The 116,981-nt window shown below is 49.8% G+C and overlaps 3 protein-coding genes across 4 annotated transcripts; 2 read left to right on the top strand and 1 right to left on the bottom strand.

Annotated features, from left to right (window-relative positions):
* Positions 1 to 16,106: 16,106 nt before the first annotated feature.
* On the top strand, positions 16,107 to 82,779 carry Pald1 (phosphatase domain containing paladin 1). Of its 2 annotated transcripts, none has more exons than XM_042696491.1 (20): positions 16,107 to 16,214; positions 51,816 to 52,029; positions 55,808 to 55,910; positions 57,137 to 57,316; positions 58,648 to 58,812; positions 59,727 to 59,887; positions 60,048 to 60,123; positions 60,667 to 60,818; positions 61,145 to 61,244; positions 61,480 to 61,584; positions 63,385 to 63,480; positions 63,836 to 63,964; positions 64,307 to 64,423; positions 64,504 to 64,659; positions 64,965 to 65,147; positions 66,306 to 66,446; positions 66,582 to 66,653; positions 68,379 to 68,519; positions 78,332 to 78,487; positions 81,171 to 82,779. In XM_042696491.1, exons 2-20 carry the CDS (start codon positions 51,845 to 51,847, stop codon positions 81,318 to 81,320), a joined length of 2,568 nt encoding a protein of 855 aa, XP_042552425.1. In that variant the 5' UTR covers positions 16,107 to 16,214; positions 51,816 to 51,844; the 3' UTR covers positions 81,321 to 82,779. The 2 variants fall into 2 exon arrangements, with proteins under 2 accessions (XP_042552425.1, XP_042552424.1); XM_042696490.1 differs by lacking the exon at positions 16,107 to 16,214 and adding an exon at positions 16,437 to 16,633.
* An 11,754-nt stretch (positions 82,780 to 94,533) lies between these two features.
* On the bottom strand, positions 94,534 to 98,844 carry Prf1 (perforin 1). Its single transcript, XM_042696445.1, has 3 exons — positions 98,780 to 98,844; positions 96,651 to 97,218; positions 94,534 to 96,098 (listed from the first exon to the last, which is right to left on the bottom strand). The coding sequence occupies exons 2-3, from the start codon at positions 97,184 to 97,186 to the stop codon at positions 94,970 to 94,972; spliced, it is 1,665 nt and encodes a 554-aa protein (XP_042552379.1). The 5' UTR covers positions 97,187 to 97,218; positions 98,780 to 98,844; the 3' UTR covers positions 94,534 to 94,969.
* Positions 98,845 to 105,785: 6,941 nt separating this feature from the next.
* LOC122122267 (mitochondrial carrier homolog 2-like) lies at positions 105,786 to 106,804 on the top strand. The gene is given in 2 exon segments (XM_042696356.1): positions 105,786 to 105,904; positions 105,907 to 106,804. Coding segments are annotated over 2 exon segments (888 nt in total). The 5' UTR covers positions 105,786 to 105,840; the 3' UTR covers positions 106,731 to 106,804.
* Positions 106,805 to 116,981: the final 10,177 nt, after the last annotated feature.

Raw genomic sequence — 116,981 nt, forward strand, 5'->3', positions numbered from 1 at the left:
CCACACAAATCTCCCCAAACCCTAGCCATTTTCTCACCAACTTGCAAGTCTCCCCATCAAGGCTGTTGTGCCCGAGCCAGGAGCCCTGAGGGAGGCTCTGAGCTGGGGGATCTGGCTGACCAAAGCCCGAGGAGACCCCACCAGCCCCGGATTTCTCCAGCCTTAACCCCATTTGCATCCTTCTTGTGGACTGCCCCTGAGGACCCTGTTGCTTCCCCACGGCTGAGTTCTAGGGTCATGTGATCTGTGCTTGTGGCCATCTGAGACCAGTGGGTGAAAGTAGTTCTAACACTCAGATCTTGTACATGAGCATTTCAGGGGTACCCCCCCAACATTCATGCAGGGCAACTCATATACTTAGGTGTGCTTATTTTGTGCTTTTTTAAAAAATACATACTGTATAAGATGTTTTATAAACTGCTTCTTGCACAAAACCCAAACATATTTCCATGCCTATAAGTACTCTTTCTCTACTGCTATTTAGGAACAAAAGATTGGCTGGGAATCTGGTTTAGTGGAAGAGTGCTTTCCTAGTATGCATGAAACCTTGGGTTCGATTCCTCAGTACCACATGCACAGAAAACGCCGGAAATGACACTGTGGTTCAAGTGGTAGAGTGCTAGCCTTGAACAAAAGAAGCTCAGGCACAGTGCCCAGGCCCTGAGTTCAAGCCTTAGGACTAGCATGAAAAAAGAAGAAACAAACAAACAAACAAAAAGATTATTATTCTTCAGGACTCCTTTAGGAAGCCAGCCTAGATTTCTCCAGCCCAGTTAGCCTCTCTCTCTGGATGCTTTACACCATCTCCTCTTAGATGGTGAGCTTTCAGGGAACAGACACCTCCTGTGGGACTCCAGCAAGCACACTATAAACCACATAGGTGCTCAGTAATGAAGGCCGGAAAGATGACTTTGCTTGTGTGGGAGATGGCTGAGGTTGAGGAAAAGGACTCTGGCATTGCTGTGTTTGTAGGAAGGGACTTGTGTGGTATGTGGAGGGCGGTGCCCAGTGTTGCCTGCTGGGCCCTGGCCTGGTGCCTGGCACAGCCACTGACCCCATGGAGGCAAGCGGCATGGCAAGGGCGACACAGGGGTGAGTGTCCTGATGGCCCCAGGCTGCTGGGAGCCCAGGCTGTGCATGGTGGGAAGTGAGGCCCACCAGCCCTCTGCAGAGCACTGTGACAGGACTCGGCTGTTAGAGTGAGTGTCCAGGAGGGCAGGGCAGGGTGGGGCTAAACTGTCAGTGTCCGGATGTCAGCTCACCCTGAGCGGCAGCTTCCTGGCCCTGTGGTCCTGCAGGTGACTCTGCAGCTGAGCCTCAGCAACTGGGGTACTCTAGCCCTGTGCCTGCAGGGTGAGCTGGAGCCAAGGACCACATTCTCTAGTTGCCTGTGCATAAGGAGGGTACCCATGTGGGTACCTGGAGATGAATCACAGGTTAGGGCCATCTGTGGAGCCCCACTTTGTGTTGGGGGACCATCACTGTGTTCCTTCCAGTCCACAGTACTGGCCCTGGACTCAGGGCCTCTCTACTCCCACAGTCATGTTCATTAAGCCATTGCCACCGTTCATCCAGGCTTGTGATACACACTGCACAAGTAGGGGAACAGCCCCCTGGCACCACCCTTCACAGAGGGCTCAGTGAGGTGATGTCACTTGCTGGAGGTCATGACAGTCAGTTCTGGGTCTTGAACTCAGGGCCTGGGCACTACCTTTGAATCTTTTGTCCTTCAGGGTAGTGCTGTACCACTTTGAGTTACAGCACCATCTCTGGATTTTTGGTGGCTAATTGGCAATATGAGTCACAAGGACTTTCCTGCCCAGGCTGGCTTTGAACCACGATCCTCCGATCTTAGCCTGCTGAGTAGCTAGGATTACAGGTGTGAATCACTGGTGCCTGGCTAGGAATTTTCTATTTAATATTTTAAGATTGCCGTTCACCCCAGAAAGCAAAATGTTGGGGGGTTGGAGGGGGAGAGGCTGCTCCCTCCTCCCTTCCTGCCTCTGCTTCTCTAACTCTGCTCTGCCTCTGCTCTGTCCCTCTACAATCTTCTGGAGGGTTTCCCCTCTCCTCCCACTTATTCCTCATGCCTGTTGTGCCCTGCCTCTGTCCACACCACTTGCCCTGTCCTCTGGAGCCTGCATCTCCTGGCCCTGGCCTCCCTAGCACCTTTGCCTCCAGGTAGCTCTTCTAGTTTCCTTTACAGTAGAGCCCTGATACCTGGTCCTTTCCTCCTAGCAGCAGTATACCAGCCAGCCAGCACCAGCCCTGCAGGGCCTACTTCCAAAACTGACCTCGAAGGTCTTATTGCTCCTCCCCTCCTGGCTCTCCACTGCTCTCAGGACATTTGGACACCCAACTGGCTCACTGGAACACGGAAGGCATCCCCTCTGAATCTGGGATAGAATTTATACAGCCTCTGACCCACCTGTCTCACCCCTTTCAGGTTTAGCTGCCTTTCCTCCAGCCCTGGAATCTGCTGTGCTGTTCCTACTTCAGTGCCTTTTGTCCTGACGATGCCATCTGCCTGTCATGCTCTTTCTCCCAATCTGTTAGCTTAAATATGGTGCCCATGGGGCGGGGAGCTTCCCCACTACTGTGTCTAGAGACAACCCCCTCATCCTCCCTAGGAGCACTGTACCTTTCTTTTAGAGCACTTATTTTCAGCTGTATCAGTCTTTATTTGTAGGGCTCCTGGTTGATGGCTGCCAACCCTCCCCCCCCCCCCCCCCCCCACTGCAAGCCCCACCGGGACTCTCTGGGTTATGTCTGCATCCCCATGCCTAGCCCCATGCCAGGCTCCCATCTGGCAGAGGAACACCAGTTAGGAGTGAGAGGCAACAAGGCTGGGCTGTTGAGAGGCTCTTCTGCCATCCATCCAGCAGGTGGCATCCTAGGTCTGGGCTTGGCCTCTGAGGGTGGGCCTCACACTGGTGTGAGTTGAGATAGCTCCTTCCTCCCTGTCCCAAGTCCCGGCTGGGGTCCAGCTGACAGAGGCTGGGCCAGGCTGCCATCAGCCCTTGTCTTGCTGCTTTGAGGGTTGGCCTCATGATTATTTACATGCATCTCCTGCAGGGACTGGGCACAACTCAAAGATAGAAAGTGATGTCACTTGCTCCCCTTTTCTGGGTGCTGTGCAGAGATGGGAACACAGAGCGAGTAATGGCACTGACTGTCAACTCTGCTGAAACTCTGCTTAGTATTTTTTTTTTTTGGGTCCGGTCGTGGGGCCTGAACTCTGGGCCTGGGCGCTGTCCCTCAGCTCTTCAGCTCAAGGCTAGCGCTCTACCACTTGAGCCATAGCGCCACTTCTGGCTTTTTTCTTTTTGCTTATGTGGTGCTGGGGAATCGAACCCAGGGCCTCAGGCATGCAAGGCAAGCGCTCTAACACTGAGCCACCTTCCCAGCCCATGCATTTTTTTTTTTTTGGTTGTGGGTTCTGAGCCTTTCCCCCTACCACTTTGAGCCACAGTGCCACTTCCAGTTTTCTGGTGCTTAATTGGAGATCAGTCTCACAGCCTTTCCTGCCTGGGCTGACTTTGAACCACAGTCCTCAGATATCAGCCTCCTGAGTAGCTAGGGTTATAGGCATGAGACACTGGCACCCATCTTCTGCCTGGCTTTTAATCCAGGCTCCATAGTTTTCTGGTTGCTGGGCTTTCCTTTCCTGCTCTGTAAAGTGGGACCAGCACCTGCCTCCCAGGATTGTTGTGAGACCAGAATGAAGAAATACATGGAAGGTCTTTAGAATGGTTCCCAGCATGTAATACATGCTCAGTGAATGAGAGCTTTATCAAACAAGTCTTTGCTTCCTATTGGCACTCCTAATCCTAGCTGGGGCTGACTGGTGTTGTCTTGGGCACAGTTGTATCTATGCTTGTTCATTGTGTGTGTGTACATGCATGCACACACACACACACACACACACACACACACACACAGAGGTAAAAGTGCAAGAACAGCTTGATTCTCAGCTGCAGCTTAAGGAGGCCAAAACTTCCTCACTAGAAAGGGTGCGATGGCCAGCAGATGCTCTGGCATCTCCTTATCCCTGTGCCTGCTGCCCTTAGAGCCACTTGCTTGGCAAGTTTCCATGGAAACCAATGTCCTGGCCTTGTTTGGACCTCTCTGACTTTTTGGAAAGAGGTGGCTTCTTGCCAAGGCACAGGCCTTCCTACTGCCCAGCTGCAGCTACCCTGCCATAACCAAAGCCCACCCACAGGCCTCTGACCCTGAGAACTTGAGACTGCGCCATCCCTGAGCCTGCTTCTGGCTGCTGCATGTCCCTCCCCACAAGCCCTGGGCAACGTCCTCTGCCCATTCTCCACACCCCACTAGAAAAGACTGGCATGATTCATTCTCCTCTATTCTCCATTCCATTGTGAGCCTCTGTGGTGGGCTGAGCCCTGGTGCACAGCCTCTTGAATAAGTTTCCTGGGAGAAGAGAAACACAAAAAATAACTTTCTTCTCACTACCTTGAGCAGAAACAGTTATGAGAATAATCTGGCCTGCCAAGAGGCCTGTTCATTCCACAAGCATTTAGTTAGCACCTTTTGTATACCAAACCAGACTTTGAGACTTTCAAGTTCACCACCCCATTTCTGCATTGTGTGGGGGCTTCACCTCCACTGGTTTTCCTGACTCAGAGCCAGACCCTTAAGACCCCTGGGACTACTTCTTAGAGAGGCCTACTTTGGGGTTCTACTTGGCAGTTATTTTCTCCCATTCTGTGGGTTGTCTTTGTGTGTGTGTGTGTGTGTGTGTGTGTTTGCACTCTGTCCCTGAGCTGCTTTTGTTCAAGGCTAGTGCTCTAATTTGAGTCATAGTTCCATTTCTGACTTTCTTTTCTTTTCTTTTTTTTCTTTCTCCTGAGTAGCTAAGATTACAGACCTGAGCCACAGGTGCCTGGTCTTTTTCTTTTCTTTCTTCAATGTGGTAAAGATGCACAATAGGGGGGCTGGGAAGATGGCTCAGTGGTAGAGTACTTGCCTTGCATGCATGAGGCCCTGGGTTCGATTCCTCAGCACCACATAAGCAAAAAAGCTGGAAGTGGCGCTGTGGCTCCAGTGGTAGAGCGCTAGCCTTGAGCTGAAGAGCTGAGGGACAGTGCCCAGGCCCAGAGTTCAGGCCCCATGACTGGCAGAAAAAAAAAAAAAAAACAATTGTGGGAAGTCACAGGCTGTGCTTGTGTGGAATCCAGACTCTTGCCGGGCGCTGGTGGCTCACGCCTGTAATCCTAGCTACTCAGGAGGCTGAGATCTGAGGATCACGGTTCAAAGCCAGCTCGAGCAGGAGAGACTGTGAGACTCCTATCTCCAATAAACCACCAGAAAACCGGAAGTGGCGCTGTAGCTCAAGTGGTAGAGTGCTCGCCTTGAGCTGAAGAGCTGAGGGACAGCGCCCAGGCCCAGAGTTCAAGCCCCACGACCGACAAAAAAAAAAAAAAAAAAGATGCACAATAGGACTGAAGTGTAGTTTCGTGGTAGAATAAATTCACGTTGTTGTGCAGCTACAGCCAACATCCATCTCCAGGACTTTAGGGATCTCTCAGTCCCCATTACACCTTAACTTGGGGAGGTTTATTTACTAGTGGGTTTTTGTTTGTTTTTGTTTTTGTGTTTGTTTTTTTCTCTTTGGAGCAGAGAGGAGAAGCAGCCTGTGACAAGATGTGAGAGAATTTAGACTATTCTGGGGAAGAAAGAAAGGAATTTGAGTGGTGAAACCAAAGCCTCAAAGGAGGAGGCTCAGCAGGCTCTCCTCCAAGATCCATTGGGTTTTATGAGTCCTTGCACATTGGGCTCTTTTCTTTCTGCCTGCCAGGCTCTGCTTCCATCCTGGTCTCTCTCCTCCATACAGTGGGCACTGCACTGCCTCCTGCTGGCAACATCCTAATACTGCATTATCTTCAAAGACAAATGGAGGGGGGTGACGGGTGAAGGGCTGGGAAGTGGGTGGGTAGGTTTTAGAAGGTCTACAGAGGTTAAACTCCAACTAGGTGTGAAGTCAGACCCAGGAGCCCAGCTTCTGGGTGGTATGGGAGGTGCTGGGTAGAGAGACAAAGAAGAGCTTCATTCTTTTTTTGAGTCCCTTGGGAAAGACCCCCAGGGAAGGTAGAAGGCTTCTTAAGGCCCTTTTTAGTTGTAGAGCTTCCCAACAACCTTTGAAAGTTCTGGGATGTTTAGATAGACACGTTTAAGGCTAGAGTATGAGATAGTTGGAATGCAAACCCCCTGGGAGAAGGTCACGTATCTCCTGGTGGTCCCTGCACCTGCTGGGGAGGGAGGGAAGTGGGGTGACAGGGAGCTGAGGGTCAGATTCAGAGAGCAAGGATAAAGAGCATGCTGATACTAAGTCCAGATTTTCAGGAAAGGATTGCCTCCAGAGAGTGTGCTGTCTATTGCAGGGAGGGTTCAAGTCAGGCTGCAGTGGGTGGCTGATCACGAGGATGCTGGAGCTGAAGAGGACTGAGGGATGCTGGGGCAAGTTCCTCAGTTGCTCTGAGCTCTGGTGAAGGCAATGGTGGATTCTGCCTTAGGGACTTTGAATGGAATAAGATGCTAAGCTGTTTCTAGAGTCTTCCAGAGGTTGACCCTGTGTGCATGAAACTTTGAATATAAACATGATAGTGAATGTGTGTGTGTGTGTGTGTGTGTGTGTGTGTGTGTGTATACATACTGGGGTTTGAACTCAAGAGCCTCTTGATCTTGCTGAGCTCTTTTTGCTCAAGGCTCTCATTCTACTACTTGAGTCAGACTTCTACTTCCAGGCTTTTGCTGACTATTGGAGATAAGAATCTCTCAGATGGGCTGGGAAGGTGGCTCAGTGTTAGAGCGCTTGCCTTGCATGCAGGAGGCCCTGGGTTCGGTTCATCAGCACCACATAAACAAAATGAAAAAAGCCAGAAGTGGCGCTGTGGCTCAAGTGGTAGAGCTCTTCAGCCTTGAGCTGAAGAGCTGCCAGGCCCAGAGTTCAGGCCCCATGACTGGACCCTCCCCCCCCAAAAAAAAGAATCTCTCAGATTTGTCTTTTCTGGGCTGGCTTCAAACTGAAATCCTCAGATCTCAGCCTCTTGAGCTAGAATTACAGTTTGATTTAGTTTTGTTGTTTTGTTTTGATAATTTGAAAGTGGTACTGCATCCACAGGGAACAAAACTCAAATGCACAGTAAGAAATTTCTCTTTTGCCTGAGGCTCTGGCTCACAGTACTTAAGGCTACCTGTTGTCTTGGTGCTGTTGAATACCTGTCCCTGAGATATTCAAGACAACATGAGTATGTATTTATGCACATCCTTTTCCTAGCCCCTCAAGCACTAGAATATTATGGTCTGATCTGCATTTTCCCTTCTTATTCCCTAAACTTAATCTCCTTCCCTTTGTCAGCTGCAGAGTAAATGTGTCCTTACCCCATAGCACATCATCATAATTATCATCATCATTGTCGTCGTTGTCATCATCATCATCATCATCATCATCATCATCAGTGCACTGGTGGCTCATGCCTGTAATCCTAGCTAATCAGGAGGCTGAGGTCTGAGGAACACAGTTTGAAGCCAGTCTCAGCAGATAATTCTGTGAGACTTTTATCTCCAATTAATCACCAAAAGAGTCAGAAGTGGGCTGGGCACCTGTGGCCTATAATCCTAGCTACACAGGAGGCTGAGATCTGAGGATCTCAGTTCAAAGCCAACCCAGACAGGAAAGTCCATGAGACTCCTATCTCCAACAAACCACCAGAAAATCAGAAGTGGCGCTGTGGCTCAAGCAGAAGAACTCTCACTTTGAGCTGAAAAGCTCAGGGATTGCACCCAGGCCAGAGTTCAAGCCATACAACAACAACAACAACAACAACAACAACAAAAAGAGCTGTGGCTTAAGTGGTAGAGCACTAGCATTGAGCAAAAGAAGCTCAGTGACAGCACCCAAGCCTTGAGTTCAAGCCCCAAGACCAGCACAAAAACAAACAAACTTAATCTCATTCCTTTTTCTCCTAGCACTCACAATAGTATGTCTTATAAAAGTGTTCACACAACTTATCTGTCCTTGGATGAAAACAATGCTAGCATTCTGTGTGTAAGTGCACTGTGTTACATCAATGGTATCCTCTCATACATGGATATAGTTTCCAAGCTCACCCAGTGTTCTAATATGGAAGAGTTAGAACCTGGAAGGGCCGGTGTGGGATCCATGTGACTTAACTATTCCCTCAGGGATAAACACATTAGCTGCCCCCACTTCATGAAGAACAGCAGCCTGACTGACCCTGTCCACCTCAGGACCTGGTCCTCCATTCTTGTTTTCCACCTTTTTCACCACTGCAAACCACTGCCCATTTGCATGTTCACCTACATGCCAGCACACCTCTAAGGCTCAATTCCCACACACAGGCAGACTGGTTAGTGTAGAGAGACTGTTTGTCATTTGAATATGTACTAATAGGTGTGAATGTCTTCTCTCCATCCCTCATCAATGCTGATGTCTAGTGCTAACATTTTTTTTTTTTTGGTCAGTCATGGGGCTTGAACTCTGGATTTGGGTGCTATCCCTGTGCTCTTCAGCTCAAGGCAAGTACTCAACCTCCTGAGCCACAACGCCACTTCCGGTTTTCTAGTGGTTAATTGGAGATAAGAGTCTCATGGACTTTCCTGCTCAGGCTGGCTTTGAACTGAGATCCTCAGATCTCAGCCTCCTGAGTAGCTAGGATTACAGGCATAAGCCACTGGTGCCTGGATTTTTTTTTTTTTTTTTTTTTGTCTGTGTGCTAGTATTGGCTGTGGCTTGAACTCAGAGCCCGAGCACAGTACTTTAGCTTTTCTGATCAAGATGGTATTCTATCGCTTGAGTTACATCTCCACTTTTGTTTTTTGGTAGTTTATTAGAGATAAAGAATGTCATGGGCTTTCCTGCCCTGGCTGGATTTGAACTTCGATCCTCAGATTTCAGCCTTCTGAGAAGCTAGGATTACAGATGTGAGCCACTAGCACCTGGCTAATGCTAAGAGTTTTGATGGTTTGAGAGGGTGCAAGGACTGGTGGGACAACCCGTTGATGAGGGTTGGCTCTAAGACAGGATCTCTTACGAGAGAGGCAAAACATCTGCTTCTGAAGCACTCAGAACTGCTCAGTCAGTCTGAAGTCCTCAGCCTCCCCAATGAGCAAGCACTCATGAAAGCCCACTGGTAGGGGACAGGGAGTGGGAGGGGTGTCTCATCCAAGGAGCTCTGGCCCTGGGCAGTGGGGGAATTGTCACATGAAGGCCCCTGGGAGGCCCTGATGTCAGGCTGGTCTGCTTGGCTCTCATGCCCTGCTCCCCACCATCCCCTCCCCTGCAGCATCTTCCTAAATGGCTCTGTCACAGCGAGACATCCTTGAGAGCCTGGAGTGGGGCTGCTTGGAGACAACCGGGCAACGGATCTGGATTATTTAAAGGAGAGAATGGGTGGGAGGGAAGGGGTGACAGCCAGTTTATTCAGGGATGGATGGGCTCCCGGCTGCAAGGGTGGGCAGCCCTCCCCCCTTCCAACCTCCTCATTATGTTCAGTGTCCAGGAAGGGTCTGGAATTCTGCACTGAAGCCACTGGGAGCTCCTTCCTGACAGCAGTAGGGGTGGCTCAGCGTCTGTGAGTTCCAGAAGGCTCTGAGCAAGTGCTGGCCAGTGGGGGGGGGGGGGGGGGAGGGGGAGGAAAGGGGAGGGCGACAAACTGGAAACAATCTTCTGGAGCGGAAAATAACTTCTTCTGTACTGAGCTTCCTCTTGGACAGCTATTTGTTACAGGCTTTATGTTTATTTAATCTTAAAATCCTATCAAGGTGAGCCAGGCACCAGTGACTCAAGCTTGAAATTCTAGCTACTCAGGAAGCTTAGATCTAAGGATTGAAGTTTGAAGCCAACAACAAACCTGAGAGACTCAGCCAAGAGCTGGAAGGGGAGCTACGGCTTCAGTGGTAGAGTGCCAGCCTTGAGTGAAAAGTCTAAGGGACAGTGCTTGAAGTTTAAGCCCCAGTACCAGCACACACCAAAAAAAAAAAAACCAAAACCAAAACCAAAAACCCACGAAAAACAAGACAAACCCAACAACCTGCTGGGTAGCTGACACCTGTGTACCTGACCTGTGTTACAGAGCCAAACAAGGTCTTTCCCTGCCCTCATGGGAAGCAGAGCAGAGGATCTCAGAACAATGTTTTCTCTGCAGTCATGAGGATCGGAACAGAGTGCTGGGAAAGCAAGGAGGACCACTGGCTGAGCAAGGATGCCTGGCCTTCTAGACCAGCCTGACATAAAGCAGGGGCCACGCAAGGGTACTGCCAGCTCTAACAATATAGGATAGCCAGATACTGGTAGTTCATACCTATAATCCTAGCTATTAAGGAGGCTGATATCTGAGGATCACAGTTCAAAGCCAGCCCAGGCAGGAAAGTCTGAGACTACTTGTTTGGGTTTTTTTTGGGGGGAAAGGGGGGTCGGTTGTGGGGCTTGAACTCTGGGCTTGGGCGCTGTCCCTATGCCAAATGTGAGCACTCTACTGCTTGAGCCACAGTGCCACTTCTGGTTTTCTGGTGGTTTATTGGAGATAAGAGTCTCATGGACTTTTCTGCCCAGGCAGGCTTTGAACCGTGATCCTCAGATCTCAGCCTCCTGAGTAGCTAGGATTACAGGCATGAGCCACTGATGCCTAGCCTGTGAGACTCTTATCTCCAATTAATCACCAGGAAACCAGAAGTGGAACTGCGGCTCAAAATGGTAGAGGCATTAGCTTTGAGCAAAAGAGCTCAGGGACAGCACCCAAGCCCTGAGTTCAAGCTCCCCATGACCTACCAAAAAACAAAAACCAATGTGGGATGGTTTGTTTCAGCCTTCTACATTAGAGAGACCTGACTTTGAATTTCTGCTATTTAGAGGTATGATCTCAGGCAAATGAGAACAGCCCTGCCTGGCTGGCTTTGAATTACAATTCTCAGATCTCAGCCTCCTGAGTAGCTAGGATGACAGGCACGAGACACCTGAGTTTGGCTGCATAGCCACGTGTTTAAAGAACAATGTGACCAGGTGCTCAGATGCTTGAGAGGAGCTGAGAAAACCTTCTCTTTCTCCAAACAGCTCAGTGGGGACCAGAAGAAGCGGCCCTTTGTCATCCCTTCTACCCACCAAAAGGCAGCTGCAGAAAGCCAGGGCTGCCTGCCTTACTCAGCAACAGGGCAGTGCATGCAGAAAGGGCTCTGCGGTGTGTGCTGACTCACTTGAGAGCCTGGTTGAATGAATGAGCCACCACTTCTCTCCCCCTCCTCTCCTGCTCTGATACAGCTTGTAGGACTTGATGGGGCTGGGAAGGTGGCTCAGTGGTAGAGTGCCTGCCTTGCATGCATGAGGCCCTGGGTTCGATTCCTCAGCACCACATAAGCAGAAAAAGTCGAAAGTGGTGCTGTGGCTCAAGTGGTAGAGCACTAACCTTGAGCTGAAGAGCTGAGGGACAGCACCCAGGCCCAGAGTTCAGGCCCCACGACTGAACAACAACAACAACAACAAAAAACTTGTAGTACTTGAAAGTTATTGTGGAGACAATCATCCTCTGCCCTCTTCTGATATCCAGGGCCTTTGGCATGTTCAAGTTGCAGGTCACAGGCAGGATCAACAGAGGGCACTACAGGCAGCAGTAACCACGAAAAGCAGGGTGAGATGGAGTGTAAATACACTGTGGTAAGGCTAAGTAAGCTTTGCCTTGGTGAAACCCACACATATTCACTTAACTGTGTAGCTGGTCCCAGTGTAAAATGTATTTCTTACTTTTGGGTCTTGGCCAAAAATGTTTGAGGGGGATAGGGAAGGTGGCTCAGTGATAGAGTGCTTGCTTTGCATGCATGAGGCCCTCGGTTCAATTCCTCAGCACCACATAAGCAGAAAAAGCCGGAAGTGGCACTGTGGCTCAAGTGGTAGAACTCTAGCCTTGAGGTGAAGAGCTGAGGGACAGTGCCCAGGCCCAGAGATCAGGCCTGTGACTGACAAAAAAAAAAAAAAAGAGAAAGTTTGAGGGGCTTGGGGATATGGTTTAATGCAAAAGTGATTGCTTAGCTCTGGGTTCCAGCAGTACAAAAATGAAAAAGAACGAAAAGAAAGAAAGAGAGGGGAGAAGGAATGAAAGAGAGAGCAAAAAAGAAAGGAAGGAAAAAGTCTGAACCTCAGTTTTGAACAATTTGAACCTTATGGGTGAACTTGGGAGAGAAATGAAGATTCCTGGCTTAGGCCCAAAGGAAGGTATGTATGATATGATACAATCACTAATTCTGCAGATTGGACATCATTGGGCAGGGGGTTCTGGTTCCAGGTCCTAGCAGGAAAGTGACTGAGAGGAGTCAGAGCAGCTAGAGATCCTGTGGGCAGGTGAGGGAAGCATCAAGAGAAGACTGCATGGAAAAGGAAGAAGAGGAGAAGAAAGAGAAGAAAAAAGGGCTGGGAAGGTGGCTCAGTGGTAGAGTGCTTACCTTGCATGCATAGGGCTCTGGGTTCAATTCCTCAGCACCACATAAGCAGAAATAGCTGGAAGTGGTGCTATGGCTTGAGTGGTAGAATGTTCTCTTTGAGCTGAAGAGCTGAGGGACAGCACCCAGGCCCAGAGTTCAGGCTGATGACTGACAAAAAAAGAAAAAAGAAAAAGAAGAGGAGGAGGAGGAGGAGGAGGGTTCTTCAGCCTGGAGACTGTAGGACCCAGTGTGGGCTCTGTGGCAATGACAGTAACAGCTGCTACCAGTCAGCCCTGGCTGAGTGCCAGGCCCCCCTTAGACCCCCAGACATTCTCAGGAAGCGAGAACTGCTCTTACAGCCATTTTTGAATCCAGGAGTCTGAAGAAAATATGGTAGCATGCACGGTAAGTGTTATTAGATCCAGGCTCAGATTTGCCCAGCTCTGAGCCCTCATCTTTAACCCCTGGATCGCACACAGCAGGCTTGAAGGTGATTCCTGGAGATGGGGCTGTGGGCCTGCTATAGAGGATGGCCAGGGTAGCCAGAGAATCCCTCTGGATTTGGACTCAAGTGGCTGGGATGAATTCACTGACACTCAGAGACCCCCCAACTCAGGGGGAAGCTACTGAGACACACCCTGCTGGGCCCAGATGACAGTAATGTGGTCTCATAGAGCAAGGCCACGTTGCCACCGACTTGACACCACCTACTCCTTGGGCCTGGTGTTTCCAGCCCTGTTGGGCTTGGTGGGGAGTGGGGAGCTGAGAAGAACAGTATGCCTGTTTCACATTGTTTGTCAAGTCACATCTTTGTTGGTTTAGACTCAGCTCTTCTGTCTTCCAGCAAGTCATTTGTGCCTGTCAGGAAATAACTCTTGGCTTGTGTGTTCCCACGAGAATCTGGGATTCCCACAGCTTACATTTTCTGCCTAAGGACTGAATCTGGGAGCCAGTCTCTTCCCTGACCTCGCTTTCTCTCTCTCTTTAGAGCACCAGCACCTGGTTTGAGCTGAAGAGGCTGTGGACAGCCACAGGCCACCCTCCAGGAAGAGGAAGCTGATGCGTAAGTACTGGGATTACTCATTATTCTTTGCAAACCGCAGCACTTCTGGCTTTGGATTATGGTGGGGTGCTCTGTGGGTGCTGCACACACAACACAGACATATACACACATACACATAGTTGTGAATCCATGGACCACCTTCACACAAACATGCAATTCACATCCCTGTACAAGTTCCTCCATGAGCAACACGAACACAGGCTGCACACACATGTTCCCCACAGCATGCACCTATACAAGGCCCCCGGCCTTCTCTAGGTAACAAGATGGTGTCTCAGTATTAGAATGTGTAGGAGGTAGAAGTGGGGGGTGGCTGGGTGAGTGGGGGTGGGTTCTGAGCCCTCTGCTTTCTGAATTCCTGGGCTTTGCTCTGAGCGCCTGCATCCAGCATCTCCGGAGCTTCTGCTGCTGTTTGAAAGGTTCAGATTGGCTCTACAGAGAGGAGAGAACCAGCTTCCTGATTCTTTTTTTCTGCCAGGTTCAGGAGAGAGGACAGTGTGGCTCCTCTGTGTAGCCAGGCTGCTCTATGAGCTCTTCTCTCTCACCATTTACCCATGGTGGACGAATCTGGTTCTGAAGGCTTTTGTGTGGTTGTGGGAACTCCTCTTCCCACTCCTCTCTCCAGCTCCTCATGGCTGGGGCAGCAGGACTTGCTGCTTTGAGCAAGGACTAAGCAGACCCCAAGGGGGTGAGGGGGGCTGGTAAGGCTGGGCACTGTGGTTTGCATGCAGTCTGTAGTCTGTCCCTGAGACACTTCTAAAACATTTATGTCTGGGGTCTGTGTGTCAGCTGAGTTCTGAGGCTGGTAGCTGAGAGCCAGAAGGCCTGTGATCATTGTGTTCCTATGGACGTCTCTGCTCTGGGCTTTTCTCTGCTAGGTTCAACAGAAACACCTGCTGTGTGCATGCTGAATACAAAGGAATGAATGAAGATGTGGCAGGCAGGTACTGGCACCAAGAGATAGATCAAAGATGTTTCTACCCTCAGACTAGAGAGGCAGGTGGTCTGGTCCTAGCAAGTGCATGTGGGTGTTGTGTGTGTGTGTGTGTCCATTCATGCTCTTGCCTTCATCCTGGCCACAAGGAGCATATTGTCTTGAAATGCATCCTCAAGAATGGCAAGTGCATCAGTTGGAGAGGAGCCCAGTGAGGTGGGACATGGAGCAGGGGCAAGAGGAGGATGGAGGAGAATGATGTCCAAGGTTGGAGCACTACAACGTGTCACACTAATACACAGGCATCAGGGCCCCAGCTCATTGGCTCCTCAAACACCTCACCCAGGGAGTATGGGCCCACTTACCCATGAAGAACTTGAAGATCAGCTTATTTTACCCTGTCCCCTCTAGAGCACACAGCCAGGAACTGTCAACCCCTCTGAGGTGAGCTCTGCTGGGCCCAAGGTTCACCTGCTTCTTTAGGCCCCTCCTGGGCTTTGCTCCTCCCCTTATATATATGGTGGGTGGGGCACGAGGAAGCCTGAGACGGCAAGTGGTCCTTGGGCTGGGATTTCCCTAATGCAGTAAAATAGGATAATAAGCTAAGTACTGAGTCACTTGTAATCCTAGCTACTGAGGATCGAGGTTCAAAGCTAGCCTAGGTAGGAAAGTCTGTAAGACTCTTATCTACAATTAGCCATCAAAAAGCCAGAAGTGGAGGTGTGGCTTAAGTGGTAGAACTACAGCCTTGAGCAAAAAAAGCTAAGGGGCAGTGCCCTGAGTTCAAGCCTCAGCATGCACACACAGAGACAGAATAATCAGCCAGGTGTCTTTAGACCATCTTTAGATGGTCTTGGGGTTGTGAACGCCTTTCCCTATTGGGCTAGATCTTCCCTGGCCTGACTTTTAAGCCTTCATTCTGGGCTCATAGGTTCCCCAGCAGGTTGGACTCCCCTACTAGCTCTGATTTTGGGGTTAGACAGGTAGTGACAGGCGAGGAAGAAGGATTTCCCCAGCGTGGAGTGGAGAGAGGGCGGAAGTGACTCAACAAACAACAAAGCAGGTCTCCCGGAGAGGAAGCAGCAGTGAGTGCCCACGTGGGTGCCAGCGGGGGCGCGTGAGCCCAGGGCTGGTCTCAGCAGAGGTGTCATGGGGGTGGGCTGAAGCCCAGTGCGAGCCAGAATGGCTCTGTTAGGCTGAAAGGCTTCATGGGACACATCACTGCTTGCAGCGGGACCTGGGTCCCTTTCTCTTTGCGTTCCTGCCCTGTCGATCCCTTTCAGCCTCTGGGCTCGTTCCCCTGGAAGTCCGGGGCTTAGAAGCCCACAGTTGTTCCGACTGTCTACTCTTGAGGGGCTCGTCCTTGAACACCTGGAGTGAGTCGAACCCAGAGATGTCAATCTCTAGCTCAGGTTGCACTACCCAGCGAGACTAGTTCCAGAGTTCAGAAGCTCGTTCCCTCTGAGGCTCAGCCTGGCTTTAAAAACCAGACAGCGGGGGTCGAGGGAAGCCGGGTCCGCCATCTCCCCGCAGCTGGAGTCCGGGATGGGGGTGTGGCGCCCACAAGCGTTTACATTTTTGAGGCTGGATGTGGGGATTGGGTATCTTCCAGAACCAGCCGAGCTCAGGACGAGGGAAGAGGAACTGACTTCCCGGGCAGTCTCCTCCAGCGGAGGGAGGAAGCAGGCCGGGAAGTCGGGCACAGCGGTTTCCAGCCCCGGTAGATGGGCGGCTCTGGCATGCCGAGCGCGCGCCCAGACTTGGGTGAGTGTGTCTTTAAATCCGAGCCCCCCGCCCCCCTTGGCGGAGGGGCCGGGGCTCCGGCGGGCCCGGGCCGCGGCGGCGGGCGCGGTGATTGGCGGCCCGGCCGGGTCCGCCCCCGGCGTGGGGGGACGCGGGCGCGGGGCCGCGGCGCGGCGCGCACTGGCCGAGCGCGCAGCGAACGGCGCGGGCGGCGCGGGCTCGGCTCTCGCGCTTTCGCCCCGTGCAGCACCCGCCCCGCCTGCCGCGGGAGCCGCCTCCGCCCCCGGATGGGCTGAGGAAGTCGAGGAGCGGGGGAATCGGGGATCCAGCCGGAGCCCGCGCGGGGAGCGCCCCGCCACTGCCTGACTCGGCGCCCGCAATTCGGGCGCGGCGCGCCGGCCACTGCTGCACGGATGTCCCCGGGCGCTGCGGGCTGGCAGGTACCGACGCGTGCGGGCCCGGGATCGGCTCGGGGAGGGCGTATCGGAGGCCACGCACTCACTACCCAGCCCCCGGCGAAGAGAGGTTCAGGGACCCCCCCTTCCCACTCCCCCAAACTCGCCCTGGGGCAGGCGGGACCCCGCAGACTGAAGAGAGCGGTTCTCCAGGGGCTTGTACGTGGGCCTCTGGGCTGGACCCCTGACCTGAGGTTCCCCTTTGAACTGGGGGCGACGTGGACTGCGACACCTCCACTTTAATGGTTAGGCCGGGAGCGTGGGTTTACTGCGAAGTCCAGAGATGGCGTCTCCAGGATCATTTGTAGGGCGCTTGAGGCCCTTAGCGGGCACAGGTTTTATGGCTGGTTCTGTGGGACCCTCTTTTTCTGTTCTGGGGGGCAGGAAGGGGGAACCGTCCGGGTTTCAACTTCCGAGACCAGGATGGTTGGAGTGCTGCCCAGAGAAATCAGACATGGGAGAAAAGCCCCCCGGTCTGGCTCGGGAAGCTTGGGGGCAGCTCTCTTATCCTGACCAGAGTCCCTGGCATCAGCCTTGCAAGAGCATATAGCCCCAGTGACTCAACACCTGTTGGATGCTGGGCTCTGGGCCAGGCCAGGGGAGGTTGGGTAGTGGGAAGACACCACCCCCCCCCCACCCCCCCCCCCCACCCCCGCGCGCTTCTATCCTTAAGTGGCTTGGCCCTATAGGGGGAAGACAAGACAAACACAAGACGTCTTTGGATGAAGAGTTTTGATGCCAATCCCGGACTGATGTCAGAGGGAATGCCAGGAGGCTTGTGTAGGCATGGATCATTGGTGCAGTGATGCAGGTTTCCCTACTGCTGCCACACTGGGGTCTAGGTCTCAGGCAGCCTTGTGAATGTGTTTCAGGGGTCTCGTTGTATCCCATCCTCCTTTTTCATCTGCATTGTCAGGACCTCCATTTCCAAGGCTATGGAGAGTTTTGGAGGTCCTACCTCTACTCCCAGATTTTGTTTAGTCTTAGGGGCTCAAAACCCATTTGGTTTCTCCAGTCAGACTGAGCATAGGACTCTGCTAGCTGCTCTGGGACTCCTGGGGTTTGGGGGTTTTAAAGCCAGCCCTATAGGAGATTAAGCCAGCAGGAGGAAGTCCTCACTTCCTTTCTGAAGAGCTTCCATGCCTGGGGGTAGAGAGGGGAGGCCATGGACCAGACGTGGTTTCCTGTGAGGGCAGACAGACCCAAGGTGCTAGGGTGCGCTCCTTTCCTTGGGGTTGGACTGTGCAGGGTGGAGCCTGGGACAGCTCTGATCTCTCTTCCAGCGTCTGCTGTATCTGCAGCTCAGCCCTTCCCCCTTGTCCCTGGCAGAGCACCCTTTGTGGAGGTGGCAGTACATGCGTGCCCATGGCCTTGGGTTCTGCTCTGGGAGTGGGAGTTGCTGAGCTTGCAGAAGCCCTTGGCCAGCATTGTGGTAACACACCCACCCTCCTCCAACAGGTGCACACACAGATCAGGTCACCCAGGCACAGGTTGGGATGCCTATGCAAGTAGAGACGAGATCGTGTGGGCAGAGTCAGAGAAGAACTGGTCATGTGTGTATAGGAGACTGGGCGTGGGAAGACAATGTGATGGACAGGCAGTGTAGGGACATAGAAACATGCAGGGACAGTTGAATATGAACATGTCAGCGGGACCCACATCTGAGCCATAGACATGTATGGAAAGGGTCTATACCATCCTGGGACTTGAGTCTACCCACATAGGAGGCAGATGTGTAAGTATAGGCAGATACACAAGTGAACCCACTAGGACACAGACAGGAAGGTGAGCTGACCTAAGCACACCTAGGCTCCCAGGGGAGATACTCAACAGAGGTATGAGGGTTGGGGGGTGGGGGTGGGGTTAGAGATGGAGTCCGCGGGACACTTTGCTGTGTCATCACAGGTCCTATGTGTGACTCCTGTGTTCCAGACATTGTCCTGTTTGAGGTGGTGGTGAGACAAGGGCTCTTGTTGTGTGGCTTCATTTTTAGACTCCCACTTTGGGGTTGATTTGGGGACCCCAATGAGCTCCACTTACTGCTTTATATTGAGTTATCCTGCAAATTACAGACCACCACCAACAGAAGGTGGTGTCCCTGCCTGTTCCCATCCTGATGCTTGAACTCTAGGTCTAGGCTGTGTCCCTAAGCTCCTTTGGTTCAAAGGCTAGCATTCTACCACTTGAGCCACAGCCCCACTTCCTGATTAATTAATTCTGTGAGTAATTGAAGAGTCTCATAGACTTTGAAGCCAGCCCCGCCTGGCTTCAAACTGAAATCCTCAGTTCTCAGCTTCCTGAGTAGCTAGGATTACCTGTGTGAGCCACTGGCACCAACAGGAGATTTTTTTTTTTTTTGGGTCCAGTCGTGGGGCCTGAACTCTGGGCCTGGGTGGCTGTCCTTCAGCTCTTCAGCTCAAGGCTAGCACTCTACCACTTGAGCCACAGCGCCACTTCCGGCTTTTTTCTTTTTGCTTATGTGGTGCTGAGGAATCGAACCCAGAGCCTCATGCATGCAAGGCAAGCACTCTACCACTGAGCCACCTTCCCAGCCCCCCAACAGGAGATTTTTGAATCTTTGATTATTCCCTTCTCTGGCCCTCTGGGCTTCCCTAAGTTGGGCGAGGTGGCCCCAGGATCTCGGAAGAACCTGGCTGTGGGATTTTCCTGTTGGACCCAAGCTTGCAGGTCTGGCAAGGATGGATCTCCCTGGCCCCCTCCCTCCTTTTCTGCAGATATACAAATGGGTCTGTGATGAGCCATTGCCCCTGGCATGGATGCCTTCCCTTCCTACTCTGGGCTTGGACTGGGCAGGGGCCTTTCTAGCCCAACTTGGCAGCTGGGAGCCAGCCCAGATCCTAGATACAATGTGACATTAATCGCTTGTGTGACCTTGCTTGTAACATTAAGCAAGTTACTTCATGTCTTATTGCCTCATCTTTAAGTGGGGCCAGTAACTCCAGCCCTTGGGGATGTTGGAGGGTTAATGGGTGAAAGTCAATGGAAGACATGTGGCACTCAGTCAGCATGGGGGCACTGATCAGAGCCTCCCTGGGTCGCCAAGACTTCTGGGCTTCCTCAGCAGCCAGGTGCCTGTTCTGGGGGTCTGGGCAGCTCTGATGTGAAAGTTGGAGCACTTTGTCTTCCCAGCCCACCAGCCCCTCCTGGCCCTGGGGGACCTCCGGGCAGGGTCAGGAAATGGCAGGCTGGGTGTGTAGAAGCTTGGGCCTGCTGCCTGCTGGGCCTCTGGGAGGGGAGCCAGTGGTTTGCTAAGAATAGCCCCAAATCATGGTTCTGGCTTTCCAGTGGACAGCCCTGCCTCTCCTCATACCAGACCAAGGCTCTTTGCAGACGGCCTTTTTATGTTTCCTATAACTGGCATGTGGCATAGGGATGGGCTGGGAGCTACTGGCTCCTCTGGCTGAGGGCCCTGATTCTGTTCCCAGGCCTTTGTCTGAGACCTGGGAATGAGAAGTTGGTGGGTAAATCACTGGCTTTTGTAAAAAATACCCCAGTTCTTATTCTACCCAGAGCTTGTCGTGACAGCTGTTCCCCTGACTAGCTTCCTCTCTTCCCCTACAAATACTACCTGGGTCTGGATTCCTTCCCCTCCCTCCCTGGCTGTGTGGCCTTAGGCAGTAGACTTAATCTCTCCATTTCTCTGTTTAATTGTGTGACATTCTCTTATAAGAATGCCTCAAGGATGAGCAGTGTTAGTACTTGATTTTGGGTCCTTGGCTCCTGGTTCAGTATGAGGTTCAGGGGCACCAGATGTGGATTAGATTCTGCCCCTTCCAGGAGAGGAGTGAGGAATGAGACACGTACATGTATGTGCTGCACCATACCCCACTGGTGTCCAGTAAGCTAGGTTGGTGGTGTCCATGGCGGGAGCTGGAGCGAGGGAACAACTTACCTGAAGGGAGGTGACACACGTGGGCATTGCAAGAGGACTAGGAGTTTGCACATCTTCTCTAGAAGGATCCACTGGGCCAAGGTGTGGCAGCCTCAGGTACTTAGGTATTTCCTGAACCTGGCCTGTGGACTGGCAGTGGCTCTGAGAAGTGTTCTGCCTGGACTGGGGCTGGGACATTCTGGTGAGGGACACAAGTGGTCTGGGTTTTCTGCCAGCCAGGTTCTTGCACAGACACTGGGGTTCTGGAAACTGGATATGTCCCTGTGGACCCTGGGGGATGCCCAGAGAACAGAGCCTTTCAGGGGTTCTGGGAGAAAGGGATGTGGTGCCGAGCCAGCTGGGGATCCCCTGAGAAATGGTCAAGACTGGGTCTGGGGCTGTGTAGGGAGGAGTGGTGGGTGTCCTCAGATGACCTGGGACCTGGCTAGTTGCTATGTCTTATTGAACTCCAGGCCGTGCCAGCCCTGCAGGCGGTGCCATTCTGTGCTGCCCCTTCCTAGAGTAGATTCTGTTTGGCAAGCTCAAAGGGGGAACATCTCCCCTTTTCCTTTTGCTGGAACTGTAGAGCCTCATGACAGTGTTAACTCTTCTGCTGGTTATGACAGGCTGGCCAGTTGTGTCCTCTTCCACAGCCACCCTGCAGTGGCTCGGACCCCTGAAGTTGGTATTCTTCTCTCTACTCCCTGGGGCAACCCCCCTCCCAAGCCCCACGGCCCTGGTTGGCAGAGCCTCACCCGCATCCAGCCTGAGTGTTTGTGGATAATTTAGCCTTATTGGATACCATCTTCATGGCCCGGTTCCTGCACACCCCCCTGCCCCAATGCAGCCATATCTGTTGGGGAAGTTGAGGATCTGGAGTTTCCAGCCGGTACAGCTCTGCCTGGCCTACTCCAAGGCCTGTCAGCAAGCTCTGGTTTCCAGAATCTGGGGGAGAGGAAGGCCTTCCCTGAAGTTGAGGTGGGCTCCAGGGCTGTGGTATTGGTTCATGGAGAAGCCTGCAGTGGGTCTCTCCTCCTGGGGGCTCTGGATGGGGCCTGAGGCATGGGGTAGTAAGCTCTGGGTTAGCACTTGGCTGGACCCAATTTTCTGGGTGTTTTTTTTTTTTTTTCTCTCAGCTTGCTCTTTTTTTTTTTTTTTTGGTCTGTTGTGGGGCTTGAACTGGGCCTGGGCGCTGCCCCTCAGCTCTTCAGCTCAAGGCAAGCACTCTACCACTTGAGCCACAGCACCACTTCTGGTTTTCTGGTGGTTAATTGGAGATAAGAGTCTCACGGACTTTCCTGCCTAGGCTGGCTTTGAACTGCAGTCCTCAGATCTCAGTCTCTTGAGTAGCTAGGATTATAGGTGTGAGCCACCAGTGCCCCTGGCTCTCTGCTTGCTTTTTAAGAAGAATTTCTTTCAACTAAGGTGAGATTCACTTGACATAAAGCTTACCATTTTAAATGCAGTGTACAGATTCAGTAGTGTGCATTTCATTCACAGTGCTGTGCAAACATTGTTTCTATTCAGCTCCAAAGCACATTCAGTACCCCAAAAGAAAATCTGTACTTAGGAGTTATACTCCATTCCCTTCTCTATCCCATTAAAAAAAAACCCCCAAAAACCAAGTAACAAAAATAGTTGTTTGTTGAGGAATATACACTATGAAATCTACACCTGCTATTCATTCATTTATTTTTGCCAATCCTCGGACTTGAACTCAGGGCCTGGGTGCTATTCTTGAGCTTCTTTTGCTCAGGGCTAATCATCTACCATTTGAGCCACAGCACTTTTTCTGAATAGTTTATTGGAGATAAGAATCTCATGGGTGGCTTCAAATTCAGATTCTCAGATCTCAGCCTCCTGAGTAGCTAGGATTGCAGATGTGAGCTACTAGTGCCCGGCTTTTTTTTTTTTTTCTTTTCTCCAATACTGGGGTTTAATAGTGGGCTTTACATTTTTTTTCCCTACATCCTCATCCTCCTATTTATACCTCTGACGTAATGGGTGTGTACCACCATGCCTGACTATTTTGTTGAGATGGAGTCTTGCTAACTTTTTACCTGAGCTTGCTTGGAACTATGATCCTCTCATTCTCAGCCTCCCTAGTAGCTAGGATTGTAGATAGAGAGTAAATGTGAACCCCAACTATGCACTTAGTTTATTCTTTCATTGTGGAGTATTCTAATGAATGGAATGGATTATAGTAAGCTCACTTTATTTGTGGATTTATTTATTTATTTGCTTACTTATTTACTTACTTTTTTGTGTTAGCCTGGGCCTGAACTCAGGGCCGGGGCACTGTCCCTGAGCTTTCATGCTCGTGGCTAGTGCTCTATCATTTTGAGCCACAGCACCATGTCTAGCTATTTGGTAGTTCATTGGAGATAAGTGTCTCATGGACTTTCCTGCCCAGGCTGGCTTCAAATTATGATTCTCAGATCTTAGTTTCCTGAGTAGTAAGGATTACAGGCATGAGTCACTAATGCCTTGCCTTATCTGGATTTACCACACAAAGTTTTTGACCAAGTGTGGACAAAATATTAAAAAAGATTTAAACCAAAAATGTTAAATTATGCAGCATAGTTGATGCAGAGTTCTCAGTCAGTGCCGTGGTGTCCACATCATTGTGTGATCTGCTTAACGTTTCTTTGCCATTAATTTTGTGCAAATACAGTATCCTCCCCCTCCCCCTTTCCCAAAAAGCAAATGGTGCCTAAAAAGCAAGGTAAAAATAATGGTGAGTCTTCTAGCCCCTAAAGGGTATGTGAGCTTAATGTAAGCGATGAAGAGACAATTTGGAGCTTTTGGAAGGTCCACATGTCTTTATGCTAGGGGAAAATGAATGAAGCATCTGTAGCATTTGAGATAAGAACAAGAAAGAAGATTGGTTTTTGGTGGGCAGTATTCATGTGAACAGCAGTGATTTTTGTTTTAAGTTAAGGATGTTCAGAGCTTCTGTAGGTGCAGTGTGGGTGAATTTGAGGGTTTTAGAGTAATGAAGTTTGGGTCTTGAGCATTCTTGGCCATGTAGCCATGGATACCTAGGGTCTAATATGAGTTAAAAGTAGAAAGTAGTTATCTTGATAAAAGATTCAAGAAGCAGCTTCGGGGAGAGAAAGCAAAATGTAGAATTCCCCTTTCCAGCCCTCTACCCCAGAATAGATACCATCAGCTTGGCATTTACCCTGTGCCCCTACCTGAATTGTGGTTTTTGACTTGAGACTGTAGAAGTGGTGTTACTGGGCATGGCTGTGGGACCTACTTATTCCATTCAGCCATGGTCCCAGGGACCTCCTCTTTCACACCCCCTGAGATGGGAGCCTGGGACTCATGAGCAATCTTTGGGGGACTGGAAGGGGGGGGGCTCCCTAGAAGTGGCAAATTGAGAATTCAGAATAGAATTCTAGGGAAGGGAGGCACTGGAACAGAAGCCATTAGCTTATCTAAAATAGCTGGAGATTTGTGCTGGGGCAGGAGAGTTGGTAGCTAGGGGTCTGGGTGAACATGTGTGTCCTCTCCCTCCTCCTCCCCTTGATCCCCAGTAGCCAGCAGGGGCTTCCTCTTCCTGTCTCGGTCAAATGTTGCTGGAAGCAAGGGGCCCCAACAGAGGCAGTTTGTTAGGTCTACGGAAGAGCCTTGGGACTGTGCAAGAAGGGATGACTCCTCTCCACTGCTTGCTTTCTGGAAGCCCCAGGAAGTCTTCCTGAGAACTTTCCTAGGCAAAAGTGCTGGCCTTAGTAACAGCAGTCCTTTCCTCTGTGGTGTGCCTGTGCCTGCCTGTGTCTCCCTCCAGAGGAAGGGGCTGCCTGCCCGCAGATGTTTGTGTTCCCTGCTTGTCAAGTTTTAGAGTCTTTGAGTTCCTGTTGTCTGTTTACTACTTAATTCTGCCATGCATATCCACATCCACATGAAACCTATTCCTGCGTGTTTCTGACACTGCTGGTTGCCCTTGTTTTTAAAATGTTTTTCTAATTTAAGAATTCCAGGGCTGGGAATGTGGCTTAGTGGTGGACTGCTTGCCTAGCATACATGAGGCCCTGGGTTCGATCCCTCAGTACCACATACACCGAAAAAGCCGGAAGTGGTGCTGTGACTCAAGTGATTAGAGTGATAGCTTTGAGCAAAAAAAAGCTCAAGGACAGCGCTCAGGCCCAGAGTTCAAGCACCAGGACTGGCAAAAGAAAAAGAAAAAAAAAGAATTCCAAGTAGTGTGTGAACCTTGTATTATGAGCTTTGAGGCGAGTTCCAGGAGCCTTGTGTGGTAATGGCGCAGGCAGCCAGCTGAGTTGTCTTGCCACCCAGGGTCTCAGCGACCCCACAGCAGGGGAAAAGAGAGAAGCCCTGGGAGGGAAGCTATTTCCCTGGGAATTCTCTAGCCTTGTGCTGTTCTGATGAGGGTAATATGTGAGATCTCCCCTATTTAAGCATAGCTGTATAAAGCATATAGTTTATTATTTATTTATTTATTTTGGGTCTGGTCGTGGGGCCTGAACTCTGGGCCTGGGCGCTGTCCCTCAGCTCTTCAGCTCAAGGCTAGCGCTCTACCACTTGAGCCACAGCGCCACTTCCGGCTTTTTTCTTTTTTCTTATGTGGTGCTGAGGAATCAAACCCAGGACCTCATGCATGCAAGGCAAGTGCTCTACCACTGAGCCACCTTCCCAGCCCAAGCATATAGTTTAGTATATTAAGTTTTTAGTATATTTAGTATAGACCTGTGCATCTATCATTAAAATCTAATTTGACATCATTTTCACCATCCTTCAAAGATACCCTGTACCCACTCATAGCCATAGCCTGGCCTAGCCACTGTGTGCTTTCTGTCTTTGTTGATGTGTCATGCAAATGTTCATAGTGTTCATGATGTTCATAATGTTCATGTAGTGTGTTCATAGGTGCTTTTTATGGACATTATTTTACAGGAAAACGACCCTTTACTTGTTGGTTTATATTACTCATAAGTGAACATAACAGTGCTCATTCTCCTTCTTGGACTTCAATAGTTTATTTAGCTATAAAATAAACTGAAGGTACTAGGGATGGAGCCCAGTGGTAGAGTGCTTACGTAGCATGTGCAAGAATGACTCTAGATTGGATTCTCAGTACTTGAAAATATAAAACCCCTAAAATACTAAGGGAATCAGAAAGCCACCCCCTTTCCAGTGGGCAGTGCTGGTATCATTGGAAGGACCTTGGCTGCCACTGGTATTGCCTGTGTGGTGTTGTGGCATAGTGCGTGGCCCCTGACCCACTGCCCAATTGTGTGAACCATATGGGTGAGTGGATGCTTTGGGGGTAATCAGACATCACAGTTAAGCCTAGACTGCCCAAGAGTGATCCTAAACATCTCCTGCAGTGGGGCACCACATGAGCTGGCTCATTTGATGGCAGATAAGAGGAAACAGTGGTGTCATTGAAACCCCACAGAGTAGCTCTTCAGTCCACTCATGAGAATCAGGAATTGGCATGGTCGTCCATGGGCTTTGCCAGTTTCCCGTTGATGACGTCCGCGTGAGCGACCTGCTGGACTGCTGGGCAAGGCAGCCTTTCACAGGGTACCACCAGGCTCCCGTGCAGTTGGAGGAGGCCCGCCTTCCCCCTCTGTTTTCTGATTTGAACCTCAGCCTTTGTTTATGCCATCCCTATGTGATATCAGTGGTCTTCTTGGAGAAGGAGGAATGGAAACAGGAACAAGCTGAAATTGTAAGGCAGGTTTGCTTGTGTGATGGTTGTGGGATGACCAGAGAATATGGTCATCCCCTCCCCGCCTCTCTTTCTCTTTCTCCCCTTCCCCTCCCTCCCACCCCTTCTCCTTCATTCCTGCCTTCCTGCCTTCCTGCCTTCCTTCTCTTTCTCTTTCTTTCCTTTTTTTTTTGTTGGTGGTGGGCCTGAGCGCTGTCCCTCAGCTCTTCAGCTCAAGGCTAGCACTCTACCACTTGAGCCACAGCGCCACTTCCAGCTTTTTCTTTTTATGTGGTGCTGAGGAATCGAACCCAGGGCCTCATGCATGCAAGGCAAGCGCTCTACCACTGAGCCACCTTCCCAGCCCTCCTTCTTTCCTTCTTTCTTTTTCTTTTTCTTTGTCGGTCTTGGGGCTTCAACTCTGGGCCTGGGCGCTGTCCCTCAGCTCTTCAGCTCCAGGTGAGCACTCTATCACTTGAGCTACAGTTCCACTTCCTTCCTTCTTTCTTTTTCTTGTCAAGGAGCTTGAACTCAGGGTCTGGGTACTGTCCCTGAGCTTTTTTTTCTCAAGGGCTAGCACTCTACCACTTTGAGCCTCAATGCCACTTCTGGTTTTCCGGTAGTTAATTGGAGATAAGAGTCTCGTGGACTTTCCTGCCCTGGCTGGCTTTGAACTGTGATCCTCAGATCTCAGCCTTCTGAGTAGCTATTATAGCTGTGAGCCACAAGCTCCTAACCTATTCCTTTTTTTTATACTGGGATTTGAACTTTAGGCTTCACATTTACTAGGCAAGTGCCTCTAACTGTGTGTGTGTGTATGTGTGTGCACGCGTGCATGCGCGCACGTGCTTATCTTGGGGCTTGAACTCAGGGCCTGAATGCTATAATCTGAGTTTCTTTTGCTCAAATCTAGTGCTCTACCACTTGAGCCAGAGCTCTACTCCTGGGGTTTTTTTTTTTTTTTTTTTTTTATTTTATTTTTTTATTGTAAAGCTACTATACAGAGGGTTACAGTTACATGAGTGAGGTTATGAGTACACTTCCTCTTGAACATTGTTACCCCCTCCATTGTTTTCCCCCTACCATCCCCTCCCTCCCTCCCTTCCCCGAGGTTCTTTTTTTTTTTTTTTTTGATTGTGATTAAATGATTACATAATTTCAAAGTCACAAGTTCATTCTAACTTCCCTGGAGCAAATTGTCTACCACAGTCTGTAATATATAACAGTGTTCACATGTTATATACCATATTTGTGATCAGCAGCATGAGGATATTTAGTAGTGGTTCAACCAGATGAGCGGGAGTTCTTTGTTTCTTAAGTCCTGTTAGTTTTGTCGTATCACTAACCTTTTGGATTTAGCATCCACTTATGAGGGAGACCATGTACCGTTTGTCTCTTCGTTCTTGGCTTACCTCGCTCAACATGATTCCTTCTAGCTCCATCCATTTCCCTGCAAATGCCATTATTTTGTCATTTCTAATGGCTGCATAATATTCCATTGTGTATAGATACCACAATTTTTGGATCCATTCATCTGTGGTGGGGCACCTAGGTTGTTTCCATATCCTAGCTATTGCGAACAGTGCTGCAATAAACATGGAGGTGCACGTGTCCTTGTATATTGGTTCCTGTTGTTCAGGGTAGATGCCTAGAAGTGGTATGACTGGGTCGTAAGGGAGGTCAATCTTTAGCTTTCTAAGGACCCTCCAGACTGCTTTCCAAAGTGGTTGTATAAGTGTACATTCCCACCAGCAGTGTAATAGGGTTCCTCTTTCTCCACATCCCCTCCAGCATTTGTCGTTGGCTGATTTGTGGATGTGGGACATTCTGACTGGGGTAAGGTGGTATCTCAGGGTTGTCTTTATTTGCATTTCCTTCACCACCAGGGATGATGAACATTTCCTCATGTGTTTCTTTGCCATTTTTATTTCTTCATTTGAGAAGTCCCTCTTTAGTTCCCTTGCCCATTTAGTAATTGGTTTGTTAGGTTTGGGAGGGATTAGTTTCTTGAGTTCCCTGTATATACAGGATGTTAACCCCTTGTCTGATATATTGCTGGTAAATATTTTTTCCCAATTAGTTGGTTGTCTTTCTAGCTTAGTTGCGATAGATTTAGCTGTGCAGAAGCTTTTTATTTTAAGGTAGTCCCATTTGTCGAGTCTCTCTCCAACTTGTTGTGACCCTGGGACTCTGTTCAGGAAGTTCCTTCCTGTGCCTATTAGTTCAAGTGTCTCTCCTACTCTGTCCTGCAGTAGTTTCAGAGATTCAGGTTTAATGTTAAGGTCTTTAATCCATTTTGAGTTGATGTTGGTGCATGGTGATAGGCTGGGGTCCACTTTTAGTTTTCTGCATGTGGCTGCCCAGTTTTCCCAGCACCAGCGGTTGAAGAGGCTGTGTTTCTTCCATTGTATGTCTTTGGCTCCTTTGTCGAATATCAGCTGGCTGTAGGCCTGTGGATTTATATCTGGATCTTCTATTCTGTTCCATTGGTCTTCGGGTCTGTTTTTGTGCCAGTACCATGCTGTCTTTGTGATTATAGCTCTGTAGTAGAGTTTGAAGTTCGGCATGGATAGCCCTCCCATATTGTCTTTATCCCCTAGAATTGTTTTGGCTATTCTAGGTCTTTTGTTGTTCCATATAAATTTTTGGACTGTTTTCTGTATTTCAGTGATGTACGTCATTGGGATTTTAATAGGAATTGCATTGAATTTGTATATTAATTTTGGAAGTATCACCATCTTTACTATATTAAGTCGGCCTATCCAGGAGCATGGGAGGTCTTTCCATTTCCTAGTGTCTTCTGCAATTTCTTTCTTTAACTTTTTATAGTTCTCATTAAATAGTTCTTTTACATCTTTGGTTAGGTTAATTCCTAAATATTTTATTTTTTGGGAGGTTATTGTGAATGGGGTTGCTCCCTTTATTTCCCTCTCTTCCTGTGCGTTATCAGTGTATAGGAAGGCAACTGATTTTTGTGGGTTTATTTTGTATCCTGCTATTTTGCCGAAGTGACTTATGATTTCTAAAAGTTTGGGGATGGAGTTTTTGGGATCGTGGAGGTATAGTATCATGTCGTCTGCAAAAAGGGATAGTTTCACTTCTTCTTTCCCTATGCAGATCCCTTTAATGTCTTTTTCTTGCCTTATTGCCCTGGCTAAGGGTTCTAGGACTATGTTGAAGAGGAGTGGAGACAGTGGACATCCTTGCCTTGTTCCTGTTTTTAGGAGGATTGGTTGTAGCTTTTCCCCATTAAGTATAATATTGGCTATTGGTCTGTCATAAATGGCTTTTATTGTTTTTAGAAATGTTCCTTCTATTCCTATTTTCTCCAGAGCTTTTAGCATGAATGAATGTTGAATTTTATCAAAGGCCTTTTCTGCATCTGTGGCGATAATCATGTGATTCTTGACCTTGGCTCTGTTGATATGCTGGATTACATTTATTGACTTACGTATGTTAAACCATCCCTGTGTCTCTGGGATGAAGCCTACCTGATCATAGTGTATTATTTTTTTTATGTGTTTCTGGATTCTGTTAGCTAGAATCTTGTTAAGGATCTTTGCATCTGTGTTCATCAAGGAGATTGGCCTGTAATTCTCCTTTTTGGTTGGGTCTTTGCCTGGTTTGGGGATGAGTGTGATATTGGCTTCGTAGAATGAGTTTGGGATAGCTCCCTCCTTCTCTGTTTCTCTGAAGAGCTTGAGGAGTATGGGTATTAGTTCTTCTTTAAAGGTCTTATAGAATTCTGCTGTGAATCCATCTGGTCCTGGGCTTTTTTTTGTTGGAAGACTTTTGATAGCTTCCTGTATCTCATTATAGGATATTGGCTTATTTAATTGGTTAACTTCTTCTTTGCTCAGTTTGGGTAACTTGTATTTCTCTAAAAATGCATCCATTTCCGCCAGATTTTCTTCCTTTAGAGAGTATAGCTTTTGAAAGTAGTCTGTTAGAATTGTTTGGATATCTTGGGTACGTGTTGTGATGTTTCCCGTGGCATCCCTAATCCTATTAATATGGGTTTCCTCTCTTCTTTTTTTAATTAATCTTGCCAACGGGCCATCAATTTTGTTTATTTTTTCAAAGAACCAGCTTTTTGTTTGGTTTATTTTGGTTATGGTTTTCTGATTTTCTAATTGGTTAATCTCTGCTCTCAATTTGGTTATCTGGCTTCGTCTAGTATCTTTAGGTCCCATTTTTTCTTGTTTTTCTAGCTGTTTTAGTTGCAACATGAGATTATTTACTTGGTCTGTCTCCATTCTCTTGATGTGGGCACTGAGGGCAATAAATTTGCCCCTCAGGACTGCTTTTGCTGTGTCCCACAAGTTTCTTTGTGAGGTGTTTTCATTTTCATTGAGTTCTAGGAAATGCTTTATTTCTTCTCTGATCTCTTCTGTTACCCAGGCCTTGTTAAGGAGTGTGCTGTTCAATTTCCATGTATTAGAGAAATTTCTGCGGTATGCTTTGTTATTGAGAGCTAGCTTGATTCCACTGTGGTCAGATAGGATACAGGGGATTATGTCGATCCCTTTGTATTTGCTTAAGTTCCTTGAATGAACTATGATATGGTCTATTTTGGAGAAAGTTCCATGAGCTGCTGAGAAGAATGTGTACTGTGTTGTTTTAGGGTGAAATACTCGGTAGATGTCAGTTAATTCCGCTTGAAGTATGGCCTCACTTAATTCGGTAGCTTCTTTGCCAATCCTCTGGTTGGTAGACCTGTCCTTTGGTGAGAGTGGCGTGTTAAAGTCTCCTAGTATTATCGTATTGGGATCTATTTTATTCTGTAAGTTTGAGAGCATTTGTTTAACATATCTGGGTGCACCGATATTTGGGGCATATAAGTTGATGATGGTTATATCCTCCTCTTGGATTGTTCCCTTTATTAATATGTAGTGTCCGTCCTTGTCTTTCTGTACTGATTTTAATGAAAAGTTTATTTTGTCAGATATCAGGATAGCTACACCTGCTTTCTTATTGGGGGAATTTGATTGGTAGATCCTTTTCCACCCCTTCACTCTGAGTTTGTTTGTATGTTTGGCTGAGAGGTGGGTCTCCTGAAGGCAACAGATGGATGGGTCTTGTTTTCTGATCCAGTCCTCAGTTCGTTTTCTTTTAATTGGCGAATTCAGACCATTTATATTAAGAGAAAGTATAGAGAGATGCATTGTTGTCCCTGCCATTCCGTTTTCCTAAGTTTTTCTTCTTTCCTTTCCTCCTGTGCTTGCTCAGTTAGACTTTGAGTAATGCCTGTTTGGGGCAGGTCCCAGTTCCTGGTTGCTTTCTTCAGGTTGTGTCCCCCCTCTTAGAATTCTTTGTAATGCTGGCTTAATGTTTATGTATTCATTTAGTTTTTCTTTGCTATTAAAAGTTTTCAGTTCTCCATCGAATGTGAATGCTAGCTTTGCCGGGTATATCAGTCTGGGTTGGCAGTTATTGGCTCTCAGGGCTCGTATGGTGCTTTCCCAGGCTTTTCTTGCATTCATTGTTTGTGTGGAGAGATCTGCAGTGATTCTAATTTTTTTCCCGTTGTAGTATAGCTCCTTCTTCATTTTTGCTGCATGCAGGATTGTTTCCTTATTATTCAGATCCATCATTGTTACTATTATGTGCCTAGAAGTGTTTCTCCTGGGATCTTGCTTGTTGGGTGTTCGATAAGCTTTTGTGATGTAGTTAAGATGGTCGTTTTTGAGGTGGGGAAAATTTTCATTGACTATCTTGTTAAATAGGTGTTGCATTCCCTTGCTCTGGAATTCCTCACCTTCGTCCACTCCGATTATGCGAAGGTTAAATTTTTTAGCATTATCTGCTAGCTCTTGAATTTCCCTTTGGTTTAATTTGAGTGATTTTTCCATATCTGTCACTTTTTGGTCCAGTTGGTGTATTCTGTCTTCTGTATCTGACACTCTACCTTCCATTTCATTCACTCTGTTGACCGTGGCTTCTATTGTGGTTTGCATGGTGGAAATGGATCCCTTTATGGATTCAATGTTGGTTCTCAGAGTACTGATCTCACCTCTCAATGAGGTGATATCAGTATGCATTACCTCTAATTTGGCGTTTATCTCACTTCTTACTGAGGTTTGTGCAGCTTCTATTTTTGCATCCAATTTTTGTTTGATATCCTGTATATCTTTTGATAGTTCATCCTTGTGCTCTTTCAATTTCTGATCCATTTCTCGCTTTATTTCTTGAGTCATTGCCTCCAGCAACCCTTGGATGTAGTTTTTGTCTTCCATTCCTGCTTTGCTCCCACTGGGGCTCTCCCCTGCGTGGCTGCTGGCTTTTGAGGTGAGCTTGCTGTCCTGGGTAGTGGTAAACCTTGTGATTTTTCTCTGTGATTTTCGCATGGGGGTTCAGGAGACTGCTCTTCAATCTTGTTTTGGTGTGTCTGTCTTTGCTTGGTTGCTGATTCTGTATTGGTAGAGAGAGTCTGTGCCTGATCTGGATTCTGTTGGGAGCCTATTTCCAGCTGCTATTCACTTAGGATTCTCAGCTCTCTGCTGTAGCAATTCCCGCCTTTGGAAGGGTTGAGCAGCCTAGACTGCTTGTGTTTGCTCTTGCGGGTGCTCTTGGGAAGATCAGATGCTCTGGATGCACTCTCCCAAATACTGGAGTCTGCTATGGGCTCCTGATGTGTTTTTGTTTGTTTGTTTTGGGCTGGTTGTGGGCTTGAACTCTAGGTTTGGGTGCTGTCCCTCAGCTCTTCAGCTCAGGGCTGGCACCCTACCATTTGAGCCACAGCCCCACTTCTGACCCTTTTTGCTTTGTTCAGGCGCCGGTCCCCTGGCCTGGTTCCGGCCCCAGCCTGGAGCGCGCTCGTTAGGCCTGTGCTAATGTGTATACCACCTTGGTTATGCAGCCTGGAGGACACAGTTCAAATTTCTTCTACTGTTGGTAGTCTTGACCCAGGGGCACTGTTCCTGGCTTGAGCATTTAAGCTCCCTTCCAGGGGCGCTCTTGCTCTGGCCTGGCCAGCAGAGTGTGCTCCACCGGCTGGTGGGGCTCTGGAACAGTTCCCAGTTTTAGTGGGTCCTGTGGTCCGGGTGTTGGGGTAGGGAGTCTAGGTCAGGGTCTGGGGATTCCCTCCAGCTCTGGTCTCCCTTGATGGATTCCCTGTCCCCTGATGGGTACTCACCCTGTAGGTCGTCAGTTGTTGCAGTCCGTCAGTTGTTGTTGCAGTCCGAGTTCAGTTGGGGTGGTTGCGGGCTGGGTTGGGCGGCCCCCCGCCGGGTCATTGCGATCGCGATTGGGCGGGTGGTCTGCGGACAGGTCCCTTTGTGGAGCTGCTGGTGCCGGGCGGCTTTGGCGGGATGGAGCCTCTCCGCTCCGGTGGAGAGTGATGGGTGGGGTGGGATCCTCCTGGAGACTCCCGGCTGGTAGGTTTCTCTGTTCCTGGCGATCCGCTGTTCTGCAATCCGGTACCTGGTGATCTGCAAGCAGCCCCCTGTGTCTCTGTGGCTCCGGCAGCCCCCGCCGGGCCGGCTGGCCGGCGGCTTGGCGCACTGCCGCGCGGCCAGTAAAGGTTGGGGGAGGGGTCTTCGCTCTTCTCTGTTCTGAATTTCTTCTTTTCCTCTCTTTCTTTTTTTGTTATTTTCCACCTCTGGTTTTTCTCTGAGTGTTCGTCTTTTTGTTGTTGTCGGTCTCTTGGGGAGATTAAAGGTTGGAACTCGAACTCTCTTTTTGGTTGGAGAGAGCTGTGGCGTTTCCCTACTGCCCCGTCGCCATCTTGAGAACTCCTCTACTCCTGGGGTTTTGAAGGTAGTCTATTGGAGATAAGAATCTCATGGACTTTCCTGCCTAAGCTGGCTTGGAACTGTGATCCTCAGATTTCAGTTTCCTAAGTAGCTAGGATTACATACAGGTATGAGCAAGCCACATGTGTCAGCTCTAACCTCTTTTTCTTCCTCTCTAAATTTTGGTTTGTGGAGGATCAAAGCCAGGACCTCAGACATGCTAACTATAAACTCTACTACTCAGCTACGACCCTAGTCTCAAATTAGGCATTTTAAAGTGTGAAATCTAGTGGCAGTTAGTACATTCATAATGTTGGCAATTGTCACCTGTGTCTAGTTCTAAAACGTTTTTTATCACTCCCCAGAGAAGACACTAGGGCTATTAAATAGTTGTTCCTGATTCTTCCCGCCTGGCCCCTGGACCTAACATTGCCAGGGCATCGCTAGTTCTGGAAAGTCCCTGTGAGTGGCATTGTGTCCTCTCTGGATGGATGGGCTCTGCCTTCCTGTTGCACTGCACTGACCTCAGAAAGTTCCCCTGTCCTCACAGGGCCCGGGACCTGCCTCTTCTCTCTGAGATCGTGGAGTGTGGGAACTGTGGTCCCCACCTGTCTGCCTCAGCCCTCCTGCCTACCTGCTCCCTGGTCTGTCCCATGAGGGTTGGTGGTTACCCTGGGACCCTCGCTGTCCAGCACCTATAAGTACCTACAAGGTATCTGTCACTCTCATTCAGAAATGGTGTGGACCATGGGAATGTGGCTTAGTGGTAAGAATGTTCACCTAGTATGCATGAAGCCCTGGGGTCAATTCCTCAGTACCACATAAACAGAAAAAACTAGCAGTGGTGCTGTGGCTCAAGTGGTAGAGTGCCAGCCTTGAGCAAAAGAAGCTCAGGGTCAGTGCCCAGTTCCTGAGTTTAAGCCCCAGGACCGGAAAAACAAAAGGACAAAGACATGATGGGCCAGGAGGTCCTCCTCCTAAGTGTCCTTTCTCTTCTGGGTGGGTCATTCCTCACCTGTCCTGGGAAGTGGCCAGCTCCCCAGTGTTACTCCATCGTCATAGCAGGCTCCAGACAGGGCTGCGGCTTCTGCCCTTGTCCCCTTGCCTTTTCCAACACAGCAGCTAGAGAGACTTTGTTAGTCATAGAAATCAGATCAGGCTGCCTCTCTGTCCTGGCCCCTCCAGTTTATGAACCTGTCAGTCAGTGGTGGCTTCTTGGACCCCATCCCAGTACCATCCTCATGCTCACAAAGGCTGCTTTGGCTCCTTTGGCATGTCAGGTGCCTAGTAACTCAGAATCTTCATCTGAGATGCTTTTCCTTTGCAGAGAACACTGTAGCTTGCCATGTGACTTTCTTCAGAGTTTTCCTCCAACTTGAGCCCTACTTATGGTGCCCTGTCTAAAATTCTTTTTTTCCTTTTGGGTCCGGTCGTGGGGCCTGAACTCTGGGCCTGGGCGCTGTCCCTCAGCTCTTTAGCTCAAGGCTAGCGCTTTACCACTTGAGCCACAGCGCCATTTCCAGCTTTTTTCTTTTTGCTTATGTGGTGCTGAGGAATCGAACCCAGGCCTCATGCATGCAAGGCAAGTGCTCTACCACTGAGCCACCTTCCCAGCCCCAAGAATTCTTATAGCTGCTCATACCTTCTGTTTTCCCAGTTCCTGAGGTTTATTGGTGCATCTCCTGCTACCAAGAACATGGCAGGCACTCTTTTTCATTGTTGCCAGCTCCTCGAGGCCTGTCTCACATGTACAAATGCTCCAGAAATGTTTGTAGCATGGCTCTGTGATGGAAATGAAAGACTAATTTACAGATGAGCCTGAGAAGGTTGGAGGAGCCAGACACCATGGCTCATGCCTATAATCCTAGCTACTCAAGAGGCTGAAGTCTGGAGGATTGTGGTTTGAAGCCAACCCAGGCAGAATAGTCTATGAAACTCTATCCCTAATGAACCAGTAAAAAGCTGGACTGGAGGCATGGCTCAAATGGTAGAATACCAAGAAAGCATAAGGTCCTGAGTTCAAATCCCAGTACCACTAAAATAATAATAATGTACAAAGAAAGGTTGGTGGAACCTTGTCTCTTCATTCCCTGCCTGACACTGTTTTGCTGAGACCAGTGCACCTTCCTCCACCTCAGCTTACTCTCTCCAAGAATGCCCACCTGGAGGGCTTGAGCCATGGACGTGCCAAGTGTGCTGTTTTTTGATTGTATGTTTTTGTTTTTTGTTGGTCGTGGGGCTTGAACTCTGGGCCTGGGCACTATCCCTGAGCTCTTCAGCTCAAGGCGAGCACTCTACCACTTGAGCCACAACGCCACTTCCCCAAGTGCGCAGTTTGAGCTTGCCCCCATGGAGCGCGCAGGGCTCACTATGTGCTGGGCGCAGACTTGGCAAGTCGGGTGGGTTTCTCCAGTAAACCACACAGCGGCTGAGGCAGAAGCCTGTCCTTCCAGTGGGGAAGTGTGGAAAGCAGCCCTTGTTCTTTACCGCCTCAGGGTATTTGCATACGCTGTGCCCTCTGCTGGGCATGCTTTTCCACTTGGCCTGTGTCTTCCTGATCCTCATATGTCAACCTAGGCCCCCTCTGTGACTGCCATATCTAAAATACGTCTTGGGCCTGCCTTCCCCCTTCTGTCTCAGCCAGTTGTTACATGCATCACAATGTACAAGATGTGCCATTGTTGTATTTCTTGGTTAGCTCTTCTGTTGGACTGTTTGCTCTGCATGGTCTTCTGGTCAGGCCCTAGGAAGTAGATATCAACATGATCTCCATTTTACAGCTTAGCTCAAAGAAGTTCATACTTTGGCCAGGTCACACAGCATGCCATTGGTGAGCCAGCCTTGGTGGCAGTGGGCCTATCTCTCCAGCTCCAGATGGGCCTCAGTGTCCTCGGTGCAGGGCTGGCGGGGGTGGGGTGGCCAGGGCACGTGAGGCAGGATGTTCTTCCTGGCAGGACTTTCCATGAACAAATAGCTACCAGGAGCTGTGGGACAGAGGGGACAGATAAACAGGAAGAGAGAGAGACGGAAAGCCTTGTCTTTTCCTCTGTGCCTTCCTCCCTCTGTGGCCTCTGCCTTGAGTTCCAGGTTGTGGAACTTCCTGCCAGGTACCACCCAGAGGCCTGGGTGGGGAGGTTACCCCTTGAATCCTGGTGGGGCTTGTTTTGCCAAGTGGGTGGGGTGAGCCTGGCATTTAGAACTACCACTTCAAATCTTGGTGTTGTTATTCTTTTCAAGTCTTGGTACTTGAACTCTGAGCCTGGGTGTTGTCCCTGAGCTTTTTTCCTCAAGGACAGTGTTCTACCACTTGAGTCACCATTCTACTTCCTGCTTCTTCTGTGATTAATTGGAGAGAAGTCTCATGGACTTTCCTGCCTGAACTGACTTTGAATTGTGATCCTCAGATCTCAGCCTCCTAAGTAGCTAGGATTACAGGTGTGAGCAAGTGGCTCCCAGCCTGCCTTTAAAAATTTTTATTTACTTGTTTGATTGTTTTTTTAGAGCTTGAAATCAGGGCCTTCCAGTTTTTAAGGAAGGCGCTGTAACCAGTTGAGTCATGTTTGAATTTTGTGTGTGTGTGTGTGTGTGTGTGTGCGTGCGTGCGTGTGTGTGTGTGTGTGTGTGTGTGTGTGTGTCCTGGGGCTTGAACTCAGGATCTGAGCACTGTCCCTGAGCCTTTTATGCTCAAGGTTATTTTTCAGGCAGGGTCTTGAATTTCTGCTTCACTGATTTTCTATCTCAGTCTTCCTACTTGCGTCCCTTATCATATCTGTGATGATAGACAATACTACCATGCCCTCTTTGGTAGTTGCGATGAGGTCTTGCTAACTTCTTGTCTAGGCTGATCTTGAACCAGGATCTTCCTGATCTCTACCACCAGGGTTGCTAGAGATCGTAGCAAGCTGCTGGGGCCAGGGGGTGAGGAGCTGAGGCTGGAAGAAGCAGTCTGCTTGCTCAGTGCCCTATCTTATGGCTGTATTATGGCTTCCCTTCCAAATGTTGTTGGTGTTGATGACCTCAGGCCAGCTGAGCCTCAGGCCTCAGAGATTCTAGCAGCATATGTGGCTCTTGTTCAGGTGCCTTTGTACCTGTTACCACCATACCTCAGCTGTCTGAGGTTGACACAGGTGGCAGTCATGCCTCACTCCTGGTGCTGGGCCTGGCAACTGAGCATGCCCTGCAGAGTGTACCTAATATCCGGCCACCATCCTCAAGGCCATCCCCTGCCCATCTTCTCTTTGGCCTGACAATATTGCATTACTCCCTAGGCGGCTGTGCACAGTGAAAAGCAGCCTGCCATTCCTGTCCCTTCCTGCTTACCCTTCCAGGTCCAGCTCCCTTGCCTCTCCCTTCAGGAAGCTTTCCCTGCCTTCCTTCTGCTACATAGCTTGGTGGAGGGGAACAGGCCCTGCTGTTTGCCCCTCTGAGCCCCAGCCCCATCATCTGAGAATTGGAGCAGGGAGAATAGGGCCTGGTGAAACGTGGCCCTCTCAGGGTTAAGTCCTTCCCGTGCCAGGGCCGGAAGTGAAGAGGACAGAGTGTGAAATGAAGTCATTTTCCTGCCTGGGGTCTGCCGTGTGCCTGGCCTTCCGCAGTAAATCCTGTTTCCTCCTCTGCCTCCACATGCCCATACACTCCCGCTCCCATGACCCCATAGGCCTCCAGCAGGTGGGGCTCCCGATGGAATGTTGGCCCGTCATCCATCCGTCTATCCGGCAAGGTCCCTTCCTGTAGGGATAATCAATCCATCACCTTTCCTGTCTCTGCCTTACAGTGAGTGGTGATGAGAACCATGGCGTGGAGTCTGAGGGAAGCCACCTGAGGTCAAGTGCTGTGTCCTTTTAATAGTGGGGACACCAAGGCTCAGAAGGGCAGACCAGAAGCTAGGCCTTCGAGCCATACACTCTAGTTGTGTAAGTGTGGACTTTGTGGGCCAAGGTACCCCTTACAGACCAGTGGAGGGTGGGGAAGCTGTGTGCCCTCCTTGGGCTCCATTTCTGCAGGGGAACCTGGGCTGCCTGTGTGTCCTGGAGCTGACCTTGTCAGCTGGGGAACAGCATGACCTTGGTTAACCCTCACTGCCCTGCAGGAACCAGGCACAGAAGCAAGGACTGGTCCGGGCTCGGGATAGGACAGTTGCTGCCTGTCTACCCAGGGCTGTCTGGCTCCAGTGACCTGATGTTTCCCATGGGAAGGTGTTTAGCACTGCACCTGTGTCACCTTGGGTGCCCCCAGTGTTGGGGAAGGGTCAGCATAGCTTTGGCTGCAAAGCAGGTACTAAACCATGGCTGCTGGTACAATGATCAAGCAGGCATCCAGAGGCCTGGGGTAATGTAAGAATGATAAATAAAAACCAGAATAAAGATGTTCAGGAAGATGAGAAAAGCCATCTGGATTCACCATGGATGTGTTGAGATTGATCTTTTCAGATGTTCTGCGTGTGTGTGTGTGTGTGTGTGTGTGTGTGTGTGTATGTGTGTGTGGAGTGGTATTGTTTTCCAGTTTTGTATCTCTTTGATGTCCAGCCCAGTAGAAGACAGATGGATTCTCCTGTCTGCTTATGCCTTCAGTGTGTTGTGATTCAAGTCTTTGAAGAAGATGCAGCTTCCCATAGATAAGTAGCTGGAAAAGGGAAGAGTATTTTAGCTTGTGGATATTTTCCTTTAATACAACATACAGATTTGACAGGTGGCAGATTCTTAGTACTTAATTAAAATGTGGGACATATATAAAGTTTAGAGATACGGTCTCTCTTTGTAGTCCAGCCAGGATGGCCTGGGATATCCTCTCTCTCTTTCTATGGCTTAGACTGGCTTTGAACTTATAATTCTCTTGCCTTGGCCTCCTGATCGCTGGGATTATAGGTATGTGCATCATCCCTGGCTTAATGATCTTTTTGTTACATTAAAATCCCTTGGATTATCTTGCACTTTGACTCTGTGTGTGTGTGTATGTGTGTGTGTGTGCGTGTGTGCGCGAGATATTTTGTAACATCAAGCATTGGTCATTGGGAAAATTAGTGATACACATCTTCTAAATCTGAACAGACCTTATGTCATCATTTCAAAATCATTGTCATTAATTGCCACTTACGTCCTCACACGTCATGAGACACACCTCTGAAAAGGGAAGCGGCTGAGCTCACAGTGACTGACCCAGGTTTTCCTGAATTCTGGTCTGTTGAAAGCCCAACTTCATCCATCATTGGTAATAAATGCAAACTTATCTTGCATCCTTTTGAGAAAATACTTGGCAAATGCTGCTGTTTACTGGACGTTCTCTCAAGTGGAAATGGTGCTGCCTGGACCAAAAAGGCCAGTTCTGCTCTGATTCTGCCTAGCTCATGTACAGATTTGCTCTACACTTGCCACACCACAACATACCTCGCGGGCATGAGCAGCTAAAAGGCTTCATGCTGACTTCCCATTTCAGTATGCGGAACAGCAAAAGGCTGTGACTGAGGGGACTGAGATTCAGGGAATGAATCATTTTTACTTCCTCATCAAGTACAGACACTCTTTTTTTTAATTGTGAAAATACTGTACAGAGGGGTTACAATTACATAGGCAAGATAATGAGCTCATTTCTTATCAAGCATTGTAGCCTCCTCCTTTGTTTCCCCTTCCCATCCTGTCCCCGCCTCCCAATCCTCCCCGCCCCACCCCAGCACCAAAGTTGTAAAGTTCGTTTTCGACCTAACGTCTTGTACATCTCATTGTTGCAATGGGTCCACCTGTATCCCTATTTAAACGATTTGTTTTTCCCCTTCCCCTCCACAAATTATACCGACATCAAATACAGTGAAAGCAGGGGTTATACTGTGGGGGAGGGACATACATAGCAACAAAGAAATAATCTTATAAATGTGTTAGAAACAATCGCATGAAAGAAAAAAAAACATTTGAATACATATCTTAGGGTACATTTCCCTAACATCACCTTATCTGACCTTTTCTGCTTGACTCAGACATATACTAGTTATTGCAAATAAGGGAAACCATGGAACCTATGTTTCTTTGGGCTTGGCTTACTTCACTTAATATAATTTTTTCCAAGCCTTTCCATTTCCTAACAAATAGGGCAATGTCATTCTTTCTGATGGAGGCATAAAATTCCATTGTGTATATATACCACATTTTCTTGATCCATTCATCTACTGAGGGGCATCTGGGTTGGTTCCATATCTTAGCTATAGTAAATAATGCTGCAATAAACATAGTCGTGCTGGTAGCTTTAGTATGGACTTGTTTGTAAACATTTGGGTAAATGCCCAAAAGTGGGATTGCTGGGTCATAGGGGAGCTCTATGTGGAGTCTTTTGAGGAACTTCCGTACTGCTTTCCAAAGTGGTTGCACAAGTTTACACTCCCACCAACAATGCAGTAAGGTTCCCTTCTGTCCACATCCCCTCCAGCTTCTGTTGTTATTAGAGTTCTTGATTTTAGCCATTCTAACTGGAGTGAGGGTGGAATCTCAATGTTGTTTTGATTTGCATTTCTTTTATGGCTAGGGAGGTTGAGCATTTCTTCATGTGTCTATTGGCCGTGCTTCTTAAGGACAGACACTCTTATGTATGTGACACAGGCGCATTTGGCACTGCATGTGTGCATATATGCATAGACCAGCTGCTGTGGGGCCACTGCAGAAGGCTCAGGTTTCACCCTCTGTGGCTGTGTGTGTGTGTGTGTGTGTGTGTGTGACTAAGATATGAACTCAGCGCCTCCTGCTTTGCTCAACTAGTGTTCTACCACTTGACTCATGGGTCCCAGCCATCTACCATAGCTTTTGTGCCACCAAATATCATCCCACAAGGAAAGTAGAATGCTGTCCTGTCAATTGATTGAACCCATGGACCCCTGGGAGGAAGGTGACAGGAACCCTGGGACGGTGCAGCAGGCTTGCAGAACTCTGGGATCAGATGACAGACACCTGGCCTTACTTAGCATGGTGCTGTACTCTCTTGGGTCGGTGCATGTCACCTGCTGCCAACAAGCCCTCAAGAAAGCAGTGTGAGAGCCCAGCTGAAAGCTCTTTGGGGTTAAGAATTCATTGTCTGTGATTTGGAGGAGCCCGTTTTTCTTGTCTCTCAGAGAGACAGAGAGGTATGTGACTGGATGGATGGAAGAAACCCAATGATGTTGAGCAGGTGACTGACTCTTATGGGTGGAGATCTGCTTCTCAGACAGGAAACCCCCAGAGCTATCACTCCCCTTTATGGGATCCACAGTTGCTGGGCTCCATGTCATTAGCCTTAGTTGTATGGAATTCTGGGGTCATCATTCCCCACCTACCATTTTCTACTAGTGATCCAACATGATGGCTTGCCATAGAACTAGTATCATGTTCTGGGCTTTGGGCTGAAACTCTACTTGAGATATCTTACTTGCTGGTAGCAGACATTGGCAAAGGTGTGTTTTTGTGTTGTTTTTCCTTAATTTTACTCATTCAAGTATTTGATTTGTGCTAAGCAATGGCAATGCCCTGAGATGTTACTGAAGGCCCAGAGGCTTAGAGAGCCCTTTGTAGGGTGGGGGTAGAGTGAATGGATGGATGGGGTACTTAGGAAGGCTTCCTACCCTAGCAAGTAGGGTAGAGGGCAGGTAGGGTGGGCCAGGCAGGAAGCTGTAGAATTGGGTGCATGGGAGGCTAGAATAAGGCCCGCAAGCCCCAGCTGCTGCCCTCATACTATCCAAAAGACAGTGAAATATCTGCTTATGCCAGGTGAGACTGGATGGGACAGCTGACAATGTGATTGATTGATTGATTGATTGTTGGTCGTGGGGCTTGAACTCTAAGCTTGGGCGCTGTTCCTGAGCTCTTCAGCTTAAGGCTAGCACTCTACCACTTGAGCCACAGTACCACTTCCAGTTTTCTGCTAGTTAATTGGAAATCAAAGTCTCACGGACTTTGCTGCCTGGGCTGGCTTTGAAGCACAATCTTCAGATCTCAGCCTCCTGAGTAGCTAGCATTACAGGTGTGAGCCACCAGCATCCGGCGACAATGTGATTTTTATGGACAATTTCAGGGCTATCCAGAGGCACAAGTCTGCTTTCTGTAGCCACCTCTACATCCGGTCTGCTGTCAAATTTTATTATTAAGTATATGCAATGGTCTGTTGATGTTGCCCACTGTTCCAGGGACTGGGAAAAATTCACTCAGGTGGGAGTTGGGGCATGATAGGCTGGGACAGGGGGCTGGGTCTGCTCATGATGACTTACAGAGATCAGCATGTGGTTCCTCCTTGTGTCTACTTAAAGTCCTTTGTGCTGAACTGTCTCCTCTGCTCACTGTGCTTTGTCCTCTGGAGCAGGAGAGCTCTGCCCTACCCAGGGTCTTGCTGGGCCTTGGCAGTCATGGGCAAAGGAGACGTAGGGGACAAAGGATAGGAGGTGCCTTGTCTTGGTCCAGCTACCACTATGTAGTGATTGCACAGGTCTCTGGTGGCCTGTGGACCTGTTTTCTCCTCTGTAAAAGTGGAACATATTGGTGCCCAAGGGCTTGTGTGTTAGATTCCATGCAGTGCGTGTGTGTGTGTGTGTGTGTGTGTGTGTGTGTGTGTGTGTGTGTGTTTGCATGCACACATCTTTATTGGGAGTTGGGGCACAATTAGGGCAGAAAAGGGGTTGATCTGAGCATCTGCTTTAGGTGCCTGAACCCAGCCCTCTGGCCCCATAGTAGGGGAACCCTGTAGCATGGAGACTTCCTCTGTGTTTGTTCTGAAGCTGGGGCAGATGTTTCCTGCAGCTGGCTGCTCAGTCCCCTCCCCAAGATGATGGACAGGCCTATTTTTAGCTCCATTGTTACTGCCTTGGGCATCTGGCTGCCAGGGGTGTGTTGGAGGCTGTGGTCCCGGGCCTTCCCCTAGGTCTGGCATGCTCTCTGCCTCTGCTAGTCCCAGCTGTTGGCCTCCCTACATCCACTGGCAAAGCAAGTAGGCTTCAGGGGAAAAAGGGACTCTTCTGGGGGCTGAAGCAGGAGAGAGAGCCCAGGCTTTCCTGTGTCATGCAGGGAACTCCCTGCCCCCTGTTGGTTTGTTCGACCTGCTGACTGGAACAGTCATGGGCCCGTCTCTGCTTTCTCATAGAGTGCTAGTGTTCCCTTCCATGACATGGCACAAAATTCTCTACACGCACATTGGGTCCATCCACGCTGTGGGCTGGAGGGTCCTGAACCCCAGAGGGGGGAAATGAGACACAGATTTGGCAGTCACCAGGGTGGGTGGGGTTCTACTGGCCTTTGGTGGTTGGGTAGAGGGGTGGGGATGGCCTAGGGTATGGGGGCAGGGAGGGACTGTGTGTTCCAGGATGTCCTCTCGGTCTGGGGTTTCTCTGAAGCATCTTCCTGGGAGGGGTTCCAGGGTGAGCCTGAGGACAGGGTAGCTCTGCAGCCTCTTTCGGAGCTGCCCTTGGAACCTTCCATCAGAGCCTGTCATCCACACAGTGGCTGCACCCTGGCCCTACTTTGAGCTTTTATGAAATGCTGTGACATTGCAAACCACCCCTTGTCTAGTCTCTCACTTTGCACATGGAAACCAAGTGTGGCTCAGAGGGGGCTGGGCTGACTCAGGGGCCCCAGAAAGTCAGGGCTGAGGGTAATGTGAGCAGAGGCTTCTCCTGCTTTAACACCATTGGGGCAGATATGATTGGGCTATGCCTAGGAGCATAGGGATGGTATGGAGGGTGGGAAAGGGGAAATCTTGAGTGCCAATCAAGCAAGTTTAGCTGGTGAGGGGTGCAGGGGTGGGAGGAATGGAGATAAGACCCAGAGTGGGCTTCCCCTCCCTCCCCAGCTCCTTGAAATGATGCCCAAGTCCCTGTGGGGTTAAGGAAGTCACAATTGGGGTTCAAACGCATGTTCCCGCAGGCCCTCAGAAAGCCAAAGAAAGCCAGCTGGGAAAGCCTGGTGGGGGTCTCTTCTGACCTTGAAGCATCCAGGTACTATTAGCCTGGTTCCTGTAGTCCACCCCCACCCCTACCTTTCTACCATGTGTTCATCCTCCAGGCGTTGCAGCCCAACTGTGGCTCCTTCCTGAGCATTTCCATCCTCCTTCCAGAGACCACCAGCAGGGCTAGCTCTCGCTCCCACATGACCCCTTCTTGCTTTCCAGGGACTACCATGGCTCCCAAGGGCCCCAGAGGGACAGGGAGGGCTCTGCCCTCCAGATGGGTTATTCTGTGCTCTCCCTCTGTGGAGGGAACAACAGAGGCCCTGCATTAGAACATTTTCCACTTCTGGGCTGCAGGGCGTGAGGGTGTGCGGTCTTGAGTATGTGTCTCTTTACCTGTCCACAGAGCCCTGGTGCCCTTGATCTGAGTCTTCTGTATTCTTTGAAACCGCCACCATTGGATCCTGGTATTTCTTTGCCTGAACACTGACCCCCCCGGGCCCACAGCAGAGTCTGTCTACCAGCAGGGAAACTTTTCCTACAAGGCGGGGAGAAATTCTGTCCCCATGGCCTGGGGTCACTGAGGGTCAGACCTAAAAATAACAGGAGTGTATTAGTTAGGATTGGAGTTGGCTGCAAGGAATAGGAAAGGCCGAATAACAGTAGTTTATACAAGATGGAAGTTTATTTCTTCATCCTGTCCAAGCCCAGAGCTTTGCAAATCAGGCCTGGCATGGTAGCTCTACTCCATGGTTTCCTTAGGAAACTTGGATTTCCACCATTCATTAGTGTGGCTTCTTGTGCTCTTGGATCAAGATAGCTGCAGAACTTCCGTCATCACATCTGTGTTCCAGGCAGCGGGATGGAAAGAAGGCAAGAAAAGACCTCATTAGGAAGGATTCTCTAACATGTGACATTGTTCTTTATGTCCTCCTGTTAGCTAGAGTTAGTCATGTGACCCCCAGGATTTATGAAGGAAGTAGGCAATGAAGTATTGATCCTGGGTCAAGACTTAGTGAACCATCTCTACTCACATGCAAGATGAAGGCGTTGTAGGCATTTTGATTGAACTTGAGGCTGTTCCCAGACTGAGAAGGGGCCAGGTCTTTAGGATCCACAGTCTCTCAGAGGGAGATTCAAAGGTAGAGTAGGCAATCCTGCATGGGGGCCAGGGAGAACATGCCCCAGGCCAGGAGGGAAGGCCCAGACTAGGCCTGGGGAGAGAAAGGTTTCCCAGGTGTTAGGAGCCAGCTTGGAGTGGAATACTGGTATGGGAGGGAAAGTAAACTTTGCGGTGGTCAGATCATGACCAATGATTGGGGATAAGAGGCTGGAGCTGACAGGTTTGGGAAGAAGGAGGAGATGTTGCAGGTACCAGGATCCCATAGACCAGGTGTAGCAACGGAAAGATTAGATCCCCACACCTCTAGGGGTCAGGGTAGGCCCAGCCTGGTGGACGCAGGCTTCCCTGTTGAGGGAAGCCAACCCTGGCTACTTCAGGAGATGCAGAGATCTGGATTCTTATAGAGATGCTTGGTGTGTGGGCCCAGGCTGCTACTTGGAGGGGGAAACCCAGCCCTGTGAGGGCCTAGAATGTTCATGCGCAGTCTCTTCAGGCCTGCCTCTCTGTAAGCCCAGTGGTTGCAGACATCAGTCTGCATCACTGACTCCTCCATGGCTTCTGGGCACTGGGGCCTTCTGATATCCTTATCTTGTGAGACTCCTTATGCAGATTTCCCCATTGTCCAAATGCTACCTGATGGGCCATTCTCTGCATTCTGAGACAATCCCTACCCTCAGAGACGAGGCTGTCCCACTTGGAGGCTGGGGACAGAGCCAGCTAGGACAGGTCCCATGTTCCAGAAACCTGTGGGCCTGGTGACAGTGACTGCTGGCTGACTGCTGCCTGTTAGGTGAGCGGAGAGGGAGGCTCACCCCGTTCTGGGACAGGTGGACACATCTGTGTTTGGAGCCCCCTCATTCCTCCAATGCTGTCCACTGAGCCCAGGTGGTCTCTGCGTGCATGACACTGATGGCACGCCATCCCTGCCAAGACTCTGCCTTCGAAGGCTCTCTTTGCTTTGTGGGTTGAGCCTGGAGTTCAGCACCACCCACTGAGCTGGCCTCACATGCTGGACACATGGTCCTCTCCTGGGTCGGTGCTCTTCCGTCCTCTGAGGGTGTTAGAGCGACTAGTACACTCATTCCTGATTAGACAGAACAATGATTGTTTTGAAAATCACTAAGATAGTGAAGAAAGGGCTCCTTCCGCCCAGCTTTGACGTTCCTAGTTTACAAAGGAGAGGGCAGGGAGAGAGGTTGTGAAGGTTCAGTAATGGGGCACCCCAGAAGATGAAGGACACAGGACAGTGACCCTACTTTGCTTAGCTGTGCCACTGTGTGTGTGTGTGTGTGTGTGTGTGTGTGTGTGTGTGTGTGTGGTGTGTGAGAGAGAGAGAGAGAGAGAGAGAGACTAGGATTTGAACAGAGCCATGCCCCCAATCCTTTTTGCTTTACATTATTTTATAAAAAGTCCCCCTCGCCTTTTTTTCTTTTGGCCTGCGGTTGACTTCAGACCACAATCCTCCCATCTGTGCCTCCCTGGTCAGAGTGTTGACTCAGAGCCCTCACCCAGGCTGGTGAGTGGGATTAGTACTTGGGACCATGGATTGCAATAGGAGGGACCTGGCCAAGGCTTGGATCCTGAGGTGCCCAGGAGCAGGCTGGGTTTGGCTTCTCTGGGAGAGGAGTTGTGACCTTTACTCAACTTTGTAACAAATAATTATATTTTACATCTAATAATTATATTGTACAGGTAATTATATTTTGCATTATCATTCTCAAAGTAGTCAGGTTCATTATAGGAAATTTAGAAGTGTAACTAAGGAAAAAATAAAGAAATAAAAAAATACCTGCTTGTCATGCCACTTAGTACTAAGTGCTGTGAGTGTTTAGTATACCCTATCTAGCTTGACTGCTCGTTGCTGAGTACTGTCCTTGGTCCAGCAATGGTAGGTGGGAAAAGTAAACTCTGCCCTCATCTCCCCCCTCCCACCCCCCTTCCCAGCTGGTTCTTATTGTCAGCCATTAGGTGTCCAGACCATTCTCCGAGCTGGGCAGCCACTCCAGGGCCAGGCAGGAGCCAGGCATGATCCCTGCCAGGAATAGCACAAAGTTCAGAAATCCATGGCTCCTCCTTTTTTTTGCCTGTCCTGGGGCTTAAACTCAAGGCCTGGTCACTGTCCCTGAGCCTCTTTGTGCTCAAGGCTAGCGCTCTACCAGTTAAGCCACAGTTCTACTTTCAACTTTTTCTGAGTAGTTTATTGGAGATAAGAGGCTCATGGACTTTTCTGCCTGGGCACGCTTCAAACCATGATCCTTAGATCTCAGCCTCCTGTGTGGCTGGATTATAGGCATGAGCCACTGGTACTGACTTGGCTCCTGCTTTTGTGATGTTTACAAAGGCTATGCAGGTTGAGAGGCTGAGTTGAGCTTGTAGTCAGGGCTGGGTTTTGAGGGTAGAATGTGGGAGCAGGGAAGAATGGAGGGGGAGGAGTGTGGTATGGAAGGCTGACACTCGCTTCTTGGTCCTGGGTGCTGGCTGCTCAATGGTTCTGAGAGTTGCTGATATCTTCACACTTACCGACAACCTTAGGCTGCAGTGTGCAGAGTCAGACTGTCCTACCTGTAGGGGTAGGGGTGGAGGGGTGGAGGGAGGCTGCTGGGACATACATAGTTCTGAAACTCAGTGGGGCCATCAGATTCCCTAACTCAGGATGCTCCTAGGCATTGAGGAGCCCTACGCTTGCTGACCACTGTCTGGTAGTGGACAGCAGTGGTTGGCCACTTCTGTGTACTTCTAAGCCAGCTCTACCATTGAGTCACAGAAAGCCACTTCTGGCTTTTTGGTAATTGTGTGCCGGGCTTTAAGGCCCAGGGAGGAGTAAGGGCCAATCTTCTCTAGCCTGGGGACCACAGAATGAAAGCTCTGGGTGGAGTGAGAGTTGGGAGAGGGGGCTGCTGCCAGGTGAGAAGGTCCAGGCTTGTGCATTCCTCCAGACCTTTTGGAGATGGGTTCAGTTTTTAAAAGATTCTGTCCTTCTGCCTCCCTGGAAGCCTGTTCTGCCCTTCCAGCTGCAGCTGTACACATCTGTATTGTGTGCTGGCCACTCTTCCAAGGCACCAGCTGGGGCCTGTCATTGCCTGCAGGTCCAGGGGAGGCCAGAGTGGCTAGGGCTGGAGCTGGAGGGGGGTGCAGCAAGCCACAAGGAGGAGAGGGTATTCCAAAGGGAACAGCCCCGGGTCTGGCCTCCACTGCAGCTGTGGCCAGCTGTTATGTCCTCCGGGTCCTTATCCCATCCATGTTTCTCTCCATGGAGCTGTTGCCCACATCCCACTTGGCCAGGCTGCTGGGAGGGGACTGGGGAGCTGAGGTGAGCTCCGTTTGGGGCCTGTGGAGTGGAGAGAGGTTCCAGTTGGGACCTGTGGAGATTCCCTCCCCCTTCCTTCTCCCTTCCTTCTCTCTCCCCTGCTCCGCTCCCTCTCTTCCTGCCTGCTTTTCTGTTTGGAGAAATAGGGCTCATTCTTTCCACCACTGCTGAACTTAAAAGAAAAAAAAGAAATTGGACAGTGTGTGAAGAGTGGGTGATGGGGCTCTTGTAAATACGAGGTGCTGTTGAGAGACTCCTGGGAACTTTCAAGAATGTCAGAGCTGAGTGGAAGTGGGAAGGAAGCCAGCTGTGGTTTGAGAAGGTTTTGGAAAGGTAGATGAATCTGGTAGTCAGCCATCCTCTCTGAGTCCCCAGAGAAAGAGCCCGCTCTGGGGAAGGAGTCTGAGCATAGTGAGAGGCTGCCTGGGGGCCCTTTGCCTGGGAGCCCAGAGCTGGGGTTCAGGGCTGGGAGGGGGGGTGTGCACTGAGCTTAGCGGTGGACTCCCCTGGCACCGGTTTTATGTGGACTCTGTAGCCCCTTCATTCACATCTTGAGGTAACGGTGAAAGGGAATGTACAGTTGAAAGCAGAGTCCCTCCATGCCCTGCTGCATTCCAGGCTGCAGAGTAGAGCTGTCAGCATAGGTTCCTGTGGTCCTGGCCTGTGAGTATTAGGTGGAGTCTGTGGCCATTGAGCTGGAAATGCATGTGGCCCATCTGCCATGTCTGTCACCTTCAGCATGGGGTTCCTAAGACTCTTCCTTTCTCTTTCTCCTTCTCCTTTCCCTTCCCCAGTTCTCTCCCCTGGTGTTTTTTTTTTTTTTTTTTTTTTGGTGGTCATGGGGCCTGAACTCAGGGTCTGGGTGCTGTGTCAGAGTTTCTTTTGCTCAAAGCTAGCACTCTACCACTTTGAGCCACAGCTCCACTTTCCATTTTCCAGTGGCTAATTGAAGATAAGAGTCTCGTGGAGGGCTGGGAAGGTGGCTCAGTGGTAGAGCGTTTGCCTTGCATGCATGAGGCCCTGAGTTGGATTCCCCAGCACCACATAAGCAAAAAGAAAAAAAGCCGGAAGTGGCGCTATGGCTCAAGTGGTAGAGCACTAGCCTTGAGCTGAAAAGCTGAGGGGCAGTGCCAAGGCCCAGAGTTCAGGCCCCACAACCGGACCCAAAAAAAACAAAAACAAAACAAAAAGGATATATTCTAATAAATGTATATTTAAAAAAAAAAAAAGAGTCTCGTGGATTTTCCTGCCCAGGCTGGCATTGAACCACAATCCTCAGATCTCAGCCTCCTGAGAAGTTAGGATTACAGGCGTGAGCCACAATGCCTGGCTTCCCTTGGGTCTTTCTTCCTTCATTCCTAGATAATTTTATTGTCTGTTCAGAGGAGAAAAATCACCAAATGCGGATAAGCCAAAAATGGAGGTAAAAGTTGTTATAATGTTATCTTTTGAAGAGAACTGGGAGCGTCTAATGTGGCCTTCGTCCTCACACCACCATCTTGAATGAGTGGGGAGGGGAACAGGTACTTCAGAACTCCCATGATGTATAGAGTACCACCTACTATTGGCTGGAGGCAGTTCCTAGTATTTTGCACTTGTAAACAACACTCTGTTCCTCAGATCTTCACTGTGGTCCACATGTCAAACACATTTGTAAGTGTTTCTTTAGGAAGAAAGAGTCCTACAAGGGAATTGCTGAGTTCCTGCTCAGTGCTGAGCTCAGGGGCCCATGTTTACTTTGACAAGGAGATCTGCTAAGAGCTCATCACCTGTCTGCTGTCTATGAACTCATGAACTCATAGCTGCATCATCCTGTGTGCTCTATTCAGTAACACTGTAACTAAAAGTGGAAGGATACAGAAAAGGTTCTTATGGCCATTGTGCAAGGATGATACATTGAATTCCTCAAGTGCCCCTTCTCCCCAAGACTGTCCTTCGGCCTCCTGTGCCATTCAAAATCCCTCACATCCAAGTGGCGCTTTCCTGTCTCCTCCTTCCTACAGTCTTGCATTTGCTGCTTCTCCCAGCCCAGGCCTGGCCTTTGATCCCTGTCACTACTGAACCCCTTCCTGCCCTATTTGCACTAGGGATTGTCAATTCATTGTTGTTATTGTTGTTTTGTGCTGGTACTGGGGCTTGAACTCAAGGCCCTCAGCTTTTTTACTCATAGCTGGTGCTCTACCATTTGAGTCACCAAAAGCCACTTCTGGCTTTTTGGTGGGTAACAGGAAATAGGAGTCTCACAGACTTTCTTGGCGGGGCTAACTTCAAATCATGATCCTCAGATCTCAGCCTCCTGAGTAGCTAGGAGTACAGGCATGAGCCACCAGTGCCCAAATAGGAGATTATCAGCTCTTAAGGGGCTAGGATTGGTCCTTGTGTCTGTCTTCAGAGGACCAGGCACATGGCAGGGATCATCCAGGGGTCCTGAGAGTCTGAGACCCAGAGTGAGCAGCAAATTGGCCTGCAATGCTGCGGTGTGTGTGTGTGGCCAGCCAGCGCTTTCCTGCTGTGGCTTTTCCAGCATTTCATGCTTTCTCATCCACAGGTCTGGGGTCCTGAGGCTGCCAGCAGACTATGGGTACAACGGCCAGCACAGCCCAGCAGACGGTCTCAGCAAGTGCCCCCTTTGAGGGTCTCCAGGGCGGAGGCACGATGGATGGCCGGCATTCCCTCAGTGTCCACTCCTTCCACACCACAAGCTTGCATAACAGCAAGGCCAAGTCCATCATCCCCAACAAGGTGGCCCCTGTTGTGATCACGTGAGTGCCAGGGGAAGACATGGCCCCGGGGACTTTTGTGGAGGTGCAGCGGCATACAGCCTTTAATACTTACAGATTGCTTGTAGTTTCGTAGATGAATACAGAGAGGCCCAGAGAAGCAGTTTTTCTGGAGCCATACAGCCAGAATGTAGCTGGGCTAGATCTCTGTTCTGAGTCTCTGAGCCCTGGTTACTTGTAACAGGTAACTCTTATGTCCACAGCTGCATGGAGAAGAAAGTGGAGGAGAGGGGACTTAATATTGAAAATATACTTTTTGTTTTTGGCAGTAATGAAGTTTAAATTCAGGGTCTGGTCCTTGCTTAGGCAGGTATTTTAACCACTTGAGCCAAATGTCTAGCCTTGAAAAATAATTTTTTTTTTCCGGTTGTGGGGCTTGAACTCAGAGGCTGGGTACTGTCTCTAAACGTTTTTGCTCAGGGCTAGCCCTCTACCACTTTGAGCTACAGTGCCACTTATGGTTTTCTTGTGGTTTATTGGAGATAAGAGTTTCATGGACTTTCCTGCCCAGGCTAGCTTTGAACTGTGATCCTCAGATCTCAGCTTCCTGACTAGATAGGACACTATCTAGCCACTGGTGTCCCGCTAAAAACTTTTTTTGTGTGTCTGTATGTGTCAATACTGAGGATTGAATTTCAGGCCTGGGCACTGTCCCTAAGCTTTCTCTGCTCAAGGCTGGCTTTCTACTACTTGAGACACATCTCCACTTCTAGCTTTTTGGGTAGTTAATTGGAGATGAGAGTCTCATGAACTTTCTTGCCTAGGCTGGCTTTGAACTACAACCCTCGAATCTCTTCAAAGCCTCCTGAGTAGCTAGAATTATAGGCATGAGCCACTGGCACCTGTCTGAAACGTTTTTGAGTAAATGGTTTCAAAGGATATATGTATATATATATATATATATATATATATATATATATATATATATATATGTATATATATAACTATATATATTGAGAGAGAGAGAGAGAGGGAGAGGGAGTTTCATGGAATTTAGGTGTTTTTCTTTCAAGTCATCTGAGTTGGGGCCTTCAGGGACATTTGCTGGAGGAGGAGAGCATACTTCGAGAGACCTGAACACACTGCAGCGTGCAGAGGTGGTGGGTCAGGAAGGGACCTGAGACTATCTGTCTGTGGGGCAGTGTAGATAAAGGAGTGGGTGCTGGGAGCCACAGATCAGGAGGACAGAGAGGCATTGGGCCTGGGTCCAGGGGAGTTAGGAAGTCCTGTTCTTTCTGTTCCTTCTGCCCACAGCAAGTCCCTACCTTTGTAGATACTGAGACATTGTGAGCTAAGAATTAAGTATATAGCCCGCACAGGAGTTTGGCAGAGACTAGAAGATAGGGCCTTGCATGGAAAGAAGCCTGTGGTATGGGAATGACCAAGCCTTCCAGTCAGGAAAGTCATTCTGATAGATTACTGACCTCCGGATAAGGAGAGGAAAGAGACGTTATATAAATGTCTCTGTTCTGACAGATGATAAAAGTGCATTTGAGCCTTGAAGGCCGTCTTTCCTTTGCAGGCTCCTTTCTCCGAGTCTTCGTTTCCTTATCAACATAACTAGAAATTATTTAACCAGATAGTATACTCATGAACTGATATGTGGAATTGGTACAGCTAGTTAAATAAAACAATAATAAAAGAATAGCCAGGTGGTACGACTCAGAGAAGTCACTAGCCAGCTGTGTAGATCCGATCTCTCAGGGGAAGACATATGGCCTAGAGCTGGCTGTGAGCACAGCCCACCTGGGTTGAAGCATGTCTGAGTTTGAAGGGACCTTAGTGATCATCCTGTAGGGAAACTGGCATGCTACATCCTTTAGGTTAAGTCTGGCTCATCATCTGTCGATGTCCCTAAGTTTTATTGAATGCTGCCACACCCCTCACTTCCATTTTGTCTGGCTACCTTAGCACTTCAGTGGCAGCATTGAGTAGCTGCAGCAGAGCCCTGTGGTCCACAAAGGACTGAAATAAACCCAGCCCTTGGCAGGAGTGGTTTTCCAGATCTAGAGAGCCAGGTACTGGTGGCTCACACCTGTAATTCTAGCTACTCAGGAAGCCAAGATCCAAGTATCACAGTTCAAAGCCAGCTTGAGCACGAAAGTCTGTATAACTCTTATCTTCAGTTAACCACCCAAAAAGTCAGAAGTGGAACTGTGGCTCAAGTGATAGAGCTCAGGGACAGCACCAAGACCTTTGAGTTTAAGCTCCAGGAATGGTACACGTATACATGCACACACACAGACACCCCGTCCAAAAAAAAAAAAAGTCAGATCTAGCTTTGAAACTGAGTTTGAGTGAGGCAGAGAGTCAGTGAAAGAATTGCTGGAGAGAGCCCAGGTCTCCTGACTCCTTGTGAAGGGTTCCTCCAAACCACTCATCTGCCCCTGCTTTCCAAAAAGCAGTTCTGTTTTTGAGGAACAGTATTAGGGTTTGAATTCATAGCCTTTATTCTTTTTTTTTTTGGTCGTGGGACCTGAACTCTGGGCCTGGGCACTATCCCTCAGCTCTTCAGCTCAAGGCTAGCGCTCTACCACTTGAGCCACAGCACCACTTCTGGCTTTTTCTGCTTATGTCGTGCTGAGGAATCGAACCCAGGGTCTCATGTATATGAGGCAAGCACTGAGTTACCTTCCCAGCTTTATTCTTGTTCGGCTGGTGCTCTACTACTTGAGCCATGTCTCCAGCTTTAGCATGATTATTTTGGAGATAGAATGTAATGAACTTTTGCCTGGGCTGGCTTTGAACTGTAATCCTCCTGATCTCAGCCTCCTGAGTAGCTAGGACTATAGGCATGAGCCAATGACACCTAATACTAAAGGCAGTTCTTTTGTAAAGAGGACCCCATAGCACACCACAGCTGTTTTCAACCAGCACTGTGGTTTTGTGTCTCAAGTGCTGTTGTTTTGCTCTTTGTACCTTTACCTGGCTTAGCATTTATATAGAAGTCATGATTTCTTACTTGTGTGCTTGTTTCAAATGGCCCTCTGTGGAGACAGAACCACTACTAGTAACATAACTATGTTTGTGAATGCTGCTAACTCTGCTCAGGGACTGAGCTGAGCACTTACCTTCTTAGTGCTTTTAGTTCTTAAAGTCCTTGGAGGAAGGCGATCCCAGGAGTAGAGCCACTATCCAAAGCCACAGAATCTCCCAGGGGCAGGGCTGGGGCTCATCTTACATACCTGTGGGTTGAACTACCACACGAGGCTGTGGGCCATGGAGTTGTCCCTGTAGGCATTGCTCTGCACACAATCCCAGCAGTGGACTGCATCACAGGAGAATCCCAAACTAGAGGCCTGAATCAAGGCAGGTCATTTCTCTTCACTTGGACTTGCCCTGCCTTGCTCCAGGGATTAACCTGTGCTGTCTGCCTTGTAGTCAGTCAGATGGCAGTCCTACTGCTGCTGTCAGGTCTGGACTTTGGCTAGGAGAAAAACAGAAGACATTGAAGGCATTTCTTTTGGGAGTGGCCCAGAATTTGTTCCTCACATCTCATTGGCTAGGATATAATCACTTGACCACAGCTAGCTGCAAGAAAGGTTCAGAAATACAGTCCACAGCTGAGTGGCCTAATCGCCAGTTACAGTTCTGGGGTTCTGTGTCTGAGGAAGATGGGAGAAGCAGCTCTTGGGGGAGTCTGCCACAAATGGGTAGCCACATGGGAGAGGGGGCTTTCTGTGGACTTCATTGTGGGTATAGGGACCCAGACCCTGACCATGGCGGTCATCTGAGTTGGTGTTTTCTCTGCCTTTCGTAGGTACAACTGCAAGGAGGAGTTCCAGATCCATGATGAGCTGCTCAAGGCCCATTATAAGCTAGGCCGGCTCTCAGACTCTACCCCTGAGCACTACCTGGTACAGGTGAGAGCTGCCCTCCCAGCCTCCTCCTGGCCTCTAGAGTCCTTCCTCCTCTTCTTCTCCTCTTTTCTCCTTTGCCTCAGCTGTTTGTAAAAGCAGCGAAGCTCACTCTTCCAGCCACCCTCTGGGGTTCTCACCTGCTGGTTTCAACCTGGGCCAGTTCCTCCATCTGTATTCTCTGCCTGACTCTAGTCTGCCTCCTCCTCCTCTTCTCCCTACCCCACCCTCCCCTGCCTCTTCCTTCTCGTCCTGGGGACTCCAGCATCATTCCTCCACCCTCATCAGCTTGCCGAGGCTGGAGTCTCCATCTTGCTCTTTCAGAATTTCAGACCTTCTCGGGTTTAGCTGCTCCCCGCCCCCCCCATTTCCCCTGGAAAGTGGAGCCCATGAGGAGTGATAGCTTCTCATCTGTTTTATTCACTTCTGTAGTCTCAGAGCGTAGAACAGTTGGAAGCAGTGGAGATGCAGAATAAGTATTTGACAAATGAGTGCCTGCTTGGACAACAGGCTGAGTGAATTTGAAGGAGGTGCTGGCTGGGAACTTCTGGCTTGGCTGGGACTTTAGGCATTGTGGGTATGAGGCCTGCTGGAGGTGGGGGCTTCAGGAGATGATTAGGGCATCTCTTTGCCCAGGAACCAACTTTTTGGCTTCCTCTGACAGTACTTAGCCCTTTTTTCCTCCCCATAGGCTTTGTATATCTTTTTCTCTGTCTGATACCCTCAGCAAAGGGTCCTCTGGTTCATTCCTGGTGCCCTAGATGTGATCCCTTCATCGGACCCCTTCTCTATTTTCCACAAGAAATATCTGTCTTCTTCCAGGGGAACTGTAGGCCCACCCTAGCAGTATGTTCACCCTATAGTGCCTCTTCTTGCTCTAAGCCTTGGCTCCAAGGCCATGAAGCTGTTTTTGATTCTCCGTTAGGAGTTGCGGCTTTTCTTTTCCTGTGCTTTATCATAATTTTTAAAAACTTTTTTTGGTTGTCTTTTTTGATACTGGGGATTGGACCTAGGACATTGCAGTTGCTAGGTCACTGAGCTACATCCTAGCCCTATGATATTCTTAAGAAGATCATTTTTTTTCCCTTGAGACTGCAGGCAAGAGAGGGCAGAACCATGTCTGTTTCCCTCCCAAGTCTCTGTCCCCTGGAGCCCAGGATAGATATCTGCTTGTAGAAGAAGCCACCCATCCTCAGGTCAAGGGTGACTCCCTGTGGCTCTCCTCCTGCCAGGGCCGCTACTTCCTGGTGCGAGATGTCACTGAGAAGATGGATGTGCTGGGCACCTCGGGGAGCTGTGGTGCCCCCAACTTCCGACAGGTGCAGAGTGGACTTCCTGTGTTTGGCATGGGGCAGCCTAGCCTCTCAGGGTTCAGGCGAGTTCTCCAGAAACTCCAGAAGGATGGACACAAGGTGAGCACACAGCTTCCTACTCCAGCCCCTAAAGCAGGGAAGGGGGCTCCCCGGAAGGGACTGGCTGTAAGCTGGAGAGGGCTGGGGGGTGGTCCGGACCAGGCTCTGACAGACCTTGTGTGCCAGGGTGAGCACAGTGATTGGTGAATGTTTATTATTGCATTGTTCTGTATGGACATGGAATCCAGTCAGAAGCCCTCATACTCCCTACTCTGAGAACTTCCCTCGAAGGTAAGGGTAGTGAGAGGGACCAGACCACCAGTCCAGAGACTGCCAAACAACCATCACAGCTGACACTTCAATCCTGTGTCAACCTAGGAGGAAAGTACTGTTAGTCATATTTTACAGAGGAAGAAACAGGCCCAGATTGAATGAGACTTGTTCAAGGTCATAAAGCTCACGTGGAGGGCCCTAAGACTAAACCCTGGCAGCCAGACCCCAGGGGCCTACTGTCTACTGCTCTTATCACCTGCCAGAAGCAGGCAGGTTTTTTGTTTGTTTGTTTTGTACTGGGGCTTCAATTCGGGAATTGGGTGCAGTTCTTTAGCTTTTTTTGCTCAAGGATAGTGCTCTACCACTTGAACCAGAGCTCCACTTCTGCCTTTTTAGTGGTTAGTTGGAGGTAAGAGTTTCAACAGACTTTCCTGCCTGGGCTGGCTTTGAACTGTGATCCTCAGATCTCAGCCTCTAGAATTACAGATGTGATTCACTAGCACCCAGCTTGAGGTTTTGCTGTCTCCTGGGCGGGGCTCAGAGCACCTCAGAGCTTCTCCACCCAGCCTGTGCATATCTCTGTAGATGTGGAGTAGGAGGATCAAGATGCTCAAGCCAAGTGGACTAGGCTTGTGGATCCTCCTGGGCCCTGGGTTCCTCCAGGGCACGCTGTGCAGCATTGGAATCTGCCCCACAGTGTTACTTAGCTGGTTGCATGGCTGTAGGGGGTGTGTGTGTGTGTGTGTTTTCCCCAATTGATGTTTATCCAGCACCTGCTTTATCCAGTCTCAGTGCTGAGCCTTGAGGGCATGTGAAAATGACCAGCTTTCCGCTCTGCCTGCAGGTGTACTTGAAGTCCATCCAGGGGGAAAAGATGCACTTACTGATAATGTTAGTGAGCAAGAGTTAACTCCAGAGGTTCAGATAAAGCCTTTTGCTGACTGGGAGGGTCAAGAGCTAGAGGCACTTGGGCTGAACTTAGTTTCTTAGTTAGGATTGAGGTTGCTGACTTGGGCAGGTGTTGGGCCTGTGAGGAGGGGGCCCAGGCAAAGACCCAGAGGTGGTGCAGGGAACAGGTGTCTATGTTGGGTGATGATGGTCTGGCCTCCTTCCTACAGGAGTGCATCATCTTCTGCGTGAGGGAGGAGCCTGTGCTGTTTCTTCGTGCAGATGAGGACTTCGTGGCCTACACACCTCGGGACAAACAGAGCCTTCATGAGAATCTCCAGGGCCTGGGGCCTGGAGTCAAAGTCGAGAGCTTGGAGCTAGCCATCCGGAAGGAGGTGAGGGCCAGTGGAGTATGTGTGGACCGTTCTTCACAGTTAGGGAAGCTGAGCTGAGACCCCAGCCCCAGTCCAGCCCTCTCTCTACCTGGGCCTGCCCACCTGCCTCTCACTGGCCCCCACACCTTGCTTTTGTGCCTCACTCATGTGGGTGAGCAGCTGATTGCAAGGCTGGCTTCCTCTAGCCAGAGGAAGGATTTCTTGTCCTTGCTCTCCTGTCTCGGCCTCCCCAATCCCTCCACTTCTCCCACCACCTCATTTCTCCCTCAGCGCTCAATACCTGCACTTAGAAAGGGATCTTGCAGATGAGAAGAGCCTTGGACTGAGAGGCCCAGGGCTGAAGCTTGTCTGCTTCTGTACTATTGAGTCCTAGGAAGTTACTCTTCGAGGCCTCTTGTCTGTCTGTCTCTGAGAGTTCCCTGTCCTCCTCTTTGTTCTTCTATAAGGATTGAGGCTTGATGGTCTCTGTGGTAGCTGACCAGCCACCAAGATGTGTGAATGGAATGTGGGGTCCACACACTGTGGGCCGGTCCTGAGGCCTTGCTAGTGACTGTCCCCTCCCTGACACCCTTTCCGGCCTCCTTCCCACTTCCCACTTTCAAGCCTCACCCTGTCTTGGCATTCAGGTGGCTTAGCACATTCCTGCTGCCCACTGGGCAGAGCCCTCCTGTCTGCCCCATGGACAGCCCATGTATAGCTGGTTGCGCTGGGACTGGAGACTTCCCTGAAGCCTCCAGGACTCCCAGGAAGGCCATAGAGAGGGCCTCTAGCCACATGGTACCCTCTTGGAGGAAAAGAAGGCTGTTTGTGGCTTTCTGTATGGCCTGGTCACCAGAAGTCATCACAGTAGGAATGGTCGGGGAGGGTTCTGAAGGTCAACTCATGGTTCCCTGATCTGATGCACTTCATTCTAGATCCACGACTTTGCCCAGCTGAGTGAGAACACATATCATGTGTACCACAACACAGACAGCCTCCGAGGGGAGCCCCATGCTGTGGTCATCCGGGGTGAGGACGACGTGCATGTGACTGAGGAGGTGTACAAGCGACCACTCTTTCTGCAGCCCGCATATAGGTACCCATGGCTGGCCTTCCAGCTGCAGGCTGGACCATGCTCCTTGCACCCATGTCTCCCTTACTGGGAACAACATCCCAGCTGCGCTTGGGAATGGGGCTTAGGTTGAGGCCTGAGATGGGGAGGGAGCCTGCCTGATGTGCCCCCTTTCCCCTGGCAGGTACCACCGCCTGCCCCTTCCAGAGCAAGGGGCCCCCCTGGAAGCCCAGCTTGATGCCTTTGTCAGTGTCCTCCGGGTAAGTGGGGGCAGAGGCAGTGTGTGGGGGGCACTGTATGGGGCAGGTGCTTTGGGATTGGTCTCCATGGAGACACCTGTGGTGGGTGTGGCCTCTGGCTGTCCTCACAGGAGAGCCTCATTCACGCTCTGTGTGTGTGTCCCTTTGTGGCATGTGTACGTGTCTCTACGTGTCAGCATGTGTGTGTGTGTCTGTGTGTGTGGGTGTGCACTTGCACACCCTTTAGGGGTTAGAGCCAGCATTGAGCACTGGAGGACAGGCTTGTGGCCGTGGCGTGGCTGGGAATTTGTAGTGTGGTCTTGGAGACACCACCTGTCTCCAGACCTGCAGTCCCTCATTTCTGTCGAAACTGGTGGTTCTTGACTCAGACTTTTTAGCCAGTGGCTCCTCAGTGCTGAGGACCCTTCTTTCCTACCCTGGTTTGACTGGCTGGTTTGACACCATCCCCAGCTCACTGCACACAGTGCACTGATGTGGTGAGCTCCCTCCTGACTTAGCCCTCAGACCCAGGGCTTTTGATATCATTCGTTATCTTTTCCCTAGGAGACACCCAGTCTGCTACGGCTCCGAGGTGCCTCTGGGCCTCCTCCTGCCCTCCTCTTCAGCTGTCAGTCAGGCACGGGCAGGACCAACCTGGGCATGGCTCTGGGCACCCTCCTGCTGCTTCACCACGGTGGTACCACCTATCAGCCAGAGTGAGTGGCCTGGGCCCCATCAATCCACAGAGCTCTCTGAGTGCCTGGAAAAGAGGGGGTGGGGCTTCCTGAAAATGCGGACATATCCAAGGACCCCTGAGCCAGAACTGGAAATGGGGTACCTGGGGCTCATTTTCTGGTTTGCTGTAGGCTTGCTGGGCCTCAGTTTCCCCAGGCAGAAAGTGCCCCTTGCTTTTCCCCAAGGTATTTAGAAGGAGTGCAGTCTGGCGCCTCCTAGTGGCCATATGGGTGGTAAAGAATGGGCAGCATGGCTTTTCAGAAGCCTTGGGAGCCCTGATTATGCTCCTGACCCCCTACCTCGTCAGCGCTGCCCCCCCACAGACCAAGCAGCTGCCCATGGAGCAGTTCCAGGTCATCCACAGCCTCCTTCGTGCCGTGCCGCAGGGATGGAAGATGGTGGAGGAGGTGAGAGAGGGGCTGGGTAAGGAACAGGGCAGGGACCATGGAGGGAATGGTTTGGCTTCTGCTGAGGGTGGTGTGTGTGTGTGTGTGTGTGTGTGTGTGTGTGTGTGTGTGTGTGTGTGTGTGTGTGTGTGTGTGTGTGTGTGTGTGTGTGTGTGTGTGTGTGTGTGTGTGTTGTCTCATTCTCTGCCAATCCTGACCCTGTTCTCTTTCTCCTTGCCCTGGTCCCTGGCCCCAGGTGGACAGAGCCATCGCTGCCTGTTCGGAGTTGTATGACCTAAAGGAAGTGATCCTGGAGAGCCATAGGAAGTTGGAAGGTATCGGGCCAGAGAGCCCTGTGCAGGTGAGGCCTGGAGGGTGGTGTGAGAGCCTCTGTCTCCCCAAACCCTGCCCCTGATCTGGCTAGACCTGAGACTGGCTTCTTTCAGACTGACTTCTGGCTGCTGCCTCTCCTGTTTGTGGAGGGAGGAAAGGTAGGGGTACAGGGCCTGGACATGGAAGAGGGGAAGTTTACTTTCCTAGACTTGGTCCCTGGCTGCAGAATAAACAGGATAGATAGAAGGGCTGCTGGCTGAGACTGCTGGATTCAGATACTTCCCAGATCACCTGTGGTTCCTAGGTTAGGCAGCTTTGCATGACTGTATTGAAATGCCTGAGATCATTTACTTGTGAAAAGATGGGGCTGGGAAGGTGGCTCAGTGGTAGAGCGCTTGCCTTGCATGCCTGAGGCCCTGGGTTCTATTCCTCAGCACCACATAAGCAAAAAGAAAAAAGCCGGAAGTGGCGCTGTGCCTCTAATGGTGGAGCGCTAGCCTTGAGCTGAAGAGCTGAGGGACAGTGCCCAGGCCCGGAGTTCAGGCCCCACAACCGGACCCAAAAAAAAAAAAAAAAAAGATAAAAGATGGTGTATATCTATGTAATCCTAGCTACACAGGAGGCTATGATCTGAGGATCTCTTTTGAAACCAGCTCAGGCAGGTAGAATGCAGCCAGCCCGGAGCATGTGTCCCTGGAATGTCACCTGCTGTGATTTACCAAACATGGATGAGTTATCATGTGTAAATACTTTTTGTTCTGGGCAACTTCATGAACATGAAAGCCTTTGTATAATCAGGACTTTTTTCTAGTCTAAATTATTTCCCCTTTTATCCCCCCACCCTCGGTGTGGATCAGGAGCCAACCAAGCACAGCTCAGGGCTCATGCCTGCTGCCACCTGTCTCTGCCAGGTTTCACAGCACCAGTCTTGCTGGTGGCCCATGTGTTGCCGGCCCTGCTCTCCTGCTGCAATGGCAGGGTTGAAGAGCTATGGCTGAGACCATGCCTCCACACCCTGTGTGTTTCCTGTCTGGCCCTTAAAAGGGCTTGCTGACCCCCACTGGAGATCCCCAAAGATGGGCTTGAACTTCACCCAAAGGAATGGACCTTTTTTCAGGCTGATTCAAATCTCACTTGCCTTCCCAAGGGTAGAGCGCTGGCAGGAGAACCCAGAGATGCAGGGTTTGGGGGAGACCTAAGGGGCTCCTCCTGTTAGCCCCCATAGCTCACAGGATTCTGAGTTAGGATAAAGGAGGCCCTGCCTGTTGGCCTTCAGCTGTGTGACTTGGAGGAAGTCACCTCATTTCTCTGAGTTTCCTTTTCTCCTCTGTAAATTAGGGGTAATAATAATGTCCATTAGTACCATTGTGAGGGTGTCTGTTTTCTAGTGAGGGGTTCCTGGCTTATACAGGGCCTCCCTTAAAAAAGGGAAGGTGTTTGCATAATTACTCAGTGGGTGCAGAACGAGACTTAAGATGGCAAAATTCAGGAGCACAGTGAGGGACCAGCTTCCTGAACCTCCATCTCCAGACTGGTGCCTATTTGGAGAAGCAGCCCTTTCACCAGAGCCACAGTGTCTGGTGTGGCCACCAGTTACCAGCATTCTCCTTGTACCAGACAGCAGCTGATGGAACAAAGCTAGATGCTTGGATGAACTTCTAGCCTGGCAGTATTGGTATAAAGTGGAATAGGGAGGAGATACTGGCTTATGGGATTTCCTGGGCTTAACTCTGACCCTTCCGGGCATGGAGAAGGGTGGCCTGAGAAGCCCTCTGTAAATTTTTAGCCAGGTTTTCACTCTTGCCCCTCCTTCTTGTGCCTTTGTCAGGGAAGTGGTGGCCAGCACAGTATGCGGCAGAGGGCGCTGAAGAGCCTGGAGCGGTACTTCTACCTGATTCTGTTCAACTACTATCTCCATGAGCAGGTGAGGCTGGGGAGACACAGAAACTCTACTTCCTTTCTGGAGGGTATCCATGGAACTGGGGAATGGTAGGGATGTGTGTTGGTCCCTAAGGAAGGCTGCTGGGGCTGAATTATGAGAGGCAAGGAGGGACCCAGATGGAAGGGCCAAGCAGGCTTGTTCTAGGGAGGCCCTGCTGATCCTTGCTGAGCCCCAGACTTGGTACCCTTAGCCTGGTCTTCTCTTACCTCTTACTCCTTCTTGCCCTGGGCCTCCTTCTTGATATTTCTTGGGGCTTCCCTTTTGCAGGGTGGGCAGGGAGAGGTTGGGTTGGTGCCACACCCTTGAACACCACGTCTCTCTTGGCCTTGGGCTGTAGTACCCCCTGGCCTTTGCCCTCAGTTTCAGCCGCTGGCTGTGTGCCCACCCTGAGCTGTATCGCCTGCCAGTGACACTGAACTCTGCAGGTCCTGTGACTCCTGGGGCCCTCTTGGCCAAGGGCTCCCTGGTGAGTGTTATTGGCTGTGGGGAGGGGATGGGCATGGCTGGGGAGGTTCCTGTGGGCTGCTGGCCCAAGGAAGCACCTGTAGCTTCCAAACCCAGAACTTTAGTAGAGAGTCAAGGGAGTCTTGGTCTCTAGCTTTTCATCTCTGAGCCTCAAGCCTCCTCTGGAGTAGGGCGGTCACCCTTTGTGTCTTCTCTGGGATGCCCAGTGTGCAGCAGGGCCCCGCACACTGTAGAGGGCTGCTTCCTCCCTCCCTTGCTTCCTCCCACTCCCCACCTTGGACAGGTCTGAACCCTCTGTGGCTGTTGGTTGTTGTGGGTCTCAAGCTCCCTGCTCTCCCCACAGAAGGCGGACGATCTCATCTCCCCAGATGCGCTCAGCACCCTCAGAGAGATGAACGTAGCCAACTTCCGTCGTGTTCCCCGAATGCCCATCTATGGCATGGCCCAGCCCAGTGCCAAGGTGCCTGCTCCTGGGCTGGATTCCCAGTGTGGGACAGGGAGACAATTGGCCTTTTTTCTGATGATCCCTCTATTCCTCAGGCACTGGGCAGCATCCTGACCTATCTGATGGATGCCAAGAGGAAGCTGCAGCAGGTGGTATGGATCAACCTGAGGGAGGAGGTTGTGCTGGAATGTGACGGTCACACCCACAGCCTGCAGCAGCCCGGGTCCCCCATGACCCCTGACCAGTTAGAGGTGAAGCCTCCTGCTCTGTGCATGCCCCTGCCTTGGGTTGTGGTGGAGGGTTCAGAGGGTCCCACAGGCCTGCTGTGGGAGAAGCTGAGGTCCTGATGGGTGGTCTCAAGGAGGAGCTGATTCAGGACTCATACTCCATTGCTCTCCTCACCTTCCTTGGGAGTTTCTGACCTGAGCCTAGGGAGGGGTGGGGGGAGAGGTGGCCTATCCCCTGGACAGATCATGGCCCCAGTAGGCTTTGATCTCTTAGGGCTGGCCTGGAGGCTACCTCAGTGGCTTCTGTCCTCTCCCCTGCCCTTTCCCAGACCCTGGAGACCCAGCTAAAGGCCCACATGAGCCAGCCTGACCCTGTCCTGAAGGGCTCAGCAGCACCCAGGATCCAGACGTGCCTCACCACACAGGAGGTCTTCAGTCAGCACCGCGGTGTCTGTCCTGGCCTCACTTACCACCGCATCCCTGTGCCAGATTTCTGTGCCCCCCGAGAGGAGGTGAGGGGCCAAAGTCTCTGGAGGGACTGTATTCCCCCCCCCCCCACTTCCCCTCAGGGCTGGGCTCAGGGAGGAGAATGATAGCCTGCTCTGCTGTGTTGTCGGGGGATTGTCTCACACAGTTTTCAGACGTGCCCTTCCTGATCCTATGTGTGAGTGTGTGTGTGCACACAGGGCTTTGTTATTTGTTGTAGGTATGTGGATTGTGTGCTAAGAGGCTTTGTGTCCATATTGTATTAGGTATGTATACACAGATTTGTGTGTGTGTGTGTGTTGAAGGCATACATATGAAGTATGTATTTTATGTATTGTAGGTGTGTGTGACAGGTGCATGTATTGGAGAGATATGGACAAAATGTGAACACATGTTTATCATGTGCTACAGGTGTATGCACTGCATGTTACAGAGTGTACATGTGTGTTGGAGGGTGGTAGCCCTGTGGAAAGTGGGCTGGGTTCTTGTGTCTGTGATGTCTGTCTTGTCTTGGGGATCATGGGTGTAGGATGATCTTCACAGAGCTGTGGTGTTCAGGGTTGTGAGGAGGCTCTGGTGGGTTATTGAAGCAATCTTCCTGTGGCAGATGTGTGTTTGCAGTTGTCCTGACACATCAGCATGCTGTGTGTGCCAGCATGTATTGTTTGGGGATAGCTGTGTGCTAGTGGTGTTCCCTGCTCAGCCTGTCCCACCGGGCTCTCTGTTGGGTCAGTTCAGTTGCGGCTTGTGGTGTGCTGCCTCCTTGTGGCCGTGCTCTGTGATGGTCATCTGAGCTCAGGACTTGGGCTGGCTGCAGCTCAAGTCATCAGGGACATAGCAAACACATGTATGTGTCCTGCAACATAGAGGATGGACACCTTACGGCTTTTGTGTATGCTGCGTGTTCACACGTTCATCCCAGGTCCTGGTATAGTTACAACAGTGCATCAGGATTCACATGCATGTGATCTCCTGTGTACCCCGTGTGTGTGTGTGTGTGTGTGTGTGTGTGTGTGTGTGTGTGTGTGTGTGTGTGTGTGTGTGTGTGTGTGTGTGTAAGGCTGCGAGCCTAGCAGTTTCTGACAGAGGTTCAGCTGTTGGGGTGGCTGTTTGGAAAGGTCCACACCCGGAGCCAGGGCAGCTAGACAGTACCCTGCATCTCAAACCATGGCCTCCTCCTCCAGGACTTTGACCGGTTGCTGGAGGCCTTGAGGGCTGCTCTCGCCAAAGACCCGGGGACTGGCTTTGTGTTCAGCTGCCTCAGTGGCCAGGGCCGGACCACAACTGCCATGGTGGTGGCTGTGCTGGCCTTCTGGCATGTCCAGGTATGTGTGGCCTCCTGTGAGGACAGGGTCTGCCCAGCAGGGGTGGGCATTAGGCCAATCTGCAGGGGGTGCTGAGCTGTGGCGTATGTGTCTGGACGGGGAGGGAATCCTGCCTCAACAGCTTTCCTCCCTCAGGGCTGCCCCGAGGTGGGTGAGGAGGAGCTTGTGAGCGTGCCTGATGCCAAGTTCACCAAGGGCGAGTTTCAGGTGAGTGTACTCCCAGGGTCCCTGGGGGAAACTGGGGAACTGCATGAAGAGTCCTGCCGGCAGCTTAGGGAGGGGTCTTCCCACTTCCCAGATGAGCCAGCCAGGGCCCAGGGCAGCTTGGCTCTGGGGCAGATGGCAGATGGCTTTAGGAGAAGGGGCCTCCTGGGGCCTTTTACTTCCTGGCCGTGCCACATGTCTGGGTAAATGATGACTGCCCCCTCCCCCCCCCCGGGCATCTGTAACCCAGCTGTGGTTGGCATCTTTGCATGGGGTCCTAGCCCCGGCTGTCCTGTCCGTTTCCCTGCCTGAGACAGACTGCTGGATGGACAGTCACTGACATTTCAGTTTCAGTCACCATGCATCATGGACTTACTGCTTGTCATATGTCATCTCATACACTCAGCGGGGAATTGGCACCTTCTAGATACAGGCATGTGGCTGCCTGGTGGTGGACATCATGGTCAGCTGCCCTACACCTGGCACCTGCTCCATGTGCCCCTGCTGTCCTGACACACAGCAGCTTGGACCCACCAGGCTGGTGCATCTCTGGGCTTTTTGCACATGTTTGTTCTTTTCCCTGGACTTCTTTCTTCCCTCTTCTGGCTGATTCTGATTCTTTTCATCTTTTTTTTAATGTGTCTATGCCAGTACTGGAGCTTGAACTCAAAGCCTTGTGCACTTGCTTAGCTTTTTCCATTCAGAGCTAGAATGGAAAAATGATTCCTTATACCTGAGCCATACCTCCACTTCTAGCTTTTTACTGGTTAATTGGAGATAGGAATTTTGTAGACTTTGCTTGCCCAGGCTGGCTTAGAACTGCCATCCTCACATCTAAGCCTCTCAAGTAGCTAGGATTACAGGTATGAGTTACCAGCACCTAGCTTCTTTTTCTTTTCTTACTAAAATATGTACTCAACAGAAAATGAACTTTTGTGGCTGCTTTTAAGTGTATAGTTCCATGACATTAAGTATACATATGTTGTGTAATTATCACCATAGTCTAATTCTAGCTCCTTGCAAATCAGAAACTCTGTAGCCATGAAGCAGAAACCCCATTCTCCTCCTTTCCTCAGTCCCGAGCAGTCGCCTGTCTACTCTCTGTCTATGGGTTTGGCCACTGAAGGTAGCTCCTAGAACTGGAATCCACAGCCTTTTGTGGCTGACTTATTTCACCTAGTGCACTATCCTCAGTTTCATGTGTATTATAACATGTCCACACTCCATTCCTCTGTAAGCCTAAGTCTTACTTCATTGCATTTATCCAGAAAGCTTTCTCTTTTGGAAGCTTTGTCAGTGATGCCTCTGTGAACACGGGTAGAAAATACCTATTTGAGTCCTTGCCTTCCTGACACTTCTTTTTTTTTTTTTTTTTCTGAGCCTTAGTCTCACTGTGTGTCTCAGGCTGGCCTCAAACTCATGATCCTTTTGCCTAAGCCTCCAGTTTACAAGTGTATGTCACCTCGCCTTACTGAGCCCCTGCTTTTTAGATATTTGGGGTGTGTGTGTGGGGTGTACACTAAAAGCAGTGTTGCTAGGTCAAGTGTTAAGTTTTATTTGTGAAAGGAAAATGGTAGCTTGGGGATGTGGCACTGTTTGCACTCCCCCCCCCCCCCCCCCCCCCCGCCCCAGCCTAAGAAGAAGGCAAGGTAAGTCTCTGTGGCTAGTGACACTGTATGTCCGGGGAGAGCCTGTCCATCCATCTGCTCATTGCTCCTCTGACCCCAGGTGGTGATGAAGGTGGTCCAGCTGCTGCCTGATGGGCACCGTGTGAAGAAGGAAGTGGACGCAGCCCTGGACACCGTCAGTGAGACCATGACGCCCATGCACTACCACCTGCGGGAGATTATCATCTGTACCTACCGCCAGGTGAGCCCACCCAGCCGGCCCACGGCATTTCCCCATGTGTGCGGCCCAGGTAGTGGCTTGTGTGACAGGTCCTGCAGGCCCCTCCTCAGCACTTAGTAATAATGTTGCCACCTTCACAAGTGGATGAGATCCTGGAAATGGAAAAACCTCAACCCATGCACTTGGTTTTGTACATGTGGGGTGCTTTTAGGAGGGTTGGAGGAACAAGAGAATTTGATCCCTGCGGTGGGCCTGAGACCATGTGAGGTCCTGGCCGGTTAGGACGAACCCCTGAGACTCCTGTGGGACCAGGTGACAACCCTCTAGTTGTTCCTGGGCAGGAGTCATCTGAGGAGCTAATCCATGGATGGCAGGGGCACAGTTCAGTATTTAACTCTGATGCTGTCCAGCAACAGGCTCTGGCCCTACATGCACTTATCTTGGTCTAGTCTATTAAAAACCATTTTTGAATAACTGAAAGTTATTAAGGAAGATCTTTTTTTCCGTAACAGTTCAGAGTTTATATAGAGAATCTGGAGGTTCAGCTCCCTGGCACTCCCTGCTGTCATAGTTGGCTCTCTTCTGCCATTCACAGGACCCTTGGTCAGGTCTTTTTTCATGTGTGTCAGGGCCTAGGCATTGTCCCTGAGCTGTTTTTGCTCAAGGCTGCCTTCTACCATTTGAGCTCCACTTCCTGCTTTTCATTGGAGGTAAGAGCTTGATACTTTCCTGCCCTGACTGGCTTTGAACCTTGATTCTTAGATCTCAGCTTCCTAAGCAGCTAGGATTATAGGTCTGAGCTACTGGTGCGTGGCCCAGGGTGGGTTTTGGTGTGGAGCACCTCTGCATGCCGCTCCTGACTTTCTCTGGGTCTGTGAATTCTGTTGGCTTCCTGAATAGGAGTACTGGAATGGGGTTGGGGGACAGCATCCATAGGGCCAAGAGAAGCAATGTGTGCCAACTTTGTATTCTTTTCTGTTGGTCAGGGTCACAGGAATAGCTGAACCTACAGTCCCTGTAAGCTAACCAAGAGCCCAGTCAGCCCCGTTTAGTCTGCAGCCAGGTACACATTGATCTGGACTAGCCATTGCTCATGGGTCAGGCTGTGGCTGGGGCAAGGGTAAGTTCCTTGGTTGGAGGCAAGCGGAACATCTGGGGTCAAGCTGTGTCCAAAATCAGAGGTCATCTGGGAGAGGAGCTTAAAGACTTACAGGCTGCCATGTTTGGAGCTAGGGCAGGAGCTTCTCAGAAGGAAGGATGGGTTAGAGTATATTCTGAGGCTCCTTTTGAGTTCCACTCTCTGTAGTTTCCTCTGCTGTCACCAAGTAGCAGCACTGAGCCGGAGGCTCTGAGAGCAGTGGAGAGTGAGAACTGAGCCTTCCAGTTGTCCCTGAAGGTGGAGGTGAGTAGTTAAGAGGGGAGGAGGAACCCTACCTCTCGTTTGGCATCAGCCCACTCTGGCTAGGCTCTGAATCCTTCCTCTAGACTCTAACTCCAAAGCAGGTGGGCCCTCCCTGCCTCTGAGTTTTGCAGCCTGGATACCCATGGTGAGTACTGGGAAGCCTGTATGGCAGAGAGAGGGAGAAGCCCACGGAGCAGGCCTCTAACAGATCCCCTAGAGTGAGAGTTCCTGCAGGCCCAAGTGGGGGGATCACATAGGCAAAGGTCAGGAGGCGGAAAGGAGAAAAGTATGTTTAGAGGCAGTGGAGTTGGTTTGCTCGGCTACACAGTTTTATCAGAAGTCATCAGAGATGAGGCTGGATGGGATAGCAGTAAGGCGGTGTGGTTGAGTCTGTTTAGAGGTGGTTGCTTGGGGCTACTTCCTGAGGTGGACTGTTTACTAGGGAGGGAAGAAGCTGACCCAGTGAGGACTCTCACCCTTTCTTACCAGTCCACCTGCCCCATTCCCAAGGCTGGCATGGTACTGACCTCTGCAGTGGGAAGGTGGGAATCTGTGCCTCATCTCAAGGCCTTTTAAGGACCAGAGGCCTCATGTAGTCATTGCCCAGTATAGCCACCAGGTGGCCCCAGCAAGCTTAGCTAGGTTAAGTCCCTCCTCTCCCCTTCTCTCCCATACACTTCCTTCCCTTCCCTTCCCCTCCCCTCCCCTCCCTTCTCTTCCCCTCCCCTCGCCTCCCCTCCCCTCTCCTCCTTTCCCCTCCCCTTTCCTCCTTTCCCTTTCCTTCCTCTCCCCTCATCTCCCCCCGCCTTCCCCTCTTCTTCCCCCCATCTTGCCAGCCACCCCTTGCATGAGGATCGCTCAGGTTCCTGTTGAGTTTTTGGCTGGAGTAGGCACGGTGAGGTGGTGCAGTGTGCTGCTCTTGGTGAGACCTGACAACTGTTTTGGTGACTGGCATTTATAGTGCACATTGCCTGAATTCCATATTTCATTTGGAATTTTCAGAGCGGTCATCTGTTGATGCCTCACGCCTTCTGCATTACTCATACCTAATTCCAGACTGAGAGGCCTCCTGAAGTGCTGGGGGGCCCAAAAGACAGTTGCTTTCTTCCTTTGGTTTCCTTTGATTTCTGAGAATGACTTGGTTTGGGAGGTGCTTGTCCAAAAACCAAGGGAAAGCTGTTGGATTCATTGAGGCTGCATGTTTCTCTAGACCTAGTTGGGGTTGGAGTCTCTAAAGAGGGCCATGTGCCTGGGGTGTGTGGTAGGGAGGAGGATGTGGGCATCTGGGAGTCACTGGAGACCAGCACTGGGGCCAGGGGGTCAGGCTTCCACATCCTGACATTCTTGAGCCCAGAACCAGTGTGTGAAGTGTCTATACTAGACCAATGCATACTTTCACAGCCTCAGCCTGGCTCAAGCCTCACTCCTGCATGATGTCAGGCCAGCTTTAGCTTCAACTGTAGTTTCATGTCTGAGGGAGGGAGGAGGGCCTGGGCTTGTCCAAGAACACACAGCTGAAGGGTGGCAGGAGGAAGGCCAGACCCTGACCTCCCAGACCATGTCCTCCAGGCCTCACTGCCTCCTGAGGAGACAGTTCTCCTTTCCAGCTCACTGAAAGCATGGTTATGGAGAACATAAGAACTGGAGGCCATGGTCCTGGCCCAGAGGTATTTCCAGACAAAGCAGGAGCAAGGCCACAGGGTAGGAGCATGTTCTAGAGGTCATCTTGGAGACAGCCTGGAGGTAGGAGCACTAAGCCTTCCCATGCCTTCCCCCGGGGATGGATGGAGCCTGCTATGAAAGCCTTGGCTGCTGACCTCTGCCTGTTTGAGTTGCCTGCACTCCATGCAGTGCCTCTTCTACCATCCAGGCCTGGCTCAAGGCCTGATCACCTCTGTGTATGTGTGGGACCAGACAGAAGAACTGCCTGAAATAGCAAAGAGAATGAAAACCCTTTTGAACTGAGCCATTTCATGAAGTAGGGATGGACACCAGAAGGCCAGGCACAGGCTGAGGAGAGTCCAAGAGGACTGCCAGCCCACAGCATGACACCATCTGGTGGATTAGTTGTTTCCTCTTGGGCTTGGAAAGGGAAAATATTTGTGACGGAATCCAAGGTAAGAGTTCTTGGAGGAAGCCCCGCGAGGATCATTAATGCCAACACCACATTTCCTTGGCTTTGGCTGGTGATGTTCCTTTTCAGTGTTCTCTACAATGGCCTGTGGGTCTCCTGTCTTCCTTCCAGAAAGAGTCTGAGGCAAAGCTGAAGTGAAGGTAGCCCTGTGAGGCAGTAAACTGGGGTTGGTTGACACAGTGGATGTTTTAGCTTGAGTAGTGCTGTTTTCTTAATTTTTCTCCTTCTCCCCTCTTTTTTTCGGTTTGGTGGTAGTAGGGATTGAACCCAGGGCTTCTAAGCCATCCCCCACAGCCCTTTTTATTTTAATTTTTGTTTTTCAGACAGTCTCCCTTACTTTGCTAGGGCTGGCCTAGAACTGAGATCCTCTGGTTTTCTCCTAAGTAGCTGGGATTACAGGTGTGCATAATCACTCCCGGCTCCTTTGGAGTTTTCTAAGAACTTAAATGATCTCTTCTGGCCTGCGGAGGCCCAGGACAGGTCTTATTAGATGCATTTTACTAGGGAAGAAATGGTTTTGTTCCTGGCTGGAAGTGGAACCAAACCCTGTCTTCAAACATTTCAGCTTATGCTTCTCTCTCTCCATAGTGGCAGCCAGGACCCAAGGGGCAATTTGTGGTCACAGAAAGAGAAGGTCTGTTGAGGAAACCATGGGTTGCCTACTGTGTGCCTGCTGGGGCTGGTGTGGAGTTGGCCCTGCAAACAGGAGCTGCTGGGAGGCCAGTAAGGCCAGGTTCAGAGGCCATTTAAGAAAAAGAGAAAGCAACACAGCTCTGGCCCTGAGCCCTGGGTGGTTCCTTCTTGGCCTTTCTTAGGACTGGGGTGTGGCAGTTCCTGAGAGGCCTCATTCCTGTGGGTAATGTCTCCAGGGCTGGCCCCAAGCATGTACAGCAGCCCTGGAATGCTGTGAGCTGTCACCTAAGACGAACAGGAAGGAAGCACTGATTCCCTACGCTATGAATGCCAGCCCAGAACTGAGCTGGGGTGTTGGTACGGCCGCCAGATTGGAGTGTATGTGCATGTGTGTATGTGCACTTCCACGAGTGTGAATATCATGGGCACACATATATCTGTGAGTGTGGGAGTGCATGTTCTTATGTACGTGTGGGCGTGTGCATGCTCTCCCCTGTGTGAATGTCATGAGGGTGCATGTGTGTGCTCTTGCACGTAGTTGGTCTCTTAAGTGGATGCCATGGGCTTGGAATTTTTGGTGGTTCCAGGACGCCTTCAGCCCCCACACCAGCGTTCCCTGGCTCCCGGAACTCTCCCTATCTGGTGAAATTGGCCTCTCACTATCTGGAGTGTGGCCTGTTTCAACTGCAAAGCCCCAACTCTGCCAGCTTGGCTCCTGGGGCCCTGCTGGGCACAAACAGGGCTCTAGTCTCTAGAAAGAAGATGACTGGCCAGATGGGAAGTAGAGTACATTGTCACTTAAATAAACAGGAAGCCGGTCCTGTGCACTGTCCCTCTGACTCTTTGCCCACTGGGCTGGTCTTGCAGGACAGGGAGCTCTCTCTAGGGATAGGCAACCTGGACTGCCACTGCCAGAGGCCTCCGCTTTCCTGTCTGCAACCTGGATTGTTACCCTGGGCTGCCTGCCTTGAAGGGTACAGGGAAGGGGGAGTGACATGGGGCGTGGCAGGCTTGGGGTGATGTGTAGGGTCTGGGTTGGGCTCTACCTTGTTAGTGTGGAATCCCAGCATCCAGCCTAGGGGTGCTGATGAACAAGGTTGGTTGGGTGTGAGGCAGGAGAGGCCTGGGTGTGGGGTTAGTCCCTTTGTGCAGAATGAGATATGATGCCTCTGGAAACCCAGGGACCTCTGTGGGCTGAGGGCCATTGTGTGTTTGAGGAACAGAGCCAGAAAGTGAGGTGGGGAGAAGGGGAGCCGGTCAGAAGCTGGAGGACTGGAAGACTGTGTCTGCTCAGACTTCAGCCTCTGATCTGTGTTACAGGAGCCAGTGTGGGCTCAAAGCACAGGCTTAAAGTGCAGGCAGACTGACAGGAGTGGCAGAGGTGGTGCCAGGGAGGTCCTCTGGCTGTTGCTGAGTTGAGGGTTGGTGGGGGGGGGGGGGTGGGTAGGCAACTTCTGGAAGTGGTTTTCCTTTTTTGTTGTTGTTGTTTTTGGTTGGTTGTGGGGCTTGAACGCTGGGCCTGGGTGCTGTCCCTCAGCTCTTCAACTCAAGCCTAGTGCTCTACCACTTGAGCCACAGTGCCACTTCCAATTTTCTGGTGGTTAATTGGAGATAAGAGTCTCACGGACTTTCCTGCCCAGGCTAGCTTTGAACCAGGATCTTCAGATCTTAGCCTCCTGTGTAGCTAGGAGCCTGTAAAGGCAGGAGTTGCCCGTGCCCAGCCCTGTTTTGAAGCGGAGCCCATGGGCTTCTCTGATAGAGTGGATGTGGAGTTGAAAGGGCGGAGAAGCTTGGAGTAGCCAGAGGGATGGAGTGGCCGATGTCATGGCACACTCGTCACAGGTGTGGGGAGGGCTGTGGGCACATTGGGTGAGGTCCAGGTGCCTGACCAGGAGAGTATGCTGGGCAGCACTTGGTGCAGGATCAGCTTCGGGGTCCACGTGGGGTTCCCAGCCATCTAGAGATGGTGACTCGAAGCATTGGGAGATGAGCTGGGCAGTGAGTCGTTGGTCACAGAGCACCTGCTGCAGACCAAGTCCTGATGTAGACCATCAGGGCCTGGCGATAATCTGGGCCTGGCATTTGGGAAGACAGACCAAAGCAGTTAAACACGCTTTAAGATGGGATGTTTCACCAACATTTTAGTTTAAGAGCAGACAAGGCCCAGGAGTGAGAGGTTGGGCTGGAGGACCTGGAGCAGACAGGTGGGTGTGCTTGTCCTGGTTTTGGGGGGTTGGGGTAAGCTGAATGGCCGAGCTAGGCAGAGAAGTACAATCAAGGCAGAAGGAACCAAGTGAGTGAAGGCAGCGAGACAGGCATGAGGCAGGGTGGGTGGGGGGTGGTGAAAGGGTACCAGAGCAGAGGAAGAGCTTGGCTCTTGGAATTCACTTCCTAGTGGAGCCCCATGTCTTTGGGCAGTGGCAACCTTGGCAGGCTTCAGCAGCCACACAGATGTCCCACTTCACTCACAGGACTGTTTGGAGAGAATAGGGTGTGCCCATCAGATCAGATGTGACACACTCAGCGTGGCCATGGTGTGCAGTAGGCCCTGGACATGCACTGGCTCCTATGGTACAGGCAGCCTGAGGAGGCTCCCGGCCCCACCTCTGTGGCCTTCTTCATGGTGGCCCAGGAAACCAACAGAACTTCCAGAGTCATACTGGTAATGCCAGGCCTGCACCTGTGCCAGGCAGACAGGGGTATAAGAGACCCAGCCTTCTCTCCTGCCTCCCCCCCCCCCTTTCTATTTTGAGGCCCAGTCCCAATGGATGAGGAAGCCTGGTCCAGCTCCACCACAGCTAATGACAGCCTGGCCTGCCAGGCCATTTAAAAACAGTGGCACTATTTTTATGTACAAGAGGTGACTGGGCTGGCTGCCTCCTCCCGAGGTAGAGCTGGCTTTGGATGGTTTTAAGAAACCTGGGGCCTTCAGAGGCAGATGGGTCATTGTCTCAAATCACAGTCCTGCGATCGAGGGCAGGATATGTGCCTGGAACCTCTGGTGAGGTCGAATGTCATCTTTACCCAGTGGTCTGAATTTAGAGATAATTCTACCCTTGCCTACCAGTGACACTCAGAAAGGATCGCTCTACCCCTTCCCCTACATCCTCAGGCCTAATCCTTGCTGCTGCCTCTCAGGACAAGCAGGCCTCTATCCCTATGGGGTGGACGGTGCCGGTGTGGCCGTGGCCAGGTGACAGCCGAGGTCTTAATACCCACAGGATATTTCTTCTGAGCTCTTCAAGTAAGAGATGGTTAAAATGACTATCCCTGCTGGGTGCCAGTGGGTCAAGCCTTTAATCCTAGCTACTTGGGAAACAGATCTGAGTATTACAATTTGAAGCCACCCCAGGCAGGAAAGTCTTGTGAGATTCTTCTCTCCAGTTAACCACAAAAAAGCTGGAAAGGGAGCTTTGGTTCAAGTGGTAGAGCAGCAGCCTTGAGCATGAAAACTCAGGGATAGTGCTAGGCTCTGAGTTTAAGCCTCAAGACTGGCGAGCGTGTGCGTACGTGCACACACACACGCACATGCACACACACACACACGCACACACATGCACAGACTTCCTCAAGCTCAGATCCAACTCTGGCCCTTGTCCCCATGGCCGTCTTGACTCGGCTCCCACACCCCTATCTGGACCCTGCCCTCCCCCTTCACCTCCCGCTGCCCTCCCCCATGTCTGCCCTGGGTGGGGGTTCCCTGGGGACATATCACACTCTTGATACCTTCTCCCCACTGGGAACACTTGCTATCACCTCTCCCTCCCTCCCTGCTGCTGCCCTTTTTCCAAAACACACCTACTTGGTAGTCCTGTGAGCCTCTCAGAGGGCAGGGCCTGGGTGTGACTCCATGTCCAGCCCTGGGGTCAGTATGGCTTCTCATGGGTTCCAGATGTCATCTTACCCTTCACTGAGGGGTGTGGGGGTGGTCAGAGCATTGGCCCTGGTCCCCAGATCTCTTCTGGACAGCCCACTGCCCATCTCCCGCCCCTTTCCAGGGCCCCTGGCTTTGCCAGTTACCATTTTTTTTCCTATGACCAGAGCGTCTCTCTAGATGCCGAAGTGGGTTCTGGGAACTCCAGACCATGCACAGGCCCCACTTCAGCTCCAATACTTAGGGCTCTGGGCCATGTCACGTCTGGGGTGGAGCCCATCCCAGAGTCCCCCACAGCAGCTGAGGGGGAGAAGCATGTAGGCCAACACTGTGTGTCTTCATGGCCAGCTATGGCCCAGCTGCTTCCCAGCTGTGGGGAGGCTGAAGCTCACTGTGCGCTCCCACTGATGTTCCTGGCACCCAAGGGATTTCTGGTTCCATGTCCTTTCCTGGAGCAGAGAGAGCTGCAGTGGGTGTGTGGGAGAGTGCAGATGGAGAGGTACAAGGTGAGGCAGCCCTCACATCCAGGTCCTCTCCATGGGGTGCGGTGAGGGCTTTGTGAACAACACATGGTGGTTTAGAGGAGAGAAGTCAGGCTCAGTGGCAGCATACACAGAGGCCAGCCTGGCTAAGAATGCCCTGGACCTTGTCCCCAGCCTGTCTTCCTGACCCTTGAGAGGATCACCTTTTAAGGCCCTTTCTTCCTGACCTGAACCTCCATTGTTCCCCTCATAGGCTCCTCCCACACTCAAATCTGGGGCTCCCCTCTGCTGAAGCCACAGTGCCCACCTTGGCCACTAGCCTCTAGAAACCATTCCGCCCAGGCCTCACCCCTGGCTCTCACTGAGGTGAGAGAGGTCTGAGGTGGGGCCAGCCACCTACACTTTTAGGCTCCTGGCAGTTAGTCACGGATAGCAAGGTGCCTTGAGCCCCAAGCTGCAGGACTTACTTCCTAGCAACACTGGCGGCTTCTGTAAACTGGCTCCATGTCCCTTCTTGTCCCTCAGAGGCCTCCTTCCAGCCAGGCCAGCTGTTCCTGGCCTCTTCCACTGGGCCTCATCCTCATCTCTGTGTCGCCCCGGTCTGGTGCTCCATCTTTCTTTGCAAGTGGTTCTTGTGACCCATCTGAAATCCTCCACTCTGGGAAGCTTACCTACGGTCACTTCTCCCCATCACAGGCACTCCCAGAGAAAAATTGATATCCTGTGCACCTGGACTCCCCGTCCCATCCTACTGTGAGGTCTCTTGTCTTTTGGCCATCGTGACTCTTTTCGCTCTGTTATCTGGCCCCAGTCTTAGGACTGCAAGCCCATCCCTGACACCCCTGATCATTAGCAGTTAGAGCAACATGGAAGTTAGGTAGGGACTTGGGGGAGAAGGGTAGGATGGAGAGGAGTAGATGTGCCCTCAGCAGGAGTTGGCACTAAGGATGCCTCCTGGTGGTTGGAGCTAGGCATCCATTGGGTCCTGCTGCCTAGAGTGCCTTGCCATGCCTTGGGCACTGTAGGGCTTTCCTGTTGGCAGCCTGCCTCATCTGGTCACCCCTCAGAACAGGGTTGTAGTCACAGTTCTACAGTAAGGAAGGAGAGGCTCAGGGAGGCCAGGCAGCCTGCGTCATCTCAGTAGGAAGTGTGGCTGTGACCCTCAGCAGCTGGTGTGGCCCAGTGGGCTTCCCTGTGACCCTTCACCTGTCATCTCAATCACCCTGCTGGGTACTCAGGCCAGGGGATGTGTGTTTGTGTTGGCGACAGTGAGTCCCCCACGCTGACCCTGCCCTGCCCTCTCCTCAGGCGAAGGCTGCCAAAGAGGCACAGGAGACGCAGAGGCTGCAGCTGAGGAGCCTGCAGTATTTGGAGCGCTATGTCTACCTGATCCTCTTCAACGCCTACCTCCGTCTGGAGAAGGCCCACACCTGGCAGAGGCCCTTCAGCACCTGGATGCGGGAGGTGAGAGCGGGAAGGGAGGCTGAGCCCGAGGCAGGATGGGGAAGGCTCTACAGGGGCAGGGAGCTCACAGATGCTGGGGTCCTCCTACCTGGACCCAGGTATTGGGCTGCTCTGTGGAGGGAGAAGAGGCCTTTCCTGCTCTGCAGGGTTGTGTTTCATGTAGTCATGGGTCTGCATTTAGGTGGAAGCCACAGAAGTGACAGCTGAGTGAGCAAATGAGTGCAGAAGGAAGTCAGATGTGGAGTCAGTCAGCTGGGATCCTGTTCTGCGCATTCCCACAGCCAGCCTTGCCTAGGTGCCTGCTCTGGGCCTCCTGGCAATTCCTGTGCATTGTGGTGCCCAACCCCCGCCAGCATCCTGTGGGTGAAGGGCAAGGCTGTGGTGTCCCTGCTCCTGCCTCCTTGTAGCTGTGACCTTGGTCAAGGTGATCATCCTGGAATAGCATCACAGTGTTGGTGGTGGGGATTCAGTGAGATCCATTCAGTGCCATCTGCTAGTCCTGGTGATAGCCACACATGCCTGAAATGCATGGCTGCTACCCTCCCGTTCAGAGGTGACAGAGAGATTCAGGAACTTGCTTAAGGTCATCATCAGAGCTGGTTGGTTGGCTCCAAAACCCACTTTGTTCCGGCCTAAGCCATCATCCTTACCCTTGGATCTCCGTTCTTCTTGCTTGGACACCTGCAGCTCAGGAGAATGTCCTCCATCCTCCTCAGGGAAACCTGTAATTACCCGTGGCCAGGAAGCTGGCCCTTCTGACTTCCCTGGCAGGTCCTGGTGGTTCTAATCTGGACGCAGACCTGGAATTAGCTCCTGTGAGGGTAGAGACCCAGCCAGAGTGGGTGGAGGATGGGGATGGAGTAGACCAGGGTATAAGAGGGTTCTGAGCTGTCTGGGGCCCAGGCAGAGAATAGGTTTGGACTGATGAGGATGAACTTTAGCAGCTATTTGGGCAAGCATTTGAGATGGGCCCTTGTTCATGTGAGTGGCCCCTGAGTCAGGAGACTTGATGGGGGTCACATTAAGGAAACGTTGGGGCCAGCCTGCATGAGCAGGCCTGGGTTCAGCATCCTTTTTCCTCTTTTGTGCCAATACTGGGACTTGAACTCAGGGCATTATGCTCTTGCTTGGCTCTTTCGCTTAAGCCTGGTGCTTTACCACTGGAGCTACATCTTCACTTCCAGCTTTTTGGTGGTTAATTGGAGATGAGATTCTCAGGGACTCAAAACTAGTCCATGCTGGTTTTTTTTTTTTTGGGTCCGGTCGTGGGGCCTGAACTCTGGGCCTGGGCGCTGTCCCTCAGCTCTTCAGCTCAAGGTTAGCGCTCTACCACTTGAGCCACGGCGCCACTTCCGGCTTTTTTCTTTTTGCTTATGTGGTGCTAAGGAATCAAACCCAGGGCCTCAGGCATGCAAGGCAAGCGTTCTACCACTGAGCCACCTTCCCAGCCCAGTTTTTGTTGTTGTTGTTGTTGTTGGTTGTGGGGCTTGAACACTGTGCCGGGGTGCTGTCCCTCAGCATTTCAGCTCAAGGCTAGTGCTCTACCACTTGAGCCACAGTGCTGCTTCCAGTTTTCTGGTGGTTTATTGGAGATAAAAGTCTCACAGTCTTTCCTGCCTGGGCTGGCTTTGAACCATGATCCTCCGATCTCAACCTCCTGAGTAGCTAGGATTACAGGCATGAGTTCCAGTGCCCGGCCAGTCCAGGCTAGTTTTGAACCATGATCTTCAGATCTCATCCGCCTAAGTAGCTAGGATTATAGGCATAAATCATGGTTATTGGACTCTCAGAATCCTTTTGAGTCCCTGGGTGGGCTCTGGTGAAAGTGGAAGTTGGAAAAAAATAACCGCTTTGAAGGGCTTGGAGGTATTTGGCTCCGTTGGTAGAGCACTAGCCTGTTAGCGAAAGCATTAGGTACCAAGTTCAACTTCCTGTCTTGAACCAAAGAAAAGAAAAGAGAAGAGAGTGGCAGTTGAGACCAGGTACTGGGAGGAAGTATCATTCCCCTCTTCAGTTGAACCCGCTGTTGTGTGTCAGGGAGACATTAGGAAGAAGAGCTTCTGGTCCGGGCAGGAGCATGGTTCCAGCTGTGGGGCCTCAGCCTCTTCTGGGATGATGCATGGAAGGCGGGGTACAGATTTCTGGGACTGGAAGTAGCTCAAAGTCATCCCTTTATTCTAAGTGGAAAACATTCTTCTAGTATTCCAGGTTGGTGGGGAGAGAAGGGATCAGACTGTTAGAAGTTTGCGTTTGAGGCCAGGGCCTGGGTGGCTGAACCTCAGGGCTGTGGAGTGAGTGTCCTGGGAGGAGCTGCCCTCCCTGGGGCTGAGAACCGAGTGGCACTCACATGTGAGGGGCCTTTCCTTACTCTCCATTCAACATGGTGCAAGCTGGCCTGTCCTCCTGAGGACCCTAGGCATGCTATAGAGTATGGTCTGTTTGCAGACCCCTCTCCATGTAGTCTTATGAGTAGATTTTTCCGTTGACTAAGGAAATGGGCCAGAGAAGGAGACAGATGGACATAGAGACTTAGGACAGTACTAATCTAGTGGGAAGCAGCCCCGGGCCCCAGACTTTTCCCCAGGGGCCTCGGATCCCTCTGAAGAAATGATGGAGGGAGTCAGGGGTAACCTGATGGTATCTTTCGTCTCCTGAAGCCCTCCCACTCTCTGTCCATCCCCAGGTGGCGTCAAAGGCCGGAGTCTATGAGATCCTCAACCAGCTGGGCTTCCCCGAGCTGGAGAGCCAGGACCAGCCCCTCTCCAGACTGCGCTACCGCTGGCAGGAGCAGAGCCGAGACTCTGAGCTCTCTGCTGCTGAGGATTACTTGTAGGGGCTCCTTATGCTACCCCCAATCCTTCAGGGGGCAGTCTGGAGCTTGAGGTTCTCATCCGTGGAAAAGGTTCTCAGCATCCTGGAGATTCTTTTCTTGGACACGCAGAGAAGACACACAGCCATTCCTTGTAACCCCAGAGCCACAGGATGGTCTTCCAGAGAGGCCTGTGTGTGTGTACCTTGCAGACTAGCGGGCATTGGGCTCACTCCCCAAATTGCCCCAGAGCCAATGGTCACTTCTGGCCTCTTCTTTCCTCTTAGCAGTCAGACTACCTTGCCACGTTCCTTCCCGTTCTTCCTCTGGCTGTTCTGCCCTTGCCTGTCTCCTTTTTATCATCCAAGCACTGCCCCGGGGGCTCCAGCTACCTGAGGGGGGTGAAGGGATGGCTCTGCGTGAATTTATTCCTTTTAAAGGCAGCTTCGTCCAGTTTCCTTCTGTCTCTTGCCTGTCTCCAGCTTAGGAGACTGTGAGGACCACCTGCATAGCTGGGCTGGCTAAGACTTAGCCTCTCCTCCTTTCCCCCTCTTTCTTCTCCTCTCTCCTGCTGTGGCAGGGGATGGAAACATCAGATTGTCCCTCTCAGTGGGAGCCAAGAGCTTCCAGAAGCAGAAGCAGCACCATGGAGGAGGTCTGCTGGATCTGTTCCAAGTCTGAACAGCAGGTGTCAGGAGCCAAAAACCCGGAGCCATGGCCCCTCTGCACCTTACTGTCCCTACAGCCAGGGGGAGCCCGAGGATGCCAGGGTCAAGAGTGGTTGCTGGGAGACCCTGGAGATCAGTGGGCTGTTAGTATTCTAAGCTGTTCCTCAGCTGCCTCCCTGGTGGGAAGCAGCTGGGACAAACCCTGATGAGCTGGGTCCGGGGTCAGCTCTGCACGGTGGAGTGGCTGTGGGCATGAGCTACAGAGAGTGCGATGCCTTGCAGCTGAGGAGCCTGTCCATCCATCCATCTCCTTGGGGCAGTGAGTTCATTTGGGCTCATGCTCTTCTGCTGCAAGAGAAATATGTCGTTATTTAAAAAGGGGAGAAGAGGTTGGAGTTGTTCACATCTACCCAGTATTGGAAAATATTGATCCTCTTAGCTGAAGTCTTTTGCAAAAACTACTGTATGTCCGCTCATAACCTTTTCAGGGTTTAGTTTTTGTCTCTCTATATATATTTTTTTGCATGTATGCAGAAGTGTTTGTTTCTTTGCAGACAAGAGCTAGTTAAGGAGTTGGAGACAGGGCTGAACTGGGATAGATTCTTTGCTTCTCATGGTCGGCTCTATTATATGTGTTGGGACCATTGGCCGATCATGTCACCTCTCTGCCTCAGTTTCCCCATCTGCAAAATGGGAGATAATACTTGCCTACCTACCTCACAGGGGTGTTGTGAGGAATCATTTGTGATTTTTTTTTTGTACAGAGCTTTTTTTTTTTTTTTTTTTTAAAAGCATTAAATACAGCTTAACTGTGAGTTGTGTCTGGCTGTTTATGTGTCTGGTGGGAGGCAGATGCTTGAGAATTGACCCAAGTTAGGGTCCTCCACTCCTTCAGAGTATGGGTAAGTACATAGCCAGTGGAATGCACCTACCCTTGGCATTCCTTTTGTATATGTGCTGGTCTTAGTGCTTGAACTCATGGCCTGGACTCTGTCCTTTAGATTTTTTACTCAGGTTAGTGCTGTATCATTACTTGGCTTTTTTGGTGATTAATTGGACAGAAAAGTCTCATAGACCTTCCTGCCCAGCATGGCTTTGAACCATGATACTCAGATCTCAGCCTCCTGAGTAGCTAGAATTACCGGTGTGAGCTACGGGCACCTGGCTGACATTTCTAATTCTCAGAGAAGATGGTCCTCACCCTCCTCTTTTCCTTCAAGACCCAGTCTGTCCAGCCCCTTCAGGACACTGGAAGATTGGACCCGGCTCAGGTTGTAAGAATTGTGTGTGAAGGGGTGGTGGGCCTTTCTCTGGCACTTGTGGGAAAAAAAATCACGACACTGGTTTCCAACTTCATAGACTACAATTCTACCCAGTGTGCTCTACCATCTCTACCAAGAAGCTGCCAGTCCTGTGGATGAGAGCCAGAGAATTGTTCCCCTGTGGGATAAATGCGTGCACACGTGCGTGCACATGCGTGCGCGTACACACACACACACAAGCGCACACACAACTGAAGAGGCTGTACTGAGTCGACTCCAGAGCCTGTGAATGGCATTTCAAACCCCTGGAAAAGGCAATGCCCAGTCTGAAGTTTTATTCCCACCCCTGCCCTCCACATGCACCTCCCATTTGTCCCCTTTCAAAAATGGCCTACTTGTGGCAGACCTCTGTGGTTCATACTTGTCATCCTAGCTTTGTGGGAGGCTGAGATCGGGAAGGTTGTAACTCCAAGCCAGGGCTAGGCAGACAAGTACAGAAGACTATCTCAATGGAAGAAGCTAGGAGTGGTGGTTCATGTCTGTCATACCACAGACAATGGGAAAAACAAAATAGTCAAATCATGCTCTATGCGTATACATAGGGCAGGAGAGGAGACCCTATCAAAAATAACCCAGTGCAAAAAAGGGCTAGAGATTGCTCAGGGGTAGAACTCCGGTCTAGTGAGCAGGAGGCCCAGAGTTTAATTCCAGTGCCTTAAAAAAAAGAAGTCCTATTTGACAGTTTTAAATAGTAACTGTGGCATGTTCCCGCCCAGCCTGGGCCTGTACTACCTGCCACACACTTTAAAACAAAGTTTAGCCAGTTTGATGACTAGAAAAGAAATTACACCATTTAATTTGTGTAACAAATACTGTAGCAAGATATGAATTGGTTTCTACGTTTATTGTGCATTGCATTTTCTCTTCTGAATTGTCTGTATCTTTTGCTGACTTTTTTCTTAATTGGCTTTAGGATGGTAACACTTCATCCTACATGTTTCCTTTATTCTTAGCTTTAAAATACCTTCAGATCCACCTCAGATATAAGGAATTGTATCTCAGGCTCCCTTGGGATTGACCTGTTCCCCCCCATTAGTGACCTTGGCCTATTGTGATGATAATGATGGTATTACTACTACTACTATTACTACTACTATTAGTACTACTACTACTATTAGTGTTGGTCCTGGTGCCTGAACTCAAGACGTAGGTGCTGTCTCTGAGACCATCCCTCTCAAGGAACACTCTACCTCTCTTAAGCCATACCTCCACTGGTGTTTAGCTGGCTAATTGGAGATAAGAGACTCATAGACTTTCCTGCTGGGGCTAGCTTTGAACCAAGATCCTCAGATCTTAGCCTCCTGAGTAGCTAGGATTATAGGTGTGAGCCATGGGCACTCTCTCCCTATCTAACCCTATTCCTTGTCTTACTATGCTTCCTAGTTCCATTTTTCACTATGTATATTGAGTCTTTTATTTTTAGTTTTTTTTTTATTATCTTTTAAGTGGTTGTACAAGGAAGCTCCCATTCTACAAAACAGTATATTAATACAAAGTGTCTGATGTATATTGAGTCTTTTAAGTATATTCACTCCACAGTTTCTCTACCCCCCCACATTATTGAGTTATTTATTCTAGTACTTTTTCTCTGTCTAGCATCCTATTTGGCTTCTTTTACAGCCATTATCGCATCAGCCTCCTAACATGATGACATACAACGCACAAGTTCCTCCTTCCTTGTTTTCCATGTAGAGATACTGCTTGTGTTACAATTGCAGCTGGAACCAACTCTGGGTGTGGAATCCTCTCTATATTAAGAAATGGCAAACCTGTGAAAGTTGAGGTGACTTGATACAGGGCCTGGGGGAAACATGATGGTATTGCGAAGCTTCCCTTCAAGTTCGGATCTAATGCTGTTACACCCCAGGGTCTCTGCACCTCCATGGGAGATGCTTTTCTCTGTGAGTCATGGGTGGAGGTCTGTGCCTGGTAGGTGCCTTTGAAGTTTCTCTTCACACCTTTCCTCCTGTTTATACACCTGCCTGTTTCCTCAGTGGATGCTTTGCTCCTCCCATGTCATCCACAAGAGATCTTTAGGACAGAGTAGCAAGATCACTTCCTGCTCTATCAGAAAATGATCTCAGGCTTCTTTGAGCTGCCCAGGGACAGCTTCTGGGTAGCTTAAACACCAGAACTAGGTCCTTTCCCACCTCAGCATCTCTTTAATTTTTGCCTGTCTGATAAGGAAAAAGCATTCTTGTATTGTCATCCTAATATTACTTTCACAGAGGGAACATCTGTGTGGTGTAGTGTGGTGTGGGATGTGTGTGTGTGTGTGTGTGTGTGTATGTGTGTGTGTGTGAGAGAGAGAGAGAGAGACATCTGGATTAACTTGTATTTTTGGTTGTTGGTCATGGGTCTTGCCTGAGCACTATCTTTCAGCTCTTTTGCTTAAGGCTAGTGCCCCACCACTTTGAACCACAGTGCCACTTCCAGTTTTCTGATGGTTAATTGGAGACAAGAGTCTCATAGACTTTCCTGTCTTTCCTGTCTCTTTCCTCCTGAGTAGCCAGGATTACAGGCGTGAGCCACCAGCGCCTGGCTTGGATTAACTCTTAGGTAACTGCCCACTATTTTTTTTAAACTATTTTTGTTTTTTAATAGGCATTGGCCAAGTATAGTGATGCACACTTACAATCTTAGCCACTTAGGGACTCTTCCTCTCTCTGAGAATTCTTGTTCATAGCTGATAACTCACCACTTGAGCCATGCCTCCATCTCTGGCTTTATGATGGACTTTTCTACCTGAATTGGTGCTGAACCATGATCTTCAGATCTCAGCCTCCTAAGTAGCTAGGATTGGAGGCATGAGCCAGTGGCTCTTGGCTCTTTCTTTCTTTCTCTCTCTCTCTCCCTTCCTTCCTTCCTTCCTTCTTTCTTTCTTTCTTTGCTTCTTTTTCTTTCTTTCTTTCATTTCCTTTCCTTTTATTTTTTTGTCTGTCATGGGGTTTAAACTCAGAGCCTGGGCACTGTCCTTGAACTTTTGTGCTTAAGGTTAGCACTCTTCCACTTTGAGCCACAGCACCACTTCTAGTTTTCTTTTTTCTTGTGGCTAATTGAAGATAAGAGTCTTATGGATATTCCTGCCCAGGCTGGCTTTGAACAGCAATCCTCAGCTCTCAGCCTCCTGAATAGCTAAGATTACTTGAGCCACCAGCACCTGGCTCTCTTTGTCTTCCTTATTGTCTACCCATTTTGTAATTTGTAGACAGAGAAGCTGCGCCCTACTGCACTGATTTACTTTGCCCACTTTGGTCTGCACTGGTGGGTGTGTGTGACTGTGGTCAGCCTTTGAAAGCCTTGCTGTCTGCAGAGAGCTGTGTAGAGCTGAAGTCTTAGAAGTGGTGTCAGACTGCTGCAAGCGGTGCCTGGTGGAGCTGACTGCCTTGGGCTCTGTGGAACGCTGGTCAGTGTTCCACCTGCATGGCTGTCCTTGGCTTTTCCAGGGTTTGTAAGATGGAAGTGAACCTGGGTATTTGTGTTTCATGCCAGGGGGAAAACATGCCAGTATTTGGGCTCAGTTCTCTCAGAAGGATGTTAGCTAGTCATAAGAAGCCATGAGTGGAGGCATGGAAGTCTTGGGTGGGTCAGCAACCTGTGGGGAAGAAGGAGGCGATTCCATCCTTCCCATCCCAAGGCTTAAGGTTGATACTTCAACAACAAAAGGCAGGTTAAGCCAGGTACTAGTGGCTCATGCCTGAGATCCTAGTTTACTCAGGAGGCAGAGATTTGAGGATCAAGGTTCCCAACCAGCCCAGGGAAGGAAAGTCAATGATCCCTGAGATTCTTGTCTTTAATTAATCAACCAAAAGCTAGAAGTGGAGGTATGACTGAAGTAGTAGAGCACCAAAAGCCAAGAGAGCACTGAGTTCAAGTCCCAACACTGGCACACACATACAAAAAAGAGAGAAAGAACATGCCACCCTTCCACTGCATCCCTTCTTTTAGATGTTGAGTTACTGTTTCCTTATTGAGTCTTGGCTCAGGAATTCCTGACCAGACAGAAATGTTCAAGGTCACATAATAAGATACCCATGTCATAAGACCCTTTTTTTGTAACCACACCCTATATTTGACTGTCTCCATGTGGCCCCTTCCTCTGTTTCCATTTTGTGTCCTCTACCTCTGACCTCTGCCTGGCCTGACTTCACTTTTCTGCCTAATAAAAGAGACCTTAGTTGCAACAGAATTATACCATTTCTTTGCCAGCCAGGCTCAAGAAGATTTGGACACCCTTCTCAGGTTTGGAGTCCAATAAACTTCTTGGTCTCTTAAGATTGCCACTCTGCTCCTTTCCTTATTCATACTCGTGGTACTGGAAATATTTCCTTAATATTCCCTTACAGTGGGTAGCTGGGCAGTTTGAGTTAAGGACCCCTATGCTTCTCACCCCATCCTTTCCTTGGGCACAGAAACATGCAGAGTACTAATAGTTTGCAAACCAATTTGTATGGTTTGCTTAATAAACAAATTTGCATGGTCAAAATGTTCTCCAAAGGCCTTGAAAACAGCTAGGGTTCTTAAGTGATGCAACTCTGCCATCTCATTTGCTCTCTTGGTTCCATAGCCCTTTTGTTTGTGTTTTTACAAATCATAAACAGATGTGTGTTTATACAGCCGCTCCAGCTTGAACACAGGCCTTTGTGTTTCTGGTCTTCCCTGCACTCTTGTCAGGTGGGGAGGGGGCTTCTATCCAGGCTTGTCCCAGGGCCACTCCCTGGGCTGCCTCCCATGGCCAGCTTCTCCCTTAGCCTTTGTGGAGAAGAAAGTACTCAGGAATGGAAGAGGGGGGCTGACTATAAGGAGGAACCTCTGGCCAGTCTGTGTGGCCTGGAGAAAACCTCCCTCCTGTGCTGTGGAGGGCTTCACCTGCCATTAAGGGGGTCACAGGTGCCAATGAGGACCTGTCTGCCCAGTGCAGTGAGTGACATGCAGGAATGCTCTGTGAATGTCTCTACTTACCCTTCAAGCTTCCTGGAAGTCCCCTATCCACCCTCTTAGGGTCCAAGGGACATTTTGAATATTTATAACATTGTTCCTGAGCCATACACAATTATCCATATGGACAGATGGCTGTGGACTGCTGACAAGAAGCACTTGAGAAGCATATGTGTCTGTCTGGTCATGAACCAAATGATTTCACAGGCCTTATGCGGCCCAAGGGCTGGAGGGTGGGCATCGGGGGCTGGGGGCTGGGAGCTGTTCAGGGAGCATCTCTGCTCTGTGCCCTGAGGGAACTATATGTATCTGTGGAGGTCTCTACCAAATTCCCAGGCAGCCCAGAGGGGCCTGGAACATTATGAACTTCCACAGACCAATGTGGAAGAAAGAGTTAGTACTGGGAGTGTGTGGAGGACCCCCTCTCTGACCCTAGCTTAGAGCAGAGTGGTGATTTGGGGCACCGCCTCAGCCCTGCAGTAGCCAAAAGTCCAACGACAAGGGAAAACAGATGGTGGGGGGAGCTGGTGAGACAGGGCAGGGAGGGGACACACATCTGTGTCATGGGCTACAGACCCACCTCCTTGGTCAAATCTTGTCTCCCTCAGCAATTTGGTGTTTGAGGGGGGATTCTGGTAAACTACGGGACCTCCCCAGCCTCAGTTTCTTCATTTGTAAATGGGACTCTTTGGAGAATTAAAGAGATAAAATGAGATTACTACTACAAGCATTTAAGCTATGGTAGATAGAAGTCTTTTCCTGGCCTTGGGGTTTGTTGTGACTTTGTGCCTCTTGGGCCTGAGGGTGGGGACCTTGGCTGGCAGCTCTTGGCAGTCACTTCCAAAGATGCTGTGGGGCTCCAATTGTTTCCAGATGAAAGGGGCAGAGTGGCCCAACCTCTGGGAGGTGCAGTGAGCAGAGGCCTGGGCCCCCTGCACAGGATGCTCCTCCCCAGACAAGGTGTAGTGGATCAGGGCTCTGGTGTCTCCTCCCTCAAACCTGCTCTTTCTCCTAAATACCCTCTCTACCTTCCTTTCCTGTTGTAAGGACTCCATACCTCTAACATTGTTTTCTGTTGTTAGTCATGTTTGTTTGTTCACTTTGGCAATAGTGGGGATTGAACTCAGAGCCTCATGATTGCTAGGCAAGTGCTCAGTCACTTGACTCACACCCCCAGTCCTTTAGCTTTTAAATTTGTCAGATAGGGTCTTGGGGGTGGGGGGTTTCCTGGACTGTCCTCTGTTTCAGATCCTCCTAAACTCTACCTCCTTAGTAACTGAGATTACAGGCATTCACCACTATATCTGGCTTGTCAGCTACCTTCATTCACTTTAGTATAATGAATATTTTCTTGTTTGTGGATTTCACTTTCAGGCTGGCTTTTCAGACACACTGAGGTAATAAGCAAGCCAAGTCCTAACCCTTAGTGAGCTGCAGAGCTGCCCACACTCACTCATTCTAAATGGATACTGAACATCAATTCCATGCCAGGCTGTGCTGGGGCTGTGAATGGGACTCTGTGATAAGGGCTGAGGAGACAGTTTGCATGGGGTTCTAGGAGGCCTAGCAATGGATAGCTGCCCACCCACCTTCCCATCTCTCCTTAGCCAGGGCTTCCTGATGTAGAGAGGGTATAAAGGAGGACAGAGTGGGGGACAAGGAGGGCCTGGCATGAGGGCAACTTTGATGCCACATGGCTGAGCTGTGCCTGTGTTTGACTTAATAGTTGGGACATTGGGCCATGGCAGAGGCCAGCCGAGGAGCCAATGGTAAGCTGTGGGAAACGGGTGGGTGGCTTCTCAAAGGCTTTAGCAGAACTACCATGTGGCCAGAAGTCCCAGGCCTAGGCGTGTCTGTATAAGAGCAGAGAATGGGGGCTTCCCAGTGGGTATCTGCATACCAAGCTCATAGCAGCATTGCTCGCTATAATAACCCACGTGTCCAGTGGTGGAGGAATGGGTGTACAGCAAAATGGGGTGTAGAAAAACAGTAGAATGTTATTTACCCACAAGAGGATCGATATTTTGATGCACAGAACACAACTGGACCTTGAAAACGGTCTGCTAAGTGAAATAAGCTAGACACAGAAGACTGAAAGTTTATGATTCCTCTTAATGAAGAACCAAGAAAAGCAAATTCACAGAGCCAGAGATCAGAGTAGAGGGGCTTGAACTCAGGGCCTGGGTGCTGTCCTTGAGCTTTTTCACTCAAGGCTAGCACTCTACCACTTTGGGCCACAGTGCCACATCTGGTTTTCTGGAAGTTAACTGGGGATAAGAGTCTCATGGACTTTCCTATCTGGGCTGGCTCAGATAGGCTGGCTCAGTTCTCAGCCTTCTGAGTAGCTAGGATTATAAGCATGAGCCACAGGCACACACTCCTGTAAATGCATTGATTGCCTCTGTAGAACACACACAGTGACTATTGTGAGTTTTCAGGTGGGTCCTTTGCAGCCACTATCTGCCATCATGTTGAAGATGGTTGCAGAGATGGTGAGGGAGGCCCTAGGGGAGACTGTGTTTAATACAGTGGGAATCCCACAGTGGCTGGAAGAAAAGGAAACCTCTCTACTTTCTGAGCTACTTCATTTGTAAGATAGGAGATGGTGTCTGCTCCTGCTGAGAGATCAGAGAAGCTTATATCCATCCAGGTGCTTAAAATACTACAGGAAATGACACCTAGAATAGCACATTAATACTGCTGAAAAACAATGGTGGTCAATGGCAGAGATAGGGAAGGAAACCTCTCTCAGTTTCTCTGACTTAGACAAACTTTTCACAAAATGCGATCACCCACATCACCTGTGTATGGACAGGTGTGGGTGGCAATGGCGTTCTCCCCCTTGGCAGGCCCCCAGGGTGAGACTTTTGTGCATAATGGCGCTGCTTCTCATGAATAACCAGATTCCAGTCAAGGGTGTTCTCTTCAAGGAGTCCTCATTGCACAGCTGCTGAGTGTCACAGCAAAGCTGGGCTTCCCAAGGGAAGAAAAACAGTGTCCTGCCAGCAAGATGACGCCACTGTCTTTTCAAGACGAAACCAGGAACCAGCTGTTATGGAGATTAACTGTGCGTCCAGATGTGCTATTGAAGGCCCACAACAAATCCTGATTATATGCTGCAAAACAACAGCAGCTGCTGTGGTCTGGGCTGGTCAAGGTTTAGATCTGGCTTCTGAGAAGAGAAAGGGAGAAGGATCCAGGGGTCTTCCAAGCCCAGGCACATGGTACCTTATGGTGCATGCCATGAGATGGGGCTTGGGCTGTGCAGCCCTCATTGAGTGTCAAGACATGCAGCTTGTGGAGTCACAGCCAGGACTCTCTGAGCTGGGAAGCTGCAAAGAAACCATTGTTTGAGACTCCTCACTTCACAGCTGGGGCCCCCGGTTTTATATGGCTGTAATATATTCACGAGAGTTGGTAGGGACGGGGAGTCAGAGTTGGAGCCAATGTCTGCTGTCAGCCTCGGTGGGCTGGGTCTGAGTGAACGTGTGGCAGTGGTCTTTTATTTTCTTTGTGGGTGTCAGTCTTGGGTTGCTCTCCAGCATCTGCCGGTGACATGTTTGTTCCTATCAACTCTAACCCTTACCACTTATGGGGTGCACTTCAGCTGCCACCAGAGGCCTCCCATCCCCAGTGGTAGAAACCCAGCAGGGGCTCAGTCTGTTCTGACTGGAGTGGGTGTGGCCAGCTGGGCTGTGGACGGCTCTATAGGAAGGACCTTCCTGGGACAGAGCAGGGGAGGGAGGAGACACTGTGAGAGGGCTGACGGTGGACCTCACCTCTCTGTCTCAGATGCTGCTTAACCTGAGGGGGGGCCGCAAGTAGGTCCAGAGACAGCCAGTTTTCTGACCTCGCTGGGATGGTCCCCAGTGCTGATAGGGTCCACTGAGAAATAAACCTTCCAGAGCCATAAGCGGTGGCCATCTCTTGCCATGACATTTCCTCCTGCTACATTAGCTAGCATTATAGATGTGAGCCACTGTTCCCAGCTGAGACAGTGATATCGATGCCTGGGATAACTGGGCTATAACTAGCACCGCATCTTAGAAGGCGGCAGCTTTCTAAACTATAAGAACTCTGATTTGAACCTTCTTAAATGCACAGCAGCTACTATAGGAGGCACTGAGCTGTCTGTCTCTGGGAGAGTTCAAGTAGACCTTAGAAGATTTCTTGGTGGGGTTCATTCATCTACCCATTTGTCATCCATTCAATCATCAAGGCAGGTAGTTCTTGTGGGGGTGACTCCACAAAAGGGGGTACGTAAAGGATGGGGAAGTCAGCCAGGGTAGGAGAACCACCAGGAAATGTGTACAGCCAGGCAAGTCATCACTCTAGTGTCTCAAAGCTGCAGCTGGATAGTTCTGGGACCTAGTGTGGGCTGGGTCCCTTGGTTAGGCCTTGGATGAACTCTCACCAGGTTGATGGATTTCTGGGCTGAGTAAGGCAGAGGCACTGACCTCCAGCACTTCTGGGGTGAGGGATAGACAAGAGCCTGGCAGTCAGGGAGGAAGTTTCAGGTAGATTAATCCAAGCAAGAGATGTTGGTGGCCAAGCAGAAGTGCTGTGGTCCTGAAGACCGGGGGACAAATAAGTATGTTGCACCTCTTGGAGACAGATGCGAGGGGATGGCAGACATTACAGAGAGGATGGGAGTGACTGGTGACCAGGGGAGGAGAGTCTAGTGTCTCAAAGGTGCAGCCATCCACCCCTTGTCCAGCTCCCCCTCCCCCTTTCATTCTTCCCTCCCTCCCACAGTCTGTTTTCAGTTCACACATATCACAGGCATCGGCTCACTGTCCCAGTTTGTCAGCAGCTCAGCAGAGACACTAGCACAGCCCCCAGAGACCACGAAGGTATGTGCAGGGCCTGTGCTAACCACTTCAAAACAAGTGCTGGGCTGATGCCAGTACTGATCCCTGGACAATGGGTGTAAAAATGAGACCATCTGTTGTATGAGGGGACCTGGGAGGGCCCCCCCACAACCCTTGCTCTGTGCCCATGCCCTGCCGAGTGGAGGGGAGGAGATGGGGATAGTTGGTGGTGCTTCTAAAGACATGGGCCTCACAGGGTAGGATAAGAGTCAGGTTTGAATGAACTACAGTTGGTGAAGATTTCATTGCCAAGAATATTGACTGGGTACCTCAGATCATCAGGATGGCTGCACAGCCTGAGCCTCTGGGAGCAGTGTTCCCAAGTAATGCCTAGAAGGGTCCCTGCCCTGTCCCCATCCCCCAGGATGCCCTGATGGGGACACTGCTGTGAACTCCTTGTTCCTGTGACCTGGAAAAGCCCTGCACAGTCTCACCCACAGCCCGGTAGCTCTTGCCCCAGAAACTCGCACGGAAATCACACGGTTGGCTCCAGATTCTAAGTATTATATTCTCTCTCTCCTCTCTGTCTGTGTCTCTCCTCTTTCTCTTCTCTTTCTCCTCTTTCTCTTCTCCTCTCTCTCTTTCTCTCTCTCTCCAGTACTGGACTTTGAACTTGGGCCTTGTGCTTGCTAGGCAGGTGTTCTACCACTTGAACCACCTTCCTAGTTATTATTATTACTACTGTTGTTATTGTTATTATTTTTTTGTCAGTCATGGGGCTTGAACTCTGGGCATGGGCGCTGTCCCTCAGTTCTTCAGCTCGAGGTGAGCACTCTATCACTTGAGCCACAGCACCACTTCTGGTTTTCTGGTGGTTTATTGGAGATAAGGGTCTTATGGACTTTCCTGCCTGGGCTGGCTTTGAACTGCGATCCTCAGATCTCAGCCTCCTCAGTAGCTAGGATTACAGGTGTGAGCCACCTGTGCCTGGCTATTATTATTATTATTATTTTGCTTTAGTTTGTTTTTCATGCTAACTTACCCTGGACCAGCCTCAGATGGGGATATCCCCACCTCTACCTCTTAAATAGCTGGAGTTACAAGCATGCACTCTGGTGCCTAGCCATTCCTCCTGTTACCAGCTTTTTGAGATACCCCAAGCTGGCTTCAAACTTGAGATTCTCCCACCTCAGCTTCCTGAGAGTGCTGGGATTACAGACATGCACCACCATACCCAGTCTTTCATCCTTTTCAGCAATATTATTTTGGTGCTATCTATGGCTTTGGACATGCAGCTCAGCCTTTGTTTCCTAGGGGCATTCTTGAGCTGCTGGGGTTTGTTCTGCCTGTGCCTTTGGTGGAATAGGAGTTTTAGGGGAGGGGAATTAACAGCCACCTCCGGGACCCTTTACCCAGTAACTGGGAGATGCAATAGCAGGACTCCAGCTTCCTGGAGCCCACTGGGATAATTCCATCCTCTTCTCTGTCCACTCTACTATATGGTCAGCATCACTTGTATTTATTGGTCCTCTATCAAGCAGTGTACAATTTATCTGAGAGGCAACAGAGAGGGCAGACAGAGCCACTAGAGAAGAGGGGTTAGATCAAGTATATTGAAGAGCTTGGGGCTGCAAACAGAGGGTCTAAAGAGATGAGCATCATCTAAACAGCCTAGTGAGAATGGCTTCCCTCCTGTCTGCTAGCTGGCTCCCCGCCAAGGCTGTGGTCTGTGCAGAGGTGATCAGCTGATCTGAAGATGTTACAGGCTGATACAATTTGGACAAGGAGATTTGGGGCCGAACCTGTGGACTCCGCTACCTCAATGAACAATGTCTGAGCCTCAGATTTCCCCTAACGGGACTATGAAGACAGTCCAGTTGGCAGCATGCAGTGCATGCGCCCAAGCCTTCTGGTCCTCTCAGAGATCATTGTGGTCACCACACGGCCCCACTGCGGTTTCCTGGAGGCTCCCCCAATAGCCCTTGGGGGGCATACTCCAGGCAGGTTCCCCCTGCCAGGTGGGGCAAGCATGTGGCCTGGTAGAGGAATTTCAGGTGACCGTGGCTCAGGTGGCAGTTCTCCTTGTGGAAGCCAGATTTCAGAGACCAGTCACACGAGCCAAGCAAGTCATCATCCCAGCCATGGTCTGCATCCCAAACCTGCACCCTCAGGGGCCCCCCAGTGGCTAGAAGCACATCCCCAAAGTCCAGCTGGGTCTCCCATTTGGGGTTGTTATTGTTCCAAACTGTGTGGGTCCTCAGCTCCTGGCCCCCAAAGAAGACTTTTACATAAGCATCAGTGGCAGTAGTTGTGTCTCCCCATAACCCGTGAGCTTGGATGATGGTTACCCGCAGCCAGGCCAGGCCCCTCTGGCGTGGACAGCAGTCGTGGTTGGTGGCCACAGAGCTGTGGCACACACACTGGCATGGGTTCCGGTGGCTCTTCTGCTTTCCCGGTGGGCAAGGCCTGTTACAGTCTCTCCAGCGAGCCCTGCTCATCAGGTACTGGCTCAGGGCCTGCCTCAGTGCCTCTCGCCTTGGGTCCTGGCTCTCCACCAGGATGTGCAGGGGCTCCAGGCTGTAATTCACCAAGTCAGGGCTCCCAGGCAGTGAGGCCAGCCAGGCTGAGAACTGCTCAGGCGTAGCCTTGTTCCCAAACAGCAGGTCGGTCACGGAGGTGTGTTCACCACCAACCACTTCATTGTGGCGCTCATGGTAGAACTGGTGGAAGGAAGTGTCCAGTTTGTGTCTCTTCTTTTTCTCCTCACAGGCCTTGTATGCGGATGAGGAGCTGGCATGGCCCTCGATGCTGACCTGGGCCTCAACAGTCAGGCAATCTTCCACCTCATCAGTGGTGAGCCCATCCAAGGCCAGCTTGCAGGTGCGCAGGGCTGTGAGGGACGTGATGCGGCCACCCAGATCCACGGCCCGGATGAAGTGGGTGCCGTAGGCATTGATGAGGCCATGGTAATCAGACTCGGTGGAGGCATTAAAGTAGGGGGGCAGGTTCCTGAGAGCCTTCCTGAAGTCAGGGTGCAGTGGGGGCATATGCACCAAGTGAAAACTGCAGGGAGAGAAGATTGTTAGATGGACCCAGGGTTGAGTAGTATGTTCCCTGTTCCAGAGCTCCTTCAGCTGGGTGCCAGTAGCTCATGCCTGTAACCCTAGCTACTCAGAAGGCTGAGATCTGAGGAGCATGATGTGAAGCCAGCCTGGATAGGAAAGTTCCTGAGAACTTTCTCGTTTTTAATTAGCCATCCAAAAGTCAGAAGTGGAGGTAGAGCTCAAATGGTAGAGCGCCCGCTGAGCTCAAGTCTCAGTCCTAGTGAAAAGGAAAAGAAGAATGCTAGATCAATGAAACAATGAGATCCAGAGAGGAAAATTGAGTTGCCCAAGGTCACACAGCAGTGAGGAGGAAGGACCAAGCCAAGTCTCTTGTCTCTGTCCCTACCCAGAAAGGACCCCAAGGGAACTATATCTAAATAGCAGCCCTGTGGGGCTCTCAGGCAGTCTGGCTCACATCCCCCGTGCTGGTCTGTTATTGGAGCCTTTTGGATTTGGGCCCTTATGGAGATAGGAGTCCATAGGCTGCCCTCACCTGAGTGCAGGCGCTTACCTGTACAAGCGACACTCTACAGTGTCGGTGCTGAAGCTGTACTGGTCCTGCAGGGCCTTCTGGGCTGCGAAGTCAGCTGCTTGGGAATGGGAGCCAGCCACAGACACATGCACATTCGTGATGGGCTTGAGATTCACGTCCAGCCCCACCTGCCAGTTATTGCTGATGCTGGCTGCTGCCCCCTTGGCCACATCCTCAGTGGAGCTGGCTTTGACCTTGGCCACATGATGCTGGCAGCCTGAGCTGTGGGCACGCCAGTGGGTGAGTGCCAGGGGCAGGCGCTGCAGGGCACCCCTCTGCAGGGCGTTTTTACAGAGTGTGCAGGTGCCGTCAGGCCGCAGGAACCTCTGTGTGTCTACAGGGAAGGAGCGTGAGCGGCGGAGGGTGGTCACATCCACACCTTCCCCAGCCAGCCAGGCACCAGGCACGAACTTGTGGTGCTTCTTACACTCTGAACGAGCTGCTGTGTAGCAGGGAGCTGGGGCAGGTGATGGCAGTAGCAGGAGAAGGGCCAGGAGGAGCAGGTGCGTGGCCATGGAGCTGCAGGCTCTCTGGGCGCTCTGGAAAGCTGTGGGCAGAGGGATGGAAGATGCCTGACTTCTCCTGTCACAGTGATTTCTCAGAGAGAGGGACTGACTTTGATGGTTGCCATAGGGCTAAGAGTTATGAGTTAGGGTTGCCTGGTAGTTCTTTGGAAAGTTTTACAAATCCTTTTACATCTAAAATACTATAAGTTAATTTTTTTAAAATAAGAAAATGGTTGAGAATATAAATTGTAACAAAAGCCATATCCTGACTAATCTAGCTGTTTCTTCTCGAAGATTTAGAACAACCCTATGATCTACCTTGTGAGACTCCTATGTATCCAATTTTGCCTTTGAAAGTTCCCACTACAACATCCCAACTACAACATTGTGGTCCAGTAAATCTATTGTTGCTACTGTTCAATACAAACTAAGTTGTGTTCACATGTAATTAAACACAATAGGACACTGGGTGGCCTATGGAAGAGACTTTTCAATTCTAAGTTCAAGGCTTAATATGTCCATATTTTCCTGTTCAAGTAGACATTCTATTGAAAGAAAAAAATTCCAAGCAGGGGGAAAAAGGAGAGGGACTGAAATTCTCTTAAGTCAATGAATGGCAGGGCTGGCTTGTCCCTCATAGGCATGGTCAAAACCCTATTTCGCACAGATGGTCCGAGTCATGGAGCCAAGAGGAGCCCTTTTCTAGTATTTTACTATCTAAGCCTCCTGGGTATCTAGAATGATGGCTTTGTCCCTAGGACACACTGTTGTTGGAGGAGAGGTATCTGGTTACTTAACAAGGGGTAGAGGCTTAGGGGAGAGCCTGGGGTTCAGGGGATGCCTAGGTTCTGGAGAAGTGTCATTTTGAACCCCAGATCAGATCACCCTCTTCCCACCTGATGCTTAATCTGTTTCTGTCTCTAGCTCTGATCTGTTTCTCCCACTGAGTTATGGGATGGGGAAGGAAATGAGATTGTGCTGTGCCCTGACTCCCTCGATTCTCCTTGGGGGTCTCCTCTGGGCCTGAACTGTGAAATGACTGGAAGCTGGGGTGAGCCATTGCCCTTGCCCTGGGCTCTGGTGAGGAGGGATCTTTAGGTTTTGTCTGGTGCTCAGGTCTCCTCTTCGGCATTGCCTGCCAGACTTGGTGACTCCTGCCAGTGGCAGAGACCTTTCCAGTCCTTTCCATCACCCCCTTGGGAGGCTCACACTGTTGGCAGTTGTAGCCCAGTGAATTCAGGCCTTCTTGGCATCCTCTTATTGTTCCAGGGAGCCTATCTCCACCCCAAGCTGATCTCAGACTCGCCGTTCTTCTGGGTGCTAGGATTACAGGGGCGTGCTACCACACTTAGCCTGTTTCCAGCTTCTTAGGACCCTTTAGCTGTCAGCACTTGAGGGGACCTTTGGGACTGTGTCCACTTATACACAAGGATGCCCAGTGACACACAGTGACAGATGGAAGACCAGGGCTGTCTGAGTCCCAGGCTTCTTGTTTTAGTGTCAGGCACTTCTTGTTCTATCAGACTCTTCCCTTCAGACAGCCCCACTTCCTGTAGCCCAGGGGTCCCCAGCCTCTCTGGCCCCTGCCAGCTTCCTCCTTACCTGGAGTCCTATGGGATGGGCAGCTCTCACCCCAGCCTTGCTCCTCACCCCGGGCTCCTGAAATGGTGGTGACAGTCACCAGGCTGGCCCACCCCACCAGGGCCACATTCAAGTCAACTTCTGCTTCCTGCCCCGCCTCCAAACTGTGGCCACAGGTCCCACTAGCACCCACCCTCCTCACCTCCTCATCCGGCCCTGAGACAGGCCTCAGGAAGCAAGCTACAGGGTCCCAAGGGTCATCTGCCACACAGCTGTCCTATGGGGACAGTTTTCATGGGTGGAGTGACTCACAGAACATCTTCTAGAGTCAAAGAAAGAACCGCACTGGTTCTGGGTGGGGACAAGTTGGCAAGTGGTGAGGGGGGCTGTGTCTCGACACCTCCAAGGGCGTCAGTGATGGGAACAGGTGACCACATGTGACACCACATGTCAGGGGTCGCCTCTCAAGGCTCATCCTTTCTGGGTCCCTACTCTTCCCAGAACTAGGGCTTGGGTAGTCTTCTCAGAACCTGGCTCCCTCATCTCTTCCTGGTCTCCCTTAAATCACAGCTTCCTGGGTCTTTCAGTCCCTGACTGTGGCCTTAACCTCTGGAAAGTGGAGGCTGGGAGGGAAGGTAGGTAGTCTCAGACCTGCCAGGAAAGCCAGTGTGAGCCATGTTAATCCTAGCTTGCATCAAGCAGCTTGTGAATAGCTGGTGTCTGGCAGATGGGGCCGGTGAGGGACCACGGGAGAGCATTTACAGCTGTGCTCAGCTGTGTTCAGTTGGTGGTGATATGTGTTTGATGTGTGCCCAGTGTTTCCTTAGAGACACAAGTTGCCACAAGTGTACATGTTTGATTACCAGACTATACCTGGAGTTTTTTGTGTATGTGTGCCAGTACTGGGACTGGATCAGGGCCTTTGGCTTTCCCATGACTTTTTCACTTAAGGTCAGACCTCCACTTCTAGCTTTTTGCTGGTTAATTGGAGAGAAGAGTCTCATGGGCTTTTGTGCCCTGGCTAGCCTCAAACTTTGATCCTCAGATCTTAGCCTCCTGAGTAGCTAGAATTACAGGCATGAGCCATGGGGGACCAGCTGTGTGCAAGTTTTATGTGGATGTATGATTTTTTTTGTCTTAGATTTATACCTAGGAATGGAATTGCTGGTTAACACCAGGTTTTACTTTTCGGGGAACTGCTTGCCAAAGTGGCTACAGCTTTTCATGTTGTTGCCAGCAGTGCATGAGGATTTTAGCTTTTCTCCTTATTACCTGCCCTTAATACCATCTGTATTTTTTGTCCTATTATCCTAGTGGGATTGTAGTAGTAGCTCATGATGGCTTCGATTTGGATTTTCCCAATGAGAAATAAATGCATGGTTTTTCATGTAATGATAGGACTGAAAAAAAAACTTCTTTGGAGAAATGTCTCCCCTTTTTTTTTTTGGTGGCGTGGGGTTTGAACTCAGGGCCTTTCAGACAAGTGATCTACCACTTAAGCCACTCTCTCAACCTTTTTGCTTTAGTTATTTTTTGGATGGGGTCTCATGCTTTTTGCCTCGGTGGGATTCAGACCAATTTTCTAACTTACACCTTCCACGTACTGACCTCCCACATGCCACATTCTCCTTGCCTTCCTGTGTCCTTTTTTGTGTGTATGCCAATACTGAAACTTGAACTCAGGATCTGATGAGCTCTCACTTGGCTGGACCTTTACCAACTGAGCCACACCTCTACTTCTGACTTTTTCCTGGGTAATTGGAGATAAGAGTCCCTAGAGCCTAGCTGAGACTTGACTGTTTATATCTCTCCAAAATTCATGTGAAGATTCAATCCCAGAGTGACAGAGGGTGAGTCTGGTCAAGGTCCATGACATGCATACATGGACATGTCAAAAGGAAGCCCTTTTGTACAGCTAACTGATGTTAATAAAAAATATGGCCAGGTGCTGGGCACTGGTGACCTATCATCCTAGATACTCTGGAGGCTGAAATCTAAAGATTGAGGTTACAAGCCAGCCAGGGCAAGAGACCAAGAGTCTCTTAGGCTCTTATCTCCAGTTAACTACCAGAAACAAAAGCCAGAAGTGGAGCTGTGGCTCAAGAGGTAGAATGCTAGCCTTTAACAAAACAACTTAGACACAGTACCCAGGCCCTGAGGTCAAGCCCCAAGACTGGCACACACACACAAAAATTGGCTGGGCACCAGTGGCTCACACCTATAATCCTAGCTACTTAGGAGTCTGAGATCAGAGGATTGAGGTTGGAAAGGTAGCCCAGGCAGGAAAGCCCTCAAGACTCTTATCTCCAATAAATAACAACAACTACAAAAAAGAGTCAGGGGGCTGGGAAGGTGGCTCAATGGTAGAGTGCATGCCTTGCGTGCATGAGGCCCTTGAGTGTGATTCCTCAGCACCACATAAACAGAAAAAAGCCGGAAGTGGGTCCTGTGGCTCAAGTGGTAGAGCGCTAGCCTTGAGCTAAAGCACTGAGGGACAGCGCCCAGGCCCAGAGTTCAAGCCCTACAACTGACCAAAAAAAAAGAAAAAGAAAAGGAGTCAGAAGTAGAGTTGTGGCTCCTAGCTTTGAGCAAAAAAGCTCAGGGCCAGGGCCTGAGTTAAACCCCAGGACACTCTCTTTCTCTGTCTCTGTCTGTCTGTCTGTCTGTCTGTCTGTCTGTCTGTCTGTCTCTCTCTCTCTCTCTCACACACACACACACACGAGGAAAAAGGACTTACTTCCTAACTTTGTAGTGAGGAATGGAGGGCTGCTGCTCCTAAATTAATGATAAACAGACTGCAGGGGGCCTGTTCTTTTCTGTCCTCTCCCCGTTCTGCTGAGTGAGGACCCAGCAGTGCAGGGCCATCTGTGGAGCCCTCTGCAGCTACTGAACCAGGCCTTGATCTTGGGTGTCCAGCCCCAGAACTTTGAGTCTATTTTATTACTTACAAATTACCCGTTGCTATGGTTTGAATGTTTGCTTCTCAGAAATAATGTGTTGGAAACGTAATCTTCAAAATCACATATTAATGGTATTTGTGAGGTAACTAGAATTAAATAAGGTCATCAGGGCGGAGTCCTCATGACTGCACTAATGACTTTATAAGCAAAGGAGCCACCAGAGCTGATTGGCTTGCTCTGTCTTGCCTTGTAATGCCTCTGCCAGGTGAGAATACAACAAAAACAAACTTTCACTAGATGCCGAGCAGATACCAACATCATTAGGGCTTCCCAGGCTCTGCCATGAGCTAGCCAAATTAACTTCTGTTCCTTATAAGGTTCCTGGTCTTGGTATTTCATTACAGTAACATAAAATGGACTAAGACACTAGTCTAGAGAATTCTATTACAGAAGCAGGAACAGAGTTCTTACTCTGTTTTCTTCAACCAATTGTAAGAAGTGTGCCTGCCACCTAAATCACAAACATGAACAATGATGAAGGAGTCTTTTAGCAAACAAATGTTCAGATCATTATGAAGGTACCTATGCTAATATCCACAATGCAGCCATTGACGGTGTTTTCTTCACTCAGTGGTACTTCCTTGATTCGGTTTTCTTGATATGTTTATGAAATTTAGGCTTTTCCTCCTCCTTCCTTATAAGTCACCCATAGCCCTGCTCTTATTCCCCATACTCTCATAAAATGCACTGAACAACTCCAGTTTTCTCATTCTATGGAGTTTTGATTAAGCCCATATCTTCAGAAGTTACCGCTTTAGCAGAATCTCTCTCTCTCTCTCTCTCTCTCTCTCTCTCTCTCTCTCTCTCACACACACACACACACACAGGCATGCACACACAAGTTTTGGCAAGAGATTTGTTTTTCTTCTTTACTAGTCTATCTAAAATTTCACACTGTGGGCTCGAAGTTGTTAATAATGTTTTTGGCCTGTCTTTAAAACAAATTTCTTCTGAACCACACTAGTGGTTCAACCTCGTTTTGATCATAGATTTAAAAAAATGGTTTTTCTTTTTTGTTTCTGGAACAGTCTTGTTCTAGAATATATTGTAGTAATGTTTCAAAGAACCTATTCTTGGCTTTACTCATGCTCTGTATTGCAGCATTATTTTCCATTTTATTTCATTTGTGTCCTTTTCTTCTTTCTTTTTTCCTCCCTCAATTCTTCAGGCTTTTTCTATTCTCTCTCTCTCTCTCTCTTTTAATTGATCATGGGGCTTGAAATCAGAGCCTGAGAGCTGTCCCTGAGCTCTTTTGCTCATGGCTAGTGCTCTACCACTTTGACCCAAGCTCTACTTCTGGTTTTTTGGTGCTTAATTAGAGATAAGAGTTTCACAGACTTTCCTGCCTGGTCTGGCTTTGAATTGTGATCCTCAGATCTCAGCCTCCTGAGTAGCTAGGATTACAGGTGTGAGCAAGTGGCAGTACCCAACTTTTATTCTTTTTCTAATTTCTTGCAATGAAGTCATTAGTCAATAACTTTCAAGAAGCATTGGAAAGAGATACTCTACCTTGTTCTCTAAGAAGCTTAAGTTTAGCATGTAATTTTTCCAACAGTGCCTTATTTTTAAAATTCTCTCTCTCCTCCCCTTTTTTGTGTGTGCCAGTACTGGGGCTTGAACTCAGAGCCTTGGCACACTGTCTCTTAGCTTTTTTACTCAAGGCTGGCACTTTACCACTTGAGCCACAGCTCCACTTCCAGCCTTTTGACAATTAATTGGGTATAAGGGTCTCAAGGACTTTTCTGCCTGGATTGGCTTCGAACTGCACTCCTCAGATCTCAGCTTCCTGAATAGCTGGATTACAGGCATGAGGTAATGGCATCTGACTCTATTTGTTTTATTTCAGAACATTCGGGTAAGTATAGCAACCACCAGTTCGTTCACAGTGTTAGATGACAAGGGACATATTTTCCTGTTTGAATGCCAGGATGTAAGCCTGTGGTGAATTCACAGCACTCACACATTCATGCACACAATATTTTCACATTCGATCAGCCCAACAGAAGCAGTGAGATAAGGGCTTGTATAACACCCTTGCTTTGAAGTTCACCTCATTAATCTCTATTTGGTTAAGAAAACAGAAACCTAGTTAGCCACTGGTGGCTCATGCTTGTAATCCTAGCTATTCTTTGTAGGAAGTTGAGATCTGAGATTGAAGTTTGAAGCTAATCCTGGGCACCAGTAAAAAGTCAGAAGTGGAAGTGTGGCTCAAGTGGTAGAGCACCAGCCTTGGCAAAAACAAACAGGTAAGAGCTCAAGGCCATGAGTTCAAGTCCTTGTTCTGGCATAAAAATTGGTATTGGTTTCATGAATGTATTGAGAGTCCATCTGTAACTTGGGCTAGCTGTTCTTCCATATTTGGTCATAGTTGGGAGTTTTCTGATGACAACTACTGACCAAGGGCTTGTGAAAATACAAGTGCGTCCCTGAGCTCAAACCTGAATGGAAAAAGCTCACAAGAACTGAGTAAGAGTTACTGATGAGTCCTTGGAAAAATTGATGGGTGGCTGTGAATTTTCCATCTATTCTTCAGCTAGAAAAATTTACCCCTAAGACTTGTTGGGACTGGGCATTTGGGTACCACAAAGCATGTCCTCCCATTATGTTGCTTACTGATGGAGTCTTTAATGAGCACCTGCTACATGTCAGGCACTGGGATTGTAGAAAAGGATCTAAAGACAGAGGTCAGGGCTCTACCCCACCCTCAAAGGAGCTGACAATAAAGAGTTTTAGTATCATGACTCACCCAGACTTTCTCGTCCAGATCCCTGCTCTATCTTGGATAAGTATCTGAGTCCTTTAAGACTGTGTCTTATCTGTGAAATAACACCAATATGTGTGTGTGTGTGTGTGTGTGTGCATGCACATGCGTGTGTGCATATGTGTTCCAGTACTGGGCTTTGAACTCAGGGCCTGAATGCTGTCCCTTAGCTTCTTCACTCAAGACTGGTACTCTACCACTTCAGCCACAGCTCCACTTCCAGTTTTTTTCCTGGTTAATTAGGACTAAGAGTCTCACAGATATTCCTGTCCAGGCTGGCTTCGAATCACATTCTTCATATCTCAACCTCCTGAGTAGCTATAGTTACAGGTGTGAGCCACCAGTGCCCAGTAAGACCAATACTTTTATCGATTCCACAGTTCTTCCACTTTGTTGCGGTGATGACATGAGGTAATCAGTAGAGAGGGTCTGATGCTGAGTAAAAGCTGAACGTTAAAGGTCACCGACATAAAACTGGGTAGGTGTGGGACGTGGTGCTTATTCATGAGAGGCTGTAGTAGTCTGGAGAGGGGGTGACACTTTGGGGTCTGGTAAACTCCATGATGTCATTAGAATAAGAAGCTCCTGTGGAGCCAGCAGGCGGCAGGGACTATGCAGAGGTGTTGGAGGAGGAAGCGAACAACTGCTAGGGAGGAGAAGGGAGAAGGAGTCACACATGTGAAGGACACAGCATTTGCCAGCCTTGTGTGGTGGTGTGAAGCCTGTGGTTCCAGCACTATGGAGGCCGAGACAGAAGTCCAACCAGGGCCATGCAGTGAAATCCTATCTCAAAATAGAAACTAAAACAAAAAGCCTCAAGCAACCAAGCAAGCTAGCAACCAAGAACAATATGGCAGCTGTTGGTGAGTAGGACTAATTTGCAAGGTGGAAACAGGTGGTGTTAAGAGTTACAATTATTGTAAGTACCTGGTATTGAACATTTGCTTTCTTCCAGGTACTTGTTCCTATGCTTTCAATTATACAAATGAATCTCCCATCAAGTCTTGGACCACCAGATTGACATCCTTTGTAGAAAAAGCTCTTCACTGAGGAGAGATGGCTTGCGGGCAGACCTTACACTGGACAGGACAGTGGGGAGGTGAGCCAAGCCAAAGGCTGGGCAAAAGTGGGAAAGTGTAATTGGTAGGTCTGGGAAAAACAGGTTTTAAAGACTTTTCCACCACTACAGAAGAGGGCGCTGTGGAGTCAAGCATCTTGGCCAAGAGATCCTGCCCCTCTCCCCATGGGTTCAGGAAGACCTATCTCAATTACAACAGGAGCAACAGAAGTTGCTGCAGTGGATCGGGGACCGGCTTGGTCGCTTGGTGGCTCGATCTGTCTGTCCGTCCGCGGGTGCCATCATGGCGGACGCGGCCAGTCAAGTGCTCCTGGGCTCCGGTCTCACCATCCTGTCCCAGCCGTTCATGTGGGATATGAGCCTCTTCCTCCAACAATAGGACGAAATATTTTTGGGCGGCAAGTATGTCAGCTTCCTGGTCTCTTTTGTTATGCTCAGCACATTGCAAGCATCGATGGGAAGCGTGGCTTGTTCACAGGCTTAACTCCAAGACTGTGTTCAGGAGTCCTTGGAACTGTGGTCCATAGCCAAGTTTTACAGCACTATCAGGACCTGGACAAACCTGAGGATTCAGGAATTGGAAGTTTCCATAGAGAAGGCTCATGTTCCTTTGACCGAGTTATCAAAGAGACAACTCGAGAGATGATCGCTCGTTCTGCTGCTACCCTCATTACACATCCCTTCCATGTGATCACTCTGAGATCTATGATACAATTCATTGGCAGAGAATCGAAGTACTGTGGACTCTGTGACTCCATATTAACCATCTATCGGGAAGAGGGCATACTGGGATTTTTTGCGGGTCTCATTCCTCGCCTCCTAGGTGACATCATTTCTCTGTGGCTCTGTAACTCCTTGGCCTACCTCGTCAACACCTATGCACTCGACAGTGGGGTTTCTACCATGAATGAAATGAAAAGTTATTCCCAAGCTGTCACAGGATTCTTTGCCAGTATGTTGACCTATCCCTTTGTGCTTGTATCTAATCTTATGGCTGTCAACAACTGCGGGCTTGCTGGTGGATCCCCTCCTTACTCCCCACTATATACTTCTTGGATAGATTGCTGGTACATGCTGCAAAAAGAGGGAAATATGAGCCGAGGAAATAGCTTGTTTTTCCGGAAGGTCCCCTGTGGGAAGACTTATTGTTATGACCTGAGAATGTTAATTTGAAGATGTGGGGCAGGGACAGTGACATTTCTATAGTCCCAGATGCACAGAATTATGGGAGAGAATGTTGATTTCTATACAGTGTGGCGCGCTTTTTTAATAATCATTTAATCTTGGGAAAAAAAAAAAAAAAAAGAAGTTGCTGCAGAGAGGAAACTCAGGCTCATTCAGAGCACTGGCAAACAAAGATCCCCATGTGCACACAACAGGTTGTCAAGTAATGGATAGCTCCAGAAAGACATACCTACACATGAAGAATTTAATTTACTATTTCTCTTTTTAATTTATTATTATTATGTAGTTTTACAAAGAGGTTGCAGTTCTGTAAGTCAGGTTATGTTAATTCAATATTTCAAAAACAAAAGCTTATTTTAAAATGACAGGATGTGGAAAACTAAAGCAGAATTATAGAAATTAGAACTTGATATCATTGGACAAAATTAAGATTTTTTTAAATGTCACAAAATTCAGTAAAGAAAAACTTTCTCTCTCTCTCTCTCTCTCGCTCGCTTGCTCCACTTTTGGCATTTTGGGTGGTTAATTGGAAATAAGAGTCTTATGGACTTTCCTTCCCAGCCTGACTTTGAACTGTGATCCTCAGATCTCAGCCTCCTGAGTAGCTAGCATGACAGGCATGAGTCACAAGTGCTCTGCAAGTAAAACCTTATTTTTTAAAGAATGGAAATGGGAGGTAAGCCAAGCACAGAGAGACAGATAGTACACATTTTCTCTCATATGCGGAAGCTAGATCTAAAATATGATGGGACATGATAAGTTATACAGGATTCTAGGCCTTCACACACAGAGAGACTACGGGAGGATATTCCTACGAGAAAAATGCAATGGCCCAATGTCTGTCCCTCAGATCATATACAATATTATTCATTGAAATTAAAAAAATGGAAATGAAACAATTAGAGTGAATTAACTAATTATGTAAATAATGTCCTTAGATAAACGGAAAGGAGAATGATAATCATTTCTGTTGACATGGTTTTGACATTGTCTCCTAGTTAGTGACCAGGCATTCTGGATGTGTCTGGCTCCTGAAAGAGTGTAGACCTTTTCTTTTTCATGTGAGACTGACTTCACCCCTGAATTATTTTGGGAGTGAGGCAAAACAGAAACAATGAGAAAATAGATGTGGAGGATTTAGAAAAGCATTAACCAATTTAGTTGGCTTCAGTGATGGATGCAGAAGCTGCAGAAGATGATCCAGCTGTGTATAAAAGAAACAGACGTGCCTATGCTGGTCACTCATGCCTGTAATCCCAGTTATTCAGGAGGCTAAGATCTAAAGATCATCATTTGTCGCAAGCCTGGGAAAGTAAGTCTGTGAGACTCTTCTCTCCAATTAACCACCAAAACCTCAGAGGTAGAGCTGTAGTTCAAAGTGGTAGAGCACTAGCGTTGAGCCCAGGCCCTAAGTTCAAGCCCATGGCAAAGAAAGACAAACAAAAAACAACCAGGACTGCCCCCTTGAGAATTCTTGCCAGGTTCTGAGTTGAGAACTTGATTTGGAATGAGCTCAGTGGTAGAGTGCTTGCCTTGCATTCTTGAGGGCCCTGGGTTCGATTCTTCAGCACCACGTAAGCAGAAAAAGCTGGAAGTGGCGCTGTGGCTTAAATGGTAGAGTGCTAGCCTTGAGCTAAAGAGCTGAGGGACAGCACCCAGGCTCAGAGTACAGGCCCCGTGACTGACAAGAAAAAAAAAAGAAAAAGAAAAAAAGAAATGGAGATGATTTGTTATTTGGGGAAAGTGAGGAGCATCCTGGAGTTATCTGCTAAGCATTGTTCTCCAAGATCAAAGAAGCTTGGGATTTTTTTTTTTTTGAAATGGATACATACTTATATGAGAAAGCAAATGGAAAGGTGGGAACATTTCTGAGCATCCTCAGCATGGCATCAAAAAGGCAAGATGGCAGTCAGGTGCCAGTAACTTACACCTGTAATTCTAGCTACTCAGGAGGCTGAGGATTATGGTTCAAAGCCAGCACTGGATGACAAGTCTAAGAGACTCTTTTCTCCAATTAACCAACAAAAGAAGCCAAAAGTAGATGGATAGCTTAAGTGGTAGGGTGCCAGCCTTCAGTGAAAAAGCTAAGCAAAAGCATGAGCCCCAGTAGTGGCACAAACAAACAACAAGGCAAGATGGCGACATGAATGCTATCAGGCATTCTCAGTGGTGCCACCATAAACCAATTTACTCTAGACTGCCTAATAGAATGGGTCAGAGTGACTTGGTGACCTTAGCCACCTCCTGGTAATTTTTTTTTTTTTTGGTCTGTCCTGGCACTTGACCTCAGGGTCTGGGTGCTGTCCCAGACCTCTTTTTGCTCAAGGCTAGCGTTCTACCTTCTGGTGGTTATTTGGTTAATTGCAGTCTCACGACTTTCCTGCCCAGGCTGGCTTCCAACTGCAGCCTTCAGATCTTAGCCTGCTGAGTAGCTTGGATTACAGGCATGAGCCACCAGTGCTGGCTTCCTTGTAAGTTTTTCTAGAGAGTTTTAACTGAAACAAAAGGAGAGTACAACTCTGGAGGTGTGCTACCAATCTTTTAACAAGGCAGCAACTTTCTCCCTCCAAAATGTAGGGCTTTGCCCCATATTTAATGGCTAACCTTCAAAGCTGGTGGAGATCATTGAAGAACTCCAGCTGGGTCTAAGCTAAGCCCAGGTGAAGCTGGTGATGAAGCCCAAGGCAGGACAATGCTCTTCTTCCAGCCATTCCAGCTCCACTTCCAACATTTCTTCCAGTGACTGATAAGCCTAACTTGGGATGATGGGGGGGGGGCGGTCCAACCTTTGCCCTTCTGCACCCTGACTGGGGTGTACTTGCATCACAAAGTCACTCACCAGCAACTGAGTGTCTGAATCTACTTCTCTCTCTGCCTAGGTACTCATGTCTCCGTGGGGTGAGGTCGTTGTGTGTGTGATCTCTACACCTCTGCTGTTCTGTGGGCAGTGGTGCTGGGTGGGTAGGGAGGGTGTGAGGGCCTATTTGGGAAATTCAGTGGAGATCAGTCACTTCCGAGTAGGAGGAAGCTTCCTCTCAGCCAGCAGGAGCGGGCTGTGGGCATTCATAGCTCCAGGGCCTGGCTTTGCATCTGGTAACATGCAATCTAGAGGTCTTTTTTAGCTCCATCCAGATTTGGGTCTTCACGCTGTACTTTAAGGCTCTTGTGATGACCCTGTGTTCCCATAGCTCCACCCCAGGCCTCTGCGCACTCCACTGGCCCTAAGTAGCCATCTGGTGACTGAGTCAGTGGCCTGGGGAGGAATTTCTGACCCTGTTCCCACCCTACCACCTCCCAGCTTCCCAGTGCTGACTTGGCTAATTGAGTTAGAAGCCTTGCCAAAGACATATTCCTGAGGGTATGTGGATGGGGGGGAGCTAAGATGTGGGGGCAGTGGGAGGGCCTGGCTAGCTTCAGCTGCTTGGACTTATAAAAAGAAACAGCAGTGCTATGCGGCAGGGTGGGTGACTAACGCTGCAGAACTGGGCATCACATATCAGCCACTGGGGAAGGTAATCTATCCATGTCACTTGGTTCCCAAGACCAAGAGCCTTCCCTACCTTCCTGTTCCTATATTTCTAATTTGGGCACAGGACTTGGCCAGTGGCCTTCTGTCTCCCCTGGTACTTGACTGTGGTCTAGTCCAGGCCCAGACACAGTGACAGGCCATGTAAGGAACCAATCTGAAGCCATGGCTTGGTGAGAAATTACAGATTAAGTGCTTGCAGCCTCGACAGGAGAGTGAAGTGTGGATTTTAGAGTCTGAAGAACTGGCTTGCGGTCCTAATACTACCATTTACTAGTAACTTTTCTGGATCTGGTGTGTCTCCTCTGCAAAATGAGGAAAATATCTACCCATGAGGGTTTTACAAAGGAGACAGGAAGCATCAGCTTTAACATGACATGGGGTCTGAAGGGGATATGTCACACGTGGCCAGGTCACGCTCTACCTATTCAGATATCCTGGATGTAGAATGAGCCCAGATGCCTTTTTAAAATTAATTTTTTATTTTCAATTGCTATTATAAAGGCAATATACAGAGGGGGTACAGTTACACAAGTCAGGTAATGAATACATTTCTTTTGGACAATGTTACTCCTTCTGTTGCTCTCTCCCAGTTTTTCCTTCCTGTCCCTGACACTTTTTCAGACAGAATTTTACTATGAAGCTCAGGCTGGCTTGGAACTCTCCATCCTTCTGCCTCAGCTTCCCTCATGCTGGGATTATATGTGTATGCCACCCAATGGAGCCCAATCTTTCTCCTCTCTCTCTTTCTCTCTCTCTCTCTCGTCCCCCATCCCCCCTCTCTTTAATGTGCTGGTACTAGGGCTTGAACTTGGCTTGGGTATTGTCCCTTAGCTTTTTTCACTTAAGGCCTAGTGCTCTATCACTTAAGCCACAGCTCCATTTTAGGCTTTTTGGTAGTTAACTGGAGATAGAGTCTCATGATCTTCCCTGCCCAGGCTGGCTTGGAACACCATCGATCCTTAGATTTCAGTCTCCTGAGTAGCTAGGATTACAGGTGTGAATGAGCCGGAGTGAGCCCAGCCTCTCAAAACACAGTCGTATGAACTACCCCTCCTTTGTTTCACAAAGTTTCATTGTTACTATTGTTCTGCTGGTAGGGAGGCTCTCTCCTTGGGGACTTTTGCCCAGAGGTTGGCTGGAGATACGGTCCTTGTGGGCTTGCTCTTGGAAAAGCCCTGCCACCTGGAGCCTGGCTGCAGGTCCTCATACTAGGGCAAGTACTCATGCTTTCTGTCCTAATCTAATCCTTAGCCTCACACCTTTTGTCACACAAGGACTTGCCCAGTCCTCTGCAGAGTTTGCTTGCCCAGTGTGAAGAACTGGGGAGCTGAGGGAGAGCAATACACATTTATTGAGTGCCTACTGTATGCCAAAGTCTGAAGAGACAAGACATGTTCCTAAAGGCACAATGAATGCCTCTGTGCCTCTGAGCATATAAAATAATATTGATCAAAACGAAGTCCAGGGAACATTAAAGGAAAATTCAGACTCTTCTCCAATCCAGTTGTTCCAACTTGGTTCTGTCATTTTCATCTTCCTAATAAGCTGCTTTTCTTTCACTGTGAAAAAAAGAAATGAACCTCAGGAAATGGAAACAAAAGGTGTTCTTTTTATTTGGAGTGTTGTTTTCTTTTCTTTTTGTCTTGTTTGAACATTTATCTGTTTTGGGGAGGGTGAGGGGGATACAGAAATGGAGGAACAGGGGTAAACAAATGAGGCTGTGGTACTCACTAGACACTGTTGAAAATGAACTATACACCTTGTGGGTGATGATGGGAGGAGAAAACAGAGAGTGAGGGAAGGGGTGACATTGTCAAAAAAGGAATGTTCTTTACCTGACTTATGTAACTGTAACCCCTCTGTACATCACCTTTATAATAACAAGAAAAAAAGTAAAAAAGATGTGTTCCCTTGCCTAGTATGTGCCAGGTCCTTTGATCAGCACTGAAAAAAATACAAATAAAAAAAGAAATGTCTAAGAGAGGTGGGTGCAATGTGTTTTTGGCCCACCTTTCTAGAGGCTGAAGCAAAAGGATCACTTAAACCCAGGAGTCCAAGCGTAGTCCCTGAGCCACAGAGAAAGAGCATGTCTTTAAAATTGAAAAACAGGGCTGGGAAGGTGGCTTAGTGGTAGAGCGCTTGCCTTGCGTGCCTGAGGCCCTGGGTTCGATTCCTCAGCACCACATAAGCAAAAAGAAAAAAGCTGGAAGTGGCACTGTGGCTCAAGTGGTAGAGCGCTAGCCTTGAGCTGAAGAGCTGAGGGACAGTGCCCAGGCCCAGAGTTCAGGCTCCACGACTGGACCCCCCCCAAAACAAACAAACAAACAAACAAAAAACAAAATAAAATTGAAAAACAAAAGAAAGGAAGGAAGGAAGGAAGGAAAAATGTGTAAGAAATGCTTTAGTCAAGAAGCCTTTGTTTCTCTGGACCACAAGAATCTTCTGACATTGTAGCTAGATCAGGAAGTCATAAAGCATTAATTCACGTGCTTGTTCATTAGTCCATCAAATATCTGTAAAGCCTCTACCATGTTCCAGGTAGACAAGAACTAAAGATGAGTGGAGGCCTGTTGTATGTGTGGGGGTTTACAGGAACACTTGGAACACATGGGGAATGGCATTCTAAAGAAACAGTTTATGAGAAGCCCCGGGGGCTGAGTCATCACTGTCTGGCCTGAGACACCACAGAGATGGCCTCACCTCCCCACTGGTTGCTCTGCTGAAGCTGGATGTTCAGGACAGAAGGGACGGCCTAGAGTTACCCAGCAGCTTAGTAGCAGACTTCTGGCTTCAAGTTGGCATCCTCAGTTTCTAGAGAGGTTTTCTCTGATGGGGCTAATGCCCAGCATCACACACAGTACCATCTCTGTACTTGCTGGGTCCCAGCATGGTCATGTTGAAATCATCTCAGTGCAGTTCCAAAAGTGTAACAGTTTATTGGGCACTAGTGCTTTTCAGGGTACCAGGTACATAGCAGGTGTTCAATACATGCCAGAAGTCCTTTCATGGCTGGATAGAGGAGGAAGGCATCTCCGCACCTCAGAGGACACACAGCGACATCTTTGTACTACGTGATGGCTTTGACATTGGGTTTGTGAGCTCTAAGCACATAGAAGGCAAGCATCTCAGGCACCTGCATTACTCAGCTTGAGAGAGTCAGGGCATCATGGAAATAACCAGGTGCCACCTCTGACCACTGCCCTTTGAGTGCGGAGAGCTGGGGGGCTTCACAGTCATTTGAGGCTTTTCCTTTTGACAGGACTTAGGGAGAAGCCGAGATAACAATGATGGTTCTGGGTCCCTTTCTGCTCCTGCTTTTTTCAGAGAGAGAGAGAGAGAGTGTTGTGTGCACACTTCTGCATGCTGTGGCCTTGGTTTCAGAGGCCAGATGCTGCTATCTCATCTTCTGAATGTGGCAAATTGGTGCTCAATGAGGGAATCACACTCCAAGTTAACCTACTGGAACAAGATTGGCTTGGATAAAGGGAAACATCACCACCACTATGGCAAGGCTTCAGGAGCTGTGTCATCATGGGACTATCCCTCCATTATGTTTAATTGTGCAATTAACAGGGGAACTATGCTGACTGCAAAGCTGGGAGGCTGTTCAGAGGTAGGGTGATTCCAGCTGCTGCTTGAATGGGACCTTAGTTGTTTTCACCCTTTGAGCATAGGTCTTGGGAAAAACCAGAGAATGATACTGTATCAGAGGTTCAAGGTACTAATCAAAGGCTGGGGTGTAGCTCAGTGGTAGAATACATACATAGTATGTGTGGACCCCAGATTCATCCTTAGCATCTACCAAAAGAGAAAAACATAAGTAAGAGAAGGTGCCCATCAAGTCGATTGAACTCTTTCTGGGTGTGGAGATGCCTACCTGTCGTCTTTGCTACTCAGGAGGCTGAGATGGGAGGATCATTTGAGCCTAAGGGATTCAAGGCCAGGCTGGGCAACATAGCAAGATCTAGTCTCAAAAAAAAAGAGGTTATTGGACTCTTGATTTATGGATATTTTTATTCATTTATCCAATCTTTCCTTGTTTCTGTTTACTAACTTTTGTTCTCTCTTAGTATTTCATTAGGAACTCCCCACAAAGGAAGCTATCTTTTTGGCTGTACAGAAGATTGCATTCAGGGTTTCACACTGGAACTTCACCCCTTAAACCACCTCTCCAGCCCCCTTTTTGCCTTGGTTATGTTCAAGGTAGCATCTTTTTTTTTTTTTTTTGATCTGGTTTTGGGGCCTGAACTCTGGGCCTGGGCTCTGTCTCTCTAGTGCTCTACCACTTGAGCCACAGCACCACTTCTGGCTTTTTTCTTTTTGCTTATGTGGTGCTGAGGAATCGAACCCAGTGCCTCTGGCATGCAAGGCAAGTGCTTTACCACTGAGCCACCTTCCCAGCCCCTCAAGGTAGCATCTTGATTTATGGTCAAGCAAGCCTAGACTTTGATCCTCCTACTTGTGCTTCCCTGGGTCTCTGGGGGATGCACAGGACACTGCCCTCAGCCATTGGTTGAGATGGAGTCTCACAAAACATCCCCCCCCCCTTTTTTTTTTTTTTTGCTCATACTAGGACTTGAACTCAGGATACTCACTGAGCAAAGTGCCACCAGTGCCTGGCTGAGGCCTGACCCTCTTAAGAATCTACAAGGACACAGAGATTGGGAGAAATGTTTTGTGAGGAATGTGCAAATCTCTCTGAGATTCTTTCTACCTTACCCAAGGGGTTCCAGGAAACAGGGGAAGGGTCTGCTTTCTGCTTTCACCTCTCTTGAACTCTAGAGGCCAATGTCAGGGGCTGTCCTGGCCTCTGCAGTGGGAGGGTGCTTGTGTTGCAATTGCCAGCCTCCAGTTGCAGAAGGAATGGTGGAAGCATGGCTGGGGAACACAGCTGGTCTCTCTGGCCACATTCCTACAAGGGCGAGGAGACCTCTTCTCCCTGCCCCTTCGACACGCAGCAACCCCATCATGCAACCGGACACACAGGGCACAAACAGCATTGTTTCTTAATGATCTCACACTTCAGCTGGTCCCTGGGGGTGGTGGGGGTGAGGGGTTGCTCTGTAATATGCGTGACAAGTCACTGTGGTTAGCTTACCCCATCTGGGTCTCCTAGATACAGCCAGTGGATACCTGCCAAAAATGTCCAGCAAGAACACTGGGGAGAGGGAGGAGGAGGAGGATGTGGAGAAAGGCCACAAAGTACAGACCCTCGTGGGGTGCTCCTGGAGCCTGCTTAAGCTTCTGGAGCTCAGATAAAGCTCCAGCTCAGGCCTGAAGATTGCAATGGCTGAGGGTGGCAAGCCTGAATGAGGAGCAAGTCACGGACTGTGGTTGTTCTTCATCCTAATTTGACCCTAGTTTCAAGTCTGAGCCCCAGCTATGTACTTGGCATCCGCCATTCCTTCTCCTGCAACTAGATGTCTGTGATTGTGACTCCAGTAACCTCCCGCCCAGAGTCCAGGGCAGCCCCTGACATTGGCCTCCGGATGCTTAGAACTGCGATTCTTAATTTTGAACATAGGTCAGGATTTCCTGGAGGGCTTGTTGAACTACAGTGCTGCCCCTCCTCAGGCTCTTCCAGCAGGTCTGGGGTGCGGCCTGACAGTAAGCGCCTATGTGCTGCCCCCTGCTGGTCAGGATACTAAAACATTTCCTGATTTGAACTTGTGTGCAGGCCATGGCACTCAGGTAGCAGGAGGAAGAGAGCTAAGCTTTCTCTTTCCTTCTCATCCAGGTGGGAATAAACAGTGGTGGCCGGCCCAACGTGGTTCTGAGATCACCCAACTAGGAGCTCTAAAGGGAGCTTTAGAGGTTCTGAATGACCTCGTTAGGTGATCACAAGAAACTCATGGTCCCCTCTGGGCCTCAGTTGTCCCCTCTGTAAAATGAGATGGTGGCACTTTCCTGTGTGCATTATTGTTTTCACAGCAGAAGAAAAATTCAAATGGAAAGGAAGACAGTGAAGCAGTTCGTCTCACAGGGTCAGAGTCTGGAAACCTGTGAGTTGGGGTCCAGCTTGGTTTTGTTAGCATGAGGATTGGGGTGAGCTGCCCCACTTAGCAGGCCCCAGCCTTTCTGTCATCTACCAGTAAGGTAAGGATGCCAATCTGGCCAAGTTACTGAGGCAGGGGAAGTAAATGTGCACCTGGCCACCCTGCCTCAGTGATGACAGTTTGTTTGCGATCTTGTTGAAGCTTGGGGGATAAGGAGGCGGCCTCAGTCCCCATTGCTGCCACTCTTCAGGAGGGGATCTGATGACACTGATGTTGATGGTAGATTTATGTAATTCCCACATGTCTCAAAATTTCCCCTGGAATAATTGTTTTAGGAAATACTTAACTCACCAAGATTTTTATGAACTGTTCCTTCTCTAAGTCCTAATCATTTGATTGTTAGCTGAATATTTATTGAAAGTCTATTTGCCTTCCCAACACAGGACCGGCACTAGACAATTGATAAAAACCAACCAACCTACCCAGAAGCTATTCCTGCTCTGTAGATCTCACAAGATGGGGGAAGGATGATGTCTGCAAATTGGCTAGGTTAGCCAGGTGCCAGTGGCTCATGCCTATAATCCTAGCTACTCAGGAGGCAGAGATCTGAGGATTGCAGTTCGATGCTGGCTGGGGCAAAAAGTCTATGAGATGCTTATCACCAATAAACTACTCAGAAAAAGCTGGAAGTGATGCTGTGGCTCAAGTGGTAGA

Source organism: Dipodomys spectabilis, unplaced genomic scaffold (assembly GCF_019054845.1).
Source record: "Dipodomys spectabilis isolate Male_0828 unplaced genomic scaffold, ASM1905484v1 ptg000207l, whole genome shotgun sequence".
Classification (NCBI taxonomy): domain Eukaryota; kingdom Metazoa; phylum Chordata; class Mammalia; order Rodentia; family Heteromyidae; genus Dipodomys; species Dipodomys spectabilis.

What these genes read in the sequence shown, in the direction of transcription:
- Pald1 (XM_042696491.1), top strand. Translation starts at nt 51,845, where the DNA reads ATGGGTACAACGGCCAGCACAGCCCAGCAGACGGTCTCAGCAAGTGCC. An exon ending in CTGAGCACTACCTGGTACAG is followed by an intron (nt 55,911 to 57,136) that starts GTGAGAGCTGCC and finishes TCCTCCTGCCAG; the next exon opens with GGCCGCTACTTCCTGGTGCG. An exon ending in TGGCCTTCTGGCATGTCCAG is followed by an intron (nt 66,447 to 66,581) that starts GTATGTGTGGCC and finishes TTCCTCCCTCAG; the next exon opens with GGCTGCCCCGAGGTGGGTGA.
- Prf1 (XM_042696445.1), bottom strand. Translation starts at nt 97,186, where the DNA reads ATGGCCACGCACCTGCTCCTCCTGGCCCTTCTCCTGCTACTGCCATCA. An exon ending in GTAGAGTGTCGCTTGTACAG is followed by an intron (nt 96,099 to 96,650) that starts GTAAGCGCCTGC and finishes CTCTCCCTGCAG; the next exon opens with TTTTCACTTGGTGCATATGC.